This window comes from Rhineura floridana, chromosome 7 (assembly GCF_030035675.1).
Source record: "Rhineura floridana isolate rRhiFlo1 chromosome 7, rRhiFlo1.hap2, whole genome shotgun sequence".
In the NCBI taxonomy this organism is placed as follows: domain Eukaryota; kingdom Metazoa; phylum Chordata; class Lepidosauria; order Squamata; family Rhineuridae; genus Rhineura; species Rhineura floridana.
The window spans coordinates 146052648-146174009 of NC_084486.1; the positions used below are offsets into that span (position 1 = coordinate 146052648).

General features: G+C 44.9%; 2 protein-coding genes and 1 pseudogene across 3 annotated transcripts; all 3 read right to left on the bottom strand.

Annotated features, from left to right (window-relative positions):
• Window positions 1-39806: 39806 nt before the first annotated feature.
• On the bottom strand, window positions 39807-64923 carry LOC133389717 (matrix metalloproteinase-23-like). Its single transcript, XM_061637743.1, has 9 exons — window positions 64914-64923; window positions 63628-63722; window positions 61837-61967; window positions 59135-59271; window positions 55471-55638; window positions 54673-54837; window positions 44817-44927; window positions 41310-41445; window positions 39807-40025 (listed from the first exon to the last, which is right to left on the bottom strand). The coding sequence occupies exons 1-9, from the start codon at window positions 64921-64923 to the stop codon at window positions 39809-39811; spliced, it is 1170 nt and encodes a 389-aa protein (XP_061493727.1). The 3' UTR covers window positions 39807-39808.
• A 7017-nt stretch (window positions 64924-71940) lies between these two features.
• AP2M1 (adaptor related protein complex 2 subunit mu 1) lies at window positions 71941-115417 on the bottom strand. 2 transcript variants are annotated; one of them, XM_061637514.1, is made up of 12 exons: window positions 115315-115417; window positions 98752-98868; window positions 89616-89881; window positions 87518-87600; window positions 81201-81336; window positions 80723-80864; window positions 78597-78716; window positions 77107-77242; window positions 75007-75104; window positions 74761-74872; window positions 73462-73498; window positions 72908-73046 (listed from the first exon to the last, which is right to left on the bottom strand). In XM_061637514.1, the coding sequence occupies exons 2-12, from the start codon at window positions 98823-98825 to the stop codon at window positions 72997-72999; spliced, it is 1254 nt and encodes a 417-aa protein (XP_061493498.1). In that variant the 5' UTR covers window positions 98826-98868; window positions 115315-115417; the 3' UTR covers window positions 72908-72996. The 2 variants fall into 2 exon arrangements, with proteins under 2 accessions (XP_061493497.1, XP_061493498.1); XM_061637513.1 differs by lacking the exon at window positions 73462-73498 and having other exon boundaries at window positions 71941-73046.
• LOC133389787 (5S ribosomal RNA) lies at window positions 91221-91339 on the bottom strand (annotated as a pseudogene).
• Window positions 115418-121362: the final 5945 nt, after the last annotated feature.

Genomic DNA, 121362 nt, shown 5'->3' on the forward strand with positions numbered 1-121362 from the left:
ACAGATAAAATACAATAAAATCAATACGATCATTAATCATAGCAGCAGAAATCAGTTAGGGTGATCAATAGATAATAAAATATCCCAAAAAAGTTAGCCCTCCCCGGAATTCCTGAAGGCCTGTCCAAAAAGCCAAGTTTTTAATGCCCGGCGAAATATATCCAGGGAAGGGGCATGGCGAAGATCGAATGGGAGGGAGTTCCAGAGAGTGGGGGCCGCCACTGAAAATGCCCTCTCTCTAGTCCCTACCAACCTAGCTGTTTTCATTAGTGGGACTGAGAGAAGGCCTTGTGTGGCTGACCTGGTTGGGCGGCTTAATTTGTGGTACTGGAGGCACTCCTTCAGATAAACTGGGCCGAGACCGTATAGGGATTTAAAGGTTAATACCAACACCTTGAATTGGGCCCGGAAAACAACTGGTAGCCAATGTAGGTGAAATAATACTGGCGTGATGTTGTCCCGGCGGCGGCTGTTTGTAAGCAACCGAGCCGCCGCATTCTGCACCAGTTGTAGTTTCTGGACCATTTTCAAGGGTAACCCCACGTAGAGCGCATTGCAGTAGTCTAATCGAGAGGTGACCAGGGCGTGTACCACCAGTGGGAGCTGATGAATAGGGAGGTAGGGTTGCAGCCTCCGTATGAGATGTAATTGGTACCAAGCTGCCCGGCTCGCTGCCGAAATCTGAGCCTCCATGGACAGCTTGGAATCAAGAACCACCCCGAGGCTGCGGACCTGATCTTTCAGGGATAAACTCACCCCATTAAACTGTAGGTCAACAGCACCCAACCTCCCCTTGTCACCCACAAGTAGCACCTCGGTCTTATCAGGATTGAGCTTCAGCCTGTTCCTTCCCATCCATCCACTCACGGATTCCAGGCACTTGGACAAGGTCTCCACAGCCATCTCTGGTGAAGATTTAAAGGAGAGATAGAGCTGCGTGTCATCTGCATATTGATGACATCGCAGCCCAAAACTCCTGATGATAGCTCCCAGCGGCTTTATATAGATGTTAAATAGCATGGGAGAGAGGATAGAACCCTGTGGCACTCCGCATGTGAGGGGCCAAGGGTCTGAAACCTCATCTCCCAATGCTACCTGTTGATGCCTGTCAGAGAGAAAGGAACGGAACCACTGCAAAACAGTGCCTCCTATTCCCAATCCTTCCAGGCGATCCAACAAGATACCGTGGTCAACGGTATCAAAAGCCGCCGAGAGATCCAGGAGGACAAGAAAGGTGGATTCTCCCCCATCTAATGCCCTCCTCATATCATCCACCAGAGCGACCAAGGCTGTTTCAGTACTATGTCCAGTCCTGAAACCCGATTGGTATGGATCCAAATAATCCGTTTCATCGAAGTGTGCTGCCAACTGGCCAGCCACCACTCGCTCAATGATCTTCCCCAAAAATGGCAGATTTGAAACTAGCTAAGTTTGGTCAAGCTAAAATGGCTCAACCAGAGGGAATTATGGGGGCTAGTAAATGGGTGGTGGCAGTCTACCTTCTAGGGTTAGCGTTAGGTATAAACTAACCCTGGGAAAGTGAGTGTTTGCCTGGGAAGCAGTAGCCCAGGGAATTGGGACTGTTCTCAGAAGTAAAGACCCCCTTGGGGTTGCTGAGGTCAAGGGACCCTAAGGGGCAATCTTTGACACCTACCAGCTCCAACCAGCATGACCAGTCCTCAGTCAATGGGAGAACTGCCTGCTAGCCACACTGCTGCTCTAAACTCTGGTTGTTGCTAATTCCCCTCCAGTTAGAAAACCCAGTTTTCATAATGGTGTACTGTGACTCCTAAAGATTCCCAACATGTATTTCTTGAGTATAGGTATATATCAGTTAGATGTGTTTAGACAAAGGCCCATGGTATGTGCTAACACGTTTTACAGCAGGGGTGGGGAACCGTTTCAACACTGCGGCCCAGATCTTTATTTGGCCTCCCCTTCCCACCAACTGTGGCTGTGAACACACTAGCCACCAGAGCAAGGTGTTTGCATTAGCCACACCTGGAGGAGAAACAGGTTGATCTGCCAATGTCAGGCCCAGGATGTGACTCAGGAACCAGACCAACGGCTGTAGTTAATTCGTGTTTTATTAGGGTAATGTCCAAACAAAGACTGCGTTTTCTCATGAAGCAATACAGGGATACAGGTCCTGCGGCATTGGGAGAAAGTTGACAGAGCAAGGGACTTCTTCCCGCCTGTTCTTTAAGAAGGGGCCAAACGGGCGCGCAATCTTTCGCTCCTCCTTAACTGCCCCTCAGGTACTGCCCGCCTTCCCCCCCTTCTCTCCTGTCTTTTCAGCTGTCTGCGTGTGCGCGGTGAGGGGGGAAGCATCACCCCCTCCTCTTCTGAAGTTTCCGATTCCAGGATGGGGGATAGGGGAGGGGCTGATGGTAAACTGCCTCCCCGCTTTTTGGCTGTGAGCAGCCCTCCCTCTTTCCCCTCTTGCTCTGAGCCTGAAAGAGGGGGAGGCGTGAGAATGTCCAGGGAGGGCTCAGGCTCCCCGTCGCTAAGCGACCTTATCACTGGCAGTTCCTCTGTTTCGTCTTCGCTCCAAAGGGGGGAAGTTCCTCCCCCTTCCCTCTGCCATCCATCCGAATACTCTTCTCCCAACTCTCCGGGATCCAGCTCCCCGGGATTGGGACCCCAGCTCTGCCTTCCGACAGCCAATCAGTTGCAAAATGTCTTTGAAGCTGAATAATAATAATAATTTAAAAAACACCCTCCAGGTGCTCCCACCAGGTTTTACAGTACAAAAAGGGTGGGGTTGGACTAGCATCGTGTGCCCCCATTTTCACAAGAGAGAGGTCAGAGACGCACTGGAACCAACAGAATAGTGATTGTGTTTCTACGCTGTAACAGATGGACGGGACAACACACTTGTCAGCCACATGACACCATTGTGACATCAGATGATAGACAGGTGGCCTTTCCCGCCCACCTGTCAAAATCCCTTGCGCAGCGGTTCGTACTCAACAGCCAGCTGGGTGTCAGGTGATTGGGAACCCCTGTACAAAGCCTCAGCTCTCCCTACCATCAGCTGGTGAGTGGTGGAGTCAAAGCCTGCTTTGTGAAGGCACCAGCTGCATGAGGAAGCTCCTGCCCAGCTGATTCAGCAAGGTGCCAGAGATTAAAGCCGGGGCCTTTGGCAGGGGAATGCTCTGTTCTACTTCTGCGCTATGGCTTTTCTTCCTTCTGTTTGCTTTCCTTTGGGTTAGAGAAAATAGCAATGGACGGTGCACGGAGACAACAAGGCAGAGATGAGGCACAGATTGGCACAAGAATGAGGGCAGACAGGGACTGGTGCCACTGTCTATTTCATCCTGAGGGCATGCACGACTCAACAAGAGGGAGGTGAGTTCTGCATTTATAAATAAACATGCATATTATTGGACTTCACAATCAGTCGGCTCAATTTAAAGGGGTTGGTTGGTTGGAAGATCAACAATTTTGTTGTTGTGTTGTTATGTGCCTCCAAGTCGCCTATGGTTTATGGCGACCCTAAGAATCAACGACCTCCAAGAGCATCTGTCGTGAACCACCCTGTTCAGATCTTGTAAATTCGGGTCTGTGGCCTCCTTTATGGAATCAATCCATCTCTTGTTTGGCCTTCCTCTTTTTCTATTTCCTTCTGTTTTCCCCAGCATTATTATATTTTCTTAGGAATCATGTCTTCTCATTATGTGTCCAAAGTATGATAACCTCAGTTTGGTGCCCCGGCTAGGAGTCTAGCCTCTTGGTCTAGCCTCTTGGTCTAGACTCCTGACGGCATTGCTCTTAGCTTGTTCAACACTCTCAAACCCCCTCACCACATTAAGGTGTACATCCTAGAGGGGGTCAACAATTTTACATCTGAGTTATTTAAGGACAGCGGCATCTGGTCTCAGCGATTTGTTGGATTTTAATTTGCCAACTTGCCTTACATCTTCTCAGGGCAGAATACTAGAGGAGGGCAGATTTACATTGGGACCACAGCCATGTGGGGAGGGGAGGCTTAATCCTTCCCTCCCCAGCCACAATTGTGATGAAAATTTCTCCTCTTTAACATCAAGGGGAAATTTTATTCTAAGGCTAATAGCCAGCCCAATGGGGGGGTGGGGTTAAGGGGAAACAGGGTATGGAGAGAGATTTTCATTGGAACTGTGGCTGGGTAGAAAAGAGTTACACCTCCCCTCCCTGCGGGCTGTTCCTTCCAATAAAAAGCCACATTAAATGTGTAAAACCATCGTTGTGGTTTCTTGTTCTGCATTTAGAACAGGAAGGACTAGCCTTTCCAGCCCGAGGGCCAGATGCCAGTTACAGGTATGGCCAAGGTAGGCACATGTGTATGCACACACACAAACACACTACACATCTGCAGACCGCACACACTCACCCCACATATGGCACAGGCACGTACCAGACACAGAGTACCCCTCCATCTCTTTGCTCACACCCACACATGCAGTCACACACATGCATTATTATTTTTTCCTAATTACTAATTGGATTTATATCCTGCCCTTGCTGCCAAAGGAGCTCAGGGTGGCAAACACAGCAACGATCAAACATTTAAAAAACAGTTCAAAAACATTCCAAAATCAGTTAAAAAATGTCCTAAAAACAGTATCTCAGCCAGTGATCTCAGGGTTGCCAGGAACAGTGCCTTTCAGCCCTCAAATGCCTGGGTCAACAGGGATGTTTCCACACTTCTCCTGCAAGTCAGTAATGAGCTGGACAGACAGACCTCATCAGGGAGGGCATTCCACAAATGGGGAACTACCACTGAAAAGGCCCTGTCATGGCTCAGCGCCAACTGGACAGACCCCAGCAGGGCAGATTGTTTAGAAGCGAAGCAGTCACAAAGAGAAAGACCTGAATGCAAGGATTCGTAGAGTAACTGTGGACAAGATTTGCTCCAAGCTTAAATTGGACCTGCTGTAGGGCATACATCCATTCTCACACACAAACACACATGCAGACAGAGAGACACACACACTCACTGCAGGGGCCTCACTACCGGGGTGTGGAGGGTGCGGCCTGCATCCGGGTGTCACCATGAGGGGGATGACACCCAGAGCCGCCCCGCCCCACGCCGTTGCCCAGCAAGGCTGCTCCAACTCCTTGGAGGCGGGCAGGTGGGTGAGACCGGGAGCAGCGTCATAAAAACAGATCTTAAAATACATTAAAATAAAATAGTGTTAAAAACATTTTTTTAAAAAACCACTTTTAAAAAAGGGTTAAAAACATAATTAAAAAAACATATTAAGCAATTTTAACACAGATGCAGGCTGGGATAGGTCTCAACCTAAAAGGCTTGTTGAAAGAGGAAAGTCTTCAAAAGGCGCCGAAAAGATAGCAGAGATGGCGCCTGCCTAATATTCAAAGGGAGGGAATTCCACAGAGTAGATGCCGCCACACTAAAGGTCCGCTTCCTATGTTGTTTAGAATGAACCTCCTGATAAGATGGTATCTGCAAGTTTGATCTTTGGGGAAAGCAGGTTTGTTGCGCAAGATGTCCCAGTCAACAATAATTGCCCAACCTGAATTTGCTGGCATGCTGTTGAATCAAAGCTGAAAATAGCACAAGAATATAAGAAGAGCCTGCTGGATCAGGCCAAATTGTTATGAAAATTCTCCAACATTTTCTGCAAATTTCTCCTAATAAACACATTTTTGTATGCAGTTTTGACCAATGTACACATTTTTGCAAGCAATTTCTCCTAATGGAATGCATTTCTCTGTGTTGTTTTCACTAATATTTTCTTTTTTATGCACACTTTCCCCGAATATATGCATTTTTGCAAACATGGCTTAGTTGAAGTGCATCGCAAAATTCAAATAAGTGTGAATTTTGAAGGGTGGCTGTGTTTCAGTTCTTTTTTTTTTTTTTAAGTGAGAATTTTATAAATTCGGCTTGAAATGTGAATTGAATCAAATTTCTTGCCCACCCCTAATGAGAAGAACTGTTAATTTGTTTCTACTCTCCTCTTTCTGATTCCTAGCCAGCTCCTGATGTAAGCTTAGGCAGGAGTCTTTGGTGAAGTACCATGTTGACAGCTTTTTGAAAGTCCAAGGACACAATGCCAACCGGATCCCCTCTACCTATATGCCTGTTGACACACTGAAAGAATTCTAATAATTTGGAGAGGCAGGGCTTACCCTTGCAGAAGCCATGCTGGCTCTGCTTCATTAAGGCCTGCTCTTCTATATACTTAGTTATTTTACCTTTAGCATTATTGTCTATAAGCTTTCCTGGAGCAGTTGCTGATCTAACTGGTCTGTAATTTCTGGGATCCTCTTGGATCCCTTTTTAAAGATTGGCATTACATTGGTCCTCAGGTACAGAGGTGGATCTGAGAGACAAGTTGCATATTTTTGTTTGAAGATCAGCAATGTTGCATTTGAGTTCTTTAAGAACTCTCGGGTGGATGCTATCTGGATCTGGCAATTTGTCAGTTTTTATTTTGTCCATTAAGCCTAGAACTTCATCTCTTGTCACCACTAGTTGCCTCAGTTCCTCAGACTCCCTTCCTCCAAAAGTTAGTTCAGGCACAGGGATCTGCCCTATATCCTCCACTGTGAAGGCAGATGCGAAGAATCCATTTAGCTTCTCTGCAATCTCCTTATCCTGCTTTAGCACACCTTTGACTCCCTTGTCATCCAAGGGTCCAACCGCCTCCCTAGGCAGTCTCCAGCTTTGAATGTATTTAAAGAATTTTTTGTTGTTGGTTTTTATGTTTTAGCAATGTGTTCATCAAATTCTTTTTTAGCATCCCTTATCGTCTTTCTGCATTTCTTTTGTCAGAGTTTGCATTCTTTTTTATTTTCCTCATTCAGACAAGACTTCCATTTTTTGAAGGAAGACTTATTTCCTCTAATAGCTTCTTTGACTGTGCTCTTTAACCATGCTAGCATCCTCTTGGCCCTGGTGGTCCCTTTCCTGATCTGCATTATATACTCCAGTTGTGTTTTTAAACAATTCCCAAGGTTTTTGGAATGATTTGACCCTCTGGACTTTGTTTTTCAACTTTCTTTTCACCAGTCCCCTCATTTGGGGGAAATTTCCTCTTTTGAAGTCAAATGTAACTGTGCTGGATTTTCTTGGCAATTGTCATTTACATAGATGTTTAATTTAATAGCACTATGGTCACTGCTACCAATCAGTTCAACAATGGTCCTGGGTGCCACTTAACATTAAGTCCAGGGTCTCTGATCCTCTGCTCAGTTCTGTAAGCAACTGTCCAAGGGCACAGTCATTTAAGGTTTCTAGCAGTTTTACCTCTTTGTCACCTTTTACCTCTTTGTGCACAGGCAGGAAGCACCCTTTATGCTGAGATCAGGAGATTAAAATATACCTGGCTGTTTATTTTATTTTATTTATTAAATTTATATCCCGCCCTTCCTCCCAGTAGGAGGCCAGGGTGGCATGTTCTTTAGAAAGCTACTGTAAAGATCTGGCCGGCCAGCCTGTACTGCCTTCAAGTCGATTCCGACTTATGTCGACCCTATGAATAGGGTTTTCATGAGGCTGAGAGGCAGTGACTGGCCCAAGGTCACCCAGTGAGCTTCATGGCTATGTGGGGATTCGAACCCTGGACTCTCAGGTCAGAGTCCAGCACCTTAACCATTATACCACACTGGCTCACAAAGATCTGGCAGAGCACATTAAACACCTGATCAGATTGGGAGATGAAGCTGAAAGGGATGGTGTGTCACTTCCTGCACCTTGCCAGGCCAGATCCAGTCTACCTGCAGCAGATGACCCTCCCGTGGTTTAGTGTCAAACTTAGGATGACTTGATTTAAGTTTTCAGATGTCCTTCCTGAGGATCAAACAACACATTATGTAGGGAGATCAGTGACTTATCTCTTGACTATAAAAAACCCTAAATGTAGCCATAGTGAGGCTGCTCATTTGATTGGGGAAAAGGTGTGGGGACTGGGGGCATGTATCCTTCTTTTTCCCCCCTACTGTTTTCCAAGTCTAAAGCCACCTGCTGTGGTGCTCTTTGCTCCATGGGAGAATATAGCATTATACATTTGTTGTTGTTATATGTCTTCAAGTCGATTTTGACTTATGACAACCCTATGAATCAGCAACCTTCAATAGCATCTGTTATAAACCATGCAGTTCAGATTTTGTAAGTTCACATTTGTGGCATCCTTTATGGAATCAATCCATCTCTTCTTTGGCCTTCCTCTTTTTCTACTCCCTTCTGTTTTTCCCAGCATTACTGTTGTAGTGAAAGCAGGGAGCTCTTCCCCATCTGCTCTCACTGTCCTAGGAGTCAATCCCCAGCCTCGGGCAATTGATCCCAGCAAATCCTGGTTTGCCAAGGTTGTGCACGTTAACACCAACCCTGCAAGGTAGTACTGTCACCACCCTTCAGCTGGTTAGCTACTCTGGGGCAAAGGGAACCCCAGAGCCCACTTAAACACCTGAGCCTCTCAGGACCAGAGACTAGATACCCTCCTGGCCCCTTCTGAAGTCTTAGGTAAAAACGCTTCTCGGTTACACGGTAGTTATGGTCAAATGGCAAGGACTGAATTTAGGAACTGACCCCTTTCTCTGGAATAAACACATGTTGGTTTAAAGTAATTAAAATTTATTAAAAAGAAAATAAGAAAAGCATAAAAAAGGTTACAAAAAGCAAAAAGGTACACACAAATAATTTGTAGCAGCAAATTGAATCCTAAAGCCATACACCCAAATGGGTAGGGTGTTTAGTAACAAAGGTAAAGGAAAGTTTCTTGGTACAAATCAAAATAACAAAGCTATCTGCCTTAGCTATACTTACAAGAGCATAGGATCTTTCAATGGATAGCCTTCTTCCCTTCAGGGAGTTGCAAGTCAAGATGTAAATGAAGCCACAACAGACCATCACCATAGGCAAGGCGGTGCTCTGAAGTGGGACACAAACCCAGAGTTCTGAGCCTCCTCTTATGGAGGAAAATTCCCTCCCAGCTGGAGACAATTAACCAATTAACATTTTCATCAAAGGGATGAAAAAATGATGTTCTCACAGCACCTGGCGCCTCCTCTTGGTTTCCCATAACAAAGCAAGGAGTTTTACGGCCTTGACGGAACCAGGCCCCTTCCACTGATAAGAAGGTGCAAAATTACTGTAAGCTGGTAATAAAAATTACCAAGTCACGGTGATGAAAGAACATCAAAGATTTAACTGCTTGCTAGCAAGCTAACAAGGAAAATGTCAAGGGGAAGAATTCCCCATACGGCTTTGGGAATTAGCCATTTTAACTACAGGCCAGGGTAAGGCTGGCAAGCTGGCATGACAACTGTCTTTTCTAATGAATCATGTCTTCTCATTAAGTATGAGGGTTGGACTGGATGGCCTTATAGGCACCTTCCAACTCTACTATTCTATGATTCTAAGTGCTAGATAAATATTTAAAATGGTCCCTGGACATGCCCTCTTGGTAACATGTGTTTACTGTTTCCATGGCAGAGAAGTAAAAGTGCATAAATGAATTTGTAAGCTCGTTGACTCTTCTTGTAAGCCAAAGCCATTTTTTTTAAACCTAGAAGTAATAGAATGAACTGGACAGAATTGAACAGATTTTTTTTTATAAATTCTCATTCAGCAATTTCATGCTGGAGTCTCCCTTTGAAGTGTTGTTGCAGATGTTTTGGATGATGGTGAGGTCAGCAGCCATGAGTGCAGAGAGGCTGAATGATGGAGCATTGGCATTATTGATGGCAGATGTATGGCCATTTATCCCAAGTTTGCCCTATATAAATGGCAGGAGGTGGCTGATGGCATATACTGTATCACGTTGAAGGATGTGCATATGAATGAGCCCCTGGTGTTCTCAGTAGGCTGTTATTTTAGGTTGCGTGATATCATTAGCTCATGTAATATCTTAGTACATACAGGGACGGACAGAGATGACATCCGGATCTACTGTAGTGCCAGGCTTCTAGGAAATTGCCTTAATTAGATAGATAGCACATTGTTTATTAAATTTATAATTCTTCTCTTCCTCTCCTAGCGCAGCAAACACAAAAGATAAAACAATTAAAACATCCACAAACAACTCCAATATAGACACAAACTGGGAAGATCTCTCCTTAAAGGGCTTGCTGGAAGAGGAAGGTCTCCAGCAGGTGCCAAAAAGACAACAGAGACAGAGGGAATTCCAAAGGGTAGTTGCCGCTACACTAAAGGTCTGCTTCCTATGATGTGCAGAATGGACCTCCTGATAAGATGGTATCTGCAGGCAGCCCTCACCTATAGAGCAGAGGGATTGACTGGGTATATAAGTGGTGTGATGATCTTTCAGATCTCCTGTTCATTATTGCTGGTAAGTAGCTGTTCTGTTTAGACCTGCTACTACCCAAAGACTGTGTGAGAGAAATATCAGACCAGGATGGGCTTGATTTTAGCTGGCAGCTGTAGGTAGGGATGGGTGATATTAAATTCAGTTCACATTTAAAGGCCAAACTACCCAATTCAAACTTTCCACAATACATTGGAGCATAGACTTGGATGGTGGTTACGTTAATAGGTTTCCTGTTAAATCTCATTGATATAACTTGCTCAGACCTTGCGTTATAGCTCCTAATTGCTTTTGTTACATCACTTCTCACTATTAAAGCAACCCCGTTCCTTCTTAATTTCTCGTTACCTGCATAAAATATTTTGTAGTTGCCTGACTGAAAATGTCCCATTCCCGTCCAGTTTAATTCACTCACGCCAAGTATTGTAATGTTTATACGTTCCATTTCTTGCTTGATGATTTCTAACTTTCCCTGGTTCATGCTTCTCACATTCCATGTTCCTATTATATCTGTATAATGCTACTTCCCCCTCTAGGATGCACACCTTAACATGGTGAGGGGGCTTAAGAATATAAGAAGAGCCTGCTGGATCAGGCCAGTGGCCCATCTAGCCCAGCATCCTGTTCTCACAGTGGCCAGCCAGGTGCCTGGGGGAAGCCCGCAAGCAGGACCTGAGTGCAAGAACACTCTCCCCTCCTGAGGCTTCCAGCAACTGGTTTTCAGAAGCATGCTGCCTCTGACTAGGGCAGCAGAGCACAGCTATCATGGCTAGTAGCCATTGATAGCCCTGTCCTCCATGAATTTGTCTAATCTTCTTTTAAAGCCATCCAAGCTGGTGGCCATTACTGCATCTTGTGGGAGCAAATTCTATAGTTTAACTATGCGCTGAGTAAAGAAATACTTCCTTTTGTCTGTCCTGAATCTTCCAACATTCAGCTTCTTTGAATGTCCACGAGTTCTAGTATTATGAGAGAGGGAGAAGAACTTTTCTCTATCCACTTTCTCAATGCCATGCATAATTTTATACACTTCTATCATGTCTCCTCTGACCCACCTTTTCTCTAAACTGAAAAGCCCCAAATGCTGCAACCTTTCCTCATAAGGGAGTCGCTCCATCCCCTTGATCATTCTGGTTGCCCTCTTCTGAACCTTTTCCAACTCTATAATATCCTTTTTGAGACGAGGTGACCAGAACTGTACACAGTATTCCAAATGCGGCCGCACCATAGATTTATACAACGGCATTATATCGGCTGGTTTATTTTCAATAGCTTTCCTAATTATCCCTAGCATGGAATTTGCCTTTTTCACAGCAGCTTGAAAGTGTTGAAGAAGCTGAGAGCAATGCCATCAGGAGTCTAGACCAAGAGGCTAGACTCCTAGCAGGGGCATCCATGGCAGAATGGTCAAAGCTGAGACACCAGACTAAGACACATCCAAACTCAGAGGAAGGCAATGGTAAACCACCTCTGAATACCTCTTACCATGAAAACCATGCAATGTATCCAAAATGCAACACGAGATAGTGCTGGAAGATGAGACCCCAGGTCAGAAGGCATTCACCGAGCTACTAGGGAAGAACAAAGGACAAGTATGAGTAGCACTGTGACTAATGATGCAGCTGGGTCAAAGCTGAAAGGAAGCCCAGAGGATGCACACAGATGCAAAAGGAGAGTCCGGAGTTGTACAACGCACACAATAGGAACATGGAATGTGAGAAGCATTATACAGATGCAAGTATATTTCCACCTAAAGAGCAGATTTGAGGGGAGAAGTTTGATTGGAAAACAGCACAGATGGAAAGGGACAAATAACCAAGCCCAATGGTTCCCAACCTTTTTTTCCGCATGGACCACTAGAAAATCGCTAAAAATCTTGGTGGACTGCTTAATTATTTTTCTGCCTGTATTGGCAATTGTAACGTGCTGTTCTACATGTTGTATGACTTTTAACTGTATTTTTATTGTGTCTTTTATTTCTTCTATACAGTAATACCTCAGTTAATAAAGTAGATGCATTCCTGGATATTACTTCTTTAACAGAAATGTTGGTACCAGAGGTAGGAATAACATGGAAAGAATAGAGAGAGGTTCCTACATAGATGGTAAGGCAGCTTCAACAGGGGCTTTAAAGGGTGCCTACTCAGCACTCATCCACTCCCCTCCTTTTCCTCCTCTGAATTGTATTGGATCCTTCCCTTCCAGCTCTTGAAAAAAGTAAGAGATCTCTTTAATGCAAAGCAAACACACAGACTTGTCAGTTTCATCCTAGCAAAGCAAATGCAGAGGCTAGTCAGTTTCACCTCAAAGCAAAGGCACAGGCTTGAAAGTCTATCCAGCAAAGCAAAGCTGGTCAGTTTCACCTTTTAAAAAAAAGCCTTGGTTAAAAGGAGCTTCATTCCTGGAGGATTACTTAACTGAGGTACTGTATTTTACTGTATTTTTATTTATTTATTTGTATTTCCATTTATAGACCGCTTACTGTCTGAAAGATCTGAAAGCGGTTTACAATAGAATACACAAGGTACAATAAAACAAATATCAAATTAATTTACAAAGCAAAATACATGAACAAATACATGAACAAAAATGTATTGCAATTTGCATTCCATTGAATTCATACTGTAATGCAATAATATACAATATTAGAAATAAAGGAAGCAAGAAAAATGCAGTTAGAAATAAATATGAGCATTAAATGTGGACATGCTGTGAACCACCTGAATGAAGCTCACGGACCACTGGTGGTCCACAGACCACAGTTTGGGAACCCCTGCCCTAGCCCCTAAACCAATTCCATGATCAAATGAGCTGTCTTTATTTACTTAGTAAAATTTAAGTACTACTTGATTGTAAACAGAAACTCTAAGCAGTTTCCAAAAATATATAACAAGCAATAAAATTGTCAAAGAAAGAGAAAGTTAAAAACAGGTGTTTTGAAAAAAAGTATAATTAAAACCAACAGTTTGGCTGAAAACAGATTAAAACGCACATAAATGACTATGTGTCTGGATAGAATTGTCTGAGCAAAAATGTTTTTAGCAGGTGCTGAAAAGAGTGCAGCGAAGGCACCTCCCTGATGTCAATAGGCAGCGAGTTCCAAAGTGTAGGTGTTGCCTTTAGTCAGAAAAAGAAATGCCAGAAAATTAAAGAAAGAAAAGTCAGATGAGTCACAGAGCTCCCAGCACCACCTGATTCAGATGTGGATTTCTTCTCAATATTTCCTGCAACAAAAGAAAACCTGAAAGAATTCATTTCACTTCTCTGCCATCTCTTTAATCTCCTCCAGTGATTCTTTCACACCTTTATGGTCTCCCTGGCTGGCATCCTCTTCACATTTGAGTAATATGTTCCTCAAATACCATTTTTGCTTGCCTTGTTGTCTGCTTACATTTGTCTGGGCAACATTTGTGCTCCTTTTAATTTTCCTAACTGGGACTAAACTTCAAACTTCTTAAAGCAGGAATGTGGAACTGGTTGCCCTCCACAGATAGCTGGACTCCAGCTCACATCACCCCTGACCACTGGCCACTCTGGCCAAGGCTTATTTGTTGACCACACTGGCATCAAGTGGTGTCTGGTGTCTAGGACTGGTGGGCCATAAGGCAAGAGACCAACAGTAAGTGGAGCCAGAGCCATTGATCTCCATCCTCTTCCTTAATGATTTCTGCAAAGGCAACAGAGGAAGAAGCTGACAGAATGGCCCCCAGGCTGTGGACCTGGTCTTTCAGGGGCAATTGTACCCCATTGAGCACCAGCTCCAAATCCCCCAATCTCCCCTTGTCTCCCACAAACAGTACCTCGGTTTTGTCAGGGTTCAGCTTCAGCTTATTTCTTCCCGTCCAGCCACTTACCGACTTGGACAGGGTTTCTACAGCCACTCTCGGTGAACATTTAAATGAGAGATAGAGCTGTGTGTCATCCGCATATTGGTGACATTGCAGCCCAAATCTCCTGATGATAGCCCCCAGTGGCTTTATATAGATGTTAAATAGCATCGGGGAGAGGATGGAGCCCTGTGGCACCCCACAAGTGAGAGGCCAAGGGTCTGAAACCTCTTCCTCCAATGTCACTCTCTGGTGCCTACCAGAGAGGAAGGAACGGAACCACTGCAATACAGTGCCCCCGATGCCTAACCTCTCCAGGCGGTCCAGAAGGATACCGTGGTCAATGATATCAAAAGCCGCTGAGAGATCCAGAAGGATGAGGAAGGTGCATTCACCCCTATCCAACGCTCTCCTCATATCATCCACCAAGGTGACCAAGACTGTTTCAGTCTCATGTCCAGGCCTGAAGCCTGACTGAAATGGATCCAGATAATCCGCTTCCTCCAAATGCACTTGCAACTGCTTCGCCACCACCCGCTCAACCACCTTGCCCAGGAATGGTAAGTTTGAGATTGGGCGAAAGTTGTTCAGACCTTGGGGATCCAAGGAGGGCTTCTTTAAAATTGGCTTTATTACTGCCTCCTTGAGGGCTGATGGCATTACGCCCTCTTCCAAGGATGCATTTACCACCACCTTGATCCCCTCGCCCAGTCTGTCCTTGCAGCTCATAATGAGCCACGATGGGCAAGGGTCAAGTAAGCAAGTGGTTGGCTTTAAGGTTGAAAGCACCTTGTCCACTTCATCAGAAGGAAGAAGCCGGAACCGATCCCACACCACTGGAGCACCACTGGCTGCCTCTGGCTCGCTCACTGTGTCCACGGCACATGGAATCGCACTCTTAATACGATTGATTTTCTCCATAAAGTGCTTTGCAAACTCATCACAGGAGGCCTTAGCATGTTCCATCAGTTCCGGGGCAACTGGACCAACAAGGCTCCAGACCACTTGGAACAGCCTCCTGGGACAGCACTCTGCGGACGAAATAGAGGCAGCATAAAAATCATTTTTTGCTGCCCTTATCGCCACATGGTAGGCTGCCACAGCTGCTCTGACCCGTGTCCGATCGTCATCAGAGTGAGATTTCTGCCACCGGTGCTCTAGCTGTCTCACCTCCCGCCTCAGAGTTTGCAACCGTGGAGTATACCATGGTGCCGTCTGAGTCCTATTCAAGGGGAGAGGGCATTTTGGAGCCATGCAGTCTAATGCCCCGGTGATTGCAGCATTCCACTCCTCCACCAGAGTTTCTACCGAGTGCCCATCTGCAGGCTCCATAAAGTCCCCAAGCACATTCAGGAACCCATCTGGATCCACCAGACACCTGGGGCGGACCATCCCAATAGGTCCTACAAGATTTTTCCAGTCTTATATTCAGTTCCCCATATTTCTGCAGCAACCTGCTATTTTTTTTTAATCTCATGAACATTCTTCAGCATTTTAATGTGTATTTCTCTTAATGAATGCATTTTTGAATGCAGCTTTGACTAATGTACTCATTCTTGTAGCAATTCATGTTGGTATGATATTTTAACTCATATAGTCATTTTTACGCACATTTCTCCTAACATATGCATTTTTGCAACCATTGGCTGGTTGGAGAACTGCATTGCAAAATTTGGCTAACTGCAAATTTCAAAAGATGGCTGTTCTCTTACTGTTCCAGAAAGTGGAGATTTGACAGATCTAGCTCGAAATGCACACTGAATCAAATTTCTACCCCATCCCTATTTGTGGCACTCCACTTGTGGAACAACTTGCCTAGGGAGTTCCCTTTGGCTTCCTCACTCCCCTGTCTTCCACCAGGCAGTCAAAATAAATTTTATTCCAGCAAGTGTTCTTGTTTTTTCTTGGTTTGTATTTTATGAGTTTTGGTTGTTTCATTGTGAGGCGGCCCTTGAATGCACTTCATGGTAGAGGTGGGATAAAAATCATTGAAATAAATGAAATAAAATCTTAAGGTTGGTTTCTGCACAGCAGCAATGCACAGGATTTGGCCCCTAATGCTACGCCCAGTACAGTTCATTTTTTAAGATTATAATCTAGATTTATTTTAAACTTGCATTAAAACATTTTCATTTATTTAAAAGATGAAAACATCAATTATTCTGTTCGGAGCTCCTCATTAAGTACAGGCTGGTTGACTGTCCAGCATCTAATTGGCTTTAATTATTTGTTATATCATTTGCCTACATATGGCAGATCATAGTCATCATTCAGCCAATACACATGTAGTTATTCTGGTTTCAATAGGACCTCACAGTTGTAGAAAATCTGTTCCAAAAGCAAATAACAGGAAGACTCAATCAAACATATACCTTCCCTGACTAAGGAAGGGTGTCTTATGTAAGGAAGGAAGCTACACCTACCTTCCTTGTTTACATTTAAAAGTATTCATAAGCTTGATCAAGTTGGCTGTAGGTAGCTATTTTTCTGTCATACTTGCTAATAAAATCAAAAGGATGTAAAGGAGGGACTGGTTGAGTGAATCAACTCACCTTTGCACCCAGCTAGAGATGGGGGCAAATTTCTGCATTCTCAGATTTGTTACTGAATTCTGTCAGAATCCACAAGTCCCGTAGGTCTTCGGATCGGGTTTGACTCCTTGCTAATGCTTGCGACTGTCAGCGACATCACCTTTTTTAAAAAACAAACCTGCAGCTAATTTGACATTGTTATTAATGTAAACAGCTTTGCTCTGAAGTACTGCAATGTGTATTCCTTTGAAGTTCTGCCTCAATGAGGTGATAAAATTACCATCCATTTAACTTTCATCCCTCTCAGGTAGATTGCAGCAGCCTTTCTTTGACAAGAGAGTTCTTAGCTCCTCCAGCCTGCTTGTCTGAGTGAGGTTGGTTTTTTGCGGGGAGGGCATAAGCAGAGGAAGCTATTTAGCTAAGCCTACCTTGGCCCATGAGTGTCCCAATTGGAGGTCGGCCATTATCAAAGGTGCTAAGGACTTTGAAGAAGCATGAGTACAGGGCGAAAGGGACAAACGAGCTAAGCGGAAGGCACATCAAGCAAATCCTCATTGTGACCATCTTCCATCTGGAAACCTATGTCCTCACTGTGGGAGGCTGTGGGGATCCAGAAGTGGCCTCCACAGTCACTTATGGACCCACTGCTAAAGACCTTATTTTGGAAGACAATCTTACTCGGCCAGGAGTGATCACCAATGATGGATGAATGACTATCCACACACATGGATGCTTTAACTATGAAAGAGAGAATGAGCCTCTCTCTCTTTCTATCTCTCTCTCTAGCTGTGATCCTGTCTGTGACTGCTTAATGGGGGTGGGGGGGTTGACAGTCTTTGGTCAGCACCACAGTAACCTGACATAATAGGCAGAATTGACAGGTGATGATCTGCCTAATTTAAATAGAAAACCCATGAGAAGTGGGTAGAAAGATCGCCAACAGCATTAGCAATTTCATTAGCTATTACAAGTGGGTCAGAAATAACAAACAAAATCGTGGGGGGGGAGAGAATGTTGCAGATTGGCACCACAAGCCAGTTGCAAAAACCAAAACACGGACCGGAACCAAAGACCGAACCCCATCCCTATACCCAGCTTACTGTAGGAGGAGGCTTAGATTGGGCAGAAGTGTCCCTCCCTCCCTTCCTAGCGCTGCCAATCTCTGGCAACCTCCTGTTGCCTGTATAGTGCCGCCAGCATGCCTCCACTGCTGTGAAGCTCTCTCTTCAGCCTGCAGAACAGGTGGGTGGAAGTGCCACCAGTGGGATCTCCACCAGTGGCAGCAGAAAGCCCTGTTTCAGGGCTTTCCAGGTTGAGCTGGCCTAGGATCCATTGGATCCTGTACCAGCCTGCTGCCATCACATGAAGGAGCAACAAGCCATGAAGCTTGACTTATTGCTAAGTTCGAGCCTGAGGTCATGATTTGTTTCTCCCAAACAAACCACACTCAGGAAGCCAAGGTTTGTTCTTGACTGGCAGATCATAGGTGCTCTCAGAAGAAACAAAACCACCCTCTCAGTTTTGATGTTAGCAATAAATCAGGCTTCATGGCTTTTTGCTCCTGCTACATCAAGAGAGGAGGGAAGCCGGAGTGATCAGGCAGCGGGCTCTAGCACATGGCTTGTTCATGATACACCATTAACCATGGTTTACTGTGACGTGCAAAGTGGGCGTATAGCCAGAATGGAAGTGTCACCATTTGCCAGACATTAACCAATGATAATCAAAGGCTCTGGAAATTACTTTAGCTGATCAGTGGGAGGGGATATTGTGGGACATGTAAGATTAGGCAGCAGGCTAGAAGCAGCCCAGTGGGGCATAAATTGTACACTTCTGGAAAGAGATGCTGCTCGGGGAATGTGCATATTGCTCACAGAATTTATAAAATGCAGTTGATCTATGTACATATCCCAAAGTCTGTTGGGGATTATGCGTAAAGGCTGGAGAATGTACAAAATTCAGTCAAGAAATGCACATTCCCCAAGGTATGTTGACCTGGAAATGTGCTTCATGGAAGGTTAATATGCACCTTCTTTACCAGGCCTGGTGAATGTGCACAATGGCCGATTATTATGCACATTAACCACTCAGCTTACATTCCCCTTAACATATATGCAAATACATATCTACATCCGGGTTACCATAGATCAGAAAGTCTTAACACATGCCGCCCTTGGCTCCTGCCGGGAGGAAGGGTGGGATAAAAATTAAATAATAAATAAATAAATAAATAACACGTAACTCTCAGGATTGGCTTATACAGATCTGACATTCCTTCAGACTGTAACTTTTTGGGGGTGGGGCTCAATCACATGCTGGCAAATGCAGGTCGCACAGTTATAGTTCATTGGGAGGTCTTGTGCAACACACCTGCTTTCCCAAAACATTGGATTTTTTGTGATAAGAAAGTGATAGGGAAATGCATTGGAATGTGTAGGATAACCCTTGCTTTGACGCAATGTCATCTGACTTGCCCGCAAGCAAAATCAGAATGAATGCTCATTAAATAGCCAACATCCTCAATAAACAGGTCTTCTGGAAGCACTCCTGATCAAAAGCAACCAATTCACATTCATATTTCTCAGGTGAGGAACACCACTGGCAAAAGGCTAGTCATGGTAGAGTTTATTTATTTATTTATTTCATTTATATACTGCCCATAGCCGAAGGTCTCTGGGCGGTTTACAGCAATTAAAAACACTAAAAACAAATATACAAATTTTAAAACACAAAAAACAATTTAAAAACAATTAAAAATTAGAAACAATTAAAAACATACGCTAAAAGTTTGCTTTTTTTAAAAAAAAGTTCAGTTTTACTCCCTATTGTTAAACTATTAGATGTCAGAAACCCTTGTCAATCTAATGCAAATCTTACCAGTAGATCCTGGTCTATCTTTTGCCCACTCGTGGGACAGCCTGTCTTCCTGTTGCTTCACTGCTGCTCTGGTATAATCCTAGCTATTTTCCCCACCTCCTGGACCTTTGTCCAGGTTTTTTTGGGGGGAGGGAGTTAAAAAATCAAGTGCTGGTACACATATCTTGATAAAAGTGCTGTGGGTGCAGCATAAAATGGTTGCTTGGGGCAGCAAAAAAAGAGGTAACGGTGAGTACCATCACAAAAAAGCACCAGTTACTTATATTGCTGTACCTGTGCCCTTGTTTTGTTTGTAACATTCCCCCCTCTTACAGTTAATCGTATAAATATTTATTTATGTATATGATTAAATGTATATCCCACTGTTCTTCCCAAAAGGAGCCCAGGGCAGCAAACAACAGATGATAAAACACTAAAAACATCTGTAAAGCATATTTTAAAACATCTTAAAAGCAAAACATCTTTAAACACAATTCCAACACAGATGCAGACTGAAATAAAGGTCTCTGCTTAAAAAGCTTGTTGGAAGAGGAAGGTCTTCGATAGATGCCAACAAGACGACAGAGATGGCGCCTGTCTAATATTTAAAGGGAGGGAATTCCAAAGGGTAGATGCCAAACACTAAAGCCCTGATTCCATCAACAAATCAATAAAAAGGTAATTTAAAAAAAAGAAAAAACAGCACTTAAGGTGGTTTGCATCAAATTTGAAAAACAGAACACATGTTAAACAGGGACGGTGTAAAAGCCGGAACGGAACGGAACAGGCAGGAACGGGCCCTTTATAAAAGAAATTGATGCCAAAAACACTGGGATGTGTTAGAGACACTTGAGAACAACATTTAGGAACAAAAACCATTCCAATAGGATTTTTATTAACCCTTTAACAACCAAAATGCCTTCCAGAACGGAATGAAACAGCCTGGAATGGTGACTTCCCAGCGAGCCAGACCCACCAAATTCACCAGTCCAACATGACTACATAGGATGCATGCAATAAGACCCAATTATCCGTGCAAACCACGTTCCGATACCCGTTCCAGGCTATAATACATGTTTATGTAAAACAGCCCGGAACAGTGACTTCCCAGCGAGCCAGACCCACCAAATTCACCAGTCCAACATGACTACATGGGATGCATGCAATAAGGCACAAAGCTTCCGCGCAAACCATGTTCCGATACCCGTTCTGGGCTATAATACGCTTTTACGTAAAACAGCCCGGAACGGCAACTTCCCAGCGAGCCAGACCCACCAAATTCACCAGTCCAACATGACTACATGGGATGCATGCAATAAGACACAAAACCTCCGCGCAAACCACGTTCCAATACCCGTTCCAGGCTATAATATGCTTTAACGTAAAACAGCCCAGAACGGCGACTTCCCAGCGAGCCAGACCAACCAAATTCACCAGTCCAACATGACTACATGGGATGCATGCAATAAGACACAAAACATCCACGCAAACCACGTTCCGATACCCGTTCCAGGCTATAATACGCTTTTACGTAAAACAGCCCAGAACGGCGACTTCCCCGTGAGCCAGACCTCCCAAATTCACCAGGCCCACATGACTACATGGGATGCATGCAATAAGACACAAAACTTCCACAAAAACCACGTTCCGATACCTGTTCTGGGCTATAATATGCTTTTAGGTAAAACAGCCCGGAATGGTGACTTCCCAATCAGCTAGACCTACCAAAATTCACCAGCCACACATGTTGCTGCCTCTCCTTTTGTTGGGAAATGGGAGATAACACAGGATGTCCCAGGAACCTCTGGGGTGATCAGCAATACCCTTTCTTGCTGTTTGTAGGTCCATTAAGCAGCACTATTGGTGCTGCTACCAGGTTGGAATGGCTGGTGAATTGGGGAGAGAGAGAGAAAGAGAGATTGGAGGGGCAAGTCGGCTGGCAGAAGGGGGAGAGAAATAGAGTTTGCCTTCTGTGAAATAGATGTGCTATCACAGGAAAAAACTGGGTTCAAAGAAGTGCTCTTGTGTGCTTGGGTTCAAACTCCACCTCTGCTTTGTATTCAAGTTCTGGGCCAAACCTCAACAGTTTGCTTTCTGTGAAATGTGTTTCTGACACAACTACTTTCAAAATCAAGGTTAGTAAAGTCTGGAACCTGTGGGAGGGACTCCTACTCATTGGGCAGAGAGCATGAGGTGGAGGCAGAAGAACATTCCAGTCAAAAGGCTCTCAGGCAAGAAGGCTGGAGAACAGGATCTTGGACAGCCACTGCCAGTCTGAGGGCCAAACTAGATGAGATACCAATCATGCAATAAACAATTGCACGATGAGCTTTGCAACACTAAATTGAAGGTGCAGGGCAGCTGATCCTAGTGGGGTCCTGACATGGGGGCTTTAGTCCCTGCACCTGCTATTTACATTGGGGATTATTATTATTATTATTATTATTATTATTATTATTGTACCACCTCCTTTGCCGAAAATGCCACACCACTGTACCAGTGTGTATCAACAAAGTCACAAAAAAAAGCAATCAGATATCAGGGTTGAGGTCAGTCCCTCTGACATTATCTGGCCTACAAAGTGGTGGGGCAAGCATCCATTCCTCCACCCAGAAAAGGTTTAGCACACCTGTTCTATGTATGGCTATGATGACACAAATAAATAAATATAACTATAAAGAGTAGTTCTGAAATACTGTAATGATTTTTCATTCTTCTAAAGATATTTTAACATATAGCATCATTAGCTATATTCTTTGGAAAAATATGAATCCAGTAAAAAATAAACACACATGGCAAGAAGTAAAACAATGTATACAAATATGTGTAAATATGTATAAATTCTAAAACAACATTAGGATATAAATGTAACATAATATAAATAGCAGCAACTGAACCAATATTTTTGTAAATATTTTGCAAAATAAATAGAACACAAATGTACTCTTTTGTGCAGGTAGGTGTGCAAGATCATTTCAAGTAGAGAATAGTATTTATCAACACTGACAATAATCATATAACATTAGACAAGATCATGTTATAGAGGAAAACATTTTTGCCTGTGGCATGGATTCATCATTTGTCACAACACTTTGGACATTTGAATATGCCACGAGGAGCTTGATTTCTCTCAAGGCAGGACAGATGGTACCAGTCCTGACAGACTCCCTGGCAGAGAATCATTGTGTCCTCCTTGGGCTTCTTGCACAGATTACCCATTAAACACAATGACCAAGATGAATTATAATACTGTTGTACTGCTGAAGATAAGAATGCAATTGTAGACAATGATCCTTTAGGCACATTTCTTGAGACAGGAGTGTTGAAATTGTTCATGACTTTCTGATTTATTTGTTTCTTTGTTCTCTGCTGCTGTCTCTGAGTTGCACTTGGTTGTGGAAGTAATGCATTCTTGCTGAGCAGTTCCGTAGCAATCCACTGCCGTACAGGGACCATGTCTACTGGGAAGGGGATTGGAGAGTCACTGCACAACACATGCGCAAACAGACATACAAACACCCCACAGTTGGAAGAATCCTTTTGAACTGGTATGTCAAGAGGTGCATGAATGATCCACTCTGACCAATTCATTGCTGAAGCTGACTGCATCTCTATAAATGTTTGCAGCATGTTGGTGTACTTGGTGGAGATGCCATGTTTGGAATCAATATACAGAATAATTTTCCACTTGAAGAGCACAATCATTAGTACCCAATGAGAACTGTGTACATTGGTGGGGATGAGCCAGATGTCCTTCATCACAACATCCAAGTTTGTGCCAAAGTTATGAACACTTGTTGTGTATCCCTGTAATTCCATGGACCGCATAATAAATGGGCTGAAGACACACATGCCAACATCTGTACTTGCCACAATCTCTAGATTTGTTCTAATAATTAGAAATCCCTCAATTACAGTGTCAACTAGCCAATTTTGATTCAGAAGAGACTTCATGTCATCTGCACTGATGTAGACCCTTTGCATGGTTGAATTTCTCATGCGTGGATATCATGTTATAGATTATTTATTTATTTATTTATTTATTATGAGATTTGCTAGTCGCCCATCTGGCTGGATAGCCAGCCACTCTGGGCGACGTATACGATAAAACAGTATATAAAACAGTTAAAAATTTAAAAACACAGTAAAACTAGCCCATTCCAAAAGCCTGCCTAAAAAACCAGGTCTTCAGGGTCTGGCGGAAGCTCATTATAGACGGGGCATGGCATAGATCATTTGGGAGATAGTTCCTTAGGGTGGGGGCCCAATTGAGAAGGCCCTCTTTCGAATCTTCACCAGTCTAGCTGTTTTGACAGGTGGGATCCAGATAAGGTCTTCTGAGGCTGATCTTGGAACATGTTCTTTTTTCCCCATCAGCTTTCCTTGAGTAGGTTTTTGAGGGGTACTTGAAAAATAGGGGGCTCCCTGCTCAAGATTAAAGGCAAAGGATGATAATTGCCTTTCCTTGCTAGCAGCTTGATTTTCATTTTTCTCATTTCTCTCTTGGGAAGCATCAGTTGTAGTATAACCGTGCATCAGAAGGGAATCTGATGCATCCAATATGATTAACTCATCTTTTTGTCTAGGTTTCTTTCTTCCAGATTTTCCTTTTCATCCACTCATCCTCAATTTCTTCAGAGAATACATTACCTTTGTCCGATGAAGACTTTTTCCTACAGACATCTGTGCTGCCATAATATGGTAGCATGTCCTGGAACTGTTGCAAGAACATGTTTCTTTTGGAAATAATTTCACCACATATCCCTTCTCACGTAATCCTCTGATAAGGAAACAGCCAGACTTTGCTTGTAAGAACGCCACTTCGCACCCGGGACTTACCGGTTGCGGGGCGTGTTTGCGGCCTGGGTGAAGCCTGAGCCTCCATGCCTGGAGAGGGCAAGCGCGCCGGCTGGGGTGACGCAGTAACGGCGCGCTTCTAGAGGGGGCGGGGCATATGAGCTTATTTAGGCTCGCGCCATCCACCCCCTCTCCCTCTTCATAATTGTGGCATGGGAAGGTGAAGGCAGGGACATGGACAGTGGAAAACTGCTGAGTTCTACAAAGGCAACATTGAGATGGAGGATGCTGACAGGATGTGCCACCAGCTCAACTGATTGCAATGTGAAGAGAGGAAGAATGATGGCGTGGGACAGACGGAGCTACTGAACAGCGAGGGACAGAGAGCGGCAGCCATTTTCTGGCCGCATGGTCGATGCTTGGGCCTGATCAGCCCATTTAAGGTTGCAGCCATGAGGGCAACGACTGTTAATGCTTCTGTGTGGCTGCAGGTGGCCTGGTGGTGAGGCCTGGCCAAGTTAAGCAAGATTACACAAACATCCTCCCCCCCCCTATACAGGGAGGAAGGAGTGGATGTTAAACAAGGATTACAACCACATACATTTAGGCAGTTAAAGGGAGAGAGAGAGTGAGAGTGAGAGAGAGAGAGAGAGAGAGAGAGAGAGAGAGACGCATCCCTGTGGGTTGCTGATTTCTCCCCCCCCCCATAAAAGGGGAAGGGGGTGAAGGTAATATAAGAGTACCACTTAGATATATTGAACATTCATATTAAATATTAAATAATTAATGATAAATAGATATGAACCCAATGCCTCCTAAGAAGGAGAGAGTTGGGCCAAAAGGGGCATGTGCCTAGCCAGCAGGCCTCATTAAAAGGGCCTAGCAGGCAGGAAGCGTCTGGGCTGATAATGGTAAAAGAAAGAAACACATTTATAAATAAAGTAAAATACAATAGACATATCAAGCTAACAAACATGCTATATCTGTATTTGGCAACCCCTTGCTCCCTAGGCCTTTGGGCATTTAAAACCACACACAAACCCTTAGCCCAGGGCAGATTGTGGGAGGAAAGGTGGTTTAGTATAGTGGTTAGGGTGTTGGACTAGGGTTGCCAGGTCTCCGTTTTTTGGCCGGAGTTTCAGGGGAAAAGGGGCCGTCTCTGGCCTCCGGCAATACTTTGCTTAAACTGGATGATCTCCGGCTTTTAATTGGCCGCCTTCCCGCCCTTTGTCATTGAGGCAGGGAGAGCTGGTGCCGCCGGGGCCAGGCTCTGTCTTCCCAGACAGCAGCCTGTCTTGGACAGGGGCGGGCGGGAGCGGCAACGAGGGGCTGGCCCTGGGCGCGCGAGGCGGGCGCTGCTTAAAAGGCCAGTCGGGCGAGCGCGGCGCTGTCATTTTCCCTCCTGCTGTGGGCGCCGCTGGGCGGGAGTGGCCGCGATGGAGCTCGGCAGTGGCGGCGGCAGCCGCGGCCGCAGCATCTCTGACTGGGGAGCGCATCACGGCCGCTGCCGCCCAGCGGCGCCCACAGCACGAGGGGTGAAGCAGCCGGGCATCCTCGGGGCTAAGAAGGAGCTGGCCCCATCCGGCGTCCACTGCTGCTGTGGGTAGCAGGCTGGAGAGAGAGAGAGAAAGAGAGAGAGGCTGGAGAAAGAGAGAGATGAGAGCATTGATATAGTGAGCATAACGGAGACCTGGTGGAATGGAGAAAACCAGTGGGATACAGTTGTCCATGATAAAATATCAGGATATTGTGCATAGGGCTTTCCGAGAATTCTCTGGAACCGCTTGGTTGACATATGATACGAATTTCAGGCAAAGAGCAGCATTGGATCCCACCCGTCGTTGGGATATTGAACATGCTGGTCTGTGGCTGAGATCTATGACTTCCGCCAGGCCCACTACAGGAGAGAGAGCTGATAGTGGGCATTTATTGGCACGTGCACAGACTTCCGCCTATGGCTCCAGCCAAGGCGGGCATTGGGTTCAATCCCAGCAAGTCTGCTGGACATTTAATAGCAATGGACGATGCTCTAGGCGTCCCTGTAGATTCAGACATGTCTGTGCATTGTGTGGAGGAAACCACTCTAGTTCCTCTTGCCAGAGGGCACGTACTGCTCCACAAGGTACAGGGGAGCATCAACAGCCAAAACGTGGGTCTGGCAATAGCGGCTGTACGTCACAAGGCCAGTAGCCCGATCAAGCTGGCTCCTTTAGCAAAGCTGTTAGAGCTCTATCCCAATAGGCAGGCTGCTACTTTTCTACTTCAGGGTTTTACGGATGGTTTTCGTATCCCTTTTGAGGGCCCTAGGATTGCTACATCATTAGTCCATCAGCCCACTCTCAGTAATTTAGCGTCTGTAGTGCTGGCCCAGCTTAATAAGGAGATACTTGCCGATCGTATATCAGGCCCCTTCAGTTTTCCTCCTTTGGAAAATTTGAGGATTTCCCCTTTAGGTATTATCCCTAAGAAGCAGGCTGGGGAATATCGCGTTATTCATAATTTGTCTTTCCCGAAGGGAGCCTCAGTCAACGATGGTATTTCCCCATTATATGCCTCTGTCAGATATACTTCTTTTGATGAGGCAGTGAGAGTAGTTAGGAAGGCTGGAAAGGGTGCTTTACTGGCAAAGTGTGATATAAAATCCGCTTTTCGCCTTTTGCCAGGACACCCTGCAGATGTGATTTGCTTGGTCTTAAAGTTCAGGACCAGTTTTATGTAGACAGAGCTATGCCAATGGGTTGTTCGGTGTCTTGTGCTGCTTTTGAAGGATTTAGCACATTTCTTGAATGGGCATTGAGGAGGAAAGCATTATCCTCCTTCTCTGCTCATTATCTTGATGATTTTTTTTTTATTTGTGGGGCCTGCTGGGTCTTCTCATTGCTTACATCTCATGCAAGCCTTTGATAATTTAACTGAGGAATTGGGCGTCCCGCTAGCACCTGAAAAGTCGGAGGGCCCTACTACTTCCCTTATTTTCTTAGGGATCCGGTTAGATACTGTAGCTCAGTCTTCCCGTTTGCCGCTAGAGAAGTTGGTGGTACTGCGTCAACTGCTTCATTCAGTCATAGGGCTGAAGAAGATACCATTGGCCCAGTTACAGGAACTTGTGGGCCATTTAGTTTTTGCTTCCAAAATTATTTCACCAGGTCGTGCGTTCCTCAGGCGTTTATGTGACGCCATGAAGGGAGCTCGCTCTTGCTTCCATTTCATAAGGATGACGTCAGGGATGAGGGAGGATTTGCATATGTGGCTGGAATTCCTGACGGATTTCAACGGCCTTTCCTTTTGGCGGGAGGAATTGCTCTTAGAAGCTGAATTACAGGTGCATTACGATGCTGCCGGAAGCATTGGCTTCGGAGTAATATTTAGATCCCAGTGGTGCGCTGAGCGATGGCCTGAAAGTTGGCAGGCTACCGGAATTACTTCAGATTTGACATTTCTGGAATTTTTTCCAATAGTGGTAGCGGTTCATATCTGGCCACTGGCATTTCAAAATCGCACAGTGCATTTCTGGTGTGATAATTTTGCCACAGTTAGTGTTATTAATGCCCAAACTTCTAAGTCTCCTCGTGTGATACGCTTGGTGCGTGCTTTTGTATTGCAATGCTTGCGATTTAATGTTTTATTCCTGGCCAGACATGTTCCAGGTTTGCAGAATACAGTTGCTGATGCACTTTCCCGATTACATATGGCGCGCTTTCGGGAGCTTGCACCTGGCGTGGCTCCAGATCCAGTACCAATCCCTCCTTTCCTGTGGAACCTTGGCAACTAGAAGTTGGGGTTGCTATCGCAGCTGCTCTTGCTCCCAGTACTCAAAATGCGTATAAACGATATTTTGCGAAGTTCCAGGCTTTCCTCGTCGGCTTGAAGCTGCCATTTGACTGGCCTATTCCTGTGGCTCATTTATTGCAGTTTATGATATATTTAAAAGGGCACAATAATTCTGTTTCCACTATCGCTGGCCACCTCTCGGCGCTAGCCTTTAACTCCAAGGCAAGGGGGCTGCTGGATCATTCTGTAGATTTTAGGGTCAGAAAGGTCCTTGTGGGTTGGTCGCGTTCCGCTCCCAGGTCCGCTGGCCGGAGGAGGCCAATCACGCCCGATGTCCTCCTCCAGATCCTGGCACTATTTAATTCTTTATGCTCATCTCAGTATGAGTCGCACCTGTTCACCGCAGTAACTCTGACAATGTTTTATGGTGCTTTTCGCCCTAGTGAAATACTTGCCCCTTCTAAGCATGATGTGACTAATCGAGCCTTATGCTTTGGCGATTGCACATTAGGTGCGGTTATAGTGAGGTTCTCCCTGCGTGTCTCTAAGACCGATCAAAAGGGCCGTGGCAGTATCGTGGTTACAACGATGCCAGGTCCCAGTATTGTGCCCTGTGTCTGCAATGCGGTAAAAGGGCCGTGGCAGTATCGTGGTTACAACGATGCCAGGTCCCAGTATTGTGCCCTGTGTCTCCAATGTGGCAATTCTTATCCATTTGGCCAGCGGGCCAGCGTTATTTGTTTCTACATGCAGATGGAACTGCCCTGACTCAGTTTCAATTTTGTGCTGTTGTTCGGCGGGCCTTGTTGGCCAGTGGTTGCGCTGTTGGAGTCTATGGGCTGCATTCATTCCGGATTGGTGCGGCTATGGCCGCGGCCCTCGTGGGCACAAGTATAAGCGATATACAGGCAATTGGCAGGTGGCGTTCCGATGCATTCAAGTCTTATGTCAGGTTTTAACAGAGGAATTTGTTTTTGTTTCCCATAGGTTTGACAAACATCCCAATTCCTGTGAGGATCGTCTTGTGTGGCCACTCAATTTTGTTTTGGGCTCACCGGAGCGCATCCTCCTCTGTTCCGGGCACACAGCTGCAGCTGTCGGCCTCAGCTACGGTTCAGTGGGATGCACGGAGGGGCATGTTATGGGATGCGTTGTTGCCTGCCATGTGCCAAATCATGTCCTCTGCTAATAGGCCACACATCGTGTTGATTCATTTGGGAGAAAATGATTTGGTGCAGCGTCCTGCGTTGGATTTGCTGCTGAAAGTTACGCGTGATCTCACGTGGCTTATCTGCGTATATCCCAATCTTATAATTGTATGGTCCGAAAGGCTTGTTAGAAGGATCTGGAGGGGTGCATTGCACCCCAATAAGATAGATAGATCTAGGGAATGGGTTAATAGGAAGGTAAGGGAGCTAGTTTTGTCCTTGGGTGGGGCAGTTATTCCTCATGAAAGGATTAACTTCCATGCCCCACATCTGTTTCGTGATGACGGTGTTCATCTTTCTGAGCAAGGGTGTGACTTTTTTTGGAGGATCTTATGGGGGGATTAAGAGGTTTGTTATCTTCATTGGGTGGAGGGGACCAAGCTTAAGCTGATCCCTTCTTGTGGCATAGAATTCGGGCAGGTGAGGTATATGGGGGTTAAAATTAGGCGGTTAAGGCATCCTGAAAAAGGGGCACTCCACAGGGAACCATCAGGGCTTGGTGTCTGGTGGCGATCTGGGTTGTGTCCTTGTGGGACCTGCTTGCGCATCAGGGTGAACGCCTGTACGGCGGGGCCATGGTGTGGAGGTGGGAACCACACAGCTGGCTCCAAGAGCAAGGAGCAGAGCTAGGAAAAGTTACTTTTTTGAACTACAACTTCCATCAGCCCCAGCCAGCATGGCCCCTGGATTGGGCTGATGGGAGTTGTAGTTCAAAATAGTAACTTTTCCAAGCTCTGGCAAGGAGGGAGGAATTCACACACGTCCTTGACTCTTGGGTTACGTAATGACGTGAATGGATGCCTTTAGAAGGTGAGGGTGTAATCCCTCGTTGTTAGATTTAGCCTCACCTGCCCGAAGAGTTGGATATTTGAATAATTGGCTGTATTGCATTTGATTTACGATGTTATATTTTAATAAATATAACATTATACCAGTCTGGTGTCACGAGTCTTCCTTGTGTGGGGGCAAATAAAGTTTCCATGTTTCTTTTTCCTCATGGATAAGATCTACAGAAAAGACGCTACAGGTGCAATCGGACTCCTTTTGTTTTAGATTTATTGATAGCAAATTGGAAATAAAGGTTTGTTAAAAGAAGCAATTGTAAAGATCCCGCTATTGTACATATATTTGTAATTGTCAGGCTGTATTATGGGTGTAAAAATGAATCCAACTGGGAAATTTGGATGGTTTGTGTTTACATGTTTTACATCAAGTATGTATATGTCCACAATGGCTTCCTAATCAGGATTACATCAGTGAGGTATTTACAATGATGGATATAACATTGATTCATCGTTATGATCCAAGTATTGAGTATAAGTAAGAAGAAGCCATAGTGTGAGTAGGTAATGAAAGATAATTCATCCATTAGAAAAAGTCATTATTGCTATAGCATATCATGGAACTTTTATGTAAAATATATATATAAGAATAGGGCTTATAATTGGTTTCTTGCATTAATATATTATGTATTGTATGAGTAATCAATATAAGTAAATAAAGGTATTGGCCAGATTAGTGAGCCACTTTGAAGGCTCAAAGGGAGGAATGTTGCGGAAATATTTTGGTTCAGGTTTGCATGAGTTCTCCAAAGTGGCTAGGCCCAAAATATATTAGTGGAACTGCTGAAATTGCACTTATAAAGCTAGGAGAAGTAGAGTAAAGGTTATAAATATATGCTTGCTTTAAAGGTCAAATACTTATCAAAGGAGATATGATGAACATGTAGGGAAGGGGTTGGAGTAGTTGTGTCATTGAAAAGGAGGAGAAAAAGTTATCTTGACCTGCATATTTTAGAAGATACAATAATGCTTATGCTATGTTAAGAATGTTTATACCAAGTTATTGTATTGATTGACACGTTGATGTGAAGATTGAGTAATCAATGTAACCTTGAAAAGAGTACATAAGAAATATGTATGTTTTATGAAAGGTAAGGCTTACATAGAGACTTCTTCTCTGTGCAACTCTTCCAAGCAATTGCTTGTGCGCAAATAAAGACTTCTAATCAAAGAATCAATTGTGTCTTGAGAGTTTGGTTAGGGCCTCTATAGCAGGCAATAGCCTACTTAGGCTCCTGCGACACATGATAGCATTCATTCCCTGCACATGCATGCCTGCTTCCCTAGTCAGAAGCGGTATGTGCTTCTGAATGCCTGTTGTTGGAAGCTGCAGGAGGGGAGAGTGCTCTTACACTTAGGTCCTGCTTGCGGGCTTCCCATGGGCATCTGGTTGGCCACTGTGAGAATAAGATGCTGGACTAGATGGGCCACTGGCCTGACCCAGCCACCACTTGTTATGTTCTTATGTTACTATAAACAGTCATGGTCTCCCCCAAAGAATCCTGGGAACTGTAGCTTGTTACGGGCAGCGAGAGTGGTTAGAAGACCCCTATTTCCCCTCACAGAGCTACAATTCCCAGAGTCCCTTGGGAAGAGTTCTCAGAATTCTTTAGGGAAAGCCATGTGTGTTTATAGCATGCTACTGCTTTAAATGCATAATGCAGATGTGGCCCTAATCTCTCTGCAAACAAATCGGGATGAAGGCTCAATAAACAGATTGCCTGCAGTTTCCTGGGACACCTTACATTATGTTTCATGTAATCAGAAGATTGTTTGAGCTGAGTAGCTACTACAGATGATGTCTCATTCCTGAAATGGGAGGCTTACCTAAGTTCAGGATCCAATTGGATGTTCAATATTGGCCTCAAGGAGCAGCAACATTGCTCAGGATTGCCTAATAATGATGATTGTGTGAAGCACAAGGCAAGACACATACTGTACACACTAAAAAATGTAACACCCCTTTAGGTTCACTTTCCTGAAGCATACCAAGAGTAATTGTTGAAACACAGCAGAGAGAAAACCTTGCAAACAATGGAGTGATCTGCTTAGGGTTGTCTTTGCCAGCCTGGCACCCTCCAGATGTTTTGGACTACAGCACCAATCAGCCCCAGCCAGTTTGCAGTCCAAAATACTTGTAGTACAAAATATCTGGAGAGCGTCAGGTTGGCGAACGCTGCTTTAGGTCATAACCAAAGCTTCTGTGTCCCCTCCCCCAATGGCTTTTGACGTTTCGTCTTGGAACAGAAGACCTCTCCTGCCATCATCACAGGCCACAGCTGCCGTACGTTGCACAGAAGTGGAAATTGACTGATGTGTTTTACATTGACAGCCATAAGCTGTGGAGTCAGGGCTATACAAAAACTAGCTGAGCAAGCCTGAACAGCAAAGACCCTGCAAAATAATACAAATATTTTAACGCATAGCCTCCCATTTCTAAATGGATCCAAGCGAGCATTCAGTGAGGAAACAAGGGGCACATAAATACAGTTGTATGCTACAAAATGGCCAGCTCCAGAAGATGCGGGCAACATGAGACAGATGTTGGGGGCCTGAAGGTGCCAGGAGTCCCCCTGATGAGTGTTGTGAATAAGTGTGCTTGTATGTTTTTAGTACAGATGTAGGGAAATGCCCCTCTAGATTTTTCAGGACAGATCTATGTTTTGTTTACAGTGATGTAATTTCCTGTCAGCAGGTGTTATTTCCACTTCTCTTCCTCCCATTGTTAGAGCTGTTGTTCTCTTTTGCATATTCTCCACTAACCACTGGAGAGAGAGCAGTTACCAAAGGCTGCTCTCAGGACACTAAATACCATGAACTGAATCTATTACCTACTTCTATCGTTTTTGTCTCCAAGCTGAACCCTATATTTTCATGATATGAGGTCATGAGTAAAGACTACTTATATACCTAATTCATAGAATAATAGAGTCCAAATCAAAGCATTCCCGACAGATGGCTGTCCAGCTGCCTCTTGAAGGCCTCCAGTGTTGGAGAGCCCACTACCTCTCTAGGTAATTGGTTTCATTGTTGTATGGCTCTAACAGGAAATTTGTCCTGATGTTCAGTCAAAATCTGGCTTCCTGCAACTTGAGCCCATTATTCCATGTCCTGCACTCTGGGTTGGTTAAGAAGAGAACCTGGCTGTCCTGTGTATGACAATATTTCAAGTACTTGATGAGCGCTATCATTTACCGTTTACTTTCATTTACTACCATTTACTAAGAAGACTGTGTTCCTTTATTCAGCTAGCCTGTGTGAGGGGGAGATGGGCTGGTTTATTACTCAGTTCCTTTTTTTGCCAATTATATTCTGCTAAGAGACAGAACTCCTTAGCTGTTTTATCTCATTAAACTCATTAATGAGATCTATAGAAGCTGGACAGAATCCTCTGACAAAAAGCATGAGGTTGTCTTTACTTCTCCTTTTGTCTCAGAGCCAGATGGGTAATGGGGGAGTCCATTTGTTGTTCACATATCTGCCACATTAGTGCTGGCCAGTGATGCATCTGCCGTCCTTGGTTTCTACGGGGAGGAAGTGTGGGATATAACTCTAATAAATAAATAAATAAAATATATCTTTAGTGGAAGTTGCATATAGGGCAGAGGAAATGAGTCCCCTTTCTCTTTACTTTCCTGCACTTTGTCATACGAACACAGAAAGCTGCCTTATACTGACTCCAACCCACTGGTCCACCAGTAGCTCAATTTTGGCTACACTAACAGTGGTTCTCCAGATTTCAGACAGGAAGTCTCTTCCAGCCCTACCTGGAGATGTCTGGGATTGAATTTGGGATCTTCTGATGCAAGGCAGATGTTCTGTCACCAAGCAATGACCCTTCCCCTGTTACTTCAGGCACTTTTCTCTCAGCCCAGCTCCAGTACCAAGAGTGAGCTGGGCTTTAGTGGGACGTATTTGAAGCACTTGAGGGGCAGGAGACTTATGCCAAAAGAACAGAACCCTTCCTTGTCTAACAGTCAGATCCCTCCCACAAGCAAGCATGGCTGTCCCAACCACATTTAGTCCAGTTCTCAAATAGCTCACTGCAAATTAAAGGGTACCTTGGAGAGGGAGAATAGCAAAACCGCTCTTTAAGTACACCCCTGAGAACTGGAAGGTGATGTTCTTCAAGAAGAATTTGAGATGCGGCTTATCTTTGGGTCACATCCACACCCAGGGCCAGTTCTAAAGGGCAGACAGATGGGGCACTGGCCCGAGGGCCCCGGAGCTACAGGAGCCCCTGAGGGGCCCTCCACTCCCCTTCTGTGATCTGTGGCACCATCTGCGGATCGCGGGGCAGGAGCTTCTGCCTGTCTGCCATTCCCTTGCCCACCTACCTGTCTTCTGCCTTTTAGCATTGCCCTTAATGAAGATTGAGGCCGCAGCTTCCCTAAGGTACTGAAGCTGCTGCCACCATCTCAGCTGATGGCAGAGATGCACGCGCATAGCACACACGTGTGCCATCGACAAAGATGGTGGTGGAGGCTTCATCCCCTTAGGGAAACCGCGGCCACCATCTTTATTAAGGGCAATGGTAAAAGACAGGAAACAGGTAGGTGGGGGGGCGCGTGCATCCACGCACAAGCGAGCACACCCCGGGGCCCAGGGCAAGCTGATGCCCAAGGGCCCCGGCATGCCTGGAGCCAGCCCTGTCCACACCATACATTCAAAGAGCATGGCTTTCCCCAAGGAATCCTGAGATCTGTAGTTTGTTAAGGGTGCAGGGAATTGTAGTTCTGTGAGGGGAAAGCTGCAGTTCCCAGGATTCTTTGAGGGAAGACATGTACTTTAAAAGTATAATATTGATGTGACACTTGTCTGCATGAGGGGCTGAGATTACCTTTTTTCTTTTTTTAGAAGTCTGTGGGCTTCTTCTGTGGTGTCAATCCCAATTTGGCAACCCCTGTGCAATACACCTTCCAGCTCTTTGTTGTGAAGTTGGCTTGCGGCTGGTTCTTCAATCCCCACAAGCTGGTCAAACATCAGAGGCACAAAATATTCCCCCTCCTTAAATATCAGGCAGGCACCATCTGTGTTATCTTTTCGGAGCCTATTGAAGACCTTCCTCTTTCAACAAGCCTTTTAAGTTGAGACCTTATCCCAGTCTGCGTCTGTGTTGGAATTGCTTTTTAATATGCCTTTTAAACTTTTTTTAAAAAAACAACGATGTTTTTAACCTTTTTTAAAAAAAAGTCTTGAAAGCTTTTAAAAAAAATGTTTTTAAAGATGTTTTGTTTTAATGTATTTTAAAGTCTGTTTTTATGATGTTTAAAAACTTTTTAGTGCTTTTGTTTGCCATCCTGGGCTCCTGCTGGAAGGAAGGGCAGGATGTAAATCAAATGATAAGATAAAATATCCATTCCTGAAGCTTTACTAAAGAACAGACTAGTAATAAATTCTGAGTGTCTCTGTCAGAGGTGTGACTTCGTGTTCTTGATCCATCTTTCAGTCTTTCAGAAGCAGTTCTTGCTTTAAAATTCTAATGGCAATATACAGTTATCCACACAGTCTGTATGTGTATTGATATATACTCATTTTTAAATCATTTGTTTATGATTAGCAACTATGCCACGCTTCAGGATTGCGGAAATGGATACCATCCTCCTCCTGTGGGTGTATTCTGCAAGATGCCATTGATGCAATAATAGTGCGTAAGTGGTGGGTTTATACTGCAATGTCCGCACATCAATCCCCTTTACTAGTTGTTCTGTGATGCTTCCCCAATGTCACTTGCATTCTTGCCGTCTGGAGGGGCATTCTTGCACCGTAGTGCAAAAAAATTGGAACAAAAAAGTACACCTGAACATTTGTAGTATGAAAAATTACATGATTTCAGCAGGAAGCTACAGAACATGCACTGACTAGAAACGAAGGAGTGTGTCCACCTGGAAACTTTTCCAGGCACAAACAGTATTGAAAGTGGGATTGCGTATAACTATCCTGATATCATTGTGAGCACAAATGATCATGATTGCACAATATAAAAGATGTCTCCAAGGGCCCATGCCCTGACTATTGGGGCTGGAGATAGGTTGCTTAATAAAGCAAAGTATTATGTGCAAATGTTTTTGCAAACTGTGTGCAACAATTACAAAAATGGAAATGGACTGCCTTCAAGTCGATCCCGACTTACGGCGACCCTATGAATAGGGTGTTCATGGTAAGCGGTATTCAGAGGGGGTTTACCATTGCCTCCCTCTGAGGTCAGTCCTCCCCAACTGGCTAGGGCCTGCTCAGCTTGCCACAGCTGCACAAGCCAGGCCCTTCCATGTCCGCAAGTGCCAGCTGGGGGGCAACTGGGCTCCTTGGGACTCTGCAGCTTGCCCATGGCTGCACAGGTGGCAGGGCACGTAACTCCTGAGCTACTCACTGTGGGGGTGATCTTTAGCTGGCCCTTGTCACCCAGGAGACATGAGCGGGGATTTCAACACAGAGACTCTGGACTCCCAGCCAGCCTCTCCTCCCCATTGTGCTACACCAGCTCTACACAACAATTACACATGTACACATGTACAAAAACGTCTTGATTTTTATCCACAGTATGTATATAAATGCTAAACCAAAATGCCAGGAAGATGCCAGACCAAAGGATGGAGGAAAGGAATTTAGAGAGGCAAGCTCCTGCACATGAAACCACATTTACTCTGGGGTCTACCCAGTTCAGTAGCAGTCAAGCAAGGAAAGCGCAGAAAGCCTACATGATAAAGGCAGGATCATTTTGAAGGAGAGGATCTCTCATTTCTCAGGTGAGAGAACAAAAAGAACGCAAGAAGCTTCCAAAGACTGGGAAAGCTTCTGGCCAGTCACTTATCAGGGTGCCTTGGCCTCATCAGCCTGACACTGGCCAGTCCTGATAGGGTGGGGGAAGCAATGACTGGGCCGGTTCAGTCCAAGGGAGGAGGCCAATGGGAAGACCAACCTTGCCCTACATCAGCCAGAGAAGGAGCAGCTGCAGGGAGCTTGCTTCCCTAGCCCTTCCTGCAAGAAACAGCACTCTGCTCCAAATCCTGGGTACTTGGAAGGGAAGCACACTCTGGGCTCTGCCCCTGGCCAGGAGACCTAAAGCCACTGAGATGCTGCACCCCATGCTTCCCAGGAAGAGCGGCATGGCAAGGAGACGACCAAGCTGGCCTGAGCCATCGGCCAGTGACGGAGCAGCTGCTCCAATGCTTGTTTTCCTCTTCCCTCCTCATTCCTTTTTCCTTTTGTGTCACAGTCTAACAGACACGGTGCAATCTGAGCCTACTGGCAGGGACTGTCTTATTTAATATATGCACAGCGTTTAGAAAACTGTAGGTGCTTTAGAAGCATACTATTAATATTATCGTTATCATTATTATATTTATCACCCACCTTTCACCATTAGGTCTCAGGCCGGTTCCAGGAATTACAGTATTAAAAACCATGAAAACACATCACATTCACAGGAGCAGGGTGGGTCCTAAAAATGTACATCTCAGGTACCCAAGACCAGGGTAAAGAGGTGCATCTTTGGCATTTGCCAAAAACTGTATTGTGAAGGTGCCAGATGCACCTCTGTAGAGAGGGAATTCCACGACTCAGGGGCTGCCACAGAGAAGGCCCTGTCCTGGGCCACTGTCCTCCAAACGTCTGAAGGTGGCAGAACCACCGAGAAGGCCCCCTCTGCTACTCACAACACCCAAGAGGGTCTGTAGGGTAGGAGACAGTGTCTATTTGGGGCCAAAGTCATTTAGGGCTTTAAACATTAACATGGGCACCTTGAAACAAACTGGCAGCCAATGCAACTATTTTAGAACGGGGGTTATACAAGATCTAAAAGTAACCCCAGCCAGTAATCTGCCCACTGCATTTTGGACCTGTTGAAGTTTCCAAGTCATCTTCAAGGGCAGCTCTACGTAGAGCACATTGCAATAATCCAGTCTGGAAGTTACCAGAGCATGGAGCACTGTGGACAAGTCCTCTCTGTCCAAATGAGGCTGAACCTGGCAAACCAGCCGGAGCTGGAAAAAGGTACTCCTAGCCACAGAGGCCATCTGAGCCCCCAGTGACAATGTTAGATTGAGGAGTACCCCCAAGCTAAGAACCTGCTCCACCTTGGGGGGGGGAGTGCAACCCCATCCAGAATAGGATATTAACAATCAGCAACAACAACTTGAGAGTTGAAGGTGAGCTGGGATGATGACAGTACCTGGAAATGCCATATCCAAGCATCACCTTCAGGCTAAGCTATGACTTTCCTAAATAACAGCCTCTGTTTGACCCTGAAATAATTATTTGCCATGAATAATTGCCCTCAGCAGAACCAACAATTAAAAGGCCTGGCACATGAAAATGAAGGGGAGGAACTCTACATCTCCTTTGGATGCAGATGTTCCCAGAGTGGTTTCACAGTCAGTCCCTCTTCCCAGGGAACTCTGGGAAATATAGCTCTGTGAGGGGCTCTTCTAACCACTCTCACTGTCGTTAACAAACTACAGTTCCCAGGATTCTTTGGGGGAAACCATGATTGTTTATAGAAACGTAAGAAGTGCCTGCTGGGTCAGGCCAGTGGCCCATCTAGTCCAGCATCCTGTTCTCACAGTGGCCAACCAGATGCCCATGGGAAGCCCAAAAGCAGGGTGATAGGGGACTCGTAACAACTCTCAGCACTCTTAACAAACAAGAGTTCCCAAGATTGTTTGGGGGAAGCCATGGTTGTTATATAACCTTATAGTGATAATGAGGCCCATACGACACTCTTCTAGGAGTTTACCTCATGAAATACCCGTTTATAGGAAAAAGGGGGCACAGAAGAGAAGGAAAGCTTTTACTTTTACTGGTTTTTCAGGAAGGTGGAGCACATCAACAGGAAGAAACAATCTGTTTTATCCATGACTGGAAGCTCCGTGTGGAGACAGATGAGAAGAAAAGCACCTTTTAATCTCTTTGGATCAGGGATGGGAGAAATCCGTCTATTTTTGTTTCTCTCAGTTTCTCATTTTTGCAGTCTTAAGTTTGATTCTCCACATTTCTTCACCATTTTGCAATTTTTTTAAAAAGTCTATGAAAATTCATCAGAATTTTAGTGTGAATTTCTCCTAATATACCCTTTTTTCATGCAATTTTGCCTAATATACAGATTTTTGCAAAGCAATTTTCACTAATATGATGCATTGTGTGTTATTTTCACTAATATGTTTATTTTTATGCACAATTTACCCTAAGTATATGCATTTTTGTACACGCTACTTGGACTATGGAACTGCATTGCAAAATTCGGAGGCGTGCGAATTTTAAAGAAGGAATCGTTTTTCACGTATTGTTTCGGAAAGTGTAAATTAGGTACGTTTGCCTATAAATGCAAACTGAAACAAATGCGTCCTCCATTCCTGCTTTGGATGAGGCTGGGCAAAGCTCAAGAGGGAGGCCAAGTTCCTTTGGCACTGAAAACTGTTGTGGTTAATGGGTAATACACACTCAACGTGTAGCGTCTGTATGGGATTGGGCAAAGGCCCAGGAGGTTCAGAAGACAAGCACCACATCATCCAAGTATTGTGCCAAAATCTGGACACATTGGGTCCCCACAGGGCCTCCCAAACCAGAATCTCTGGCGATGGAACAGGTGTGTCCAGAGGTTGCAACGACTGACTGACTGACGCCACACCTGGCCCAAGCAGGCAGTGCCCCACGAGGTGCCAGATGGGGCTCTAAACACATCTCGTACAATGTTGCACCTGTTCATGCTCTCCCCAGTTTGCCCATCATGGGGGGCAAGGGATTTCCAGCTTTGATCTTTATCTGCCAAGAATGAGCCCGGAGAGTCCTGCTGCCACGGCGGATCAAGCAGGCATACCGTCCTTCGCTGAACTCGGTGGCAACGACTCGCAGATCTTGGCTGGGAAGCAAATCAAAGCCTGGGAGGGAGTGGGAGAGCGGCTCCCCATCTTTATACCAGCTGCAAGTGGGGAGAGGGTATGGGTCAGAGGAAAGAGACTATCTTGCCCCCCCAACTTGCATCATCCCCCAAAACGCACTCATCTGCTCCTCTGTGTTTCCCACACTAGAATAGCAAGCTTCCCTACTGCCCAGAGTCAGGAGAAATTTGAGCATGCCCTCCCACAAGTATTCTGCCAGCTATCAGTGACGTGCCTCTTCAATCTTGTTTCTTTAGGCACTTACCCATACGTGGCAGCATTGAGGTCTGATGCCCACTACTGGCAACAGCAAGCAAGACCAGAATCCCAGTATAAGGTTTGGCAGGGGAGGGATAGCACCACAAATGTAACTTTAAATCAGGGGCGGGCAACCTGTGGCCCAAGAGCCACATGTAGCCCTCAGCCTGATTTCTTGCAGCCCCCAGGCTGCTATTATGCAGGTGGCAAAGGAGTGAAAAAGAGGGGAAAGGGGGTGACAGAAAGAGAGAGAGAGAGTACCCTGCTCCCCAGTTCTGTGTTGGGCCTCACCCACTTTTGGCTTCAGATCAGGTCACTGCCAGCATCATGGAAATGCAGCCCTTGAGAGAGGGAAAAAACCCTCCTTGAAAGGGTTCGGAACATATTTTGACCTGTGCTGTCTGCATGCAGCGAAGGGGAATGTCCCTCCTAGATCTCCCTTCCAGCTCTTCCCTTCTGGCTGCTTGCCTTCCTAAACTCCAGCCCACCATCTTAAGAACAGAAGGGGAGTCCGGCTGATGGGCCACGCTAGTGGCCCATCTAGTCCCACATCCTGTTCTTCCAGTGGCCATCCAGATGCCTCTGGGAAGAAGCCTGCAAGTAGGACTTGAGCACAAGAGCTCTCTCCCCAGCTGCGATTCCTAGCAACTAGTAGTCAGGGGCATGCATCTGAGATGGAACCATTGGCCGTAATAGAGAGCATTGGATTCGTAGGGTGGGTTGCTGTAGCACATGGGGGCATGTAGGAACATAAGAACATTGGAAGCTGCCTTAAAGTGAGTCAGGCCCGTTGGTCCATCTAGCTCAGTATAGACTCCACTGACTGGCAGCAGCTCCCCGGGGTTTCAGGCAGGAGTTTCTCTCAGCCCTACCTGGAGATGCCGTGAATTGAACTTACATGGGAGGAAGCGCAAGGTTTGCCACTACCCTAGAACTCTTAAAGAACCATGCACCATAACCAGGTCAGGAGGCAAGCATTATTTACTGTGGTGGAGACCGCACCTCTCTGGCATTGCATAGTCTGCTTGAGAATGTGCTCATTCTGCCCTTGCCTTAGGGATTCTCACCTGACTTGCCAGCGGGGCCTGGAAGAGTTCAGCCCGCAGCGGAAGGTGACAGCTTTGCCTTTGGAGATGTATCTGGTGTGAACATGGGAAGGCCAAGCAGGTAGGGAGGAGGAGGTGGCGGCGGTAACAGGGGGCTCTGTAAGAAAGGGACAGAAATAAATTCACCACACATAACACACTAGTGGCAGCAGAGAGAAGTGTCTAAGAATATGAAATAGGGAAGGATATTTTCCTTGTTATTGATTGCTGGTGGATGAACAGTTTTTATTATCACGACTTATGGCCACCTTATGAATCAGTGACCTCCAATAGCATCTGTTGTAAACCACCCTGTTCAGATCTTGTACATTCAGGTCTGTGGCTTCCTTTATGGAAACAATCCATGTTTTGTTTGACCTTCCTCTTTTTCTCCTCCGTTTTGTTTTTCCCAGCATTATTGTCTTTTCTAGTGAATCAGGTCTTCTCATTTTAGCTTCTACTGATAGTTCTGGTTTAATTTGTTCTAACACCCAATTATTTGTCTTTTTCGCAGTCCATGGTATGCACAAAGCTCTCCTCCAACACATTTCAAATGAGTTGATTTTTCTCTTATCCGCTTTTTTCACCGTCCAACTTTCACATCCATACATAGAGATCGGGAATACCATGGTCTGAATGATCTTGACTTTGGTGTTCAGTGATACATCTTTGCATTTGAGGACCTTTTCTAGTTCTCTCACAGCTGCCCTCCCCAGTCCTAGCCTTCTTCTGATTTCTTGACTATTGTCTCAATTTTGGTTAATGACTGTGCAGCTTTGGACTATTTTACGGTATCTTTGTATTCTTTGTTGAGAGGGTCACTTGCAAATACAGTCCAGAGAGAAAAGATCCGAATAACACTTTACTGGGTAAACTGAACAAATACAGTGTATAATTGAGGAGAAATAAACACAGAGGTTTTGTCTTTCTGAGTTCAGGCCTGATACATAGCAGGGAGACATTCAATTAAACATGCAGGGGGAAAACTCCCTCAGAAGTACCTAGCCAGTCAGAGCACCTGCCACTTCAGAAAAGATCATGCCATTCTGCCTGGTTGCTAAGCAACACCTCCACACATACCCTTTGTGGCTACTTGACTTTAACACTAACAGAATTAACCCTTGAGTTACAACCTGAGTGATCCCTGCTGTTACACTCCCAACCTTCTTAATGCACTTAAGTTGCTCTGAGACTTTTTTCCTGCAAAAATGAATAAATTAAGTTAAATAAATAAAGCCACCAAATGATACAAGATTTTGAGGCAAATTTGGAAGACCTCATTTTGGGTTAGAACATCTAAGGAATTTGGAAGAAGGCAAAAGATATTTTTTTGCAGTTTTGCACATGTACATGCATGCATGCACGGACACATTATCTTCTCTACCATAAATGCTTTTACTGTACGTATACCTGTATGTATGCTCTACTGGGCCAACACTGGGCAAATAATGCACTTGGTTTCCTTTTTAACCAAATTGGAGGGGCAACCCTATGCTCCCTGGGAGGACGGCTGGAGGGGCTGTCAGATGCTTCAGGCTCCCTCTCCACAAGTGGAAGAGGGGGCTCTGTGGACAGAGGCCTCTTCAAGCAGTGGCAGAAAGCTCAGCACCCATTACTATACCACAGGTGATGCTCCAAGGGCCATAGGGCCAGAAAGAGGCATCCCAGGGACAGATGCACCAAATCCAAAGTCCTTTCATTCCTCTGACGCACCCTTGGAAAAGGTGAAAAGGGATGTCAGTATGGCAGCCAGTGGGTGGTATTCAATGCTAGTTCTACTGAGGGTGGACCTACTGAAGTAAATAGATATGACTAACTTAGGCTCATTAATTTCAGCGAGTCTGCTCTGAGTACTTAACTGAGTACAACCCTGTGTTCTTATTTCCGTTCCCTTAGTGCACGTGTGGGGCACCTTTGGCCTTCCAGAAGTTGCTGAACTGCAACCTCTATCATCCCTTGCCACTGACTGTGCTTGCTGGGGCTAATGGGAGTTGTAGTTCAGAAACATCTGGAAGGCCAAAGGTTCCCCACACCTGCACTAGTGCAAATAGGAGGAGGAATTTTTAAAATGCTACAGAGGGGGTAAGGAAGACTGGACGCCCACCACGGCTGCAGTCCTAAGAATTTAGGAGATAAGCCCTTTAAATTACAGTCAGGGCTGTGGAGTCGAAGTCGTGGAGTCGGAAGCAATTTTGGGTGGAGTCGGAGTCGGAAGCAATTTTGGGTGGAGTCGGAGTAGGAAGAAATGTACTGACTCCTAATAATAATAATAATAATACTTCAAAATAAAATTAATATATTAATTTATTAATATTAATACATTAAAATACATTTGCCATTTATGAAGGAGTCAGACAGTAGAAAAATAGAGGAGTCGGAGTCGAAGGTTTGACATACCGACTCCACAGCCCTGATTACAGTGGGCCTTACTTCTGAAGAAACACACAAAGGATTGTGCAGCAATTTTGACATTTTTGCAGCTGAACTAATTCTATAAGAAGTTTATTTTTAGCCACGTAGATTAATCTGCCTGGGCATTTCAACAGCTCATGTGCCAAAATGTGGTGATATGTGATTTTACTTATTTTCTTACTTATTCCCCTGCCTTTTGATTTAATAGATGTATCAGGTGGCCTGGCAACAATGATAAAAGAAAATAAGGTCTCAGTAGCAAAGAAAGCAAAAAAAACTAAACCATTTTGCTTCTGAGGACACTTCCAGACTGTCTCTGTTTTGGGATGGGATTCAGATTCAGACTGTGTAATTAAAGTTGATTTGCGGCTCTTGCACAACAACCCTGCTTCCTGAAAAGATCAAATTTTTTGCACTGGTGGGAATGATGGGAAAATGCATTGAAAAGTGTGGGAGAATGATTGATGCAATGTTGTCTAACCCCCCCACAAACAAATCAGAAGGAGTGCTCAATAAATAGCCAACTGGCCCATCCAGACATCCTTTTGATTGTGCATTCATAATGATTTGTGCTCATTATGCTATCAGGGTGGTGGTCATATATGATCCTGCCATACTGGCAGATGGGGTGGCCATATTGCATCATTTTCAATCAGTACATCTTCTGTAATGTCCTGCTGAAATTTCGTAACTTTTTGTACCACAAACGTTTAGGGGGGCATTTTTGTCCCACTTGCGTTTCGCCATAGCACAGGAGTGCCCTTCCAAACAGCAATAATGTGATGGCACTAAGGAAGCATCAGAGAATAGCTAATAAAATGGAATGATGTGCAGACAGTCCAACATAAATCCACCACTAATGCACTATTGTTGTGTCAACAACATGTTGCAGAATACATCTGCCAAAAAATCCCCACCAGTCTGGAGAGGGATGACACTGTCTAACCTTCCGGCAAACTTTGGGCAAACAAATCGGGATGAATACTCCGTAAACCAATCATCTGGAAGCAACCAGAATTCATGACGTCTTGAGAACTTGCTGTAGAGCAAGAACAATTTGGGGCTCCAGACTCTCACCAAAACAGGTGTTGCAGATTCTGGGGCAGTGCCTCTTCATGAAGGCTCGCCGACGGCTGCAGAAGCCTAGCTGGGCCCAGAGTTGGCACTGCTTCTTTTCATCCACACAACCTGCAAGTTGCAGAGGGGAAGGAAGATATGTGTCAAGCAGCTTTGTCTTTGCAGTAGTTGAAACAGATCTGACTTGAAGCTGGAGAGAGAAGCTGGAGAGAGACTATATAGTCTGACAGCTGGATTAGAATTTATAAAGAAATTCAGTTCTATCAACTATGGCTTGAATTGTGATTCTTGTTTTCTGTCCCACTTCACAGGTGTTGATTAACTCACTGTTCTTATTTTGGCACACACTGAATAAACTTTCCTGTCCCATTTCTAATGCAGGTGTTAATATAGCAAATCTAGGATCATGATTATGCTATCACCAACTGCTGCTGTTATAAACAGTCACTGTAGCTATCTTGTAAATGTAAACATTAAAACGTTTTGTACACAGACTACACATTTTTCATTTTATTCATATATGGCCCCATGATTTACATCTTCACCCTTATATTCACCTCAATTCCAGGACAATACTCAATTCCAGGGTGATGTATTATTAATTACGACTACCACCCACCCACCCACCCACCCTTTACCAGAAGGTTCCATGGTGGGTCACAACAATATAAAATACAATATTAATAACAGCTGAAAACAATGAATCTGAAATCCAAATCCCCACTTATCATAAGAGAGCCTAGCCTACCTCACAGGGTTCTGTGGAATCACCATCCTTAGAGGAAGTGTGATAAATAAAATACAAATGATGGGCAGCATTCAATTAAATCCTTGCTCTAGTGGCTCCTCCCTCCTCAGACACCCTTCCCCCAAGCCATGCAATCATAGAATAGTAGAGTTGGAAGGGGCCTATAAGGCCATTGAGTCCAACCTCCTACTCAATGCAGGAATCCATATTAAAGCATACCCTCTTGAAGGCCTCCAGTGTTGGAAAGCCCACCACCTCCCAAGTAATTGATTCCACTGTCATACCACTCTAATAGTTAGGAAGTTTTTCCTGATGTCCAGTCGAAATCTGTCTTCCTGCAACTTGAGCCCATTATTCCGTGTCCTGCACTCTGGGACGATCGAGAAGAGATCCCGGCCCTCCTCTATGTGACAACCTTTCATGTACTTGAGTGCTATCCTATCTCCCCTCAGTCTTCTCTTCTCTAGGCTAAACATGTGAGGTTCTTTCAGCCTCTTCTCATAAGACTTTGTTTCCAATCCCCTGATCATCCTCGTTGCCCTCTTTTTATCCCATTCTAGTTTGTCTCCATCCTTCTTAAAGTGCGGTGTCCAGAACTGGATGCAGTACTCCAGATGAGGCCTAGCTAGTGTCAAATAGAAGGGAACTAGTACTTCATGAGATTTATACTTCTGTTAATGCAACCTAAAATATTATTTGCCTTTTTTGCTGCCACATTGCACTCCTAGCTCATATTCAGCTTGTGATCAACAACTCCGAGATCTTTCTCAGATGTAGTATTGCTGAGCCAAATGTTCCCCATCTTATAACTGTGCATTTAGTTTCTTTTTCCTAGGTTTGGAACTTTGCACTTATCCCTGGTAAATGTCATTCTGTTGTTTTCAGCCCAATGCTCCAGCCTATCAAGATCCCTTTGAATTTTGTTTCTGTCTTCCAAGGCATTAGCTATTCCTCCCAATTTTGTATCATCTGGAAATTTGATAAGCATTCCCTGCAGCTCCTCATCCAAGTCATTAATGAAAATGTTGAAGAGCACTGGGCCCAGGACTGAGCCCTTTTGTACCCGCTCATTACCTCCCCCACTTTGAGAAGGAACCATTGATAAGCACTCTTGGAATACAGTTCTGTGGATCCACCTAAGAGTTGTTCCATCCAGCCCATATTTAGCTACTTTGCTAATCAGAATATAATGGGATGTTTTGTCAAAAGCTCTGTTGATGTCGACATTCTTCTGCCTTTCTGCATTTAAATACTTGCATTTGTATGACTAGCCATTGACTGTAAACAATAAAGATGTCAACATATATTATGTTGACATCATTCCCACAATCCACCCGGGAGGTTACCCGATCAAAAAATGAGATAAGATTAGTCTAGCAGGATTTGTTCTTGATAAATCCATGTTGACTTCTAGTAATCACTGCATTGTTTTCAAGGTGCTTACAGACTGACCGCTTTAAAATCTACCCTTGAATTTTCCCAGGGATGGATGTCAGGATGACTGATTTGTAGTTCCCAGGTTCCTCCTTTTTGAAGATAGGGACAACATGAGCCCTCCAGTCATGTGGCACTTCACCCATATTTCATGATTTTGCAAAGACAATAGACAGTGGTTCTGAGAGTTCTTCAGCCAGTTCCTTCACTACTTTAGGATGTTCATCGGGCCCTGGAGATTTGAACTTGTTCAAAATAATTAGGTATTCCCTGACCATTTGTCTGTCAGTCTCAAGCTGCAATTCTGCCCCTTCAACTTCATGTTTGCCAGGAGGGTCACAGACCCTCTTTTGGGAGAAGACTGAGCCAAAGTAGGAAGTGAGCCCCTCTGCCTTTTCTTTGTCATCTGTTATCATTTTGCCATCCGCACTGAGTAGCTGTACCACCATTTCTTTTCTCTTTTACTATAGATGTCCCTGAAGAAAACTTTGTTGTTGCTTTTGGCATCTTGTGCTAACCTCAGCTCATTCTCAGCTTTAGCCTTCCTGACGCCATACCTGCAATTCTGTGCTACCTGTCTGTACTCTTCTTTATGTCCTTCCTTCCATGTCCTATATATGTCCTTTTTTATTTTCAGATCATCTCTAAGCTTTTTGTGAAGCCACACTGGCTTCTTCTGCTGGCTTCCCTCTTTTTTCCTTGATGGAATTGTTTGCAATTGTGCCTTTAGAATTTTTAGAAATTCTCACCCATCTTGGACTCCTTTTCTCATTAGGGTCGCTAATGGACAGGTGCGGGCGACCACTTCTGCTCTGGATCCTTGCCCCTCATGGCTAATAAAAGCTAGCAGGAACGGAACAACCGGATGGGCCAAGGAGGTGATCAATGCCTCTTTACGAGAGGGAGTGGTACCACCCTGCTTGAAACAGGCGGTGGTGAGACCGCTCCTAAAGAAACCCTCCTTGGACCCTGAAAATCTTGACAACTATAGACCGGTAGCAAATGTTCCCTTCCTGGGCAAGGTTTTAGAGCGTGTGGTCGCCTGCCAGCTCCAGGCTCTCTTGGATGAAACTGATTATCTGGATCCATGTCAATTGGGCTTTCGGCCGGGGTTTGGTACAGAAGCAGCCTTGGTCGCCCTGTATGATGACCTCTGTCGGGAGAAAGACAGGGGGAGTGTAACTCTGTTGGTTCTCCTTGATCTCTCAGCGGCTTTTGATACCATCGACCATGGTATCCTTCTGGGACGTCTTGCGGACTTAGGAGTTGGAGGCACTGCTTGGCAGTGGCTGTACTCCTACCTCGAGAACCGTCTTCAGAAGGTGGTGCTTGGGGAGCATTACTCGAGGCCCTGGGTACTCCAATATGGGGTCCCGCAGGGCTCAGTTCTGTCCCCCATGCTCTTTAATATCTATATGAAGCCGCTGGCCGAGGTCATTAGGAGATTTGGAGTGTGTTTCCAGCAATATGCTGATGATACGCAGCTCTATTCCTCCTTTTCATCTTCTTCAGGTGAGGCTGTTGATGTACTAAACCGCTGCCTGGCCGCGATAATGGACTGGATGAGAGCTAATAAACTGAGACTCAATCCTGACAAGACTGAGATGCTGTTGGTGGGGGGGCTCTCTGCCCAGATGGTTGATGTCCGACCTGCCCTAGATGGGGTTACACTCCCCCTAAAGGAGCAGGTCCATAGTTTGGGGGTCTTATTAGATCCGCTCCTGTCACTGGAGGCTCAAGTAGCCTCGGTGGCACGGAACGCATTCTACGAGCTTCGGCTGGTAGCCCAACTACGACCCTATCTGGAGAGGGAGAACCTCGCCACAGTTATCCATGCTCTGGTAACCTCTAGATTGGACTACTGTAACGCACTCTACGTAGGGTTACCTTTGAAGACGGTTCGGAAACTTCAGCTGGTGCAGAATGCTGCGGCCAGAGTTCTTACTGGGACTAAAAAATTTGATCATATAACACCTGTCCTGGCCCAGCTGCACTGGCTACCAATATGTTTCCGGGCCAGATTCAAAGTGTTGGTTCTTACCTATAAAGCCCTTAACGGCATCGGACCGCGATACCTGGCGGAACGCCTCTCCCGCTATGTACCTACCCGGTCGCTGCACTCGACGTCGAAGGCCCTTCTCCGTGTCCCAACACATAGGGAGGCACAGAGAACGATGACTAGAGCCAGGGCCTTCTCAGTGGTGGCCCCCGAATTATGGAACACCCTCCCTGACGAGATACGCCTGGCACCATCTCTGTTATCTTTTCGGCGCCAGGTAAAGACCTACCTCTTTGCCCAGGCATTTTAAAAATTTAAAAATTTGAATTTAAATTTGAAAATTTTTTAATTATGTTTTATTGTGTATTGTATTTACATCCACTTGTATTTTAACCTGTTTTATTATGCTGTACACCGCCCTGGGAGCTTATTGCTATAGGGCGGTTTAAAAATGTAATAAAATAAATAAATAAATAAATAAATAGGGTCAGAAACGTCCTTCTGGGTTGGTCGCGTTCCGCTCACAGGGCTGCTGATCGGAGGAGGCCAATCACGCCCGATGTTCTCCTCCAGATCCTGCATTTAATTAGGTCAATGTACTCATCTCAGTATGAGTCACACCTGTTCGCCACAGTAACTCTGATGATGTTCTATGGTGCTTTTCGCCCTAGTGAAGTTTTAGCATTCTTGGAGCGCGATGTGTCCTACCGAGCCTTATGCTTTGGCAATTGCACATTAGGTGCTCACGTAGTCAGGTTTTCCCTACGAGTCCCTAAGACTGATCGAAAGGGCCGTGGCAGTGTTATTTCTTTGTGCGTTTGCCAGGCTCCTGAACTCTGCCCAGCCACTGCAGTGTGTCTATTTCTGTCCATCAGGCCAGCGGGCAAGCGTTATCTCTTGTACATGCGGATGGTTCTGCCCTGACTCAGTTTCAATTTCAGGCCGTTGTTCGGTGGGCCTTGTTGGCCACTGGTGGCGATGCTGGAGTCCATGGGCTGCATTCCTCTCGGAATGGGGCGGCCGCGGCCGCGGCCCTCGTGAGCATGAGCGTTGATTGGATCCAGGCGATCGGAAGGTGGCATTCTCCCACTTTTAAGTCGTATATTAGGTATGGATACTCGCGTTCTGTTGTTTCTGTTTCCTTTAGGTGTACGGAGCCTGCCAGTTCCTGCGAGGGTCGTCCTCTGTGGCCATTCAATTCAATTTGGGCACATTGGAGGGCCTTCTCTTCTCCCACCGGAACACAGCTGCTGCTTTCTGCTCGGGCGACAGTTAGCTGGGAGGCTCAGAGGGGTATGCGTGGCATGCATTAATGCCTTTGGTGTGCCATGTTATGGCTTCGGCCGCTCAGCCTCATGCTTTGCTGGTGTATTTGGAGGGAATGACTTGGTGAAGCGGCCGGGTATGGATATGCTTCTCAAAGTCACTCCGAATTTCACTAGCCTCATACAGTCATGTCCTGATCTTATTCTTGTATGATCGGACACGCTGGTGAGGAGAGTTTGGAGGGGGGCGCAGCACCCCAACAGGATCAATAAGGCCAGGAAGTGGGTGAACAAAAGGGTTAGGGACTTGGTTTTGTCCCTGGACGGGGCCTATATTCCTCATGTTAAGATTAGGTTTCACTCACCGCGTTTGTTTTGAGATGATGACATCCATCTCTCGGAGCGCGGATGTGACTTTTATTGGAGGATTTTAGGTTGGGTTTGGGGCCTTTGTTTTCTTTGGGTTGAGGGGACCAAGCTTCAGCTGATCCCCTCTTGTGGCGTGGAATTCGGGCAGGTGAGGTAATGGGGGTTAAAAGTAAGGAGGATGAGGCATTTTGGTAAAGGGTACTCCCTAGGGAAACTTCAGGGTGTAATGTCTGTGTGGATCTAGGGAGTGTCCACCTGGGACCAGCTTGCACATCAGGGTGAACGCTTGTACGGCAGGGCTAGGATGCGGGGGTTGGAACCGCATACCTGACTCCAATAGCAAGGAGGGATAACTTTTCCCAAATCCTTGACTGGGGAGTTACAGTCCGATGTGACTGAGTTGCCTCTGTATTGGAGGGTCTATACCCTCCCAGATAGGTGGCGCCTCACCTGCCCAAACTATTTGATATATAATGATTGGCTGATTTGGATTCAATTGATTATGTGTTATATTGTAATAAATATAACATTACTCCATATATGTGTCACGAGTCTTCATTGGTGTGGTGGCAATGTGATTTATGGCATGAGTTCCTTCCAACATTTCTATGAAGACTATTATTGGGCTCCATTTGAGCTGTTCTCTCAGTTCCTGTTACTGTGCATAAGCCTTTGTAATCAGCAAGACTGGCCCGCTTTCTCACAGATGCACAGGAGCAAGAGTTCTTACTTTCTCCCCTTTGTCTGCTGGTTATTTAGAGTACTTATGCTACAGACGTTAGCTCACCTAAGCTTGAACGTTTCCAACAGCAGTCTGAATAGGAGGGTTTAATGGTTAGAGACCGCAGCCAAGAATTCTTGGGTCTTGGGAGGTATCAGGAAAATAAGTAATGGACTTATCTCGCTCTTGTGTGTGGATCATAAACACGCAGAGCAACATTCTTCTGACCAGGCATAAAGCATTGGTAAAAGTATCTTGGTCTGTCGGTCTTCTATAGCTCTTTATTATCTAACGATCCCATCTGTAGATCTTAAACGGATTGTGTATGCTGACTGTGTATTCTTCTGGAGGTTACTCCTTGATGGGGAGCCTTGATCAGACACTGGACTTAACTAACTCAAGGCCAACTAGCTCAAGGTTGGTGCCCCTTTCTGGACACTCTTGTTGTCTGGACTGGGCTATAAAGCCAGTGTGCTGCTAAAGACACAGTGGCAAGAACATAAGAACATAAGAACATAAGAAGAGCCTGCTGGATCAGGCCAGTGGCCCATCTAGTCCAGCATCCTGTTCTCACAGTGGCCAACCAGGTGCCTGGGGGAAGCCCACAAGCAGGACCCGAGTGCAAGAACACTCTCCCCTCCTGAGGCTTCCGGCAACTGGTTTTCAGAAGCATGCTGCCTCTGACTAGGGTGGCAGAGCACAGCCATCATGGCTAGTAGCCATGATATCTACCATCATAATTGGCAGGTTTCCTGGTCGCTTATCTGGTGTTCACATGAATAGGGAGCACGCTGGCTGGCTTCCCAGAAATGAGGGAGAGAAAGACAAAAAGCTTAATATAAACAGCTTGTGCTTACTATGGAGAAATCTACACACCTCTACATCAACTATTATTACATGCCTTATATGACACTAGAGAGCTCACAAGGGCCAAAAATCCATAACACTAGGGACAGCGCATAACACCTTCGTCAACCGTTACCTCCAAGTTTATGTCTCGCTCCTCCTTAGGATTCAGTTTAAAGCCCTCCTGGTGAAATTATCCATGCTGTGACCAAACACATTCTTCAAGGTCCTTATGAGGTGCAACCCACCACTTGCCAGCAGTCCATCTTCCAGGAAGTGTAGCCCACGGTCCCAGAATCCAAATGTCTCGCATCAGCACCACCTTTGTCATTCACCTGGAATATTTTTCTTTCCCTTTCTACTCCTCTTCTAAGTACTGGAAGGATGGATGAGAAAACTATCTGGGCCCCAAAGTCCTTGAGTTTCCCTCCTCGAGCTTCAAAGTCTAATGTGATTTCTTCATAGCTCTGTTTGGCAGTATCATTTGTTCCCACATGGATGAGGAGAAAGGGATACCTGTTGGTGGGCTTGATGAGCGATGGCAACCCTTCAGTCACGTCTCTAGTCCATTTTCCAGGGAGACAGCATACCTGGTGAGTCCATGGGTCTTCTCAACATACTTGGGGTTACAATCCCACAAGTAGGAAGTCTCCCACCACTAACTACTCTTCTTTTCTTGTTGTAGAGTGTGGTTTCATTTCCTCTGCTTGACTGACCTTCAGTCTCTTGCTCACTGTTCACAGGGTCTTCTGTAGTTCTTCATCTACAGCTTGTCTTCCATTCTCATCCTCAATTACCTGACAGTGGTTCCACAGTTTCACCGGTGTTGAGTGTCTCCTAATTGTTCTGCTCCTGTCACCCTTTTCCATGGAATTTCCTCCACTTCATTGTTCCTCTCCTCAATACTCTCCTCTTCTGCTTCATCTCACTGTTGTTCGTCCACCTCCTGTACTTCTCTTTGCTGTTGTCGCTCCAGCGTTCTGTCTAAGAAGACTTTGTCTTCTCTTATACACTTGAGTGTGGTCACCCACCACTCCAGGCCTCTTACGTTTTGTTCCAACAGTGCAACCAGCTGGCACATGTTGCACATGGACACCATATTGTTCTCAGGCCAGAAAACAAACATTGCACACACCTTGCAGGTCACCACCAATGGAATGTCCTTTCCATCCACAGTCGATTATCTTTTGTTTCTATCTTTCTGCTTGTATTGGAATGGCCTGTGCTTTGTCCTGTGTTTGAAGGTTAACATGGTTAATATCCCACTGGTATATGATGCACGCTACAATAATTTTTTTGTTAGCGACCTCTCCCTTGTCCTCCCCTGCGGAACTCCTGTTAGCTCTCCCTGTTTGCTCGCTCTCTGAGAGCTGGCTTCCTTGTATGTCTCCTAGACCAGCTGAGGCAGTTTCCTCTGCTCTGCTCAGTTAGGAGTCAGGAAACAGAATGAATCTCCCAGCATGCACAGCTGCTGATGGCTGCCTTCAGCAGTTATCAGGCCATGCCCCTTCAATCAACACCAATCAGGCCACGCCCCTTCAATCAACACCAATCAGGACACACCCCTTCCACTCAGGCTACTCTGGAGCCCTTCAGCCTTTCCAGTAACCAGATGATCACACGGTGACTCAGAACAGCTAAGCATATGGTCAACACATGGTGACTCAGAACAGACAGCCTCCTGGGGTTACTCTAGGTCACTCACCTCTTTGCCTTTGTCTCTTCCTTGGCTGAATACAACCCCAACAGTTTTCACCTGCCATTCACTTTGCAATGCCCTTCCCAGAGCTAGAGTGGTGTAGTGGTTAGAGTGTAGGACTAAAATGGAAGAGAGTTTGAGTTCAAATCCCTACTCATCCATGAAGCCCACTGAGTGACCCTAAGCCAGTCGCTCCCTATAGCCCCAGCTTAACCTACCTCACAAGGTTGTTGTAAGGCTAAGAAGGGGAAGCTCCCCTGTACCGCACCTTGAACTTTCTGGAGGAAAGCTGAGACATGAATGTGGCAAACAAGCAAATGCATGCATTCTCCCAAGAAGCACTAGCCCTTGCTAGATATGTCCTTCGATTTCAAAGGATCCAGAGCAGCTCTGGAACAAATCATGCAGTTGACTAGCCTTCCCTCTGTCTACATGTTGCCCTGCAGGTGTTTTGGATCCCAACTTTCATCAGACCCATGCTGATCATGTTGGCTGAGGCTGATGGGAGTTGTAGTCCAAAACATCTAGAGGGCACCAGATTGGAGAAGGATGTAACAGACTAACCCTGGCATGAACAAACACCAGACATTTGCAAGATTGGATGCCTGCTGGTTAAATATATTTGGCTCCAAGAAGAAAGGGATGACAGTCTCCACGAAGGCAAATGGCCCAGTAGCAGGGGGTCCTCCCAAGCTGAACAGGGAGGCTGCTGGCATCAGATGTTGGAGCTTACTGGTTTGGGAAGTGCCTGCTATGTACAGCTGTACGTACTCACCGTACAGCTGCTGAATGGCCCAGACATCATCCTGGCCAATGCGCCATGTCCTGCTGTAGGTGGCATTGGGATGCATGAGGGCATGGACATCCCGGGAGTGCCAGAGGCCCAGGGCATGGCCAATCTCATGAGCTGCTACTTGCACAAGGTCATTCAACCAGACACCTGTGAAAGAGAGAATGCAAGACAAACACAAGGACTAGGAAGTCTCTGTCACCATCACCCAACATCCCTCTGGCCGCCTCCAATGAGAATCCTGTGTGGAAAGCTCCAAGCAATGTTTCTCAGCCAGGAGGGCATATGAAGATCTCAGACGGGGTGTGTTTCCAAAATATGTACAATACAAGTAAAAAAATTAACAAAATATTGTTATAGGATTAGAAGGGTTGGTCTAGGTGATCTCTTTGGAATCCTTCCAAGCCTGTAATTATGTATCTGTAGGCAGGGCTGGCACCAATGGGTGGCAAGGTTGGGCCCTGGCAAGGGCTCCTGTGGCCCACTCCTTAGGGTGGGAGGGTAGCGCTCCCATTCCGCGATCAATGGCAGCGTTGGCTCCTGACCCTGTGGATCATGGAGAGTGAGCTCCCAGACACCTCCCCCCAATACAGTCAGCATGGGCCAACCTGACCAAGGCCAGGGAGATTTGTAGAGATTGGCAGTGAGGAGGTGTAGCCTGGGGAGACACCAGTTACCAGACAGAGAGGCATGCAGGGCCTAAGGTCCCCACCCCTAGCTAAAACCATCCCCCCCTTTTTTAATTCTTGACAAAATATATAGGCACTACTGCATCTAAAGTACCTTGCTTCCAACTGAAGCGGGAGCGGCCCAGGATCCAAAATTCATGGTTATCGAAGTGGATCTCACCACGGGGAGGGAGGAAAGCGTGCGCCAGCTCCCCATTGAGCCCGTCGAAGCAAGGATGCATGGGAGAGAACCAGCAGTCGGTGTGGTTGAATGTGTAGAAACCTGCTCGAGAGCAGCCAAGAAGACAGAGGGCTTCATTACTGCTAGCATTCGCTCTTGCAGCAATGTCAGTGCACAGAGTTAGGCCAACAATTCTGCAGGATAAGAAAGGCAGAGAAAGCGAACCTAAGCAGCCTTCGCCAACCTGATACCCTACAGATGTTTTGGGACTCTAGTTCTGGCTAGGGCTGATGGAAACTAGTCCCAAACACCTGGAGAGCGCCAGGTTGGCCTAAGCTGATCCGAGGCCGTCCAGTGAGCTGCAGGGGTGAACGGAGAGTTGAACCTGGCTCTCCCGCAGGTCAAAGCCAATTCTCTGCCTGCTAGCAGAGAGGCCTTGATGGAACAGACCAAATCCATGAAGCTGACAAGATTTTGCTTGGGCTTGTGTTGATTGATAGTCTGTGATTGGGCATCTGTGTCTGGGTTCATGGAAGAAATATAATATATGTGAACAACATGTGAAGATGACTTGGCTGACTTCCGAAGCCTTTTTTTTCCTTCATGATGATACTCAGATACCACAATTGAAGGGAGTATGCTTCTGGAAATCTGTTGCTGGAAATTGCTGGAGGAGAGGGGAGCTCTCTTGTGCTCAGATGCTCCTTGCAGGCTTCCCGCGAGCATCTGGTTGAGAACAGGATGCTGGACTAGATGGACCACTGGCCTGATCTAGCAGCCAGGCTCTTTTTAGGCTCTTATGTAGATATACCAACCCCACAATTATGACGAGATAAAGGAGATCTATGCCCTGTTCTACAGTCATGCTCAGGATCCAAGCAAATAACAAGACATTCAGAAGCCTTGTTCTCATTGAGGGGGTCAACATGTCTCTGGGTTGTATCACTTTAGACTGCAGGTGGAGACACATAGAAGCAAATGTTTGTCCATACAAAAACAGTTCCCTCCACACAGAAAGTTAGTGTGTCAGGGAGAAGAGTAATCTCTTTGATAAGTTGTATTTTCTATGCACGGGAACTTTGGTGGTGGCTGTTGTTGAAAGAGCATTCAATCCTGTGATTCCCCACCACCACCAGCAAACTGAAGTGGTATAAGGTGTTGGTGTTAACCTTTAAAGCCCTTTACGGTTTCGGACCAGTTTATCTGAAGGAGTGCCTCCAACATCACCAAATATGCCGCCTGACAAGATCAGCCATGCAAGACCTTCTCTCGGTCCCACCAGTTAAAACAGCTAGGCTGGTGCAGACCAGAGAGAGGGCATTTTCAATTGTGGCCCCCACCCTCTGGAACTCCCTGCCTTATGATCTTTGCCATGCCCCCTCCCTGGTAGGCTTCCGCCAAGCCTTAAAGACCTGGCTATTCAGGCAGGCATACAGGATTGCTGGGGTGGACTAGGGTTAGCAGTATAGATGGGCGGTTTTAGATTTTCATTGACTGTTGTTCTGGTTAAATGTTGTATTTTTATCCTTTTATCTTTTTATGTACGTCGCCTAGAGTGGCCGTTGTCGCGGCCAGATAGGCGACTTAAAAATAAAATTTATTATTTATTATTATTATTATAACCCAGAAACAGGTTGCCCCACCTCACTGAGAACTAGTCCATAATAAAGTGGCTCTGAGGAAGGTGCAGGAAGGGAGAAGCACCATGAAGAGTCAAAACGGGAAGGAGAACAGGCCCAGGGCTCTTATTTTAGCTAAAATAAAGGGTTTGTATCAGTACCCATCACTAGGGATGGATAAATCTGTCAGTTTCACTTGTCTCCATTTTTAACCCAATCTTAAACTCAGTTCTCCACTTTTCTGCATGATTTTTTAAAAAATCCTCATGAAAATTCATCAGAATTTTAGTATGAACTTCTCCTAAGAGAACACGTTTTTGTTTTAACAAATACACATATTTTTGCAAGCAATTTATTCTAATATAATACATTTTTGTATGTTATTTTCACTAATATATGCATTTTATGCACATTTTCTAGAGAGAGCCAGTGTGGTGTAGTGGTTAAAATGCTGGACTATGACCTGGGAGACCAGGGTTCGAATCCCTACACAGCCATGAAATTCACTGGGTGACCTTAGGCCAGTCACTGATTCTCAGCCTCAGAGGAAGGCAATGGTAAACCCCCTCTGAATACCACTTACCATGAAAACCCTATTCATAGGGTCACCATAAGTCGGAATCGACTTGAAGGCAGTGCATTTACATTTACATGTTCAGCCAACACAGCCAATGACCAGGGACGATGGGCGTTATCGTCTGCAATCTCTGGAGGGCATCACGTTGGCTACCCTTGCTAACCATTTCCTTGAAATAAAACCTGGCTACCAAGAATCCCCAACTTCTCTTACATCAGATATTTATCTATCCTTCACCAAATCCCCCTCAGAAAACACAAGACACTTTTGAGTCATCCTCTTCCAGCCTCCTCTATTTAAATAAAAATCACCCACACGGTCTAAGATTTCCTTCCTGGATTTTTTTCCCTCCAAGCTAAAAATATCCCCCCCCCTGCAGCCTTACATTCCCTCTCCCCGCTGCCTTTTTCAACCTTGTCAAGCTCCTTTGAAGTTTCTCCAGCTAGTCCAGATGTAATATATCTGCCAATGGAAGTCCCTCCTCCGTTCTCCGGGTTATGCCAGAAGTCGTTTGGAAGAGATGTTAAAACAGTAGCAAGGGGTGGTGGTGCAGAAGAGCCAAAGGCATCTCTCTCTCTCCCCCTCCCCCCTCTGGAACAAAAATCAAAATGGTGCCACTACAGTCACCCTGCATGTATGGATGTGATACACAGAAACAGATTGTGGAAGTGAGAAAATTGCACCCCCTCTGGGATCTCCCTCCACTGTTGGAGGCAGTATGCAGTTCCTGGGAATCTCAAGTGGGGAGGGCACAGATGTTGCACTCAGGTCCTGGCTGTGGGCTTCCCATGGACATCTAGTTGGCCACTGTGAGAACAGGGTAGTGGATTAGATGGGCCTCTGACCTCATCCAGAGGCCAGGCCCTTTTTAATGTTCTTACCTGCTTGTCAAAACTGTGTCTGGAAGCAAAAGCTTAACTTTTCCCTAGAAATTTGAATGACTGTAAATCAGTAAGTGGTGGCAACAGGCATTTTGAGAGAAGTCTGCATGCAGTGGGGACGCTGAGGGGCTAGCCTTAGTGCCAACCCAGGGTCAGGTCCTTGCAAGGGACCCTGGGAGCATCGGCACTACAATCCTGCAAAAACAGAGCTTCTGGTCACAATGCAAGGTTGGTTTTCTTTATAGTTTTCAGCCTTCTGGCACCCAACGGAACTGTTTCATGGCAAGGATGGCTGGCACAGTGCAACCCATGGCAACTACAGAGAGCTTCTCTAGTGCCCCGTAGTGCTAAACGGTGACTCTGGAAGATCTCACCTGTGCCTTAAACTCAGGTGGCTGTAGGCAAATTGTGTTTGCTCTCTCAGCCTCAACCCCCCCCACCTCAATATGTAATTGTCCTGCTTCACAGTGTTGTTGTACAGGTTACAAGAAGCTACTGTCGCTCTTCCTGGCAGCTCCTACCTATAGTGATGTCTGCCGGCTGAGTAGGGGCCAAGCGCTGGAAGGTGAGTGGTGAAACATTGCTCCACATGCGGAAGGCACTCACAATGGCTCGCTCGGTGTCCACCTTGTTGAGGGTGCTGGGGAACTGCACGATCCTGAAGCCAGAGAGAGGTACAGAGAGGAAGTCAGCAGCAGCAGCGGCGGCAGAGCCAGGGACATGATCAGCTGTGGCAAATTTGGGACCTTTTGATTATTTCACTGTCAGGTTCTTCCACCAGGGGTGTTGTAGAGAGGAGGTGCAATATGCAAACCATGAATCTAGCCAGATATGCCAATGGCAACATCTAGAGTTGCTGCACCTAATAGCCAGATTCAATGGAAATCTCGTAGGATGGAGTAATGTCTGAACACAGTGGTTTTCAGACCAGGTCAGGGAACCTTGGGGCCCTTTACCAGGGGGTTCAGTAAAAGAAAATAAGCTTCTCTGGAAGAGAACTTGCCCATCAGTAATGGCCTTCTGCACTACACAGCCCTGTGCTGATTACTTATTCTCCACCTCAGTCCCTGAGATCTTCTGATGGTACTTTTGGTGGTTTGCCACTCCCCTGAGGTTTGGTCTGCCTTCACCAGGGATGGAGCCTATCGTAGTGGAAGGCCTTACTTTGTGGAACTCCCTCCCAGTAGTGATTTGGCAAGAACCATCTCTCTCATCTTTCAGACATCTTTTAAAAACACTATTGTTCAGATAGGTCTTTCCAGTCTGAACTTTCTGTTGCTAATCAATCAGTATATATTGATGTTTGACGGTCTTAATGATGTTTTTATGGTTCTTGTTCCTGATTTTATTTTTAGTATGTTGCATTCCACCTTGATATGTTCTTGTGAAAGGGTGGATTGTAAATATGTAGATGAATAAATATATATACTTGAGGGCATCTCCCCAGAAAACTGTGCAATGCTCAGAGGGCCCGTGGCACATATGTGAGGATTCTTAGACAAATTGATGTGGAAATGGTCTCCCAGAATCATAGAATTGGGGGGGGGGATGTCTTGTAGACCATGTTCATCACCACCACCAGCTCACTGCTCAGTGCATCAGCTCATCTCCAGACTGTCACTTTTTTTTGTGGGAGAGATTCAGTTGCATACCAGAAATTTATATTTGTGCAACTACAGTGGATTAAAATGCTCTGGTGCAGCAAATCCACTTTTTTAAATATAAAAAATAAAAATGGACTTTTTGCAGTTAGGAAACTGACAGGGAAACGCAATAAAAAGTGTGGGGTAAACGATTGCATAACCTCCATAAAATCAAATCAGGATGCGTGCCCATTGTTGTTTAACCTCCCTGCAAACAAATCAATACAAATGTTCAACAGAGAGCAGGCATCATATAACCTGTGCATAACCTTTGTGTGAGCAAATCAGGGTGAATGATTGATAAAGAGCTTGTCTGGAGCAGCCCCAGAGCTGGAGCATTGCCAAGACATAGCTGTCAAGCCTCAGCTTGAAGACCTCTGGCAATATCAAACATACACACCCTCAGCACACAGGCGCTTAGTCCTATTGGTCAAGCAGAGAGAGAAAATATGAAAGTCAGTAGTAGGGATGGAAGGACCTGTCCATTTCAGTTCTCTCAATTTTTCCTTTTCCCAGTCTTAAATTCAGTTCTCCCCATTTCTGTAACAATGTGTGGTTTAAAAAAATGAAAATTCTTCAGTGTTTTACTGCAAATATTTCCTAATAAACATGTTTGTATGAAGTTTTGAGTAATGTGCACAATTTCACAAATAATTTTCCCGAATATAATGCATTTTGTATGTTATCTTCATGAATAGTGTTATGAGCATGGGGTTGGGATGAATGATCCCTGTGGGTCCCCTTTCCAGCCTCTGATTTGGAATCCTGTGCCTTGGAATGAGGAATTCTCTGCTGGTCAAATGAGTCTTTTGTTAACCAAATAGATTGGCCAGGTAAGATAATGGGCCGATCAGTTGCCTAGCAATGGTGAATGGGCCAGGGAGACCCTTTTGTCATTGAAACTCTGCAGGAGAGCCTTCCCCCCACTCCTGGCAGCTAGCAGAAGTTGTGCTTGTAGTTTTAGTGCATCTAGAGAATTGCTGGGTACTGGAAGGCAGGCAGAGAGACTGGCTCTCTGCACCATGGCCTTTGGGGTGCCTCCTGCAACCCAGATGGATATTGGACTGCTGATGCCTTGAACCCCTCCATCCTTGAGCTCAGGTTGAATGTGTGTAAATAAATAAACCATATTTCATAAAGACACCGCAGTCTCCGCTGACCTTCTTCCCAAAGGAAACCAAACCCTGGAGGAGTGCAGGGACCCCCAAAATCTCACCGCTCGGAGATTGGGGGAGGCGCACAACAATATATTCTTTTTTATGTACACTTTCTCCAATACAATACAGTATATGCATTTCTGTAAACATTGTTTAGTTGGAGAATTGCATCACAAAATTCAAATAAGTGCAGATTGCAAAGGATGGCTATGTTTCAGTTGTCACATTGATTTGGAAAGTGCAAATTAGATAGGTTTGCCTTTAAATGCAAATTGAACTGAATTTCTGCCCCATCCCGAGACTCAGTAGAATAAAACACCACCATAGCAATCTAATAAAAAAACACCTTGCTCTATGACATTTTATTTAGCAAGCCTGTAAAAACCAGGCTTTCTGTCCCCCTCCCCAGATAAACATGCTCACTTGTAGGTCAGATTCACATGGTCCCATTTGTAACCTAGAGGGCTGATTGCATAGCGCCTCCTCCTGGCCAAGACTTTGTCAGATTGCCAAGGGACAGAAGCCACTACGGCAGACTGGGCTGGTCCTTCCCCCTACAAGAAAGCAAGGACATTTGTGATGATAATGATGATGATGGGAGTCAATTCAGCTATCTTTTGAGCCATTCCACCAGAATGTCCCATTCTAATCTTAAACTAGGATTTTTTACACACGCACACACACACGCACACACACACACCCACACACGGGATGGAAAGATCTATCAATTTCAGATCTCTCAATGTCTCATTTTTCTAATCTTAAATCCAGTTCTCCACATTTCTGCAGCAATCTACATTTAAAAAAAAAAACTTCATGAAAATTCACCAGCATTGTAGTGTGCGTTTCTCTTAATAAACAGATTTTACTGGCAGTATTGACTGATGTAAACATTTTTGCAAGCAGTTTCGTGTTATGTCATGCATTTTTGTATGTTATTTTCACTCATATATTCATTTTTACGCATACTTTCCCCTAACATAGGCATTTTTGTAAACATTGGTTGAAGAACTTCATCACAAAATTCAGATAAGTGCAAATTTTGAAGGATGGCTGTGTTTTGGTTCTCATATTATGGAAAGTTTGAATTTGATAGATTTGGCTTGAGATGCAAACTGAATATAATTTCTCACTCATCCCTAACACACACACATGATCTACTTTGTTTAACCTCATGCTATGTAAACACCGATCTTTCTGGCTGCCTGCCCTGTGGGAAAATTCCTCAGCCACAATTTGGGACCTCTCCATCTCCAGCAGATTTGGGCCAGATCTACTGTCAAGGAAAAGGAAAGGTTTGTGGGAAGCTGGGGGGGGGGATGGGGAAGAAGGAGCTTAAGGATGCAGCCCTATGTGAACTCACCTGGGAGTAAGTCTCACTGCACTCAATGGGCCTTCCTCCTGAATAGTACACCCGCATAGGATTGCACTGCAAAAATGCTCCCTTTGACCAGTCCCCTTTGCAAGGGGCTCATCCCTCCACTGTGAACTCAAGAGGAACTGGTATCATTTCGTCTCCCTCCCCTTCCAAGAAAAATGTTTCCTCTCTGTTGAATGCTACTCCCATCTAACAGTGAAGGCATCCCCACCCCTAAATCTCCCAGCTCCTCGGACCCAAGTACAGCCACAGCCACCCTAATCCTCTGTCAAGGATTAAATCAAGCCTTCACCCACCTCTTGCTCTACATTTTGCAGCATCCAAAGAACTGCAGGCAGCAGAAAGAAGAGAACTGCTCCAGCAGAAGCCGCTACACCCCAGCAACACCTTGACATTTTGGAGCTGAATTAATCCTTTCCCAGGAAAACCAGATGACTTGACAATGTCCTGTGCCTCTAGGATGCATTCAGCACAGCTGCTGCTGCTGCCCCATGAAGTGCAGAGTTTTGTGAAGGAGCCCTACTGCTGCGGCAACACAGCCAGCCCTCAGCCCTGCCAGATTGGATCCATCTGTCCAAAATATACAGGAACAAAAGCAGGCACTCACTAAAACATCCAGATGCAGGCTCCCAGCTCCTCCCTGCCATCCAGAGAATTGCTGGCATCCCAGGTCCTGGGCACCACAACCACAACACATGATAAGCGTATGGAATTACGTAGGAAGCTGCCTTATATTGGTCCATCTAGAGCAGGATCATTTAGTCTGCCTGACAGTGGTTTTCCAGGGCTTTAGGCAGAGAATCTTTTCCAGCCGTACCAGGAATGTGACCTCTTACCTGTACAGCAGATGCTCTGCCGCTGTGCTGAGACCAGTTCCTCAGTTCATTGCTGCCAGATGTGATGAAGGCTGCTGTACCTTGGTTGTTCTTTTCTTAACAGATTAAGGCTGCAATCTAATATACACTTACCTGACAGTAAGTCCTATTGAACCCAATAGAGCTTACTTTTGAGTAGGCATGTGCAGAGCTTGGAAAAGTTACTTTTTTGAACTACAACTCCCATCAGCCCAATCCAGTGGCCATGCTGGCTGGGGCTGATGGGAGTTGTAGTTCAAAAAAGTAACTTTTCCAAGCTCTGGGCATGTGTTGGATTGCAGCCTAAGACAAGTCGATGGAGGACAGCCCTACTGAGGATTATCCATGATAGCTAACTGGAACCGCCAATGCACCATATGCCCCAGAATACCAGATGCCGGGGTCAAAACAATGGAAGGTGGCTGTCTTTGCTTCACATTTGTGAGCTTCTGAGAGGCATCACCATCTACCTGGTTGCTGTTGGGAACAAAAATACAGAGCTAGATTAGGGTTGCCAGGGTCAGGGCCTGAGAATGATTCTGTATCTTTAAGAGAAGAGAAAATTCAGCCAAGTGCAGGTGTTCTTTCAACCCTGTAATGGGAAAAACCACAAGGTGAAATCCTCCCTTCCCCCTTGCACAACTTTTAAAGATACAGACCTCTTGGAGGCTGGGCCTGGCAACCAAGAGGACTTCTGTAAGTTGTGCAGGGAGAAGGGAGAATTCCACCTTGTGGTTTTTCCCATTACAGGGTTGCAAGAACACCTGCACTTGGCTGAATTTCCTCTTCTCTTAAAGATACAGAATCATTCTCAGGCCCTGACCCTGGCAACCCTACTGTTCACCCAGGCGTGTGATGATGGTTGACAGATACTTTTCCTGGCAACCTTGAAATTCTTATCTGCAAGAATAAGTGGTTGTTCTGCATGTTTTAGATATCTTCAATAGTTTTACATTTTAAAAAAATATTACTAATGCGTTTGCTGCCCTGGGCAGCTGGGCTGGGCTCCTTTGGAGGAAGGCGCACCGCTTTACCCTTATACCTTTGATAAGACGTGTATATTTTTAGGAACCACCCTATTGTGTGATTTTAGGTTGTTTTTAAGTGTTTTTAATGCTGTATTATAAAATTGTTATAACCTGCCCTGGGACCTTTGGGTGAAGGGCAAATAATAAATGATGATGATAGTATACATTTAATGAACGTATAAATACAAAATAATTAAATGCATTTCCAAGTTAAGTTTGATCTCATTGGGCGGGACTCACTCTCACGCATAGGAGTGGGTTGCTAGCCTGCAGAACTCAACCAGGTTCAACAGAACTTTGAACTCAGGAGAAGGAACATAGTGAGGCAAGATGCATTGCCATAGCTGCTTCTGCTGAAAACGCCATCATGTCCATGGAACTCTGCAGCCAACTCACTTTTCTTAACAAGCAGTCAGGCTCAAGTAGTAACTAAAAAGAGGTAGGGAGTCCTTGTTGCAGCAACAGCACTGCAGATCACAGAATATGCCATTTTGATAAATACAAGCTTCTAGTCCTCAAGGGTGGAAGAAAGGGAAGAAAAACCAATCCACCCCCTTGAAAACAAAGAGGCAGCTTTCTGCTCCAGGTTTAAAAACCAGGGAGTGACAATGGTCAAGGATACGTAACCATGGTGGGGCGAGTGGATGCATAGCTCCCCTTACAGCAGCAATTTGCTTTATGATTTATTTATTTTTTAAAAGCAGGCTTTCAAATGGCTGAGAAGAGAACTTCCATTTAAAAAACAAGAAGTTTTAGAATAGGGAAGTTTCCTCTCTTTTTTTAACATGCTGGTACACCCCCCAAAAAATGGTAGCGCTCCCAACTCAACCCACTTGAGTCATCCAACTTATCTCCCCCCCCCCCCGATGTTCATCCTGTCTCATGACAGATTTCTCAAATAACAGTATTACCCTTTAAAATGACTAAATGAGCCTACAGGAAGACTCCCCTCCTTTCAGCACAATCCTCTGTGTGCCTGTTTAGAGCACAGGGGGCAACATGCAGTTCAGGGACTGCAAGCCCCCCCCCTCTCATTTTAGGGAAGGATTGCAGCTTAGTAGCAGAGCACCTGGTTTGAGATTCAATCTCTAGCATCCCCAGGTAGGGCTGGAAATATTCCCTGCCTGAAACACCAGGGAACTGCTGCCAGTTGGTGTAGACAATACTGAAGTAGATGGAACAATGCCACCCACCTGCCCTGCTTCTCCCGTCCCATCAGAGCTTCTTCCTTCCCATTGGTTTCCTCCACATCTTTCCTGGCTTTTAAAAGTTTTTCCCCTCTTCTTTTCTGTACAGCTTCAGAACAATTGGAAAGAGCAGCATTTTCTCTGATAAAGACAAGTTGGTGTTCGACTTTTTTTCCTGGTTGTGCAGCTTGGGAAAAAGAAGCCCGTCCCCTCCATGTATCCGAGAACAAGATGGCTGGCTTCTACTGTATGTACACAGGCAAGAGTTTGAAAATGGACATGGACTGCCTTCAAGTCGATCCTGATTTATGGTGACCCTATGAATAGGGATTTCCTGGTAAGCAGCATTCAGAGGGAGTTTACCATTGCCTTCCTCTGAGGCTAGTCCTCCCCAGCTGGCAGGGCCGGTTCTAAAGGGCGGCCAGGTGGGGCACTGGCCCGAAGGCCCTGGAGCTACAGGAGCCCCTGAGGGCTCCCACTCCCCTTCCACAATCCACGGCACCACCCGCGGATTGCAGGGCAGGAGCTTCCACCTGTCCGCCTTGCCCTTGCCCCACCTACCTGTCTCCTGCCTTTTAGCATTGCCCTTAATGAAGATGGCGGCCGCAGCTTCCCTAAGGTACTGAAACCACTGCCGCCATCTTAGTTGATGGCAGAGATGCGCACGCATAGCACGCACATGTGCCATCAACAAAGATGGTGGCGGAGGCTTCATCCCCTTAATGAAGATGGGGGCTGTGGTTTCCCTAAGGGCAATGGTAAAAGACAGGAGACAGGTAGGTGGGGGCATGGGGGAGCTGTGTGCACGCACGCTCACACATGCTGGGGGCCAGGGCAAGCTGATGCCCAAGGGCCCCAGCATGCCTGGAGCTGGCCCTGCCAGCTGGCTAGGGCCTGCTCAGATTGCCACAGCTGTATAAGCCAGCCCCTTCCTTGTCCACAACTGGACTCCTTGGGACTATGCAGCTTGCCCACGGCCACACAGGTGGCAGAGCACATAACTCTTGAGCCACTCACTGTGGGGGTATCTTTAGCTGGCCCTTGACGCCCAGAAGATATGAGTGGGGATTTGAACTTACAGACTCTGGGCTCCCAGCCAGGCTCTGCTCCCCACTGTGCTATACCAGCTGGCAAGAGTTTAGCAGAGACTAAAGTCAAAGCAGGAATTATTTGTACTTGCTTTGCAGAACTGTATTTCTAAAATAAATACACCACAATTCACCTTATACGCTACAATTTTATATTAAAAAAAATCACAAGTGGTGTACTACAAAGTGTCAGGAGCTAGCTCATCAGCTGCCAGGACTGATTAGTGCACCTGATGGGAGGAGTCCTCCTTGAAGCAAAGCAGCCAGAGTTGAGGAATGCACACCGCTGGGGATTATAAAGGCCACTGGCTGGATTTCAGGGGAGACTCCCAAACTGAGAGGCAGAGAGCAGGTAGAGTGTGCAAGAGAAACGAGGCCAGGAAGAAACTAGGGGGCTGAAAGCAGGGAGGGGAAAGCTAGCGGGAGGTTTGACCCCGGAGGGAGAGGAACAGAGACAGGAATTGGTTAGCAAGGTCTGGAGGCCAAGGGACCTCCAGTGTCAAGCTTCAGAGAATGGAGACGGGATTGCACAAGGCAAGGAAGCCAGGCCAAGGAAAGGCCAAGGGCAAGCAAAGGAGAGTACATACTGGGTGGGCATAAAGGCTACAACAAACAGGATCAGTGATGACCTGAGGACCCAGGCTTCTGAGAGTAAGGGGCTAGCCAGGTGGTCTCTGAAGTGGGAGACCCCTGGGAGTGTGATGCATCTATATCTATAAACACATACGCTGCATATCAGCGGCTGAAACTGTGTATCACCGGCTAAGTGTAACAGAAATTATATTTTTCTTGAATCGTCTGCATACGCCTGGTGGCATAGAAAGGTTTTCAGCAAACTTTAAAAAAATCAATATTGGACACCTGCTTAATCTCAATTGGAAGAGTTATTCCACAAGACTGGGCCAGTACGGTAGAAGATGCACTTTTGTGCTGACATCAGATGAGCCTCACCAACGTGGGGGACTGCCAGTAATGCTCTGTATTGATTTGCTGCGCTAAAAAAAAATCCCTCCGTTTACTGATCTGGTGAAAACTGAAGCAGGACTATCTTAATCCAGACCATTTTGACTTTAGCACCATCTATTGCTGGCATGCAGTCATGGCAGATTATGCCAGTGGAAGTGGAGCCCTCAACAGAGGGAAAACAACATTGCCATCCTTATAAAACCCACAGAGTTTACGGGTTTTTTCTCCCACATGTACAGGATTACAAATGTAGTTTCTATGAAAATCAATGGAGCTTAAGTAAAATCATAACTAATGTTGTAAACTGCCCAGGGAGCTTCGGCTACGGGGCAAATGCATTAAAGAAAAATAATAAATAAATGCTCCATTGATTTCCATTAGGATCTAATCGCACCTTATTTAAGTCCAACGTGAAATGTGACAGGATACTTAAGGATGTAATTAATGGGTTGCTTAAGAAAGTTACTAAGGAAAAGGTTCACTGTAAGCAGGGGAAAGATTCTGAAGTTAATCGTCGTTCTTTTTAAAGTTTTCTGATGCTAACAGTTAATAGCCATGAAAAAGTAAATAAAACACTTCAGCTTGGAAATGAGATTGCAGACGTTAGTTGATGAAGAAGTCATAAAGTCCTGCTTTTATTTAATGTACATATCCTACCTTTCCTGGAAGGAACTCAAGTCAGAGTACATGAATATATTCCTCAACCCCTTTATTTTTACAATTGCTATATGGGATAGGTTAGACTGAGAGGGACAACCCCAAGGTCAGCCAGTGAACTTCATGGGTGTGTGGGGATTTCAGTGTGGGTCTCTCCAGCACGGGACAGTAACCACTAAAACACACAGCCTCTTTGTTCATCCATCTGGCCAACAGCACTTCCAACACCTGGCCAAAAGCAACTCTGTATTGCAGCTGGTTGGCGTTTGCCAGTGGTCCTTAGAGGGCCACCATAAATGGCTGACGCATTCAGTGAGATTGCCACAAGAAGGAATGCACAAATCTGTCAGTTTTGGTTCTCTGCTTTTTCCCCCATCTGGAATTCACATTGCCGCACCAATTTATGACTTTAAAAAAAATTTCCCTTGAAAGTTGTCAGATTTTTAGTGTAAACTTATCCTAATTAACACACGTGTGCAGCTTTCCCCAATATACACATTTTTGCAAAGAAAAGTATAATGCATTTGGTATGTCATTTTCACCAGGATGCATTTTAATGCACACACTGCTTGCAAGTCAGAGAAGTTGAATTTCAAAGGAGGGCCTTGTTTTGCATCATATGTTGACAGTGTGAATTAGGCAAGTTCTCCCCCATTCTTTGTCACACAAACCCAGGCTACCGTTAACAATACGTTGCTCCTAACTGCGTTAATTTGCCCAGCCCTCAGAAATATTTATTACCCTACTGAAACCAACTAGTCATGGTGTGTCATATACTACTTCACAGACTAGATTTGCAGAGAGAAAACAAAGGAAAAGAGCTAGCTGTGCTGGCTGGGGTTGATGTGATTTGGAGCCCCAAACATCTGGAGAGCACCAGGTTGGAGAACGTTACAATACTGCGACGTTAAGCAAAGAGAGCCCTTCTACAAATGCAAAATGTGAGTTTTTACTACAAATGCTCTTTAAGGTTTCATATTTTTCAGGGATTTCCCGAATTGTAATCATGCAGCACCACAGAATCACTGTTGCAGTCCCCAAGAGGGAGTATGCAGGCTGCCTAGTTTCTTAAAGGTAGCAGTTTCCACAGCTGGGGAACTTCTTGACCTACATACATAGTGAAGCAAAATAATAAAGTTGAGACCAAGTTAATGCTTTCAAGGATGACAAACTCTGGGAAATCAGAACATGTACAAGAATTCTGGAGGTTCCAAAGTGAAAGAGGCTACAGAGTTGATCAAAGAAGGCTGCTGCTTTGGCCTTGCATGTCTTCTCCACGGCTGACATCCAACTGCAGCCTGCAAGCCAGGCACTGAGGAACCAAGAGATTGTCATCTGGAGCAGCAGAAGCTGCGCCCTTTACAAGAGGCTTTCCTTGCAGAACTTTGCACTGGCAGAACAGCTGCTAGGTAAGGGGGGAAAAACATCCTGCTACAGGCAGCCTTGCACTGCTGCGCCTCACAGCACCTGTCAAGAGAAGGTGCAGCAGCAGCAGCTGTCCTTATCATGGCAGCCTGATTCTGTAGCGTTGGGGTGGGGAACCCCGGCCCCAGTGGTCAAATGCAGCCCTTCAGGCTCCTCTCTGTGCCTGACAGTTCTTCCCAGGCTGCTTTCATCACTGGTCCTGCTTCACACCTCAAAGTGTTTTTACCTGGCTGGCATTTGCCCCCTGAATTCTGATAAGACCTCTTGCTCGTCTGAACAGGCGTGTATAGAAACCAGGCTGGTGTACCAAGGTAAAATTTGTACTTAGTTGCTTTGCACACTTTTGCCTCTGGCCCCGCCCACTGCAGACACATGGCCCTATGAAGGTTGCCTAGAAGGGAAGCGGCCCTCAGGCTGAAACAGGTTCCCCACCCCTGCTGTAGTGCCAACAGCAGCTGGCTTGTCTGTGGCTAGCCCCACTCCGCTCCTCCAATCTAAGAGCTATTTGGGAAAAGAAGATGTCAGGAGCTTCTGGTCCCAGGGGATGGTCTGAAGGCCCATGAGGCCACCACTTTGCTGAAAGCTAAGGACCTGGGTCTGGTCAGTGCCTGGACAGGAGAATGCCGGGGAACCACACGTAGCTCAACATTGGCTTCCTTAATGAAAGAAAGGTGGGAAATAATTGTAAGAAAATTAAAAATAGAGCCTATTAGCTCTATTATCATATGAGAAGCTGCGTTTTGTTAATGCAGATATCCTTCAGTAGACCTTCTGTCAAGTCAGCCCAGTGGCCCCAGATTAGCTTTGGGCAAATGATCTCAGAAAACCTTTCCCCACCTCCTAACAGTGATGTTAGGCCCCGACATCCTGTCTGTGCGGCTTGGAAAATGTCTAGAGTTTAAGGATAGCAATTTGTACGACAAGGATGTTGAACAGAAGTAAGACTCTTCAAGACCCTTTCCACTGTAAAGTATTATGCAAGGTGCTTCTAATGAGGCAGCACTGACTGACTTGAATTAGGATATCTCATTAAGCCTCTGCAGGACATCACAGGAACAAGTGCCTTCACGGCAGAAAGTGTTAAGGCCCTTTATTCGCATGTGTGTCACCAACTGCTTAACTTAAACTTAGTCATTATCCATAAATGAAAATAATTAGTAGTCTGGTGCAGGAGTATTCAGCAACTGGAGATGCATCATTTGCTAAGCCTGCAGCTCCAGCCCAAGGCGGAATGATCCACACCCCTCAACTTACACCACTATACACCCTAACGGAAGCTTAGAGGCAATTTGCTTCTACAACTGCTGCCCTAAGAAGCGTATTAGCTTGAACCTCCAGTGATTTACAGTACCCAAGATTTTGAGTCAGATTCCAGGGCCGCACAGGACTCCATCCATCAGTGAGATAAGTTAATTATGGAAACACTTCTCTGAAAGACCTCTTGTCCACCAGCACTACCATTCATTCGCTACAACACGACCGATGGGTTGAAGTCCAAGGTTCACACTCTTCTCAAAGCTAGGGCAACGCTGAACTAGGCATGGACTGTTCTCTAATTGAACAGGGAGTGCACCATAGAACATTTCCCAGGAGCCCCTGCACTATGCAAGAGTTTTGCAGGGATTCTTCATCAAAGAAGCCTCTGCATTTTGACCCAGCGTCCTTGGTACATGGAGAATTGCTGTGTGAGGCAGGTGGTGGGCACAGGTGCCAGAGTTGTGACGGCTTTGCGTCTCTCTCCCCCCACCCCAATTGTAGGTGACTGCTGCAGTGTCCGAGCAACACAATTTGGTAACACTAGCGCAGCAACTGGCTATCACATGCAGATGCACAGGGATGCTGCTTTGGTCCCTTCCCAGTTTTTAGAATAAGATGAAGGAGCAACAGTCTGGTGATGGCTCCAGCCCAGGACTCCTCTACGAAGAGCACCAATCACAGACAAGCTGGTTCTACATACTTTATTGGGTTTAGAACTGGACAAATCACAAGTGTACAAAATGGGAGACCACACTATCAGAAGCAGAGGACTGTGGGTTACAGCAGCGTTTCTATTGACCCAAAAGCATCTGGTAAAAGAAAGCATAAGCTGATTGGACAAAAGAAAAGGCGGGAGGGGACAGGAGAGGAATGACTTACTGGCCAATTCCAAATTAGAGGACAAATCCCATAAATTTATGTAATGTGCATCTGTCCTCATGTGCCTGCTGGGTTTTTCTTTTCTGAAGGGGGGGATTCTGATTGTGGCGGAAGGAGGTGCTGGCTTTGTCAGCTATTATCAGTGCTCGAAGGCTTTGAAATGTTGTGCTATGCCCACCCCAGCCCACCTAGGAGGATATACCAACCCTCGGCCTATTTGGTCACAAACCATCCCAGGGCAGGGCCCCATATCAAGGGATTCTGCAGAACAAAGAGGGAGGGAAGGGGAGTGCGAGCCCCACGTCTGCTGCACAGCAACAATCACAACAGCAACAGCAAGTACAGGAGCCAGAATCAACTCAAGGTTTGTGCAGCCTATGGTTCTCAGGCCTATTCTACGAGTACATATGCACAAGAACTTCCAAAAAATACTAGGATATGATGCAAGTAGTGACACCAACAGAAGAAGAGGGTTTTATCACATGGTGGTGGATGGTCCCTAGAATGATCACATGGATGGTGGTGATGATCAGACTGGCCCTTGTATACCCTAGGACAAAAGCAAGACATGAGCCAGGGGCTCTTCAGCCACCCAACTTCAGCTGCAACTCCAACAGTAACTGAAGCCAGAGCAGGCACCAGTGTTTGTTTTCCAGAGAGAAGCTGCAGGAGTCTTAGCTTCCAGGCTCTGTAGAGAGGAGGGGCCAGCGAGATGCTCTTCAACTGTACTCTGAGACCAAGGGAGGCTGGGGAAGAGGGAGCCAGCAGGCTGCACAGGGCTAGCATCTTGTCTCGTAGATTCCACTCCTGCCAATGTATCTCACCCATTTGATCACATCGTGGTCACTGTAGTTCAGCTTTGGCTCAAAGACTTTCAGGTAGCGCACCTTCAGCCCAGACGGTGCAAATGGGACCTGCAGAAAAGGAGAACAATGACTAAGGGAAAACGGGGGAATAAGCAAGCTTGGATGCTGGGGGTAAAAAGCAGATCATTCCACCATACAGTGCTAAAGAAAATCACCCATAACAGTAGCCACCTTTAGTTCTCTATCACCCAGCAATTTCTGAAGACCCCGCAGTGATGTTTCACTTTTCATGGTTTAATCAGTTAAACAGGTCAAGTATGGATGGGGGTCTATATTACAGTAAATGTGGTATGGAGAAAGGGGGGAGTGAGTGAGTTAGAACAAATGCTGTGTGCTGATTAGCGGAGTGAATGTGGGATGCTGACTATATCTGGGAGGAAGGTGGGGGGCGTGAGATGGGTAGCTCAGGCAGGCTTGTATTTTTATTCTGAGGAGATTTTGCAAAGAGTAAGATAAATGAAACCAGTAATCTTTATCTTGCAGCCACTTGCTTCCAGAACCTGAATATGGAGAAAACTTGTTTATATGTTTCTTACATCTGTTAAATAAATAAAAGTCATTTGTTTTTAACACATGCCCAATTCTTGGCCTAGTTACCAAATAGAACAAGTTTAACCGTGACTGGTGACAAAGCTATACAACAGCAGACTGATGCAAGGCAGAAATGTTTTTAGTGGTGGCAGCAAGATTCTCAGCAGTTACTGGTAGCAGAGCAACAACCCATAGGTGGGATCTTTAGAGATTGTGAAGTGTCCAGAGGGGTTGAGACTTTCTGTTGCCAAGGTCATTTGTAAGCAAATGCTGGGGTAGGGAACAAGACAAGGACCCTAGCAACAGCTTTGCTTAACGCAGTGTGCAGAATTAGGATCTCCACTTGCGCCAGGCAGAGCGCGGAAGTGGAGATTCTGGTAGTGTGTGGAATAAGAAAATCTAAAGGAAAAATAATGTTTTCCTCATGAAGAGTGGATTTTGGCAGGGGGAGATATGGCACTACAAGTAAAAAGCCAAATTATCAGCTATCCTTATATATTTATTTATTTATTACATTTGTATACTGCCCCATAGCCGAAGCTCTCTGGGCGGTTTACAACAATCCTTAGACAATTCTAGTTAGACATTAACAACTTTTACAGAGAAGCAAAAGATGGGGAGAGACTTGAACATACAAGTTACTTGCAGGATCCTGTTCACCTTTCCCACATACATCTGCAGCTAACGATTAGCTAAACCTCCACCTTGAACACACCTATCTTACGACGGACGTGTGCAAATACTGCTTTCGGTACAACTTGAAATCTTCCCCAAGCTTCCACTCTAAGGTTCCAGAGTTACTCCGCAGTATCCTCATGGAACGCCATTTTAGCAATCTGCCCTCTTGATCACCACTGCTTTCACAAAAGTTAATGCTCCTCTCATTCCAGCTTTTCTGCTCATAGGGAGACACAAAACATGGAAGTCCAGCAGGTTTCCAAAGGGTTCCTTGATCTTAAATCATAATGGGAATCCAGATGAGAAGTCCTATAGAGATGGGCAGAAGCGGGGGGAGGGAGCTGAAGCATCTACAGAAAAGCTACAGCGAATGAGAAGAGGTTCTTTCTTGACAACTGACCTATCTTAAAGAGGGGCACACCGGAAAGGAGTGCTTCTCCAAGTCGCCCCTTTGTTTTCCCAGTGATGCTGCAGATCTCCTCCTCCCATTCCTCTTGGAACGGGAACTGGGAGAATTCACAGCAGCCATCCAGGCAAGACTCAGGCCTCCTACCTCAAAATTCATGGAGATTGGTGGCCGAGCCCACTTCTTCTTGTCGTTGGTGGGAAGCAGTTCTATCTCCGCACTGATCTGAGACTCCTTCATTCCAGCCATACGCTTAATTCTAAGGAATTAAAAAAAGTAAAGTGGAAGCTGTTCTCTAAGCCAGCTCAGCAAGAGCTGCCAGTACCAACAGACTTCTAATACTCTTGTTAAGCTACAGTCGCCTAAGATTAAGAAGTGTCAGGAGTCACTTACTTCCAGACAATGGCATTCTCACTGGCCTTGTATTTTGCCTTCCCTTTCATGCAGATGACTTGAACGCCACTTGTGTTAAGGGGAGTTGGGATTCGCACCTGGAAGACAAAATAATTTGGATTTTATTCGGCTGCTGGTGCCAGCAAAATTTAGTGTAAGGAAGAAAAGCCACCAGCTGGCCTGTATGCGAGTGTTCGCAAGAACCAGGAAGCAAGGGCATACACCCATGGAAGAGTAGAGCTTGGAAACTAGTTCAAGTTAAAAGGTAAAAGGAATTTAATTCAAGTTAAAGTTCAACAAAAGCACAAGGAACTAATTCCAGTTCATGATTGCACGAACTATTTCGGTTCACGTTCAGTTCACAGTTCAACTTCATCCAAATGATCCTCAGCAATTTTTCTCCCCAGCATTCAGAATGTTACAAGCTGCTGTGCTGAAGTATAAAAATATACTTAAAGGAAAATGAACTGTTTAATTCCTCCCCCCCCCCAACAATGATCTTTAAGCTTAAAGGTAGAAATAGTCTAAAGGGTAAAAGACACATGTAAGAGAATGAACTTGAAGACGAACTAGAAATTGTTAACTCAGATTCAGTCCCCCTGGAAATTATGGGAATTACTTTCAGGTGCAGTTCAGAGATTTTTGAACTAGTTCAGCGACTGTTGAGCCCAGGGGTGACGGACCCAGCCTCCTTCCCGAGGAAGAAGGGGGAAGGCATGAGTTTCAGAAGCCTCAGCCATTAGGGAGCATTGACGAGCCAGCTGTTGTTGAGTCTAACCCCGACCTTGAGGAAGAGAGCGAGTTGCCCACCCCGCCAGTTCCCATGGCTGGTCCTGCCCCTCAATGGGACAGCGCTCAGCCCCCCAGCACTCCCACAGGACTGTTGGGGGATGCTCCTGAGAGAGCAGACACTCCTCCTTCACCAAGCAGTATCTTAGAAACGCCCTCCGCTCTCCCGCCTGCCGATCAGGAACCTGTGCTTTCCGATGAGCCCTTGGAGGCTCGCCCCCCGCTCACCGCGGTCACGTTGGGAAAAGCGGACAGGGCAGAAGGGGGCGTGTGTGCGACGGAGTGAGAGGTTATGCCCCAAGACCTTTCCTATTTGAGGCTACAGCGCCCGGAAGTGGGGGCTGAGTCAACTTTCCTCACAAGTTGCAGAGCATGTCTAGAGTGCAGTTAGGGATTGTAGTGAGTTAGCATAGGGGTTTCTATGAGGTGCACAGCCTTTGATGTATCCATTACTTTAATAAAACAAGAATTGATTGCACCATCGTCTTCGACTGGTGTTTCTCACTCTGAACTGGACAGCGACCGAACTAGTTCATTCCAAGCACTGGGAAAGTGTGAGGAAATAATTTTGGCAGGATGACACTATGAGGTAGTCTTCACCAACGACAACTTCCATCGGCTCCAACCAGTACAGTGAGGTAAGCTGGAGCTGATGGCAACTGCAGTCCATTAGTCCTATTATAAGATTCAACAAGATTAAAAGAACCTCTCCCATTTATGGTGGAGTAATTTCAACAGAACTTTTCCTATTTGTCAACCAATAGTGCACCACACACAGGGACCAGCTGGCTTTATCATATATGGTGAAATGTATGGCAGGACACTGTAGCCATGTTCAGCTACCCGCAGCATGGCTCTGTTGCAAAAGCTTGATTACATCCCAGTTATGGCAGCTCTGATCTTGGGAAAAAGCAAAAGCTTGCAACTGACCTGACAGCAGCTGTTATCTGGCACCGAGGTGGCATTGCAGGGCCAACAACCCCTGCCCCAGTCTTTCATAGCCTACCAATGGAGGCTATGTGCCTCCTTCTACAGTTGCACTGTTATTTATTTTATTTATTTATTTAATTCTATTTCTATACCGCCCATAGCAAGCTCTCTGGGCGGTGTACATCAAATAAAAACACAGCAAATACAATTTAAGACGATCTGGTCATCAAATTACAATATAACTGTCTGTTAGCACATTGAATACAAAATACAAAAATATTAAAAATGTTAAAAATTAACAATGTTATGTGGAGGGGGCTTGCACTCTGCTCCAACATACTGCCATGTCCTGAGCAAATTTCATGGCCTTGCCACTCTTACCTCTATCTTCTGAGCCAAGAGGGAAGGTTTGAAGTTGGACTTGATCACCACCTTCACCTCCAGCTTGGTGCGGCCCACCTCCCGCACTAGCGGGATCACACGGAAGGGCAGGATAATGTCCTTAGTGGTTCGATACCTGAAGGACAAGAATGAATATCCTTTTAGTGGAGGGAGAGGGCATGTCAGTGTCTGATCACTGGATAGTAATTACTAGGGAAACAAATACCCTTTAATTTGCAAAACACCAGTGGTGGTCTACACCTTGCAAATCCTCTCCTTTCTAGAACAGATGTGTGTCAGGCACTAGATCTGAAAGCGCAGTTTGATGCTAAGCCATCCACCAGCTTTTGAGAACAAGAGACCACCAAGAACAGTTCAGGAGTTAAGTACGGTTAGGGTTTATTCACACATATTCCAAAATCAACACATGAAAAAATGCTCTCAATATGCACTGTAGATCATATTAAATGGAAAAGAAATTTATAACACTCAAGGGCAGCCACATCAATTTCCACCACCCAAAAGGTACTTAAAGCAGTGGAATTTGTGTGCATTTATTGGGATTTCTCTTCTCAATCTGCACTAACAATCTGGAAGAGGTCACTCAGTTTTCTGCCTTCAGTGCTAAGTAGGGTAATAGCCATACATCCTCCAGCAACGTTTGAAAGACAGCAGACCAGAGACCAGAAAGACACTGGCTAAAAAAAATACACACTGGAAGGACTATGTAAAGTGATTTACAGAGATGGCAAACCAAGCCTTTACAGAGAAGTAAAAGTCTTCCTTTGATCTCCATTGACCCATGGCAGAACTTCAACCATCACTACCCTCATGAGGAATTATTATTTATTAGATTTACATCCCGCCCATCAGGAGCCCAAGGCAGCAAAAAAAAGCACTAAACACTCTAAAACATCATAAAAACACTTTAAAATATATTAAAACAAAACATCCTTAAAAATATATTAAAACAGAACGTCTTTAAAAACATCTTTTTTAAAAAAAGCTTTAAAAACATCTTAATAAAGCAATTCCAACACAGACACAGACTGGGATAATGTGTCTACTTAAAAGGCTTGTTGAAAGAGGAAGGTCTTCAGTAGGCGTTGAAAAGATAACAGAGATGGCACCTGCCTAATATTTACAAGGAGGGAATTCCAAAGGCTGAGTGCCACTACACTAAAGGTCCGCTTCCTAGGTTGTGTGGAACGGACCTCCTGATCAGATGATATCTGCAGGAGGCCCTCGCTTGCAGAGCACAGCGATCGAGTGGGTATATGAGGGGTAAGACGGCCTTTCAGGTATCGTGGTCTCAAGCTGAATGCAACACACTCACCCCTCCATGCCAGCTCAATACTCAAAAGCACAAGTGAGCAACTGACCAACTGCAGAATGCTTAGGTGCAACCCGCAGGATGTCCAGTACAATTTCCCTGCTGCAGCCAAGGCAGAGGGCTAACCTGTGAAGCAGCTTATTCCCACCAGCCATACCTCATGAGTTCAAACTCTCCATCTGGGGGGATGAAGCTGATGCTCCGCTCTGAGTCAAACTTGCTGAGCCTCACACACTGGTGGAAGGTGCAGTCATCAATAGCAATCGACTGCTTCCCACTATGGCAGAAGAACACAAGGAGAGTCACAACCAGAAGCACTTGCTGGGATGCATTCGGGGGTGGACATGTACAGTAGCATTCAGGCCATCTGCTGCAACAAGACTACAGACAGTACTTTGTTATCACAGTCTGAATTATGAAGTAAACAAGGGAGGGAGGAGAGCAAGCTGGAGACCTGGCACTACTGTAGCCAACTGATTCCCTCACAGACAGTAGTGCTGCTGGGCCTTCCAGCCAGACTCAAATTACAGGCTTCCCCCCCTCCCCAGTAGGCCACCAGAGGTTGTCACACAAAGGCTCAGTCCTGCTCTTCCCACAAGACTTAATTTGGCAGACTGGGGATCAGTCCGCCTTGTCCAAACTCCTAGGAGAGAAAAAGAACACAGCTCTACAACAGGTTTTTGTTCATACCCTGAAGCAGCACAAACCAGAGGGAGCTCTTCACTCTCCAACTCCAGCTTCTGCATTTTCATGTACCAGCAAAGACTTGGGTGCCTGAATATAATCTCTCTAGGAGGATTAAGAGGCCGGTCAAGTCACCAGAGTTTGCGGTTTAGTTATCGTATCCAGCTACATCATACTTCCCTGTATATTTTCTAAAAGAGGCAAGGGGATTCCCTGCTAGAGGAAAACCTCCAGAAACAATCCAACACACCAAAATCTCATTGCAACTCTTGCCTACTGCAAGCATTGAATGACGGAAAGCGAATGACACTCAGGCACAGAAGTAATTCAAGGAAGGTGTGTCAGAGTACCGAAGAGTTGCTTCTGGGCTACAGGGTACAGACGTGGGTGCCCAAGACACAGAATGGGCACAGGAACCAGCTTGCTTCACATGTACATGGTTCAGGCTGGATGCTGGCTAGCTAGCCGAGCCACTGAGTTTTGCCAAAAGTGTTTGGGTAAAAGCTTCATTTAGTGATCGGTCTCTTGCAGTCTACTAGGAGGATCGTTTGAAATCCAAGCCATCTCTCACGCATGTATAGGATGGAGTTTTGAAGAAGAGTCTCTTTTCCACAGCCCAGAGCTGCTCTGCTTGCTATCGTCATGACTAAAACAGTACTTCAATTCAACTCTTCAAGTGGGTTTTCCCTCATGCTTCTGTACCTTGGAGGACAAAGTTTTTGTGCCATCTTGCTACTGTACTAGTACAAGAATAGCCCCTACTTTAAAGCCTCATTCAGGCATGTCCCTGTACCAGCCTGATAGGACAGCAACACTTCGGTGTGGGCTTGGTTTCCAATAACAAGCAAGTGGCAACTCAGCCTTCAATCACAGGTGTGACCTGTGTGGAAGTGTCTAAAGATGGTGGCACATGCAAAAGTCACACAAAGCAAAAAGATGGGGAAGGGGTGAGGAGGGCGTGCACACAGCAGTAAGTAGGTTATCTACCTTCCTGTTTCACTGGAGTCAGCAGAACACAAAAGAAAAAAAAAGAATTCAGTAACGAAAGTGGTTATCAGGGAGCAAGCAGGGCCTTAGAACCAGCCCTAGTGGTCCGTTTCAAAACTGGCAAGAACAAGGGCGACTACACCCTATTTGAAGCTGGCATATGGAGAGAGAAGCAGACTGATGCTGGCTGCAATACTATTTCCCCTACTCCCATAATCCCACAGAGGAGCATTACGATCAACTACGACTACCTAGCCCAGTTTAGGGGTGGAATCTGATGGCTTGCAGTTATAGCAAACACTAGATTGAGGTAGCTTGCTAATCAACGAAGCCAACAATAAGGGAAAGCTGAGTGGAACTAGAGAGCAGCTTCGCTTGGAGGATAGTTAAACTATAATCCTTCTACTGTTTTCACTCCCATCAACAATATTAACTATTGTGAAGGAGGAGCAGCAAGACCAGAAAGCAGTAAACCAGGGTAAAAACCAAAGACAATACCCCTTAAGAAGGCTACAGCATCTTCCCAAATGGGAAGGGAGCATGACAGGGCAGTTACAGTCGGTCACACACAGCTTAGCAGTGCCGCTTGGGGGCTGCAGCCCCCTCCCCTACCTTTTCCCCGTTTCATCTGCAGTCCCTTTGCCTTGCTTCTCAATAACAATCTTGTCATTCATGCCAAACTTGCATTCTGGCATCCCGCTTAGGTAGCTCTTCATGACCACCCTGCCAGAGACATGAGCGCTCAATACCTGACCTGGAAGGAAGCACAGGAAGAAAAAACACTAAAAAAGGAGAGGGGAGAGAGAGAGTGTGCATGTCTAACTATCTCAACCTCCTTCCTTCCTTGGGGAAGGGCTGCAGCTAAGTGGCAGAGCATCTGCTTTGCATGCAGAAGTTCCCAGGTTCAATCCGCAGCATCACCAGGTAGGGCTGGGAGTGACCCTAGTCTGCAAACCCTAGACAGCTGCTGCCAATCAGTGTAGGGAATACTGAGCTGGATATACCAGTGGTCTGACTCCACATAACGCAGCTGCCTCCGTTCCTGTGAGACTCAAATCTACTGGAGTGGAAGCCCCTGTGCTGGACTTACCTTGTGGCGACATTAGCAAGTTCACACTTTCCAGCACATCCAGGAAGAGTTCATTACGACGGTATTTGATCCCTTCACGCCTCCAGCCAATCTGACCAGTAACCTGGCTAGTAATCTGAGACTGTTCTTCCTTAGTCTGAAGGACAATGAACACACACGCTTTTAGTAACCCAATATGCCATGGGCAAACTCCACCAACAGCAGAAAATTGCCCTGCACCACAACCCACTTGCTATAAACAGATGTACCTATAACAACCACCCGTTCAGTCTGTGTACACCCAAAGGACCAGTGGGCTGGTCAGCATGGGGTACATTAGTCCCCTCAACTAGGAGGGAAGATCAGTGTGAGGTACATCTGTCCCAAAGGTTAAGGTCTCAAAGTTACAACTTCACAGGGTTAGGAAATGCTATAATTAAAGGCACATTTTGCCTTCCTATGTGCTATGGAAGCAGACACCTGCAAGCCAGGAGTAGCACAAGGGAACATGGTTTGAATACTACATCAGGCTGAAGCTGAGGCTATGCCAGAGAAAGTGTCTCTGCCCCCTCTTCCCGATCAATTGCTTTTTTGTCCCAGAAGGCTCTATAATCATTCATGCACTAAAAGGCCAGTGCTCAGTTGCCGTTTCAGAACTGTCTGGTAACAGATGCCCTTAAGAGGGATCAGTACATCATCAGAGGTTGGTTGGGAAGGAGAGCAAATTATCCTACCTGGTGCTATAATACAGGTCCAGTCACACGCAGAGCGAGAAAAACAGATGCATAGCGGCAAGCGCAGCACACACAGGGTTAAGAGGCAAGCAGGTCAGTGGAAGGGAAGGAGGGAGAGAGAAGAGTGTTAGGCTTGGGACAATCTCAGGCTCTACAAAACTTCTCATCTACTCTGTTAATAAGGGAGGGGCTTTCTTGGAGATCAGGCTTCCCCAACCTGGTGTCCTCCCAACCTGTTTTGGACTACAACTCCCATCAGCATCAGCTAGCATAGCCAATGGGAGTTGTAGCCCAAAACATATGGAGGTGGAAGAGTAATCTAGCAAGCAGTACTGCAGGGCAAGACTCAAGAGGCCGTTCAGATTACTTCAATGCCTCTGCAAGTCAGGCAATCTGGAGACAGAAAATGTTGTACTAAGGCAAGTATCTGCCCTTTACAGGAGACATCACAAATGGAGAATGAATTCCTCTTGATTTTTCAACCTAGCCACTTGGCTTGAGACCTTGCGGCCAATCACATGGAACTTGAAACACCATGGTAGCAGTATGTCAGCTCAAACCAAACAGGTTTATTAGTTCACACCACTACATATGCATTTGCAGTCCAGTTCTCCTCCCCGCCCTCCATCCTTATCCAACCCTATGCCATATCAATACCAGAACACACTACGGTTCCCAAAACTGGCTGGTACATTTACATAATAAAGCCACAACATTCCTGCCCTGTTCTCTGCAGTCATGTAAACTTCCTCTCCTGAACTTTTTAGGAAATGTTCTGATACAAGCTATCAGCCAGCCCATTTTTTAAAATCATCATTCAATCCCATTTTGCACAAAACAGGAAAGTATTCATCATGAGTTGTCTATTTACTGTCATTACAGGAAGCCTGACAAGTAGCCAAGGAGTCCCAGCTTTTCCTATTCTGCATGACGTTTTGCACCCAGAACTATTAATCCACTGCTTTCCTTTGGGAACCCTTTTTTAGATTCTTTAATCCATGTTTGTATGCAATCCAAAAGTACTTTGACAGCAGTTCAGCATAACAGAACAGCCACAGATTTTAATCTTTAAAAGTACAGATCAAAATCTTATAGTGGACACGAGTGAAAAATGTGACAGGAAATCTCAGTGGCTTTCATATTTTTTGCCCAACCTGCACCGCCTTAAAGGTCTGCAACTCAGTTCCTGCCACTCTGAGAAGACAGACAGCTGAGTGACAAGGCAGATCCATTGCCTACCAGAATCACTAGGGTTCAGTACCACCTTGGTTGGAAGACTAAAGCACAGGACGACTGAAAAGGTCTGCGATCACAGAGCTAAAATGGACCTCTGAAGCATGAACTGCACTGGCAGCCTTAGAATAGGACAGGCTACAGCGGCAGGTATGTCTTCCTCTTCTTCTCAAAGAAACTGAGACAATGAAATGGGAGGAGAGTACTTCTATCACTTTAACACCCTGAGAAGGTTGGTACGCCAGACCTTCGACTCCGACTCCTCCCTAGGGATTGGGCTTGTGGGAGTTGTAGTTTAAAAAAGTAACTTTTCCAAGCTCTGGATTCACCTGGTGGTGATGAAATGCCTTGTGCTACCATTTTACTACAGTAAATTTGTTATTACTAGTTAATATACATTTGCCATTTATGAAGGAGTCGAAGTCGGAGTCGGAACATTTCTACCGACTCCGACTCCACCCAAAATTGCTCCCCACTCTGACTCCACGACTCCACAGCCCTGCTCAGATGCAATGTTAGCAAGCCAGAATCTGGCTCACAGACATTCAAAGAAACCACTGCTTGTTTCCGCTAACATTTGTTTCTTTGGGCTTATCCAAATGGAGCGGGATAATCCACGGTTTCCATATTCGGTTTGTCATCTGATAGTCCTCACTTTGCCTTTTAGTTCGCTCTTTCCCAATTAAAAAAAACGCTTCTTTGCACCCGCACCCACAGCGGTAAGACCCCTACATTCTTTTCGCTTTTTCCAAGCTCCGCCTCTAAAACCTCCCCCTATCAACCAATTGGTCAGCAAAAAAATTACATATGCTCCTCTCCCCCTCTGCAACGAAGCACAATATGGCTGTAAAGGAGTTCTCACCTCTGAAGGAAAGGCTGCTGGTTGGTTTCACGCCTGCCTTCCCACAATGAAATTCACCCTTTTCTTGTTTGCATTTGTGATATTACACTTAAATGAATGTATGCTTTTCTGCCTTTATTGATATTTAAGGAGATACACAGGTGGCAATGCACTTATTTCTCCAAAAAAGCAAGAAAAGTGTCCCCCCCCTTCTCCCTTTCCTTCCCACTGAGAATGAAATTGACAAAGCTTTCTGGAGCAGGCTTGAAGCCGACCAGAAGCTCTTTTCTTGTTTGCATTTGCCATATTACACTTAAAGGAATGTATGCTTTTCTGATTTGAAGCAAAAACCCCAGCAAGTAGAATAAAATTGACAAGGCTTTCAGAGGCAGGCTGAAACCGACCACCACCCCTTTCTTGCTTGCTGTGCATTGCAGATCTCACCCAGAGCAGCCACCCCACCATTGGGATGATTGGTTCAATTTTCCCGGGCTTATTCTCGCACATGTGCAAAAGTGCAGATACGTGATTGGCTGGAATGAGGAGAAGGGGCAAGGGGAAACACCCAAGAACTGCCCATCAGCTGTGAAGTCCGCGGTATTGCATCCTAACTCCTGAAGGCACAGCGGATGATTCCCGATTTTAAACAGCAAATTGCATTTTTGCCAGTATTGCAAGGAGCGGATTTAACCCACCAAAATGCGTAACAGCGCGAGACGTCATTTGGACGACCGAAAAATAATGAACACACATAGCGGGTGTGTCACACATTTTGCAGTCATCTGGATGAGCCCTTTGTCTCTCATCCCCAGTGTCTTCTCTGGCAATGCCCAGCCAATACTCTAAATGCCTGTGCACTCACCCAGTACTGCTATAGCCTCTTCATATAACCATGGCTTAGCATTATGTCCCAACAAGGCCAATGACAAACCACAGTTAACACAAGCCAAGTTTCAAAGGCCGTCTTCAAACCATGGTTTCAGATCATGGTTTGTTGGAAACAAAGAAACCACAGCTGGCTAGCCAGGGTAAGTTTGGCTGTACAACCAAACCACAGCTAAGCTTAATCACGGTATAGCACAGGGAAGGGGAACCTTTTTTAAACTGAGGCCACATTCTCTTCTGGGCAACCTTCGGGTGGGGGGGTCACACACCAGTGGTGGGCAGGGTCAGAGACAGAACTACATGGAAAAATGTACATTTTAGCTTTGTACAGTAGACCAGTTTTTCTATCCTCTATACAGGTGAACAAGAGGCAATTTAAGAGTGTAGGGACACACATTTAGCTGGGTAAATAAAGGAGGGTACCAAGGAGAGCAAGTGAGAGGTGTGGCTGAGAAGGGGGCGTGGCCTGGGGCGAGTCCCAAGGGCCAGACGGAGAAACCTGCCAGGAGGGCCGCATTTGGTCCCTGGGACAGTGTCCTCATCCCTGGAAAACGTGGCCGTTTATTGGCCTGAGGCTACAGTCAAGCAGGGATTTGAAGCTGGTCTCAACAGCTCTTTCCCAGCTCTGCACTGTTCATCTACAGCAGCAGGACATGCTGGCAACTGCCCACTAGTCCCATGATTCTAGGGCAGCCTTTTATCTAAACATCAACTGCACTGCTGCTGCCGCTGCTAACTCACAACAACATACCAAGCTGCTATTTGGGACCCGCCACTGAACGATAAGGAGGAAGTCAGGTGTTAAGCAGTTAGTAAATGGGACCCGGGTGCAGATAGGGTGAGGGAATGAAGACAGACCAATGAAGGCCATGCTGGGTGTGTTATACCCAAGACCTTTGAAACAGGCCCTGCTGCTCTCAAAACCACTTTTGCCTAGTAATGTTGCATATTCACGTACAAAGCCATCTGAATAAAAGGCAACCTACACAGGGGGCTGGGGGAATGTTTGACCACTTGTGCTCAGTTGGGCCTTTCCCGTACATATTGTAGCAACCATGCAGAAAGCCAACCTTCACATCTTGCCCCACACACTTCCTCGAAAATCAAACTTTACTTCCACTAGGAAACAGAGCTAAAGCCCTCAGGACTAGCCAGAAAATCTGCTCATGAACCAAAACAGATCCATGGCTCATTAAGGCTCTTGCTTTGGACAGCTCGTTTTCTCCCCTTGTCCGAACTCACTCTTGTGCTCCTCTCCCACTATCACTCTTTTCTGCCAGTTTAAAAAAGTGAAAAGATTCTCATGCACAACTGTACCCAGGCTGTGCCATTCCATGTGAAAGTCTTTGGACAGTGCATTGGAAGAGGAACAGGATGGAACACAGTTAGCCCCCTCCTAAAAAACTACAGAGAGGGAACGGTCATTAGAACAAGAGCAGCAGCTATTCCCAAACCAAGTCTGAATGGGGAGCACTGGGGATTCAGGAAAGCCCATAAACCCAATAGGGATCAGTGAGGCTCCTCTATCAGGGGCATTTGAACCATCCAGGTCTTGGTGGACAGATGTGGATGCCTCCACCTGCCTCATGAATCTACTCCCCCCCTTAGAGCTTCAAACCACCCCCACTCCAAGGGATGCATAGCCCACATTTTGAGACCACCACCTTGCAACTCCCAAAAGGGACCAACTTGATGCCAGGCAGAGATGAAAGCTCTCCTAAGCTTAGCCCACCCCATAACATAAACATAAAGTGAGGTCCCTGCTCACTTTATGTTTGCTTCTGGACAAAGCAAATGCGCAAACTCCAATGCAGAAACCCTCCTTCCACAAGCCACCTACAGCTCCTTTTTGGAGTGCAATCCTTTAGTTCTCTACCAGCCTTCCCCTTCAGAGCATTTTCAACAGTTGTCTCCCACCCTCCACCTCAATCCTTCCCATCTTGCCACCTATGCCAAGAGATCTAGGGCAGAGAGATCTAGGGCAGAAGATCTCTCTCTCACACACACTCACACACACACACACTCACACACACACTCACACACACACTCACACACACACTCACACACACACTCACACACACACTCACACACACACTCACACACACACTCACACACACACTCACACACACTCACACACACTCACACACACTCACACACACTCACACACACTCACACACACTCACACACACTCACACACACTCACACACACTCACACACACTCACACACACTCACACACACTTGGTGCTGGTACAGAAGACTAGAGTTGAATGTAGGCTGGTTATTCTAGACCTGACAAAGCTCAGTTAAACATTCCAAATACACCATTCTTCTAAAATAGTCTGAGGAAACAGCCAAGAAAATAAGAGTACTGCAGAGATTTATGCGCATTGTTCCCCAGTGAGAAAAGGGGAGCTCCAAAGGACATCAATCTCCCAAGAGGAAGAGCCCAGAGTTTTTAAAAACAGCCACTTTCTGCCAGGATAGACGAGAGTCCACTCTTACTCAAGCGTGTTCTACATTCTGAAGATGTTATAGCAGAACTCAGTGCTTATGACTACTCCCCTTTCACAGATAGGACAGAAACATGCACATGTACTTGTACATCCCATGTTCCAACCTTTGTACCCCCCAACCCGGCTTTTACCTGGCTCTTGATTCCTTGCTGGGTGATGAAGGTTTTCAGAGCCCCCGTCTCAGAATTTTGAGGGTAACCAAAGTCCAGGATTTCTACAGAAGGGTAAAGAGTTATTAGAGAAAGGGTAACAAACAACCAGAAAGTTTGGTGCATCAACCGCAACCTTTGTTCACATTGACAAGCAAACACACAGTTCCCCACACCAACAGCCATCATGTTTGAGACATATCCCACAGAGATGTCCTATAGTCTGCAGCAATAAAGACAAGAGGAACAGACCACTTAACAGGATGGAATCCAGACATCCAAGGGAACCTGCTCTGAAGCAGGATTATCCAACAGCAGCAGAATAATCTAGCTTTGCAGCATTTTCTTTAGGTTTTGATTTTCGCATGAGCATGCCATAAAAATCAAAACCTAAAAAAATAACAGCAGAGTAGCAGGTGTCGCAGGGCAGGCCGACCAGCCAAGCTTGGGGAAAAGAAAACTGCCATTAGCTGCCCCCCACCCCCAACCTTCCAGGAGGCAACAGAGCTAGCTTTTCAGGATCCCGACCTGCAACACGACTATGAAGTGACACTGGGCTTTAGGACCTGTTTCCTACTATCCTGCAGCAAGCTGCAGATCTAGAGCCTTCCCACCCGCTATCCCAGTTTGGCTTGCGAGAAACTCATAAATTCCAGCATGCTCATGTCAGTCACTCCTGGAATTCCACCATCTGATGATGACAACACTTTAATAAGGCAGTAATTAAACCATGACTACGGAGTTTGAGAACCAAGGGAGCTCGAGTATTCTTTGGATCACAGTAAGACCAGCATTAAGAATTGAAGTGGGCTGCTACCACCTTGTAAGTGAAACTACTGAACCATTTGTTTAGTAAAGAGACTGTGGGAATAGCTTTGAACTGAAATGTCTTTCAGCAGCTGCTGCTCCAAAGGATTCATTAGGGCAAGGCTTACCAAACTAGTGAGGTTCAATACTTTTCTGGATTAGAACTGCAGACACATTGACTTTTCACCTGAAAAGGTTTACTTTTTGAACACAATGATTACCTTTAAAGAATGTAATAGGAAGAACTACCTGCCCTCGCAGACATCTACCCATGCCCTTTTTTTGCATGAGCAATTGGTTCCAGGATGTGTCTAATCTGAGGGCATGTAGTTCTGCAGAATTTCTGCACCAGAATGGTCAAATAATCCAGTCACATCTAATATAGAGCAGCAACAGAATTACAGATGATGATTGGAAGGATGTATTGCTAAACAAGCAAAATCTTATACAGCAGACAGTCTCCTTAATGCAGGTTAGGGGACAAAAGTCATGCAACTTACATTAAAATAGAATTTCACTAGTACACCCCTAACATTTTGACAGTTATGGGGCTATTTAGCAGAGTTCTACCTCCCAAATAAGTGCCACAGAAATCCTGCATGAAATGAAGGTTCAATCTTCAGTCTGCAACTTAAATCTACATATAAAGCAGATTAAAAGTTGAAATCTTGGTCCCAAAGCTAGGATGATGTGATATCATTCACTTGGCAGAAGACAAGGTAACTTCCCCATCTTAAACTTAGTGCAGAATTCAATACAGAGTACAGTAGGGCCCCAGGGTTACGTTCCAGATCTCCGCCTAAAAACGAAACCCGCTGAAAAATGGAACTCCATCAATAAAATGGTGCCTGATGCCTGAAAAACACTGAAAAAGCGGGAAAAGTGCCATATGAGTGGGGCCTTACTCTATTATTTGAAAGCCGCCATATTAGTGGAACGTCAAAAAGCAGGCTGCCGAAAAGCAGGGCCCTACTGTACACAGCAGAAGCAAATTGTTTGTGGAGAAGATGCAGTGCTGGAACTGGGCTACATCCAGCACTTAGTTTTGCCAGGTGCATTGACTTATTCTATTGGTATTAAATGGAAGTCAAATGACAGGCTAAGCACTTGGGAGACTGAAAAGTTTACATCAACAGCATGACGAGCACCTGTTAGCCCAAATAAGAGTCTATGCACCCTACCCCGTATTGGCAACCCCACGTGTACAACTCAAGTTCTGGACACTGATTGCTAGAGAAGCCCCCAACATTTGTTCAGAACAGCTCATTCTCACCATCCAGAAGCTCATAAATGAGCACGAAGTTGTTCTTGATGTTTTCTTCACTGATCTTCCCAAAATAGGCAGTCATCACATCGCACATTTTATAGAGGAACTCAAAGACCATGGCAGCATTGACGTTTTGCTTGGTAACAGCAGCCAGCCAGATGTTGGAACGCTTGACATGGAAGAAACTGGTACGAGCAATGTTGGTGACAGGTGAGCGCACTTGCTGCCGCGCATGAATGACATTGACCCGGAAGGCATCCACTGCATTCCGCCTGGAGAATTGGAATGGGGTAGGAAGACAAGACTGAGAGGACAAAGGCACCAGGCAGACTGACTGAGTTACATACTATCCTACCAACTTGGTAAGTTATAGCTTTGCAGAAGAAACCAAAGTGTTTTTGACACAGCAGGCTGGTTTATTCCTTCGCAGGAGGTATGCTTCTTCAGGATTTAGTCTGGTTACATGTACAACCAATAGAATATTTCCATAACAACAACAACAATAATGTAATACTAGCCCTCCTGATGCTCTTAGCCAGTCCTTTTTAACTAATGGCACTCGTACCACTTGGCATATTGTGAAATACCACAAGTTGAAATGCACGGCTCTAAGCAACACTATGGTTTGAAAACAGATTGGTAGATAATGTTGCATATAATGCAACAAGTTGCCTAGGAAGCACGGAACCTTCTTCCTGGGGAAATCTTCAATCAGGAGGCTATACAGGCATCCATAGGGAGTGTTAACAGGAAACTTGTCAAGTAACTCACTGGGTCCTTTTTCAGCTATGATAAGAAACCCTAAATAAGGAAACTAAGCAAACAGTTCTAAGAACAGTCTTGATGATTATCAGCAGTGTCTTTCACTCATTATTTAATGATTTCAGGTACCAAAGTGCATCATTTTTCATCATTCATACATCTGCCACTGCATACTAAATATCTGGTGGCAGTAAATGCTCCATCAAACCCTAATCAAGTCATAGTGATCACAGAGATCCAGGTTCAAATCCCCATGCAGCAACCAAGCTCAGTGGGAGACCTTGGGACATCACTCCTGCTTAGCCTAACCTACTTCACAGGGTTGCAAGGATAATTTTTTTTTTTGGGGGGGGGAGGAGAGACCTTGCAAGTTACCTTGAACATATTGAAGAAAAGGCAGGATGTAACAAATAAAGCATGGCAAGGATGCAGCACTATAATATGTACCAATCAATCTTTTCCAGAGCCTCCCAGATCTGCCTTTCCACAGGGAGAAATACTGAAGGAAAAACCAAGAAAGATGAAGCCAGAAAGACAGAGTCCCTAATCTGATGAAACTTTGATGCTCATCTACCTGCTCTACCCAGCTTAGAACTCCAACCTACCTTTAGTGCTACAGGCAGATGTATTTGCATCTATTTCACTCTTAAAAGTGCATTTTCCAAGTCTGTTTTAAATCCATGTCACCGCAAGATGAATTCCAAACCATATCTCATTCTTAGTTGTTGTTGTTATATGCCTTCAAGTTGATTACAACTTATGGCGACTCTATCAATCTTTTTTTGGATGTATTCATAGGGTTTTCATGGTAAGAGGTATTCAGAGGTGGTTTACCATAGCCTTCCACTAAGCCTACAGCATCTGGTATTCCCAGGCGGTCTCCCATCCAAGAACGAATCAGGCCTGACCTTGCTTAGCTTCCAAGATCAGACAAGGTAGGGCGTGTTCAAGGTAGTATGGCTGCAGGCATCTCATTCTTACAACTGGCCAAATAACACTAGCCCTAAAAATAATGGAAGGAGCCTCAGGCATACAAATCTTTTCAATACACCAGTTTCCTTGTACAATCTGCTATACAAGCAGCTAGGAGTCTGCAAATTTTGACCTGTTAAACTGCAAATGTGATGGCTGAGTTGGTTTGATTGGATATGGGCCAGACTATTCATATTACTGTTAGTATGTGCTTTTGATTTATTATTGCAATGACTTTGGCCATATTTATTAAGTCTGACTTTGTATGCCAGTTCCCCCACGTTACAGTGCTCATTACATCCTGCTATACATGTCTTACCTATTGCTACAGCAGCCAATGAGATGGGATGAACAGAAATGGCGCCAGCGAAGAAAAAGGAGGGGTGACAGCAACAAGAGAAAGGTTAGAACAAACACATACACAGAAAGCACAATAAATCCAAACAAACAGAAAAGGGAGAAAGAAGAGACGACAGACAGTAACCCCCACCCACTCAAATGGTTCAAAGTGGTACTTAAAATCCCTAGGCAGTGGCAGCTAAGAAGCTCTTAACAGAAGAGGAAAAAGATACGCGTCTAAGAATGTCCATGGAGCATCCAGGCTGCGTCGTCATAAGAAAGCCGAAGTATGGATCAGCCTTTTGCCACACTTAAAGAGGCCGAGAGAGAGACCACTACACTCAAGAGTGTTTCTGCTTTAACCATTTCTGCTCCTCAGCTGCAGAAACTAGAAAGTCAAACGTCATGCCCTAAATATGCTGAAATGCAAACACGATAGCTCAGAACGTTTCAGGATTTGCATTATCAGCTTCCCAGTTTACTTTATGACTTTGTTGCCCAACTCAGCTGCTCCTCCTTTAGGAGATGGGAAGCATCCATTTGCCAGTTTTGAAAAGTCCCTTGAGACACAAAACCACCAACTGAAATAAACTGCTCTTTTTCTAAGAGTACAATTTTGTCCTAGTTGTAACAAGCACTCTTGAACAAATATTTCCACTGAGTTTTGCAAGTTCAATCAGATGGAGATCGTATCTCAAATGTAGCTGTTTCTTGCCAAAACATTTGCTCTTGCCTCCAGGGCTGACAATTGCTACATCAACTAAAATTTCAGAGGGATGGAGATTAAATGGCACTGTCACTTTTTAAGCCATTCTGAATCTGACATGCTATTGTAATAGGAAGCAAAACTATTTTTTAGAAGAATGCAAGTGGCAAGCCAGCTGCAAATTCACGCTGCCTTTGATGTTTAAGGCAGCATCTTTAAATACGCAACTTCACATTAGAACATACAACTAACATGCTCATGTTCTGTTCTTACAAATCATTTAAATGAAAGCAGCATGCTTTGTGTGCAGTCTGTATCTACTCTACATATTCTTTAGCAGACCCTGAACATCTAAAAGTGGTGGCTACGATCTGATATTGCCATCTAATTTCCTAAAGGATAATTAGTCAATGCACTGTAGTAGAGCACACTTGGATCTAATGGGGTTCTAATGTTTCACTGCATGTTATGTTTTGGAATACAGTATTGAAAGCTACTGAAGGGGGCAAGTTCTCAAAATGCAGCAGTTTGTTAGCATCTGACTGCAACCCTAATGTGGAAGTACAGTGATCAGTACACCTAAACTCCACAGTAGCCCATGATTGTACTGCAATTATTTTTTTTTGCCAAGCCAACATGCAGCTAACTGATCACTGCTATACACTTGACAGACATGCTCCATGCATAATGCAAACCTGACTAGACATGTATTGCAGGGGAAGTATCTTAATTCAAGCCATTGTTTTATCTGACTGTTATGCAGGCATAAAAGGTCAACATTCCAGAGCTATGTGACTCTGGTAATTTGTCCGCCAAGTGCATGGATATCTGACCCACACTTCATAAGTAACAGGAGGTATGATTTGCCCAATACAAGTTTCCTTCTACAGGTCTCAAGGGTATGGCTAGCAGCAAGAGATTCTTTCAAGTCCTTTGCAAGACACCAGTACAGGTCTGTTCTGCTCCTCTATGCTTGCTTATACAGGGGTCAACCTACTTAGATAAGTAGAATCTTAATAGCAGTGGCATCTGCTATTAATAGGTGTGTCACTTGGGAACTGCTGTTACAAGAACCAAAATGGTATCTGGGCAAAGCGATAGGCAAATAAATCTGTTGCCAAGTTAATATCATGAAGTTTATAATATTATTTAGCTGCCCTGAGCACAGCTACTAAAAGTGTGGCATCTATTTGGAAATAATTTAACAACAACATTATCTCGACAAGCATCAGGCAAGCACTGACATTGGTTGCCATATCACTATATTTTGGCCCAATTGTGGCTAAGTCAGCAATTTTCCTTCCTTGCACATTTTGCATTGGCAAGCAGGATGTTTAACGGTAAGAGTCAGTCATCAGTTCTCTACTTGCAGCAATTTCATAATGCACCAGATGTACCCCAGCATGGCAGTCAGAGTACATCTACCATACCACATATCCTAGGTTAACTATATTAGTTTTGAATTGAAACACAACCATACAATGGGATCTGTGGAAATTTCATCCCACTTTTCTATACAAGTTTTAACTATTCTCTCACAGTGCTTTATATAATAATGCTCTGATAAAATCCTGAACTCTTAATCCCTGGGTGAATTTTATGATCTCACTAATTTTTACTATGTACAGACTGCATGGTTTGAATAGTTTTAGGGAGTACAAGCAAAGTTCATGGAGTTTACTTTCACATATAAAGCAGGCACATGCTCTTCTGTGAAAGCCAGAAGCTCCACTTGAGACTGGCCACAAGCGTTACAAATTGATAGAACTCTGCCTCACTCATTTGCAGCCAAAGTAATTTTTAAAATAATTATAATGAAACATAGCCCAAAACAGCGAATCAAAGTTACTAATTTCATTTCACAGATCCCCTACGAGATTAATAGGGTCATGAGACAAAGATGGCAGCACAGAACAGCTGTAACAAGTTATGCAGAAGTTCCAAACTCATGTAGGCAGCAAGGCATGCTATTGGCTGAAGATCAGCACTCTGCCTTTAGAAATCTGCACTGTGACCAATCCACAGTCTGCATTAGTCACACTGATGACAAATCTATTACTGTATTTTTATTAAGATTTATATCCCACCCTTCCGCCCAGTAGGAGCCCAGGGCGGTACCAAAGACTCGCAGTACCAAAGAAGTATTGCAGTATCATTGGAAGTTTTCTTCTGTGGGTCTACAGTGTTTAGGTGTCATCCCCACAAAGGCCAATACAGTATAATATACAATTTAGAAGTCAAAGGGAGGCACTTTGAAAAAGAATCCCATCAACTTCCTGGCAGGTAAGTGACAACTGGGTTCATCATAATAAACTTGATCCAGCCTTACCAGTCCAAAAAAGTCAGTCACCTGTTAGCCGAAATATAGCAACAATTTTGTGCCCAAACAATTTTTACAAAGGATTCCATTTCTCATCACCTAAAAGAGATTAACTAGCCAGAGAAAACTGCCAGAATATAAGCCTAGGCCACATCAGAAATTCATTTGAAAGTGTGGCCTTTGCTGCAAATTGCGGTCTTCTTAATAAAAACACAAGAATTCAATTATGTAGTTGCAGGATTTGACTTTTACTTTCCCACATCTATTGTACAGAATGCTTCCTATTCCTTCCTATCTGCCAGCTACTGGAGTGTTGCTATATTTCACAAATACATTATTAGTAAAGAGGTCTTTATAATCACCAATGGAATTTAAGCAATGACCAGAGAGTATTTCTACAGTAGGGCGAGGAAAGATATTGCTTACAGACTATGTGTGTATAATAAAGCTCTCCCCTTATACCCACAGTACATGTAGTGAAGCCTGTTTCCTCACTGTCCTTGTCTTCCAGAAGCAAGGGAGGGAACAACACTTTAGTGAAAAAAATCCAGCCCATGAACCTTGTATTACCTAACCAGGCTTTCTGGAAGAAGAATCCGAAGATGCATCACGAAAATACTGAAGTGTCCAAATACCTCTTCAGTATTATAAGCTTTTTTTGGGGGGGGGGGCTATGAAGAAAGTGATGCAAGTGCCTTCCTGTTGTAAAAGAAAGATTAATCTTTAAGACAACTCTGTAATTATGCACTTAAAAAAACATAGCTTCTATCACAACAGTCCTTAACAGTAACAAGTTATGGGACTACCAGTCACTGAAGAGAGCCATCCACTCACTACAGCAAAGACATGAGCCAGTCTGTAGCAGGGATTTGGGAGGATATGCTAAATAAACACAAGTCTGTACTTGGATACAGGCAAGACGCAATTCCTATGCATCTTTACAATCTAGATCTCTCAAGGACTAGACAATAGAAAGTAAGAGGTTTGTGTTAAAAGTTCTTGTGTCATCCTCCCCAATGTAAAAGCAACGCAGCCATTGTGAGATGATTTACTTTGTAGTTTAAAACCTGACCAGGCTTCTAGAGGAGTAACTATTACCTCCAAAAGAGGACATCAATCCCTACTGCTTCAGAGTCATGCGCACAGCTGCCTTACTCAAGATAGGGCTGCAGAAGAGAAGCTTGACATGCGACTCTATCCGCACTGACTGGTCCAAGGCCCAGACAGACAACTAGGATATGGCCACAGCCAGAGCTTGGAAGTAACTAGTTACAAGTAACGAATTACTTGTAATTCATTACTTTTTGGAGTAATGAGTGGGTAATTCCTTTACATTTTGATTGTAATAGAACTAGGAGTAATTTTGCTACTTTTGTGGAGTAATTGTAACATTTCCAGAATTACTTTTGGGCATTACTCGGGGGGGGAGCAGGGGAAGTCTTCTGCTCCTCTGATTTGTGAATGAAAATCATGTGTCTCAAACTGGGCTTCTGTACAGCGTCGCTCTTCCCTCATGGTCTGTGGATGGGTAGGAGGCAACAAGGGAGGAGGCGGAGAGTGAGATGGGGTGGAGTGGAGAAAACAATTATTTTAAAAAACGGATAGTGGTGGTGAAGAATGGAGTGGAGGGGAAAAGGATCCGGAGGTCAAGAACATGGATGAAGGAGGAGAAGGAGGCAGCAGCAGAATGGAGATAAAGAACTGTGGAGGTGAAAGATGACAACATGTTTTGGCACACAAAGTGGCCTCCACCTCCCTCTCTGGCTACTGTGCTGCATTTGTAGTATTTTAACTTTTTTGCATCTCAGGGAAAAATGTTTGCTTGATTGAGTGTCCCTTAGTTGGTGGCAGGGCAGGGTCCAGGATGTGGTTAAGTGAGAGAGATTATGCTTGCTGGCTGGGGGGGGGGGGTTGCAATTGGTTTGACATGCAAAGATCTGAGTAGTGGCCTCAACCTCCCTCCCCACCTCCCTTACCAATGGAGAGACCACCACTGCTATCTTATGAATAAAAATAATTATTCTACTACCTCTGTTGTCCCATCCAGAGCCGAAAGAATGAGGCTGGAGTGTGTGTGCAAGTAAATCTCGTTTTACTAGAGTAATGGATACATCAAAGGCATTGCGCTTCATAGGAAACCCTACGCTAACTCACTAGAGTCCCTAACTATATTCTAGACATGCTCTGCAGCGTGTGAAGGAAGTTGACTCAACGACCCCCCACTGGGAGCGGCAGGCTTATATAGGAAATGTTTTCAAACGTAATCTCTGACTCCTTCGTAATTCCTGTCTTTGCCCTGTCCGTTTCTCGTGGCAACGGGAACGAGGAGACAGGGGACGCGCATCCAACGGCTCATCTGAAGACACCTGCTCCCGAGCAATGGGCTCGAGGTCAGGGGGCGGTGCCACACTGGAATCCTCCAGGGAACTGCTTGGCAAGGGAGGAGCTGGCACTGTCTCTGAAGCTTCCCCCCACAAGTCCTCTGCATCAACCGGGGGCGGTGCGCTCGGCTCCTTGGAAAGGGCGTTACTCGTGGGAACTGGCTGGAGAGCAGGCTGCCCCCCTCCCGCACGATCCTGCTCAGACACAACAATCCCCAACTCTGCTTCTTCTGGCTGTGGAGGCGCCTGAAACTCATGCCTCCCCCCTTCCTGTCCCTTCTGAGTTGGCTGCAGCGCAACATCTGTATGTGTGTGTTTATTTTTAATGTTGTTTTAGGCTACTTAGATGTGCAGCAGCCAAGGCCAGCACCTTGTAGGCAGTTTTTTTAAAAAGTAACTGAAATGTAATTGTAGTGATTACTTTGGAGGAAAAGTAAAGTAATCAGTTACTTTCAAAACAGTTGTAATTGTAACGGTAATTACTACTTTTTTGGGCCATGTAACTGTAACTGTAATTTATTACTTTTTAAAAGTAATCTTCCAAGCTCTGGCCACAGCAACAAGGAAGACACAGCAGCCTTGGTAAGCAGAGAGAGAGTAGGCCACTGCTATAAATTATAAGTCATCTCAAAGTGCAGAACCATTGTATTAGAAGCTTATAAATTCAATTCATTGGGTTTAGTTCTAGGATTCTACAACGCATACATCATTTGGCTTCTTAAACTGAAGGAAGAGGCAGGAAGTAAACACTGGTCAACAAAAAAAATGTGAGCACTAGTTTGAGCTTATTTAAGATAGATGCCACCTATATTTCTAGGGAGCTATGAGAATTACACTATGCCCTATCCAACTAATAATCACTCAGCAATCTGAACCAAGACATCAAAATGCTGCGTAAAAGGCAGATCTCCAATGATCACAGAACTACAGTCATTGTGGGGTTCTCAAGAGCACTTGGTCTTCTAAAGTAGTATCACAACTCCAGGAGCCTCATTGAGTTGTGTAAAAGACTAGTCTCCACCTTCACCTTTCCATGCTGCAACTTTAGATGTTGCTCACTGACCTGCCTAGCATATTTGATCAGGACATCCTCTTTTCACACTAGAGATCATTCTCTTTTAACACCCAGTCTCAAGCTACATCTATCTTTATAGTATTACCTTCTGAAAGCTTGCCTTTTCTCCAGGCCAGACATATGTATTATGTTATCAATATTACTTTAAAGCTAATTAGTAAGCCTAAGCATCAAAGTGGGAAGAAGATCTGATGGAACTATCTAATTAATGAGCCCAGGAATATAGGAGGAAAAAATCTTTTAAGTCCAGATGCCTCAAAGTCACTTTTTGGACTCAAGATGACAAGTATTTGAGCTGTTTCACAGGCTTTAAGTACTTTTCTTGTTTATGAAGAAATTATTCTCAAGGTAATAGAACCAAGACAGCATTTAAGGAGGACTATTCCCAGTATAGTGTCACCCTGACTGGGAACGATACAAGCCATTACATACCAAGAGATGTAGCAGGATGGATACAGCCTGGATGCAACACATAGCACACAATCTCTACATGCACACACACAGCTAAAGCAGCAGCTCAGGACTCGTAAGAAACTGCACTGGGGTGCAGAACGAAAGCATGATGAAAATGTTGGCAAAGTACTTACCCAATGTCATCTCTGTAGACTCGAGAGATTAAAACCTCTCCCTTATGATTATAAATGAATAGGCCTCCAATCATGTTGAAATCTTAGTCTTCCTTTTCCATGGTGCTTAGATCATACCTACAGATACAGGAGAGAAAGTTTTCAGACTTATGGTACAGAACACAGGCTTAAGAGAATTGACTAGTTTTGAGAGGTCAGCTGATTTACAAACTCCCATTTCAACAAATCAAGAGCATTCTTGGACAATGGCCTCTTCCCATCACGAAAGAGTATGGCCTCTCATTTTTAAGCCAGACAATCAGCATTTATGCACCCCGAGAAAACACATCATCCCCCTCCGCGCACACACGCGCTAAGTTCCAATCTCTGCTATACAGACAGGTCCACAATATGCAGAGTTCAAATTGTTGTTGTTATGTGCCTCCAAGTCAACTACGACTTATGGCGACCCTATGAATCAGTGACCTCCAAGAGCATCCGTCATGAACCACCCTGTTCAGATCTTGTAAGTTCTGTGGCTTCCTTTATGGAATCAATCCATCTCTTCTTTGGCCTTCCTCTTTTTCTACTCGCTTCTGTTTTCCCCAGCATTATTATCTTTTCTAATGAATCATGTCTTCTCATTATGTGTCCAAAGTATGATAACCTCAGTTTCATCATTTTAGCTTCTAGTGATAGTTCTGGTTTAATTTGTTCTAACACCCAATTATTTGTCTTTTTCCCGGTCCATGGTATCCGCAAAGCTCTCCTCCAACACCACATTTCAAATGAGTTGATTATTCTCTTATCTGCTTTTTTCACTGTCCAACTTTCACATCCATACATAGAGATCAGAAACAACAACAATTTGAACTCTGCACATTGTGGACCTGTCTGTATAGCAGAGATTGGAACTAATATATTTTAGTGTCTTTGTTTGCTGCCCTGTGCTCCTGTTGGGAGAAAGGGCGGGATATAAATTTAATTAATAATAATAAAGCTTCACCAACTCTTATGCTGATAATTTGCCATGCTGCATGGCTGGAGCTACATAATATTAGTTCCAGCAGTGCCTTCCCACACTACTTCAGCTAACCAGTACTATGGAGTCGGTACGCCAAGCCTCCGACTCTGACTCCTCTATTTTTTTACTGTCTGACTCCATCCAAAATTGCTTCCACAGCCCTGGAAAGGGCTGTAAATGTCTTTTTAAATTGGAAGCTCTCATAGGAGCATTTTTATCGCTGCCTAAATATGCACTGAACTTGGCATCACAGCATTTGTCTTCATCTGGGTCCTGTGTCATACACTGATACACAAAATGTTTTCCATCTTGAGTTATGGTGAAATGCTCAACTACAGCTGACTTCATGGGAAGCTTCTTTGACATTTTGAATTTATATTTTAAAAAATTTGTCAATCAAAATTTATTTTGAAGCTGGAGTCGGTACATTTCTACCGACTCCGACTCCACCCAAAATTGCTTCCAACTCTGACTCCACGACTCCGACTCCACAGCCCTGCAGCTAACAAGGCTGCCTATTAGCTATTGGGCTAAGTTCAAGGTGCTGGTTTTGGTGAACAAAGCCCTATACAGTTTGGAACCAGAAAACCTGAAACATCATCTCACCCCTTATACACCAGTCAATCACTGCGCTCTGCAAGTGAGGGCTTCCCACAGAAACCATCTCATCAGGTGGTCTGTTCTATAGGAATAGGGCCTTTAGTGTCATGACACCTACTCTTTGGAATCCCCTCCCCTTAATTAGACAGGCACCATCCCTGTATTCTTTTTGGTGCCTACTGAAGACCTTCCCTCTTTCAACAAGCCTTTTAAATAGAGACCTTATGCCAGTTTGCATCTGCACTGGAATTTTAAGATGTTTTTAAAAGTTTTTTTGAAGATGTTTTAAAGATGTTTTTAGTGTTTTATCACTTGTTTGCTACCCTGGGCTCCTTTTGGGAGGAAGGGCAGAATAGAAATTTAATAAATAAAGGCATCCAGCTGTCAACTCTTCAAGCTATGTGACAGCAAGAACAAGCTGTAATTTTCATTTAACTTGGCAGCGAGTTTAGTGGGTAAGATTGTTCTCACAAAAAGATAAAATTATGTATGTTTGGCTTAACTCTTTTTTAACATAAACAGGAAGATAATTTTCTTTCAAGCACAAGCTATCAAAGAGACAGGAGCTAAGGGACCTTGTTAGTAACAACTGCCTGTCCCAAAATCATTATTCTTATTGCCAGCATGCAACACAACTCTTTGACAAGCTTGGACAGATCCCCAGCTAGAGAAACCAGAAACTGTAGACCGGCCTTTCCCAACCAGTGTGCCTCCAGATGTTGTTGGACCACAACTCCCATCAGCCTCAGCCAGCATTGCCAATGGGAGGCTGATGGGAGTTGTGGTCCAACAACATCTGGAGGCACACTGGTTGGGAAAGGCTGCTGTAGACAGCTTGGGGGGGGAGATGCTTTGAGATAGGAATTCAAGGATGTACCACACTTCTAGGATCAATAAGGTCATACAACTTGTGTTCAGTCAGCTGTATAACCCACAGGAAATTGCTCAGGAGCAAGAGCAATCGATAGCACTGTGAGAATTTCTAATAATGCATTAAGCAATAGATTGGCAACTGCATATACAGATCAGCCTTGTAAGGCACAGAATTGGCCACATTAGATTGTAACATATTACAAAGCAGAATGACTCCATATACAAGGATGCCAAGATCTGTTCCACACAAAGACAGTCACACTTCCAAGTAACTGTCTGTAGTTGTTCTGTGAAATTAAAGAGGAAGCTTTGCCCTCAGTTCCATCCAGAACCAAGAGATCAAGGTATGTCGTAAGAAAGTTTAAATTTTAAACAATGTAAAGCAGAGCTCATAGGCTTGGGCAGAGGGTCCAATAGAGAGCAGATGTTATATAAAAAAAGTCATCAATTAAGCTGCACCAACTCAGTGCAGCAGCACCAAAATGTGGAATAGCATGAAAGCTTACGAGGAAGCCTCTGACTACAGAGATATCAGCCTGGTTCACATATCACATTAAGCCACAGTTGCAGCGAGGGGGGTGGTGGAGTGAAAACTTTTCAGAACATGCACTAGCACCCTGCTCATTCACACTAAACCATAGTGTTTTTAAAAACTATGGTTTAATGGAACATCTGGAACATTCATTTTAATTATTAAATTTATATCCCGCCCTTCCTCCCAGAAGGAGCCCAAGGCTCCACTTTATGCTAGAGTGGCAGGACTCATACAAGATTTAGAACATAATCCCAGTTTAAAGGAAGTCTAGCACATATCAATATTATCTGTTAAAACCCAGCCAACAAAATTCCACCAAGTATGCTGCAATCTTTCAAAACGTCAGCAGAGTCTAGTTTTGGCAGCTCTCTCTGATCAGCAGATTATACACAAACTAGATACCTGGATAGGAGCTATAAGCTAAGCAGCACCTAGGTTACTTAAGGCTTTAGGTAAAACCCACCACCTTGTCCATGTTGGAAGTGGGGCAAGATCAACTCCTGTTTGGATTCTTGTGTGTGTATTCCAGAAGGAAGATAGAGTTAGGTTCCTCCAGCTGGCTAGGCTTGCCTCCCTTTGCCTGTGCTCTTCTCTACCTAACTTCCTTCCGTTGTAAACTGATATGCCCAGGGAAGCTGACTTGCCCCTCCTTCCTTTGTCTTCGTCTTCGACTGTCCAAGGGGAGAGGCGACATCTTTGTCTTTGCTCTCTCTCCTGAGCCATGAGAGCAATACCCACGTCTGGGGATTGCACCTCCAACTTAGTTAGAACTAGGCATGCCTTTCCTGTCTACTATGTGTTTCTATAGCTTTTCTTATTTTACTAAGCCTTAAGTCTCAGTGATCTAAATGCAGGGTAAAGGCCTGCTACTTAAGTAAATACACACACTGGCGCGCACACATCTCAGACCGCCAATGATCTCTGCATATACAAATTTCCATAACAGTCCATACCTGGAAACAGTGTTAGCCAAACTTCTGCAGAACTATGAGAAACATGTTTAGACAGTGAAGTTGTTGAAGTTAGTCAAGGAAGAAAGACAACCTACCACCGAGAGTGCAGGAGAGAAGATGGAGCCATCCTTCCTTGTTAAGGGTTAGGTTTGGTTCCCATGAATTTGTCCCACAGCTGAGTGCCCACTTAGAACAGCTTCCCTCAACTTGATGCCCTCCAGATGTTTGGGACTCCAACTATCATCAGCCCCAAACAGGACAGTGAATACGTAGGGATGATGAGAGTTGGGGTCCAAAACATCTGAAAGGCACCCAAGTTGGAGAAGGCTGACAGAGGAAACCAGGATAATCTGGTCTTAAACAGGCATGCTCAAGTCGGCATATCCAGGTGTTGTGCAGAAATATCCCCAGATCCTGCACACAAGACCCCCTTATCAGGGGTGAAGAATAGCCTTTTGTATCCCTTTACAAAAAAAAAATTAGAAAGGGGCAGGGAAGAAGAAACTTGTCTTCATGGCTGAGGCAGCCAAGCCAGTTCTCTCATTGTACTGGGATGTGCAGCCAAACGCTGGAGTCATTTGTCCAGTGGAATGTGTACTTGAAAGTATATCCTAACTTGTGCTCATCTACATTTTTTAGAAGCCTGTGGGAACCTAACACATTGTTGATGAACTATGTGCTGCAGTTCTTTGGGGAAAAACATGTCTTCCTGGTGCCTCCATACACTTCTTAAGTACTATGAAGTGTAACAGAAGTGGATAAAACTTAATCCTGATCTACACTTTCTACACTAACTTAGAATGTTGGTCTCCTACATTCTCCAGACCTGTCACTCACTGGCCTGACACAAGCTTTCAGCTCAAGATCACAGGTAACCTATAGCAGTGCAGTCAGAAAGCCAGTCGCACAACCAAGAACCCTAGGCTATAAAATTCCATTTGTAAATCTTACTTCTCAGTGGCATGTTCCAGGAATGCTAGGCCAAGGATAGGAACAGATGGCTAGAATTAGGGATACTACGTAGATCTTATACAGGAATCCACAAATATCAGTTCTGTCCACTAAGCCTCCATTTATTCTTGCTACTAATTCCTCAAGCACCAGAAGAAGCAAAGTAAGGTCTTGCTTCACTTGCTCTAAGGCAGCCTTTCCCAACTAGTGGGCCACCAGATGTTGTTGGACCACAACTCTCATCAGCCTCAGCCAGCATTGCCAATGGTCAGGAAAGATGGGAATTGTGGTCCAACAACATCTGGTGGCCCACTAGTTGGGAAACGCTGCCTAAGGCCAGTCTCAAATCTGCCATTCCTGGGCAAGGCGGTTGAGCGAGTGGTAGCGAAGCAGTTGCAGGTGCATTTGGAGGAAGCGGATTATCTGGATCCATTTCAATCAGGCTTCAGGCCTGGACATGGGACTGAAACGGCCTTGGTCGCCTTGGTGGATGATATGAGGAGGGCGTTGGATAGGGGCGAATGCACCTTCCTCGTCCTCCTGGATCTCTCAGTGGCTTTTGATACCGTTGACCACGGTATCTTTCTGGACCGCCTGAAGAGGTTAGGCATAGGGGGCACTGTATTGCAGTGGTTCCGTTCCTTCCTCTCAGGTAGGTACCAGAGAGTGGCATTGGGGGATGAGGTTTCGGATCCTTGGCCTCTCACTTGTGGGGTGCCACAGGGTTCCATCCTCTCCCCGATGCTGTTCAACATCTATATAAAGCTGCTGGGGGCTATCATCAGAGGATTCGGGCTGCAGTGTCACCAGTATGCGGATGACACGCAGCTCTGTCTCTCATTCAAATCTTCACCGAGGTTGGCTGTAGAAACCCTATCCAAGTGCCTGGAGTCGGTGAGTGGCTGGATGGGAAGGAATAAGCTGAAGCTGAACCCTGACAAAACCGAGGTACTGTTTGTGGGAGACAAGGGAAGGTTGGGGGATGTTGACCTGGTGCTCAATGGGGTACAACTGCCACTGAAAGACCAGGTCCGCAGCCTGGGGGTCATTCTTGACTCCCAGCTGTCCATGGAGGCTCAGATCTCGGCTGTGAGCCGGGCGGCGCTGTATCAACTCCATCTGATACTGAGGCTGCGCCCCTACCTTCCCAATCATCTGCTCCCATCTGTGGTACATGCCCTGGTCTCCTCTCGCCTAGACTACTGTAATGCGCTCTACGTGGGGTTACCCTTGAAAACGATCCGGAAGCTGCAACTGGTACAGAATGCGGCGGCTCGCCTGATTAAAGGCAGCCACCGGCGAAATCACATCGCTCCAGTGCTAAAGGAGTTGCACTGGTTACCAGTTGTTTTCCGGGCCCAATTCAAGGTGTTGGTTCTGACCTTTAAAACCCTATACGGTTTCGGCCCGGTCTATCTGAAGGAGCGCCTCCAGCATCAGCAGCGATGCCGCCCAACAAGATCAGCCTCAAAAAGCCTTCTCTCTATCCCACCAGTTAAAACAGCTAGACTGGTGGGGACTAGGGAGAGGGTTTTTTCAATGGTGGCCCCCACTTTGTGGAATTCCCTCCCAAATGATCTCCGCCATACACCCTCTATGATGAGCTTCTGCCGGGCCTTGAAAATCTGGCTCTTCAGGCAGGCTTTTGGGGTGGGCTAGGTTTTATTATTGTTGTTGAGATTTTTAATGTTTTAATGTATTTGTATGTTTTTATTTTGTACGTCGCCCAGAGTGGCTGGACAGCCAGCCAGATGGACGACTAATAAATTTAATAAATAAATAAATAAAAATAAGGCATGGATACAGAAACAAATAGCAGAAGTAACTGCCATATCTTTCTTTTTTTTAATCCAAACTACAGCACAAGTAGGTGTCTATTAGCAGCTGCTGGGAGTCCTAGCCAGAGATAAAGGGTTCCTTGCCCCTGGCAAGTATAATAGTGGCTATTTATGCTTATATCAAATTGAGATTTACACATACACAACACTGCACGCTTTGAAAATGACTTGTACAAAAATCAGCATATCCATTCTAATTCCTCTTATCTTAGCCTCCAAACAGTGCTGTACAAAGGAGATTAGAGATAGCACCCTTGCACATTGCCATAAACTCACTTTGCCTTGGAAAGACAAAATTACTGTTACAGATTACAGCCATGCACATTTTGTTCTGCTCTCCTAATATAGCAGAAAGAGAGCCAGTGTGGCATAGTGGTTAGAGTGTTGGACTACGACCTGGGAGACCAGGGTTCGAATCCCCACACAGCCATGAAGCTCACTGGGTGACTTTGGGCCAATCACTGCCTCTCAGCCTCAGAGGAAGGCAATGGTAAACCACCTCTGAGTACCACTTACCATGAAAACTCTATTCATAGGGTCGCCATAAGTTGGGATCAACTTGAAGGCAGTCCATTTCCACTTTCAATAAAGCAGAAAGTATCAGGACAGAGGAGCATCTCTCTCTCAGAACTTTCTGCTCCTTAGAGCACTGCTTACTGTTTTCCTCAGCCCTATTGGGAGCACTCTCTCTTTGTATAGTTGAATACTTCTCTTCCACATTCTCCTTTCCTCTTATTTTACCACACTTCTAATATACCATGTGACACAGAGTATCCAAAATGCAACACAAGATTGTGCTGGAAGATGACACCCCCAAGTCAGAAGGCACTCACCAAGCTACTGAGGAAGAACAAAGGACAAATGCTGTCGGAGGTCACTGATTCATAGGGTCGCCATAAGTCGTAGTCGACTTGAAGGCACATAACATATGTTATTACCAATTTTAAAATTCTAAAAAAAAGTAAAGTTGTCCCCGCACTTGTAGTGCGAGTCGTTTCCAACCCTTAGGGTGATGTCTTGCGACGTTTACTAGACAGACCATATATATGGGGTGGGATTGCCAGTTCCTTCCCCGAAATTCTAGGGGCATACTACTCCTAATAATAATTATTAAATTTATATAACCATTAAAGGTATTTACAATTCAGTAAAGCTTTATACCACGTAAGAAATATAAGTATACGTTTACAATGTTAGAAAATGGCACACTGGTAAGTTAATGTCTTATTTGGTTGCAATATGTAACGAGATGTATTAGAATAGTAACCAGAATTTCTCAGCTTCTTGTGTAGACCAAATGCCCAAACTTTCTAGAGGCGAAGTCTAATAGTTCCTGGAAATTTAAATGTCTTTCTAAAAAAATGGGATAACTAATTCACTTGCTAACTGAATATTCATAATTTGAAAAACTTGCAGAGCTTGGGTGACTGAGGGCATAAAAATAGGAGCTCATAGAAGTGGGCTCTGTAGATCAGTTTTGTGTACCAGAGGATAGCATCTACTAAAATGATGGTCTGGAGCCCAGCGCTTGTGATGACTTGCCAGTTCTTTGCCCACAGTGTCAAACCTCTAATATTTCATTAAGTTATTTTCTACATTTACAAACATTTGCTCTCAGGAAGCGTTAGATGTGTTTGTTATGTAGAGAAAAACATTGTTATATCAATATTGATACCGGTCACGGATTGACTTTTAAGAGATTAGCATAGGCTTTGCTTTCACATGCTTGTCACTGTTCAGATAGCATTCAAGACAAGGGGATCCTTTAAAAATAGTTACTTTTAAAAAGTATCTTATTTTAAACATATTTTTTTACCTACTCTACTATTAGGTATCACCATACTGGCCAGAAACTCATGGCTATAACTTTTTGTCCCTAGCAGGCTGCAGGATATGATAGCTTCCACTAACAGTGTTGAATCCTAGGAAAGCATGTGGAAGATCAAACCAAATACGTTCATAAGGAACTATCATGAATGGACATCATAGAAGTTAACTAGATCAAATATTATAATGAAACTGAGAATACTAGTTAAGCCCGCATTGAAACTATTTGTAAGTGAAACTAGAAAATGGAAGATGGTACTGCATTATTGCAGTTGTTCACTTACGCACTCTAGGTAGTTGTTCATTTTCTAGTCACAACTGACAGAGACTGTTTCATGGATAAGGAATAAAAGATGCTGTCACAGGACAAGCAGAGTTCTGAATAGATCCAGGGTAAAACCTTTTCCCAGCCAACATCAGTACTAGTCCCTGGGATCAGAATAGTCTTTGTGCAGGATTGTGGCTAGATTGCAAGCTCTTTGGGTCTGGAATCAACCCCTTCTCCACATTTCTGTACACCTGCTGTGATACAAGTGCAATGGACTCCATCCCTTTTTGATCAGTCTGGTCACTCACCTACATGCAATTCCTTGTTGCCTATGACTACCAGACTAGTGCTTAAATGCAAGGCTGGAATAATTAGATCCTTTTAAAAAGTCACTCTACAGACACAGGCTTCAGGCGCAATGCCTAAAAAATTCTGACTCAGATAGAACGTTCTGCAATAGCTATATTGCAAAATCAACTCATGTTCTTGCCATAATAGTGTATTATTATGATATAATAAGAATACCCAATTATGCCCTGAAGGAGTAAGAAACCATCCATATTAATGTTGTGACAAAAACCTTCTTTCTCTATCAATAAAAGTCACTAAATAATCCAGACTGGAAAGGTAATGAGCCAGCAAGATAAAAATCCAGATCTGCTGTATTACTCCTTGCTGTAATATGGCAACAGCTTGAGATATCAGCTGATATAATTCTTCTGGAATTATTCCATGTCTGAAATAGAACTGTTCAGAACAGAGGCACCATTTACAAGGGTATCCATTTCAGCTAAGGCTGCAATCCAATACTGTACAGAGTTACCTGGGAGTAAGTTCCCATTGAACCTAACAGAACTTACTTCTGAGTTCTGGACTGCAGCCAAAGTACATGAAATATGCAGTTAAGGGGGCAACTCCTACGGAGAAGTACTTAAGTGCCAGCAAGTCTCCTGCCCTGCAAAACCGGTGATACCCTTAATGAACCCATCATCATGGAATGCGTTTATCTCTGGGAAACCCCCACCAAACAGACACAAAAACAATGGACCTGAGTGAATGGCAACTAGTGTAACACAAAAGAGCAGGACCTCTGCAACTTCAAAAGCTAGACACTTCCCTTAAAGAGGTACAGGTACTCAAAGAAAGCCACTTCATATTTTGAAAACATGGTTCTAAATTGGCACCAACATCTTTTGCCATAATATGCCATCAAATATACCTCTGCCAAAAAAAGAAGGGGTTAGACAACCATGCCAATTCCAAGCAAGGGCTTCAAGGTTTGGGAGTTCTGGGTTTGTAAATGTTACGACATGTGCCGTACAAAATTATTGAACTTGAAATGTCTTCAGTTTCCACAGAACTAGAACTCTTGAACGCCAGGGTTTAAATCCGTTAAGCAGGGGTGTGGAAACCAGTGGCCCTCCAAACGTTGGTGGACTGCAATTCACATCATCCTTGACCATCAGCTATGCTGGCCAAGGCTGATGAAAGTAGGAGTCTAACAACACCTGAAGGTTCCCTACATTTGCCTTCAAGTGATACAAACACTACTTCTGGTGTTGCACGTGAAAAGTCATCTCAAACCATAAAGTAAATGTTTACTGGTTGTTTTAAGTCCTTCTGCTGTCTTTAGGGTTTAAGGAACCTGAGACTTATTCACAGTGTAGAAACTAGGGGAAGTCATGGATAATCCAGTGGGTAAACAGGTTGTGAAAGTAGAAAATTGTCAAACAAGAGTACAAAGTACAGTTGTCCTGAGAAACAAAGTTTTACAGAGATATCTAAGCCGAAGGTTCATCAAATACTCCTTCAGAAGAACAGGCACAGGTTTCACCATCTGCCACAAGGCAATACTGCACCAGGGCAACCAACCTTACACACTTTCTTCCTCCTTAATCCACCAGAAGAAAATACTTCAAGTTTAACCTTTATTACTTACAGAAATGCTTTGTGTTGCGCTCACCTGGCTAGTTTATCCCCCAGCCAGAAAAATGTCTATATCTGCAAGTGCCATCTTCCCCATGCCACAGCCCAAAACACGGCAGCAAACTTCCAACACCTTATGTTAACTATTCCAACAGGTCCCTCATTGCTAAATTATAAGACACAATCCTTATCCAAAGTAGGCAACGCTTCCAGTGTTATTGAATATAAGGGAGATGGCAGGTAGTGTGTAAGATTTACCACATGAACATGTAGTTGAAACAGGAGGCAGATTAGATTAGATCTGATGAAGGCATCTTAATAAGCCAATTTTCTGGTTAAAGGCTGGGACAGGTCACTTCGATGCACAACTGAAGGCAGCTAGTCTTACATCCAGCTTAAGAACAATAAAAGATATATGCAAGTAGGCATTTATTACAAAAGGGCTCCTTCAGGAGGAAGGGTGGCATATAAATAAATAAATATTGAATGTGTTCTTTATCACCCTGGCACAAGTTAGATTCTCTTAATACAACCAGAATGGTAATTTATAGATAGGCCTAGAGCCTATGTGTAGACCTTGCCTTGTTCCCTACAAGGAATTAAACTTAGTATTTAACCAAAGACAAGTCCTCCCCCACAGGAAAACAGATGGCAGAAGTTCCTTTGACATTTCCTTTGACACACTACTTTGGATGCCATCCAACAGCAGGAAGTTCTAGCTAAAGCTCAGTGCTACAGACACTCATCTTTAAGATATGGCAAATGTAGTCAGCGCTCAAATGAGCAGAATAGGGTGTAAACAGCCTCCCATGAAAGAGAAGATAAGACAAGGGCTTTATAAAATGCATGGTGTGAAGAAAGTGGAGAGGGGTTTTTCTCCCTCTCATAATACTAGAACCTAGAATCATCCAACAAAGCTGAATTGAAGGGACACTGAAGACAGACAAAAGGAAGCTTCTTCATGCTGTGCATAATGGAATTTGTTGCTATGGAATTTGTGGTACACAGTCACCAACTTAAAATGTGTTTAGACAAATTCATGGAGGATGAGGCTGTCAAGTATTACTAGACATGATGGCTAAATGCCAGTTCCAGGATCAGAGCCAGTATACCTCCAACACAGATGCTGGGAAAAGGCAGGAGAAGGCTGTTGCCTTCATACCCTGTTTGTGGACTTCTCAAAGGTATCTGGTTGGGTCTTGCAGGAAACAGGATGTCTAACTACATAGGCTTTTGCCCTGACCTAGCAGCGTTCTTGTGTCCTTAAAAGTGTAAAGCATTTGTCCATTCTGGGAATAACTGATTAGAGGCCATTTGCAATGTCTGATTTTTCTCATGTATGCATTTATGTATCCATATCCATTATGTATAAAGGCATACTGCCAAGCTCTTATTCTACCACCACCACCACCCCCACACCTATGTGTGCATGTGGGCACCAACTCCCCAAAGATTAAAAAAGCCAGAGATGAGACACGGATTTAGCTGCCTCAGACATGAAGTAATAACTGCCAATAATTGCTTCATCAAGGCATGCTTAAATCATTTAACAATACAATAGTTTCACATCCTAACAGCAATGTATATGAACTAGGCCAAAGTAAAGATGATAAGTTTACAAACACACAAGTGAATGGATAAGCAAACTCATCAAATAATGATGCATGGTATGAGTATGACTTATATTTAATGTCACTACTTCAGAAAGGCCAGGCACTAGTAACATCTACAGAACTAGTTCTGGGTAGTGGGAAATATACATTAAACAGTATTTCTCATTAAGTCTTGAACCAGTAACATAGGGAAGTGGCTTTTCTCTCACTGCTCAAAGATATCGTGGTTTAAGCTCTCTAGCCTTACAATTTCAGACAGCACTGCTATCTGCTATGTTAAATCTAGGTATTCCCAACAAATTACACATCTGGATACAAAACAGCTCATCTTTAAAAGTAAGCAGAGAAGCAATTTTCTCAGTTAGCTAAGCTAGTTCTGTGGCTCAAAGGCTCCATTATGATGCTAGTTAAGGGCAGGGCCTTTAAAATTCAGGACAGTCAGGAATCCAGAGTTAAAGCAAAGGCCTATAGGGCTGAATCCAGATTTTGTCTGGGTTGGAGTAGATCCACTGAAATCAATGAAGCTTAAGTCAGTCAAGACTAACTATGCCACTGATTCACATGGATGCCCTCTAAGCATGACAAGCTCGGATCCAACCCATAAACTTCATCACTCCATGTCATGCCCCAAGGTCAACAGAATCCAGAAGATGAGTGTAAACACTATTCCTGTAGAACAAGGACGTCAAGTGAGTTTCAGAGACTATGTATTTGTTAATCTCTCAGGACTTTTCAACTGCCCAAATTAATCAGACAAGTATCTCTTATTTAAGTTAGGACTATTTTACAATCAGGATGAAGTTTGAGAGGGATGTGGCAGAGTAGTGGTTACAGTGTCAGAATGGGACCTGGGAGACCAGGGTTCAAATTACCACTCAGCCATGAAGCTCACCAGATGACCTTAGGCCAGTCACAGTCTCTTAGCCAACCTACTTCACAGGGTTGTTGAGGATAAAATGGGGATGAGGAGTACTATGTAGGCCACCTTGAGCTTCTTAGAGGAAAGGTGGGATAGAAATAAAATAAAATTAAAAGGTGGAGAAGAGTAGAACCACTACCAACATTTGAGTGGAAGTAAAATGCTCATATTCTGTATTCTTTACTTGATCAACAGCAAAATACACACACACATTTTTGTGGGATGATCCTGGATCTATACAGCTCTCTGATTAGTTAATATTAACAGTAAACTGGCACTGCAATACCTTTGAAGGCCATCTGGTATACAGATACACAAGAGTCAGCTCAGGCTAACTTATAAGCAGCCAGAACCACTGTCACAATTATTTTCCACCCTAATTTACTATGGAAGTAGTTCCCAAACCACTTAACAGCTTAGGCACACTTTTCACCAAACTGAAAATTAGAAACCATTGGACAAAAAAATTGTTTTTTTTTAAAGATTGTGAACAGGTAAGGAATTTAGCTATCTTTGGAGGAGTCGCTACTAGTTTCTGACTGCCCAAGTCTGCATCCTGCCTGGAAGCCAAGAGCAGTGACTATGCAAGAAAAGGATGTCCTTAAAAAAAGACAGAGAAGCAAATGGCAGAACAAGCAAGATCTACCATTAGCTTTCTGTCTTCCCCTTCAAGGGACCCATCTCAGCCCAGCTCCTGACAATTTACCTCAGGTTCTTCATTTATTTATAAGTAGTATTTGTACAGATGTGAAAGTTGGGCAGTGAAAAAAACAGGTAAGAGAAAAAGAGAAAAAGCAGCAGCAGGAATAGAACCAATCAGTCTCCAGTACTGTTCTCCTGAACATAAAGAAGCCCTTTGAAACCTGCATACATCATTCATTCTTACACCTACTCTTAAAAGGTATACTAACGCTTTAAGGCAAGAAGAGAGTCATGAAACAATGCTGTCAGCTTCTAGTCCTGGCACCCCTTCTGACTCCATTTGCACATCAGAAGCTGGCTTAGAAGAAAATGATTTACTACATATTTCAGCCAGCATTTTTTTTCCAATCATAACACCTATGTGCAACCATGGTTACTATGACAAGCATTCCAAGTAGACAGCTAACTAACATGTCTAAAAATGGAAATGGACTGCCATCAAGTCGATTCTGACTTATGGTGACCCTGTGAATAGGGTTTTCATGGTAGGCAGTATTCAGAGGGGGTTTACCATTGCCTTCCTCTTGAGGCTGAGAGGCAGTAACTGGTCCAAGGTCACCCAGTGAGCTTCATGGCTGTGTGGGGATTTGAACCCTGGTCTCCCAGGTCGTAGTCCAACAGTCTTAATCACTATGCCACACTGTCTAAAACACTGCAGAAAGCACTCTCACCTTCTCAATGGAAAGTCTACTTGAGGAAGACAAATAATGACAAGCATACATGAATTCTAGAAAACAGCCAACTTTAAAAAACTGTATTAGTAAGATCAAGAACTGTGCTGAGCAAAAGTTCATACTTTGACCACTTTCCAAAGAAATGTGCACATCACTGGACCCATACAGTCGTCTCTATGCAGCTCTCCACCCAGAAACAATGCACAACAATAAGAAAGAAAACATTTGGGGGCTAACCTTCATTTTATGTTAACTCAAGAAGATTAGCAATAAGCCCCCCATGTCTCTCCACCACAACAAACCTTCATACCAGCTGAGAAATTACTGGCATTTCCTTTGGAGCTAAATTACTCAAAACCTACATACAGATGACTGGCAGCAATCCATGCTTCCTTCCAGAGGAAATGCCTCTGTTTGCAGCCTTGGCCAACAGCATGCAGTCACCTCTGGCTGAAATCTATTATTCCTTGCATCTAGCCAATTAAACTGAATAGAGTTTCAAAAGAAAAGCTTTCCTTATCCTTGAACTCACCACACACTCAGTCTACACCTTTAAACTTCATATGTGGAATGTGCAATACATTATACACCTGGAATTGGTTGGGGGGGGGGAGGAGAAAAGGAGAAGCCACTAACAGCAAAATAAAACATAACTGACACCCTCTTTAAAAGCTGCTGAAGATACCAAAAGTCAGGCATACCAGTGAAACCATGTTAGTTCAATCATGCGGACAGCACCCACTCCAAATATTAAGCTATGCTAACTTGGGACGTTCAAGCCCACATCTCACATATTTGATGTCCAACATTCCTGAGATGTGACATCAAGTGAAGAATCATGAATGCTTCCATTTTTCTAAATCTGTATTAAGTTTCATGTTTGAAGCCTCAAGCATCACGAAACCCAACATTGCCCTCAGAAGACTATTTCCGATCAATCAGATGGGCTTAAAGAAGCAGAATAAAAAGCAAGCAACTTATAGGGGAAATCTTAAGACTTTTCTCTCTCTCACCTTGAGAACTTACTGTGCAGCAGCAAGTAATTTATTTATTATTTATTACATTTATACTCCACCTTTCTTTTCATGATAGAAACCAAGGCAGCTTTACATATGGTTCCCAGGTGGTCTCCCATCCAGGCACTGACCCTGCTTACCTTCAGCAGGGAGCTGGCCTCATATGCCTTCAGACCGTAGCCTGGGACCAGATGCTTTATAAATAAAATATTTCCCCTGCCCCAAGTTTCCAGATCACAAACCTATGGCATAAAGGTTAAGCCCAAACCCCTCAATTCTCACACACCCCTTCCTTTTCCAATTGCGAAATTTACGTTCCTCAGGGGCAGACTCCTATCGATTTTGCTCAGGGTAGTCTGAAAAACCACGTCCACTGAAACCATGTCGATTGCTTTTGCTTAGGATAGCCTGAAAAGCCATGCCCAATGAGAACCTATTCAAATTTCACCCACAAATATGTCACCTCTATAGATGCTTTCCAAAAGCAGCGTAGATGCCTTTTATTCATAATGACTTTCGGTGGCGAAAACAACGGAGAGATTCATACATTTTTGGAGGGCATAGATTCTCTCCAATATCGCCTCCGCCTCCCACGTTTAGCACCACAGTAGGAACCTTCCCTAAAACCAGAAAGGATACCGCACACGCCCTCAGAAGAAGCTGAAGAAAAACCATCCCTCCCTCAAAGGCAAAAACGAACAACCCAGTCCTCCTGAGAGAACCAAAAAGCCCGCCCGCTTCAATGAGGGCCTCTTCGTGGGGGGGGGGGATAAACAATAATATAACAATAAAAGCTTCGGAAAATTTTTAAAAAAAGACGGGGGAGTACCAACAAGGCTTCACAAAATCCCTCCCCCCGACTCACCTATTACGGCTGCCGGCCCCTCCACCTTCCCACCCCCTTCTCCGCCAGCAGAAACTGGCAAGATGGCGGCTATCTCCCCTCCCCTCTTCGCAGCGCCCCTCCCCTATCACTGCAGCGCCTCTGCCATTGCGCACGCGCGGGACGCGCCCGGCCGCCGCTACGCATGCGCGCCTTCCCTTGAGAAGCGGGCGAGGGCGGCTTCGGGATTGCTGTGAAGGGCGGAGGCGCTCTGTATCGGGAATGGAGGAGGGAGGGACGAGGGTACTGCTGGGCCCAGAATGCAACGCGGAGGTTTGAGGATTCAATGACAGGCTGCGATACCGCGCAATGCAACATGGGACGTGTAGTTTTTTCTCTCCTGGTTCCAGAACTTGCTTACGGGTTGATGAGGCCGCTGTTTAGCATGCTGGGGTGTGTAGTTTATATGACTATTATAAATTATAGCTCTTATAGCTGTTAATATAAAGTGAAAAAGTGGACAAGCGATCTATCGTCCCCCCAACCAAAATGCTCAGGGAGACCTTGAGATGAGATATGAAATTGAGGAAGCATCCAAACTAGGAAATGTGGTAGTAATGGGTGACTTCAACTACCCAGACATAGACTGGCCCCATATGTGTTCCAGTCATGACAAAGAAGCAAAATTTCTAGATATTCTAAATGAGTATTCCCTAGACCAGTTGGTCATGGAACCGACCAGAGGGACGGCAACCCTGGACTTAATCCTCAGTGGGGACCGGGACCTGGTGCGAGATGTAAGTGTTGTTGAACCGATTGGGAGCAGTGACCACAGTGCTATTAAATTAAACATACATGTAAATGGCCAATTGCCAAGAAAATCCAACACGGTCACATTTGACTTCAAAAGAGGAAACTTCACAAAAATGAGGGGATTGGTAAAAAGAAAGCTGAAAAACAAAGTCCAGAGGGTCACATCACTCGAAAATGCTTGGAAGTTGTTTAAAAACACTATATGAGAAGCTCAACTGGAGTGCATACCGCAGATCAGAAAAGGTACCACCAGGGCCAAGAAGATGCCAGCATGGTTAATGAGCAAAGTCAAGGAAGCTCTCAGAGGCAAAAAGTCTTCCTTCAGAAAATGGAAGTCTTTTCCGAATGAAGAAAATAAAAAGGAACACAAACTCTGGCAAAAGAAATGCAAGAAGACAATAAGGGATGCTAAAAAAGAATTTGAGGAGCACATTGCTAAGAACATAAAAACCAACAACAAAAAATTCTATAAATACATTCAAAGCAGGAGACCATCTAGGGAGGCGATTGGACCCTTGGATGATAAGGGAGTCAAAGGTGTACTAAAGAACGATAAGGAGATTGCAGAGAAGCTAAATGAATTCTTTGCATCTGTCTTCACAGTGGAAGATATAGGGCAGATCCCTGAACCTGAACTAACATTTGCAGGAAGAGATTCTGAGGAACTGAGACAAATAGTGGTAACGAGAGAGGAAGTTCTAGGCTTAATGGACAATATAAAAACTGACAAATCACCGGGCCCGGATGGCATCCACCCAAGAGTTCTCAAACTCAAATGTGGAATTGCTGATGTGCTAACTAAAATATGTAACTTGTCCCTCGGGTCCTCCTCCGTGCCTGAGGACTGGAAAGTGGCAAATGTAACGCCAATCTTCAAAAAGGGATCCAGAGGGGATCCCGGAAATTACAGGCCAGTTAGCTTAACTTCTGTCCCTGGAAAACTGGTAGAAAGTATTATTAAAGCTAGATTAACTAAGCACATAGAAGAACAAGCCTTGCTGAAGCAGAGCCAGCATGGCTTCTGCAAGGGAAAGTCCTGTCTCAGTAACCTATTAGAATTCTTTGAGAGTGTCAACAAGCCGATAGATAGAGGTGATCCAGTGGACATAGTGTACTTAGACTTTCAAAAAGCGTTTGACAAGGTACCTCACCAAAGGCTTCTGAGGAAGCTTAGCAGTCATGGAATAAGAGGAGAGGTCCTCTTGTGGATAAGGAATTGGTTAAGAAGCAGAAAGCAGAGAGTAGGAATAAATGGACAGTTCTCCCAATGGAGGGCTGTAGAAAGTGGAGTCCCTCAAGGATCGGTATTGGGACCTGTACTTTTCAACTTGTTCATTAATGACCTAGAATTAGGAGTGAGCAGTGAAGTGGCCAAGTTTGCTGACGACACTAAATTGTTCAGGGTTGTTAAAACAAAAAGGGATTGCGAAGAGCTCCAAAAAGACCTCTCCAAACTGAGTGAATGGGCAGAAAAATGGCAAATGCAATTCAATATAAACAAGTATAAAATTATGCTTATTGGAGCAAAAAATCTTAATTTCACATATACGCTCATGGGGTCTGAACTGGCGGTGACCGGCCAGGAGAGAGACCTCGGGGTTGTAGTGGACAGCACAATGTCGACCCAGTGTGCGGCAGCTGTGAAAAAGGCAAATTCCATGCTAGGGATAATTAGGAAACGTATTGAAAATAAAACAGCCGATATCATAATGCCGTTGTATACAGCTATGGTGCGGCCGCATTTGGAATACTGTGTACAGTTCTGGTCGCCTCATCTCAAAAAGGATATTCTAGAGTTGGAAAAGGTTCAGAAGAGGGCAACCAGAATGATCAAGGGGATGGAGCGACTCCCTTACGAGGAAAGGTTGCAGCATTTGGGGCTTTTTAGTTTAGAGAAAAGGCGGGTCAGAGGAGACATGATAGAAGTGTATAAAATTATGCATGGCATTGAGAAAGTGGATAGAGAAAAGTTCTTCTCCCTCTCTCATAATACTAGAACTCGTGGACATTCAAAGAAGCTGAATGTTGGAAGATTCAGGACAGAAAAAAGGAAGTACTTCTTTACTCAGTGCATAGTTAAACTATGGAATTTGCTCCCACAAGATGCAGTAATGGCCACAAGCTTGGATGGCTTTAAAAGATTAGACAAATTAAGAACATAAGAAGAGCCTGCTGGATCAGGCCAGTGGTCCATCTAGTCCAGCATCCTCACAGTGGCCAACCAGGTGCCTGGGGGAAGCCCGCAAGCAGGACCCGAGTACAAGAACACTCTCCCCTCCTGAGGCTTCCGGCAACTGGTTTTCAGAAGCATGCTGCCTCTGACTAGGGTGGCACAGCACAGCCATCACGGCTAGTAGCCATTGATAGCCCTTTCCTCCATGAATTTGTCTAATCTTCTTTTAAAGCCATCCAAGCTGGTGGCCATTACTGCATCCTGTGGGAGCAAACTCCACAGTTTAACTATGCGCTGAGTAAAGAAGTACTTCCTTTTGTCTGTCCTGAATCTTCCAACATTCAGCTTCTTTGAATGTCCACGAGTTCTAGTATTATGAGAGAGGGAGAAGAACTTTTCTCTATCCACTTTCTCAATGCCATGCATAATTTTATACACTTCTATCATGTCTCCTCTGACCCGCCTTTTCTCTAAACTAAAAAGCCCCAAATGCTGCAACCTTTCCTCGTAAGGGAGTCGCTCCATCCCCTTGATCATTCTGGTTGCCCTCTTCTGAACCTTTTCCAACTCTATAATATCCTTTTTGAGATGAGGCGACCAGGACTGTACACAGTATTCCAAATGCGGCCGCACCATAGCTGTATACAACGGCATTATGATATCGGCTGTTTTATTTTCAATACCTTTCCTAATTATCCCTAGCATGGAATTTGCCTTTTTCACAGCTGCCGCACACTGGGTCAACATTTTCATCGTGCTGTCCACTACAACCCCGAGGTCTCTCTCCTGGTCGGTCACCGCCAGTTCAGACCCCATGAGCGTATATGTGAAATTAAGATTTTTTGCTCCAATATGCATAATTTTACACTTGTTTATACTGAATTGCATTTGCCATTTTTCCGCCCATTCACTCAGTTTGGAGAGGTCTTTTCGGAGCTCTTCACAATCCCTTTTTGTTTTAACAACCCTGAACAATTTAGTGTCGCCAGCAAACTTGGCCACTTCACTGCTCACTCCTAATTCTAGGTCATTAATGAACAAGTTGAAAAGTACAGGTCCCAATACCGATCCTTGAGGGACTCCACTTTCTACAGTCCTCCATTGGGAGAACTGTCCGTTTATTCCTACTCTCGGCTTTCTGCTTCTTAACCAATTCCTTATCCACAAGAGGACCTCTCCTCTTATTCCATGACTGCTAAGCTTCCTCAGAAGTCTTTGGTGAGGTACCTTGTCAAACGCTTTTTGAAAGTCTAAGTACACTATGTCCACTGGATCACCTCTATCTATATGCTTGTTGACACTCTCAAAGAATTCTAATAGGTTACTGAGACAGGACTTTCCCTTGCAGAAGCCATGCTGGCTCTGCTTCAGCAAGGCTTGTTCTTCTATGTGCTTAGTTAATCTAGCTTTAATAATACTTTCTACCAGTTTTCCAGGGACAGAAGTTAAGCTAACTGGCCTGTAATTTCCGGGATCCCCTCTGGATCCCTTTTTGAAGATTGGCGTTACATTTGCCACTTTCCAGTCCTCAGGCACGGAGGAGGACCCGAGGGACAAGTTACATATTTTAATTAGCAGATCAGCAATTTCACATTTGAGTTCATGGAGGACAGGGCTATCAATGGCTACTAGCCATGATGGCTGTGCTCTGCCACCCTAGTCAGAGGCAGCATGCTTCTGAAAACCAGTTGCTGGAAGCCTCAGGAGGGGAGAGTGTTCTTGCACTCGGGTCCTGCTTGCGGGCTTCCCCCAGGCACCTGGTTGGCCACTGTGAGAACAGGATGCTGGACTAGATGGGCCACTGGCCTGATCCAGCAGGCTCTTCCTATGTTCTTATGTTCTTAAGCCTCCTGCACCTTTAATAGAGAGGCAGTACTGGTGTAGTGGTTCGTGTTGGGCTAGGAGCTGGGAGACCCGAGTTCAAAACCCCACTGGGCAATGAAGCTCACTGGGTGACCTTCGGCCAGTCACTGCTTCTCTGCTTAATCTTCCTCACAGGGTTGTTGTGAGGATAAAATGAACAGCAGGCAAACCATGTAAGCCACCTTCAGCTCCTTGGAGGTACAGGTGGGATGTAACCGCAAGAATAAATAATACAGTAGTTCTGTGGCAGAGGACGTTTCAGCAGGTATAAGTTGAAGTGGTACAGGCTGGGCTTCCCTCCCCCTCCTCCTGCAATGACAACCCCGAGAGTGGCCAATGATGGGAATAGCCGCAGCAAACAAGCCCCACCTCAAACACCTGGGCCAGCAAAGGGACACTGAAGCACAGACTGGGGCTGACACCGGTCACCACAGCATCTTTTCATCCTATTTTTAAAAAACATTTCATAGGTAGCGGGCAGGTGGCCGGTCCTCTACATGGTGACAGATGCTCATTTTATTTACCATCAGCATCATTGACTTAAAAAATATGTATTATTATTTTCTACAACCAGTGATGGTTTATGCTTCACAAGGACCTATTCATTCACCTTTATTATTGCATTATTAAACAGTGAGCTTGCATGATGTCACAGCCGCTACACTTTTAGATGGGGAGTAGGAAAAATGAAGAGTGGAAACAATGCCACAAAGTAAGATACTCAAATTCAAGAATTGCAATTCATCGTTTTTAGTCACATTTCAAAGGTATCGTCTTGGCTAACTGCGTATACTAATTCATGGGGCCCTGAGAGGCAGAGGGCCCTATTTCTGCACATCCTTATAAATTCACCGCTGTCTATAACAAAACGCTCCTTATTTTCAAATAACTATGTTTATCATCAAGGCAGCAGAAGCAAAACACCATTTTATTGGCGTAGCCATGACAGTGTTAAAATTCAAGTGTGTTTTAGAATACAAAGCTCTACATTACCTATCTGTATCATGGGCAGCTTACATGACAAGCAACACCTACTGAAATCCCTTCTTCTATACAACCATTAAAGGTGCATGAACTGTCATCACTTGGACCTGACCATTCTAATCTGCTGAGAAGATTTATATCCCACCTTTTGACCTAATTTATTTATTTATTTATTAACTTTATTTATACCCCGCCGTTTTTCCAAATTGGAACTCACGGCGGCTTCCAGATAAAAAACAGATACAATTAAAACCTAC

Bases quoted from the DNA above. Each gene is read 5' to 3' on its own strand.
- AP2M1 (XM_061637513.1), bottom strand. From the start codon at position 98,825: ATGATTGGAGGCCTATTCATTTATAATCATAAGGGAGAGGTTTTAATC. The intron at 81,337-87,517 runs GTAAAAGCCGGG...ATTGTCCTTCAG, and splicing joins AGCAAGGAATCAAGAGCCAG to ACTAAGGAAGAACAGTCTCA. The intron at 73,047-74,760 runs GTAGGAGGCCTG...CCTTTTCTGCAG, and splicing joins CAATCTCCATGAATTTTGAG to GTCCCATTTGCACCGTCTGG.
- LOC133389717 (XM_061637743.1), bottom strand. The intron at 59,272-61,836 runs GTGAGCATGTTT...CTCTGGCTTCAG, and splicing joins CATGTGAATCTGACCTACAA to GATCGTGCAGTTCCCCAGCA. The intron at 55,639-59,134 runs GTAGGAGCTGCC...GCTCTCGAGCAG, and splicing joins GCCGGCAGACATCACTATAG to GTTTCTACACATTCAACCAC.